This window comes from Pistacia vera, unplaced genomic scaffold (genome assembly GCF_008641045.1).
Source record: "Pistacia vera cultivar Batoury unplaced genomic scaffold, PisVer_v2 Contig288, whole genome shotgun sequence".
NCBI lineage: Eukaryota > Viridiplantae > Streptophyta > Magnoliopsida > Sapindales > Anacardiaceae > Pistacia > Pistacia vera.
In genome coordinates, this window is record NW_022196099.1 from 575,224 (window position 1) to 690,499 (window position 115,276).

General features: G+C 35.7%; 7 protein-coding genes and 1 pseudogene across 10 annotated transcripts in view; 2 read left to right on the forward strand and 6 right to left on the reverse strand.

Moving 5' to 3' along the window:
- LOC116134418 (cation/H(+) antiporter 20-like) overlaps nt 1-4,474 on the reverse strand; it is a 12,176-nt gene extending 7,702 nt beyond the window's left edge. Inside the window, exons 1-4 of the mRNA XM_031420094.1 lie at nt 4,292-4,474; nt 3,174-4,202; nt 1,585-2,448; nt 1,230-1,514 (exon numbers count right to left, since the gene is read on the reverse strand). Coding sequence (XP_031275954.1) covers nt 1,230-1,514; nt 1,585-2,448; nt 3,174-4,202; nt 4,292-4,474 — 2,361 coding nt within the window. The remainder of the gene's footprint in view (nt 1-1,229; nt 1,515-1,584; nt 2,449-3,173; nt 4,203-4,291) is intronic.
- Nucleotides 4,475-41,528: 37,054 nt separating this feature from the next.
- On the reverse strand, nt 41,529-45,877 carry LOC116134424 (probable ADP-ribosylation factor GTPase-activating protein AGD6). 2 transcript variants are annotated; one of them, XM_031420098.1, is made up of 4 exons: nt 44,746-45,877; nt 44,556-44,645; nt 42,054-42,546; nt 41,529-41,869 (listed from the first exon to the last, which is right to left on the reverse strand). In XM_031420098.1, the coding sequence occupies exons 1-3, from the start codon at nt 45,541-45,543 to the stop codon at nt 42,055-42,057; spliced, it is 1,380 nt and encodes a 459-aa protein (XP_031275958.1). In that variant the 5' UTR covers nt 45,544-45,877; the 3' UTR covers nt 41,529-41,869; nt 42,054. The 2 variants fall into 2 exon arrangements, with proteins under 2 accessions (XP_031275958.1, XP_031275957.1); XM_031420097.1 differs by having other exon boundaries at nt 41,529-41,933; nt 44,746-45,876.
- Nucleotides 45,878-67,522: 21,645 nt separating this feature from the next.
- Nucleotides 67,523-71,437, forward strand: LOC116134428 (short-chain dehydrogenase TIC 32, chloroplastic-like). Of its 3 annotated transcripts, none has more exons than XM_031420105.1 (8): nt 67,523-67,849; nt 69,968-70,199; nt 70,290-70,369; nt 70,437-70,590; nt 70,684-70,762; nt 70,840-70,924; nt 71,021-71,067; nt 71,147-71,434. In XM_031420105.1, exons 1-8 carry the CDS (start codon nt 67,732-67,734, stop codon nt 71,318-71,320), a joined length of 969 nt encoding a protein of 322 aa, XP_031275965.1. In that variant the 5' UTR covers nt 67,523-67,731; the 3' UTR covers nt 71,321-71,434. The 3 variants fall into 3 exon arrangements, with proteins under 3 accessions (XP_031275965.1, XP_031275964.1, XP_031275963.1); XM_031420104.1 differs by lacking the exon at nt 67,523-67,849 and adding an exon at nt 68,866-69,127 and having other exon boundaries at nt 71,147-71,432; XM_031420103.1 differs by lacking the exon at nt 67,523-67,849 and adding an exon at nt 68,866-69,127 and having other exon boundaries at nt 70,840-71,067; nt 71,147-71,437.
- A 4,044-nt stretch (nt 71,438-75,481) lies between these two features.
- Nucleotides 75,482-78,078, forward strand: LOC116134419 (annotated as a pseudogene).
- Nucleotides 78,079-78,374: 296 nt separating this feature from the next.
- Nucleotides 78,375-78,980, reverse strand: LOC116134450. Its single transcript, XM_031420129.1, has one exon. It carries the CDS (start codon nt 78,874-78,876, stop codon nt 78,514-78,516), a length of 363 nt encoding a protein of 120 aa, XP_031275989.1. The 5' UTR covers nt 78,877-78,980; the 3' UTR covers nt 78,375-78,513.
- Nucleotides 78,981-80,527: 1,547 nt separating this feature from the next.
- LOC116134427 (UNC93-like protein 3) lies at nt 80,528-85,689 on the reverse strand. Its single transcript, XM_031420102.1, has 10 exons — nt 85,127-85,689; nt 84,862-85,025; nt 84,707-84,770; nt 84,510-84,623; nt 84,320-84,364; nt 82,618-82,868; nt 82,396-82,486; nt 81,723-81,835; nt 81,482-81,605; nt 80,528-80,963 (listed from the first exon to the last, which is right to left on the reverse strand). The coding sequence occupies exons 1-10, from the start codon at nt 85,283-85,285 to the stop codon at nt 80,778-80,780; spliced, it is 1,311 nt and encodes a 436-aa protein (XP_031275962.1). The 5' UTR covers nt 85,286-85,689; the 3' UTR covers nt 80,528-80,777.
- Nucleotides 85,690-88,820: 3,131 nt separating this feature from the next.
- LOC116134451 (pentatricopeptide repeat-containing protein At3g53700, chloroplastic-like) lies at nt 88,821-91,496 on the reverse strand. The gene has a single exon (XM_031420130.1). It carries the CDS (start codon nt 91,400-91,402, stop codon nt 89,123-89,125), a length of 2,280 nt encoding a protein of 759 aa, XP_031275990.1. The 5' UTR covers nt 91,403-91,496; the 3' UTR covers nt 88,821-89,122.
- Nucleotides 91,497-93,432: 1,936 nt separating this feature from the next.
- On the reverse strand, nt 93,433-94,302 carry LOC116134436 (actin-depolymerizing factor 2-like). Its single transcript, XM_031420113.1, has 2 exons — nt 94,017-94,302; nt 93,433-93,935 (listed from the first exon to the last, which is right to left on the reverse strand). Exons 1-2 carry the CDS (start codon nt 94,262-94,264, stop codon nt 93,785-93,787), a joined length of 399 nt encoding a protein of 132 aa, XP_031275973.1. The 5' UTR covers nt 94,265-94,302; the 3' UTR covers nt 93,433-93,784.
- Nucleotides 94,303-115,276: the final 20,974 nt, after the last annotated feature.

Sequence of the window (115,276 nt, forward strand, 5' to 3'; positions counted from 1 at the left end):
ACAAGCTCTCCTATTCCCAGCAGGAAAAGACAATTTTAGTGACAATCGTTCACTCTGAAATTCCCTATGGCTCGTACAAGATCCAAGGCAGTCATTGGAAACCATGATAACGTGGACACAACCCACCAGGAAGTGAGTCAAACTGTCGCTCATGGCTATCTACCACCGCCACAATAAGGCGGGGACCTCCAACCCAAAAAATGGTCGGTTGATGGACATGATAAAGTCACTGGTTGTACAAGTAGTGCAACAAAATGTGGCAGAATTGAGAAAAGAGCAACAGACCAACGTGAATCTCAACCAACCACATTTCTGATTATTCCCTTTCAAGTTTAGACTTCTTCATTATAAAGTAACTTTTACTGATAAATCTAATCGCGTTTATTTATAGATTCCTTATATGAGATATTGATAAATAAAAAGCATTTTTGAAATTGAGATTCTATATTACAAGTATTCAATGATCATGATTACGAAAATTTAGTTTCATGGGTATTTTTTTTAAGCAAATGCTATACCTTTTACATTAACGAAAGCTTTAGTATGTTTCAAAGAACTGATTATTTTCTATTTGCTTTAAGTTTGTGGTTAATGTTAAGGATTCTCATAACATGGGCTTCGCTTTTTATGTGATATATTTTGGCAAAGCCTTTTATGCATAAGTGGTAATTAGATAGGAAAATTGCAGGCAGTCAGGGTAGGATGATGTGAAAGATGGTATTTATTTATGACAATTTCTTCCGGAGTACAGCTGATAAGAATGTTGTCTGTAACAAATTGGATCTAAAATGGATGTGGGGATTCTTTTGTTAATGTTACTATGCATTGTATTGTATAGATGGGAAACTATCTAATATACTTATGACTAGTGGAGTTGAGTATAGGGATTTCAATGCCAAGAATGTCAATGCTCAATCGTCTCATTTCGACTCTTCTACCATAAAAAGCTAACTGCAAAGATCGAGAGTCAAATTTTCAATTTGCATTGGATGCTTGATACATTTATTAACAAAATAAGAGAATATTTTAACACTGTGGTGTAGCTGATTTCTAAGAAATGAACTTCAGGTTCCCCAGCAATCATACTTGTACATCTGAATAGTGGAGCTATAAAGACCTGCACATTAATTTCTTAATCATCCTCACACACAGGATTCTTCAGCTATATTCCTTGCATGAATTATCTTGTCAGAAACCGTTTTAGAGACATTAGGTTCATTTCCTTCGACATTGTGCTGGCATTGGATCACTAGTACGGATGATAAAATGCAATAGCGTGATGAAGCCAAAATGTTTCCAATCGATCCCAGGTCCACGTTCTCGGCCTGATTATCGGCAATTTTTGCCTCCATATTTGATGGGAACCTTCCTTTCCCCACCAATACAAGGTCGTAAACCCCACTTTGCCCTATCGTTAGCAGTTCCTGTTTAATGTTGCTCATCATCTTCTCTTGGTACTCCACTGACTCGTTCAACTTCCTCTTGAATCCCTCCAGTGCGGCCTTATCCTGGTCCTGCTCATAGCATTTCAGCGCACTAGATAATCACTGTTTAAAATCATTGACTCATGTTGGAGAATTTTACCTTTTCCCCCTCGTAGTTAATCTCGTTGCTTGATAAGCCATTGTCGTTCTCAATGAACCTTACCAGAGTCAGCTTAAATGTTGTTTGTTCTGCCATTCTCCCGCCTAGTTCCAAAGATTTCCGATCATCGGAGCCCCCGACGAATGCAATGCATACCCTTTTTGGCATGGAAGCGGTGGAATCTCCCACCATCTTAGACTCGTAATTAAATCCACGGTCGACGAGCACTGCCACCGAGCAAGGTGCATTCTGTAAAACCATCCGGTTGACCTCTCTCCACCCTGGTAAAACGCTATCCATCGCCTCTGCGCCGTCTCCTCTCCACTGTTTGTGGAAGGGCAAGAGGATCATCGTCACCCTCTTGTCCTCCGCAACATGGAAAATGTCCTCATTCATTGAAGACAACGATGAAATGGCTGTCGAATGGCGAACAATAGCTCTTCCCAGTTGGCTATAAGTTTCAAAGGCAGCGAATATTTGATCATTTGACATGCCTCGACCGATTCTATTAATGAAAGGAACGCCATTCTTTCGAGCTTTCTGAACCATGACAATCGACGACGAGCGATCAGTGAGCTCAACAAGGTGCATGACGTAGAGTTTGAGACGGGATATCTTGGTGTTCCTCATTAACTCGACAACATTGATGAGTGAAGGAACATTTTCAGGACCGTGTATGCAAGCCATGATCCGAAACTCGTCTTCTAATTTCTTGCCATTCGCTGATTTTCGCTCCAATTGTCGTCGAGTTTGAGTAGTAACACGGCGGAGGGGTTTGTAAATAGCCATAACAGTTGGAGTTGTCATGAAAGTAGTAACGAGTGCCATGAGCACCAAAATTGCGAACATCTCATCATTAAGAACCTGTTGATCAACACCATAACACATTGCCACAAATTATTTGTTGTCCAAATAATTTTTAATTAATCAAACAAATCATATCCTTAATTAACCCAGTTAAATAAATTATGCCACATAAAAAATGCATTTTTTTAATTTACTGTGTTCTTATATAATTTAACCATGTACCTCAAAAGTGTGCGTCAAAATCCCTCTTCAAAAAATAGATCCAAATTAAATCAATTAAATTTAATTACATTTACCATATGAGTTTACCTACTCAACAATTATTCTCTTTGTAGGATAATTGATCGGTTCAAATTGCTTTTGAATTTCTCTAGAATAATGATAATATTATACTTATAAATAAATCTAACAAAGATTTTCATAGAAAGGGATGTAGCAAAAAATGAATAAATGAGTGAATATAATGAGTTTGGTTTTTTGTTTCACTCTTCTATTAATTTTTTACCATCTTACTTTGTAAGATTTCTTTGTAAGTGTAATAATATTACTCCTAAATTAAAGCCTTCTTATACCGTGCATGTAAATTACCAATATACTAGTTTAAAAATTAATAATATTTTTCAAATTTCAAATTTAAATATTTTAAATTTAAGAATTAAACTAAAAAATCCAATTTAAATGTGAAAGACGAAATATATTCTAACATTTTTTATACAAAGAAGTAATGGTATTTATTAATAATAAAAATGATGAAATGAAAACGAGGTTAAAATTTGGCTCACCTTCTTTTCCCTGCCAATGTTAAGAACAATCAGCTCCACTAATCCCTTTGTGTTCATCAGCACACCAAGCGCTAAGGATTCTCTAACGGGAATCATACACATCATCGCCATCACAAAAGTTCCCAATATCTTTCCCGCACAAGCTGTTGATATCACCAACACCAAAAGCCCCCACGCCTCCGCACCTCGTATCTTCGCCACATCGGTTTTTAACCCACTTGACGCAAAGTAAAGCGGCAGCAACAATCCCGACACAAAATCCTGAATCTTCGTCATCAAACTAACCGAAAATACACATCCTTTTAGAATCGTTAAAACAAACACAAAAGCACCAAAAATGGCATGAATTCCGATAAGGTCAGTGAGAAATCCTGATAACATAACGCCAGCTAAGGTTAAACAAACATAAACTTCATCAACGACGTCGTGTTCGCATGAGCACTGGCGTGCAACCCAGTTCATAATTGGACGGACAGCAATAAACATGAAAGCAACAAATGCAACACCTGAAATGAGAACCCATATAGATACTAATGAGCTTTTTTGGGTCTCATGATCCGACTCGTTACCTGCGATGGCTACAGCTAGAGCTAAAAGGACCCATGCAGCAACGTCATTAAAAGCCGCAGCGGCCATGGCGATCTGACCAACTTGCGTTGTTAGGAGTTTGAGGTCAGCTAGAATGCGAGCCAGTACAGGGAAAGCTGTAATGGAAAGAGACACGCCTATAAACAAGAGGAATGGGCCGTAGCCCACATTTTTCTCTGCATAGACGGCTTTTTTGAGAAACAAAGAAACTCCAGCTCCGAAGAGGAAGGGGAGTGTAGTTCCAGCTACTGCTATTTTGAAAGCACTTTTGCCGTTCTGACGAATTGAAATTAAATCAAGTTCAAGGCCAACGAGGAAAAGAAAAAAGAGAAGACCAATGCTTGCTACTGACTCGAGTAAGGGAGTGCTCCATGATGGGAAAACTAAATGTAAGTATTCTTTGTTTCGTCCCAGAGCAGACGGTCCAAGCAAAATCCCACCCTGAAGGAGAACAATAAAAAACACGAGATAATAAGAAAAAGAGAACAATTATGTATATAGTGAAAAGAACATGCAGGAAATTAACGTACAAGAATTTCAGCAATGACTTTGGGTTGTCGAAGGGGTTTAATAAGGAAAGCCAGGAAGCGGCTGGTGAAAAGGACTAAGATAGTTTGTATAATAAGTAAAGGGAATGCGTAGTTGAAAGGATTATCGCCTTGCCAAACTCCATCTGATGAGGTTCTAATGGTGGTTATGTTGAGGGACTCCATGGTTAATGATAAGTCAAATATAGAAATGTATATGTACCTAATTAATTTCTCTAAGGATTTTATAGAGCGGAGGTAAGAGGTTCTGTCAATTCGCTATTACAGTAATGGCTATTTCTAGTTATTTGAGGACATCTTTGCGTCAGGGTCCACTTACTAGCATCAATTATTTGCTTCAATTACTATATAAGTAATACTAAATATACAAAAAGGTATATAAATAAACAAATTCAATCCTTAAAATTCATAATTATCTCTTTTTTTTCTTTTTTTAAAGGTTAAATTTATCTCTTTATATACTTTTTTATATACCTCTTTGTGATATTAGTATTACTCAATTCTATATATATCCTAAAATCATCGTACACGTCTCGCAAGTGGGTATTCCACCAGGCTTTACTCATTTAAACATTGGACTAATTTCATCCACGCGGGAGTTGTTTTCAAGTTTGTCAAACGTGGCTGACGAGTGTGGAGTCAATAGGTAATAATGTTTATCGACGCTATTTTGATCATTACGAAATTATCTGTCTTAACAAAATCGATCCGTTGACCATAGTGTGAAATGCTTTAGTTGGAAATGTTAAAGAAAAATGTTAATAAATCGTGAAATTTAATGGTTAGTACTTAGCATAATAATCATAACGGTGAAGACATTGTTGTAGTGCAACTACTATATCTTTCCATATATATACATATATAAATGTTTTAAAAATCGGTCAGGTCAGTGACTCAGGCAAGTGACTGAGTCCCGGAATAACCAGTTAAACAGATTTGACCAGTGGATCAGACCAGTACCATCATCTTCTTGATCTCATCACCGAATTTCTCCTTCTTTATCTCATTAGGTCATGAATCCCTCACCTTTCATGTGATCAAAACGTGTCCACCAACAAACAACTTTTTATTTGTTTTTTATTAAATACAATACAGTATACTTTCATCTTTTGCAAGAACATTTAATATTTGTCTTTTATTTTCAATAAAAGTTCATTAAATGCAATATAAGTACATCTTTTTTATTTATTAAATTAAATTATTTACTTTTAATCTCTTTCACCTTAAGATTGCATGAAGGAAGAAGAGTACAGTAGAGTTAGAAAGCTTCAACAACTTCCTTCTCGAACTCTCTTTGTTGTTCTTTACTCTTTCATTTCTTTTATTTTAATTTTTAAAGCTCTTCCGATTTCTTCAGCTTTCCTCTAATCAAAATGTGAATGCCTTCTACACCAAAACACACAAACACATTTACTCTTCTTTTTTTGACAAAATCCTCATTTTCTTCTCTCTCATTAGTTGTGTGCCGCCACTATTATATGCACCTCCACCATTCTCCACCACCATCGCCACCGTAGCAGCAATGGCCTAGGGATTCAACTCCTCTCACTTGTTTTTTCTCCTCTTCTTCGAGTTGGATTCTCTCCCTTCTTCTAGTGGCTTTGTTGATTAGTGTTATTTTTTTTGGGTTGATTAGCCCACGTCTTTAATTGAAAATTGTAAAAGGGATTTGAATCTTAGAATCTGGGAATTTGAGTTAACCCGATTTTGTCACAAAACCGGTTGAACCGGCGGGTTGCTACATTAGTTCAACTGCGGTCACAACGGGTTAATTTCTTTTCCCGGTTTTCTACCTTGACCGACCTGACTAAGCCATCAGTTCCCGATCAAACAGGTTAAACCAGCCGGGCTGGCCGGGTTTTATAACCTTGATATATAGTATAATAATCATAATGGTGAAGACAGTGTTGGACGGCACACCAATGGGGGATTTTATTAAAAGACTATTTTAAGTTAAAATTTAATTAAAATACTATATAGTTTGTAAATGTTAACTAAATGACCTTGTTTTTTATTAAGCTTAATTTAACATGATTAGGGGTTAATTAGGATTAATGAATAATTATATAATCTTTTAAAAATTATAATATGTCTCCAAAGAGTCGAAATTGTTGCAAACAAACCCAAACACCTTCTTCTTCTTCCTCTCGCCACATTAACGCATTCCTCCGCCATTAACATCTTCTCCAACACAAATCCTCCTCCTCCTCCTCCTGACATTTCGTCCAGGTATGTGTATCTCCCCTTTTGATTTTATATTTCAATTTACAAAGATTTAATGATGGATTGGGTTTGGGTTATGATTTTGATTTAGTTGTTTAGGTTGTTGGGTTGTGTTTGATGTAATTGAAGTTGAAAGGAGTGAAATTTGTTGAGAATTTTCTTGCATTGTGGGTAGTTGGGGATGGTAGCACCGATTGTAGGTGGAGATGACTGAAAATGTGTTTTGGATATGATAGATCGCATAAGCGATCTGGTACGTCTGGTAATGTATTAGATAGATCGTTTAAGTGATCTAGTACGTCGGGTAATGCAGCAGATAGATCGCTTAAGCGATCAGGTATGTAGCATAAGATCACTTAAGCGATCATGGTTATTTATACTGGATTGCTTAAGTGATCCAGTAAATGATATACCAGATCGCTTAAGCGATACACCAGATCTGTCAAGCGACTGTACATATGCTTTTTAAAATATTTCAACCCTTAGTACATCAGTTAAGAATATTTTTTTTCTTGCATTATAGGTAGTTGACTATTATTAGACATGGGACAAGTTGTTTTGGGTGTTGAATATTTTGGTGAGTGGGTGGAGGAAGAAAGTAGCTGGAAGTGGATTGGGAAGAGCAAAGAAGTTATACCAATTGTTGTAAGCACAGAGGTTAGTTTTGATGAGTTGATTGATGAAATAATTAGAGGAGGTGATTTGAGTTGCTCACGTAGTGATATAGTTGTGAAGTATGTTTTAAGCAGAGTTCCTGAACATTATAAGGTACCTCCTGCTATATTAAAGTCGGATGAAAGTGTGAAGTTATATATAATTGATGTGGCTAATAATGGTTCGAGACCGATTTTAAGGGTTTCTTTTGTAGAAAAACCGTTGGAAGTTGGTTCAAAGGAAAGGGATAATGAGAAAGTTGGCGGAGATTTGCCTGGTTTTAATTTGAACTACGAGGGCATTGATTTGTTAGTTGAAAAATCAAGAGTAGACGGTGAATTGGGTGGTAAGGAGGACACTGTAGAAGAGGTTAGTCATGGAGGGCAAAATGAAAATGTTGAGGAGGAGGACCCCGTAAATGTTCCGGTAGATGTAGAGATTCCTTTAAATACAGATTATGCAGAAGGTGTAGTTTGTGAGGAAGAGAACACTAAGGTCGTTTATGCAGGTTCAGAGGGAGCAATTGTAGGCAGTAGTGAACTAGCTCATCTTTTTACGGATGGATCGGAGTTGCACATAGGGTATTTATTTGACAACAAAGAGGAAGTGGTGAGGAAGCTAAAACTTGTTGCTGTGAGAGGTAATTTTGAATTCATCACCAAAAAGTCAAATTCATTGATTGTGACGGTTGCATGTCATGACTGAAAGTGCAAGTGGCGGGTTTATTGTAGAAGGTTGGCGGAGTCGAAAAAATTTATTCTTAGCACATATACCCGTGAGCACACATGTGGTTTGGGACATATTTCAGATGAGTATCGACAAGCCTCCGCTGATGTTATTGGACAATTTGTCAAAAGTCAATTCGTTGAAGGGAAAGGTCCATCTCCTAAAGAAATTCAGAGACTTGTGTGCACAGAGATGGGATGTGCTATTAGTTACTGGAAATGCTGGAAAGGGCGACAACATGCACAAGATTTTGTGAGGGGCACGTCGGAGCACGGGTACGCATTATTAGAAGCATACCATTAGATGCTTGAGTTGACAAACCAAGGTAGCAAGACTGCTTTGAAGTGGGACAGGAATATGATATTTAAATATTTTTTTGTTGCTTACGGTTCTGCTATAAGGGGTTTTGTAAACATGAGAAAGGTGTTGGCTGTTGATGGTTGCTTTTTGACCGGAAAGTATAGAGATACATTATTGGTGGCCACTGCACAGGACAGAGAGAATCACACATATCATGTTGCATGGTGTGTGGTTGACTCTGAGAATGACAAGTCATGGACTTGGTTTTTTTAGCAATTACATATGATAGTGCCTGACAGTGATAAGTTGTGCATAATATCCGATAGGCACAACTATATAAAGAAGGGGACTGCCACTATTTACCGTCAAGCACAGTACGGATTTTGTATGAGGCACCTTGGTGAGAACCTAAAACAAAAGTTTAAGTGTGTTGGCCTTCTTCAGACATACTATATGGCAGCAAAAGCTTATCGGATTGATGAGTTCGAGGAGCACTTCCAGCAAATCCAAATCAAGGATGATAGAGTTACTAAGTATCTTGAGCATGATGCTGGTTTCGAGCGATGGAGTAGAGCTTACTTTCCTGGAAGAACGTTTGATGTCATGACCACGAACATAGCCAAGTCCATAAATTCGAAGTTGTTAATAGAAAAAGAATTTCCAATAGTTGCACTTTTTAATGCAATCCAGAGGACATTGTCACGGTGGTTCCATGAGCATTGTACAAAGTTAGATAATTTTACTACAACCCTTGTTATGTCAGCTGAAAAATTATTGTGAGAATGTATGAAACTGTCAAATGCACTGTTTGCCTATCCTCTTAATGCTCAAGAGTTTACTATGCGCGGCTATGGTCCAGATGCCCTAGTTAACCTTGTTAGTAAAACTTGCAGCTGTAAAGTGCTTGACATTCAACATTTACCTTGTCCTCATGCACTAGCAGTACTGAAACACCAACGGAAGCCAAATTTTGGTTCAAGAATTTACATGGAACTTTGCTCCCTTCTCTATATGGAAAATCACTACATGCTAGTTTATTCAGAAACGATATATCCAGTGCCTTCAGAAGAGCAGTGGGTAGTGCCACCAAAGTTGGCTGACATTATCATCCATCCGACATTCAAGAAGACAGCAAAGGGGAGAAAAAGAGTTAAGCGTATTCCATCAGTCTCTGAGGTTCCCCAGAAGATGAATAAGTGCTCAATTTGCAAGCAACCTGACCACAAGAGAAGCAGTTGCCAGAAGTAATCACATGCAGATCCAGAAAATTAGGTTCGAAGAAGGATGAAATTCAGGGAGTTGCCAAGGCCAACCGTTGATGAGTTATTGTTTTCAATTATTGATGTTTTAAATTTTATTGTTACCTTGAATAAATCATTCTTTATATTTAGTATTCTTGTTACATGGCCTAAATATTTGTTGGTGATTTTAGTTTGGAATTAGGTTGTTAAATTAAGGAGAAAGTATGGAATTAATATGTGTTGGTAATTTTAGTTTATCAAAATTCAAGAAAAAAGATGGAAAAGTGTGTATTGCCCATGATCACTTAAGCGACTAAGTATATCGCTTAAGCAACAAAGGGTTTTTCATAAAAAATCGCTTAAGCGATATCATAGATCGTTTAGGCGATCGTGCACCTGAGCAGATATTGATTCTGCCCATCACATGATCGATCGCTTAATCGACCAAGTGAAAAAGAGAAGAATCGCTTAAGCGATATCACGGATCGCTTAAGCGATCATGCACCTGGCCAAATATTGATTCTGCCTCGGACTTGATCGCTTAAGCGACACTTTGTAAAAGCAAAAAATCGTTTAAGCGATCGTGCATCTGGCAGATTTATTCTGCGTCGGACTTGATCGCTTAAGCGATAGAAATCGCTTAAGCGACCTTTTGTAAACGAAGTTCCTTTGACTACTGAACAGATTGTTTATGCAAATGGTTTTGCAGAGTTACAACTCTGTACATAAAATTAAATTATCTACACTTATTATATTACTGTTGTTAGTCCTTTTTTATTTAATATTTATTATGATTAATTATTTTTTTCATTTCAATAGAATGTGAAAATAACACTTCGGTCTTTGTCGGTCAACACTGTACATAAAACTTAAAGATCTATTGTTATTCTATTATTTTTGTTAGTTGTTGGCAATAAAGTATTCTTTATTGAATGAACCGTATGGAATTGTAACTGTGCAAAACCATCTGCACAAACAATCTGTTGATTAGCCATTCAAAATTCGTTTACTCCTTAAAATAACAACTCTTTTAAAATCAGACTGAGAAGAATCTCAAAAGAGTGTAATATTTATCAATGCTCTAAAAATTTAACCGTCTTCTTCTTTATCCATTTCTCAACTCTGAAGCCATTTTATTGCTCAAACTCTTAACATATAGGGTGTAAGATTCATTCAGTTGACCATGACCATTATTATATTTTTATTAAACATATAGTTCTTGTACGTCTATATCAAACATATATTGTGTAGAATGTTTACGTCTATATTAAATATATAGAGTGTACAATTCGTTCAATAGAACATGACCGTTATTATATTTTAATTAAACATATAGTTTTTTTCCGTCTATATTAAACATATATGGTGTAGAATACTTACGTCTATATTAAACATATGTCCATAAACTTGGGAGATAAATATTGAAGTAAATTACCTTTAATCAGTTAAGCGATCCCGTCTATTTAGCCTTAGTCGCTTAAGAAGGTTATAGCAGTTGCGCTGAAACACTTATTGTGATAACAGAAGCGAGGCGTTGTTCATAGTGAAAAAGTTTTTGAAAAATTCTGGCACTCTCTTGGTCTACAGAGTTCAGAGCATATGGTTACAGAGTTCAATTTTATATATCGGTTAAGCGATCTTATATACATAAGCCATTATTTACTTAAGTGATATCTCGCATCGCTTAAGCGATCATGCCTAATTTCCTTTGTACTGTACAATAATCATTCTCAAATTCAAGGCTACAGATTTAGGTCGAACAGAACTACATAACCATGCAAGCTTAGTGAACATATCTTCTTCTTCTTTCTTCAGAACATAAAGGGTGTGTTTGGTTGAATATTCTTATCCATATTCCCAAAATATTTGTTTGTTTAATTATTTAGGAAATATTAGTTTATTTTTTTAATTAATTAAGACCCCTTAAGTTTATTAATTTCATTAAATACCCCCAAAAAAAAGTTTAAAAATTAACATAAACAACCCCATCCACCCATACTTAGCAGATTCCAGCAACCACCATCGGTGGTAGCTGGAATCTGTCACAACGGCCTACAAACGACCAGAACTGGCCCGTAATTCACCGATGTGGCCTTTTTCGGCGAGATCCACAATGGATCTCGCCGAAAAAGGTCAGATCTGGCCGTCAGGGATGGCCGTTGTTGACGATCAACGACGGCCAAGACTTTTGTGGCTGTCAATAGCCAGATCTGGTCATAGATCTGACCTTTTCTACCAGATCCGTGGTCGATGTGGCCAGAAAAGGCCATATCAATGCCCTACCCACCAGATTCGACTAGTCTGCATCGTAACACCCTTTTCTGGCCAGATTTCGATGGTGGTGGCCGGAATCTAGCACCGTGGGTAGGTGGGGGTGTTTTTGTTAAATTTTAAATTTTTTCTGGGGGTATTTATGAAATTAATAAACTTAAGGGGTCTAAAAGTAATTAAAAAATAAACTAATATTTACTAAATAATTAAACAAACAAATATTTTGGGAATAAGATTGGGAATATGGATAGAAATATTCAATCAAACGCACCCTTTATGTTCTGAAGAAAGAAGAAGAAGATATGTTCACTAAGCTTGCATAGTTATCTAGTTATGTTCGATCCAAATCTGTAGCCTTGAATTTGAGAATGATTATTATACAGTACAAAGGAAATTAGGCATGATCGCTTAAGCGATGCTAGATATCACTTAAGCAAATCATGGCTTATATATATAGGATCGCTTAACCGATATATAAAATTGAACTCTTTAACCATATGCTTTGCACTCGGTAGACCAAGAGAGTACCAGAATTTTTTAGAAACTTTTTCACTATGAACAACGCCTCGCTCCTGTTATCACAATAAGTGTTTCAGCACAACCGTTGTAACCTTCTTAAGCGACTAAGGCTAAATAGACGGGATCGCTTAACTGATTAAGGGTAATTTACTTCAATATTTATCTCCCAAGTTTATGGACATATGTTTAATATAGACGTAAACATTCTACACCATATATGTTTAATATAGACGTAAAAAAACTATATGTTTAATTAAAACATAATAATGGTCATGTTCTACTGAACGAATCATACACCCAATCTGTTTAATATAGACGTAAACATTCTACACCATATATGTTTAATATAGACGTAAAAAAACTATATGTTTAATTAAAACATAATAATGGTCATGTTCCACTGAATGAATCGTACACCCTATATATTTAAGAGTAACACTAGCCTTACAAAGAGGCATACAAAGAGCCATACAAAGAGACAATCCTTGCCCTTAAAAGAAGGGAAAAAGAGAGAGAGAGAGAGAGGCAATCATGAATTTTAAGGGTATGGATTGTCTCTTTGTATGGCTCTTTGTATGCCTCGTTGTAAGGCTAGTATTACTCTATATTTAATATAGACGTAAACATTCTACACCATATATGTTTGCTATAGACGTACAAGAACTATATGTTTAATAAAAATATAATAACGGTCATGATCCACAGAACAAATCGTAAACCCTATATGTTAAGAGTTCGAGAAAGAAAATGGCTTCAGAGTTGAGATATGGATACAGAAGAAGATGGTAAAATTTTTAGAGCATTGATAAATATTATACTCTTTTGAGATTCTTCTCGGTCTTTTTTTAAAAGAGTTATTATTTTAAGGAGTAAACAAAGTTTGAGAACGAATCGTACACCTTATATGTTTAAGATAGTATTAATCGCTTAACCGATCTTCTGAAATACAATTAAAAAAATCCGAATACACAAGATCGCTTAAGCGATTAGGTTAAGCGATCTTGTGTATTTAGACTTAGTCGCTTAAGAGATCCGATGGTATTTATGATATCGTTTAATCGATTCTAACCTTTTACACTTGGTCGCTTAAGAGATTTACAATCGTTTAAGCGATCACGAACTAAGAATACATAAGTGCCCACACAAATAATTGCTTAAGAGATTCTGCCTCGAACATGATCGCTTAAGCGATCATTTTTTAGGCATAATCAAAGCTACCCATATCTATGATCACTTAAACGATCATTTTGTATCGCTTAAGCAATTCTTCGCTCTTACTCTTGGTCACTTAAACGATCTCTTCTAAGGCAGAATCAAATCTGCCCAGATCTATGATCACTTAAGCAATACCAAAGTATTGCTTAAGCGATTCTTTGCTTTTACTCTTGGTCGATTAAGCGATTCTTCGCTTTTACTCTTGGTGACTTAAGCGATTTTGGATCACTTCTTCCGAGGCAGAATCAACATCTGCCCAGTTCTATTGTATCACCTAAGCGATTCTTCACTTTTACTCTTTGTTGCCTAAGCGATGTAGGATCGCTTAAGCGATCTTGTCTGAGACAGAATCAACATATGTCTAGATCTATGATCGCTTAAGCGATTCTTCGCTTTTACTCTTGGTCGCTTAAGCGATCATTTGAGGAAAACTCTTGGTCGCTTAAGAAATATATGTGGTCGCTCATATATCGCTTAAGCGATCATGAGCAAAACAGATTTTTCCTACATTTCTCCTGAATTATGTAATAATTTGTCTTTACAGAGCTAATTTCGAAATAACTGTGATTGTGATACATTTTGACCTCACTCATTTTCCTCCCAAATCCGAAAAGAATAAGCAACAAAATTAAGTAATTTATATCAATCTAATTCATCACAAATTAAAATATAAGAGACATCAATGTAATTGAAAGTTTAAACTTAATATCATCCATAATAGGGCCAAAACACAGTAAATCCTAAGACATTTAACTCTAGTTCTGATTGTAATAAAATTTCCTCCACCTAGACAATTGCAAAGAAAAACCCAATTCCAAGTACCATTTTTCCTCTCATTTCCCTTCCATACATTCTCATTTAACTGATGACAGCCCCCGCCACTTTGAGAAGTTTTCAAATTCTGCATAATCATTGTCTGAGATCATTGTTTGGTACCATGCCTTGCCAACAGCCTTGATTGCAGATGCCACCACTTTGAGAAGTTTTCGAACTCTGTATAATCACTGTCTGAGATCATGGTACCATGCCTTGCCAGCAGCCTTGATTGTAGATGCCTCTTCCTGGCCACCAGCCTTGATTGTAGATGCCTTGCCGATAGCCTACTCTGACAGCCCAAGCCAGTTTGAGAAGTTCCCTCTCATTGTTTGCGAGCAACCTGCAAAATTGTCCCGCACACCTGTAGCCACGTCAACTTTTCTAAATAGAAAAAAAAAATCAAAAAGTTTTTCAGGGCCAATTTGTTAAATGGAAACTTGGGATGTCCAGGGAGTAAAATTTTTTCTCTTCACAAACCCAAGTTATGGAGTGCAAGATTGAGAAGTTCACTGAGTCCGTCTATTCTGGTAAAGCTCTGTATAAGCATAACACTTGCAGCATCAGCACCACAACCCTCAACATCAATATCACATAAACTAAAAAATTCAAAGTCCAAGTTCCATACCTTTTGATTAGGTTGTGGTCACTCAAAACGGATCCATTTCCCCATGAAAGCACTTAACAGCCCAGTGCTCCTGACAGTTGCTCATTGTTTCATCATTCAAGTCGTCCATCGAGGTGTTGGTCATGTCAAACTGAATAAATTTCAGGACATATGCCCTACAAGCAGCACTACAATAGGAAGAAGACATTAGTATTAGAATCAGCTTATAGAACAATTGTATTATGTCAGTTAGTTTTATACAAAATTTACCTTGACTCATTTGTTGGGACAAGAATGTGCTTGAGTGGCCACTTTTAGGTCAATACTTGATCACCAAAGTGCTCAAACATCCCGCTGTGGCGCAACAGCCACGGGAATAACATGGATAGTGGCTCCAACTCGGTCTTCAACTCGGTCTCCAACTGCCTGTCTCGACAAATAGTTAGGTTGGAGTCAAGGATGTTTAGCAACCTCTCCTTTAGAAGCGTGATGACTACTATCAAGTGCATATCCTTGATGTTGATGATGCAGTAGACTCTTTTAACCTTTGTCCAACTGTGGCCATATTTGGGCCTTCCCCTCCGTACATACTACATCATCATGTCATCAAACTTAAAATCATCAGGGATGCAGTCCAAGTCTTCTAGGCCCAATCTTTTTCGCTTGGCTCCTTTTGCTACACCTCTACCAATGGCCTTCTTAATTAAATTGCGATATGTCGTTACTAGCGTTTGGCCAAAGGCCATATCGGTGATGGCACAATTGGGATACAATAGATCACCATTACTGGTCTGTCGTAGCCTTATCAGTGCTAATACCTCATCGATGTCTGCATCAAATAAAAACAACACGATAAGTATACAATAGATCATGGAAAACATAAGCAAAAATAAGGAAAATTAAGTGAAAATAACTCACCGAGTCCTCAAGCCACTTGCCGCACTTCCTCCACCAACCTCCTTAACCTTCTCCCTTTTTGCTTTTTCCTCAATTTGTTTCTTCATTTTCCTCTTCTTTCCATGTGTTACTATGGTGTAAGGCGATTTGACAAAATTGCTCTTTTGGCTCTCTCTTTTTAGCCCATGTTGCGCTTCAACCGCCTTTAATACTCCACCAACTTCCTCCTCCACCGTACCAACTTTCTCCGCCACCTTATCCACTTTCTCCTCCACCCTTTTCATTAGCTCTTCCATCTTGTCAAACCTCTCATAAACAGCTGTTGTAAAACTCTCAAACAAACCGTTTATGAGGTCAACCACCTCATTCTCCCGACCCCGATGCCTCGGCAAAGCAATACTTGTTATACTAGTTTGTTAAGGCATACGAACCTTTTCCTCCCTCTCCTCCTCCTCCTCCTCCCTCCCGCCGATTAGAGCTTCATCATCCTTGACGTCAACCACATTCTCAAGCAGTGGCTCTGCAACTGCCGTCACATGCGTGACCCCTGCTAGGTCCCGCATCAGGCGGTCTATTCGTTCATCACTTTCATCCTTCAACGGTTCGAAAGATGTGACATACTGCTTTTCTGCTTCACCCCTACTAGCGGTGAGAAAGGGACGAACGACTCCCTACAATAAGAAACAAAATCAATTAGATTGAAGCGACATTTTAAAGTAAGTGCATATTCAAAAGCTTAATCCTTTAGTCTTACCCGAGCCGCTTCAATTTCAATGTCTATTTGGTCGTAATCCCAATGGGTACACTTCTCGACGTGCCACCGCAACATCCTAGGAAATTGCTGTCGCACATCCGAAATATTAGTCCTCACCCCCCCCCCCCCCCCCCCCTCTCCTGCCTTAGTGAAGATAGGGATGACCTCATACATCCAAGTCTACTTTGTAAAAAACAGTCCATATCATAAGTTTCAAACACATATATTACAAAAAATATAACAAAAAGCCATTAATATTTACCTGCATTGCCTATGGGAAGCCAAATAAATTGTAGGTGCTTGGTCTATTTTTCCCAGCCAATTGGGAGTGCTTTAACGCCGTGTCTTTTATTTGTAGGGAGTCCATGGTTCGCTCAAATGATACCCGTCCCCACAGATAAGCATTAAAGAAGTTCAAGTTGCTTGCAAACATCACCCAATCCATATCAATGGCTTTGGTTGAATCACCAGCCATTAGGATCAAATGTAAGAACAATACCAAGCACAATTTCAACTTCTCTGAATCGGTTAACCGAATTGCTTTTATCCTCTGCTCTAAATCGCGTCCTGTAATAGACGCTTGCCCCTACAAAACCTTGTTAGCCAACCTTATGGCTGTCGTACTCTCCTTTATTGTCTTTTCCTCATTCGCATCTGGCAAGTTCCCACAACTTAAGCCTGTCACCAAGGCATATTCCATCATCCCAAAACGTAGTGGATTTCCATCCACCACAAACCACATTTTTTTTATTTTTTTGCATTTTACTGAGCGCAGCAACATATAATGCACTCCCTGCCCCTAGAACACCTTTTTTCCAATTTGTTCCGATATCAAAAAAATGACCGAAACAAGTCTCTCTGAATCGTTGTGCACCATTCCTCACTCCCCTTAAAATCCTATTTATTCTCTTAAAAACTTCCCAACTTGACCTAACTGTCACCCTTACAGGGAAGTACGGTACCTTATCACTTACAATCTCTAACCCATAGTCTTTAAAGTTTACGCTCCGAGAAATCTGCACAATCGATATAAATAAAATATCAGCAAAAAAATTAAACCAAAACAACTAATAGGCTGCCAACATATTTTGTAAACAAAGAAAAAGTATCATTCATTGAAATGTATCACAATCACAGTAATTTAGAAATTAGCTCTGTAAAGAGAGATTATTACATAATTCAGGAGAAAAGTAGGAAAAATCTGTTTTGACCATGATTGCTTGAGCGATATATGAGCGACCACATATATCGTTTAAGTGACGAAGAGTTTCCCAGAAATGATCGCTTAAGTGATCCTAAATCGCTTAAGCGATTCATCGCTTTTACTCTTGGTTGCTTAAGCGATCTTAGCTCTAGGAAGATGTTCATTCTACCTTGGCTAAGATCACTTAAGCGATCTAAAATCGCTTAAGCGACCAAGAGTAAAAGCAATGAATCGCTTAAGCGACCAAGATTGAAAGCGATGAATCGCTTAAGCAATGCAAAAGATCTCTTAAGCGATCTTAGATCTAGGCAGATGTTTATTCTGCCTCGGACATGATCGCTTAAGCGATCCTAAATAGCTTAAGCGACAATACAGAGCAAAGTGTTGACATTTTCAGTCAGATAGCACAACTTACATACATTTCTTCCTACCGATATATGAATTTATTGAATTCAAAAACTTACTTGCACTCTCTTATTTCATCATAGGATAAAAATGACCCCTGATTAATCCATCTATCAATAGTTCAATACACAACTTTCTCTTATTTAATCAACAATTACTTGAAAAATTTCACGCAAGTGTTTCAACAACCAAATACAATTTCTTGTTTCCATTTTGGGCAACAGAAAAGTAAAACCTCACCACAAAACACAAGATCTAACATTATCAGTTAATAATAAGCAAGCAAAAGGTTCTTCTAACCATATATTCAAGATTGAAGTAAAGGAACAAAACCTAAAAAATTCTTATATTACTTCCTTCAAGGAATGATTAAATTAGCTCCTGTCTCTTGAAAGCAAATGACTGCCCATCAAACTAACATCACATACACACACAAATATGATCCATCTTATTAGACAAAAGGATGGAAACAACCATCTAAATGGAAGCACGCAGGCTCCAAAGAGAGGGAGATGCGCTCAGATGCCCTAATGAAGCTCGTAGGCTCAAACCAAATAGAAAAGAAAACTAGGCATAGGCACCCAATCAGAGCGCACAGGTTCTAAACAAACAAAACCAATTAGTCAGGCAAGCTCTAGATGATTTTAAACTAAGGATATTCTTCTTCTTCACCAATTCACCATATGCGTTTACACTTAGCAGGCATAAATGGTAGTTTAAACAGAGGGTCGATAATATATAGTTAAATATATTCAACTTTGACATAGGAGTACTTAATTATATCCATTGGATGATATTTCTTTTAAATTTTACAGAGAGTAGAAAAGAGACAGAAATGACGTTTTGCTTTTTATGTGTTCTTCAAAACACAGACATTAAAGAAAGCATAAAGATGAAATGACTAACATCTTTGGTGAAGAAGGCTGCATCTTGAAAAAACTTGATCAATAAGGTTTAGCCAAAGGAATTAGTGTAATCAAGTTACTATTATAATGTGAAGCACTGATAGAATAAAAAGCTTTTAATCATTCAAATTTCGCCAGTGGTTTTTCATCCACAATAGTACACGAGAACTACAGCATCACATATCTAAACCAGTAGCATCAGTGACATGAAACACCACAGCCATGCACCAAACAAAGGCTAAGCATAGAATTGGTATGGCGAACTAAAATACAATACAGTACCAGAACTCCCAAAACAAATATGTACCATTTCTTCGCCGGCCTCCTCCTCCTCGCCGGCCTCCTCCTCCTCGTCGGACTCCTCCTCGCCGGACTCCTCCTCCTCGCCGGACTCCTCCTCTTTAGAACCGTTTTGTGATTTTTCTCTCCGTTGTTGTGCCGCCGCCGTCTCCTCTGCCTATGGACCACCTTCACTGATCGGATGATCCACCGCAGTAGCCATTGAACTGCTTGCACCACCGAACTCTAGGATTCGAAGTGGCATTGGGTTTTCCTCCTCATTGTGAATGTCAGCCATGGTTTTAAGAAAGGAAGCTTTAGGATTGAATTCCGTATGAAAATTTGCAGGAATGTGAACTGTACTCGCCGAAAATCGCAGACAATGGGTTTACGGTTCAAGAATCGATTTTTGCCTTTTTAGTTTCGATTAAGTGATTTAAATGGGTGGGGCTCATTTTTAAATTTCAAATTTTAAAAAACTTTCATTAATTATTTTTGCCCACATATGTTTCAATCTTTTCAGTTGAACCCATTTTACATGTTTAATGAATCCTAACTGTGCCACGTCAGCTTCTCTAAATTAAAAAATAAATCAAAAAAATTAAAAACATTTTCAAGGCCATTTTGTTAAATGGAAACTTGGGATGGCCGGGGAGTTAAATTTTCTCCACACCAATATATCTTTCCATATATATATATGCATGCTTTTTTTAAGGTCTACTTGAGAGTTTTTTTTCATTGGTTTTGAGGTGTTCCAAAACCATTACTTACCAGATTTTTTATGCACTGGTTTTGACTGGCTCAAAAACCCCCCAAAACCAATGTAGTGTATTTTTGAGGAGTTTATAAAACACTTCAAATCGGGGTGTTTTCATTGGTTTTAAAATTTTGTTCCACAAATACCCTATCTATTATAAAACTATCTCAATTATATCCAAAAAAAAAAATTTTAAATATTATGCGTGTCTCCAACCATATTAAATACAAAATAATTTCAAGCAATCATCAGAAAAAAAAATTATTAAAATTCTAATAAGTAGAAAACAAATAAAGAACCCTTACCTTATAATTGAAAAAAACAAAACTCCGAAATACTGGTTGAAGTTGGGGTATTTTTATGGGCATATATGTAAATTTATCATTTTAAAAAACTGTCAGAACCATTGGAAAATAAACTCCCAAGTATAGGTTGGGTGTTTTAAAAACCACTACTAAGTACCCCTCAAAGCCACTACGATGGTTTACCTTAAAACCGCTATGGTGGTTTACTCTCATAACTGCTACCTTGAAACTCCCAAGTAGATCCTTAGAAAAAAAAAAAAAAAAGTAATGTTTAGTCCACATCTCAATCTCACAATTTTCTCTCATAACCCCCGATGTGGCAGCTTATCGTTGGTCAAATCATAAAATGGGTCCCGTCTACTTGTATGGGTTTCGCATATCCATTTGTGAGCTAACTAATGACGAGTTGTGAGGTTAAGGGTTGTAAGAAAAGTTTGTGGGTCTACCATTGTGAAAAAAAAAAAAAAAAAAAAAAAAGGCAAAACCCTAATGAGTTTGTGGTGGCAAGATTTTATCCTCATGCAAAATCCCATTACTTCTTTCATTTCATTTTAGTAGCTTCTAACCTTACTTTCATTTTATTATGGTTTCTCTTCAACAATGTCGAAAGCTGTAGGAGGCACTAGCGTCGATGGTCATCAATTGTGAGATGGTGGAAGGTTTTGGTAATTCGGCGATTGAGGGTTTTGGTTATGAAATTTGGAAATTCGGGGTTTTGGTAATTTGCCAATAAATTGATGAAGGGTAGAAACGGCATTGCTCAATATAATGGATTTTTATTGGAGTGATGCCCTCCTACATAAAAATTACTACAAATGGTATATCTCTTTTTTATTAACTTTAAGAAATGTTATCCTGCAACAACAATTGTGAGAAAGTTGTTGCCTATTGGCTTCACACTCATAAACCACGTTTACCAACTTTAAACCAACGTGGTGGAATATCCACTCTGTGAGACATGCACCACAATTTTAGGATATTTAGGAATTGAATCAAATCATTGATGATAGTGTGTGGACCTTGAAGCAAAGATGTTCACAAACAAATTGCAATTACTAAGACAGCAAATTGGCAGCACCACTAACCTCCCCTCTATAAAAACCTTAGAGAGATTAATTAGGTTTACATATACATTTCTATATTTGATTTATCATTAACCATGGTGTCCCTCAACATAACCACCATTAGAACCCCATTAGATGGTGTTTGGCAAGGGGATAATTAACATGACCTGTCTTGAACCTCCCTATCCTATAGGCTCCAGGTGCACCTATAAAAATCTGGTGGCCGAAACGTGTCATGTGGAAAAGCTATAAAACTTGTAACCCTGTTGTTTGAAATAATAATTTCATAAAACATTCTCTTAGATTCATCATAAAAGCATGTATATGAACATATCTAAACATGCTTTGAAAATTTGAAAACATAACATACACATTTTGTAAATCCAAAAACATACGATATCAGGTCTCATCTATTTTACAACAAAACATGAGATGAATACAAATGTAAATCATGAATCTTGTAGCGTAGACAAAATATGCTACACACAAATGGACTATTGTCAAGTGGCCTAACCTTGAGTGGAATAACTCCTCGGCACTATCTCTTTCTTGACCTGGAGGCAGGACATTTGAAAAAGATGGGTGAGCTGAAATACTCAATGAGTGGATGCTATACAAAATACTTTCCTGAAACATTTTTATGTGCAATATACATTCATACTTTACTAAAATCACACTTCTATAAACATAACATAAATATCTAAAATCATTTCTCATAACTGATACAGAAATCTCTCACCATAACTAGTACCCAGAGGTGAATCTATCATACCCAATAAGATTTATCATCGCGTGGGCAAAGCCACTAAAACCATTATGCCAAGTGAAATTCGTATCGCTCTGGCAAAGCAATATAATCTATCGAAACCAATGGGATTCGCATTGCTCAGGCTAAGAATTGTAATATGTCATACTTAGTTGAATTCGCATCGCTTGGGTAGAGCACTCTAATCAATCATATGCATGTGCAGAGCCATAACTGAATCTGAGGGGGATAGGTACTTCGCAAGGTGTTTTGAAAACCACTATTATCTTTATACCATCTTTTTAATAAACATATGTGTTGTGCGGTTAATCTGGAGAGGATAATTTCCTATTAGGAGAGAAGATATTTAGATTGGATCAATTTGGAAGGAAGATATTCAGATTGACGATTCCAACTAAGGTAGTCGAAGATCATAGAACTTCCTAATCCTATGTATTTGAATCTTATCTCAACTCTATCATGTAAATGGGTGCTATATAAACCCATCATAAATTGTTTTCAAGGGGGCTAGGTAATTGTTCTAAGCAAATTTTCCTAGGAATTATACTGTTCTTTGTAAGCTCTCAAAAATAATAAGATAACAGTGGACGTAGTCTCAAGTTCTAACTTGCTGAATCACTTTAAAAACCACTCTGCCATTTACTTTATTGCATTTATTATTCATCCACTACTAGTTATCCGTAATCACGTGCACATCCATTCTGATTTCGACAGGGTCAATCAGAATTCTTTGGTTGGTGTAGGTTTCTGTATCAACATTTTGGTGCTAGAAGGAGGGTCTGATTCACAGTAGCTCTCCATTTTTTTCCAGCAAGTCTCAACTTCTTCAGCAAATCCCAGCTTTTAAATCTAGAATCACGTTATCAAATGTGAAAATCTGAGAAGGATAAATTCTGAATCTAGCTAAGCAATAGACATAAGAATTGTATCCCTTCGAGCTAGCTTTCTGATGGTCTAAGAATCATCCAAATCTAAGATCTACAGCTCAAGTTATCGTCAAAATACTAAAGCATGTTCCAAATCAGAGTTCTCAGATCGCGTGGCCAAATCGCTCAGATTGTGTGCTTAGATCACTCTGATCTTCAACTTTAGATCGCATGGCTTGATCGCTCAGATCGTTGCTCAAATCTCTCAGATTAGAAAGAGCTCTCAAGCTCTCAAGCTTCTCCAAGCTTTCTGATCAAACAATGCTCTCAGATCAAGCTCTCCATGCTTTCTGATCGAGCTATGCTCTCAGATCAAGCTCTCCAAGCTTTCTAATCGAGCAATGCTCTCAGATCAAGCTCTCTATGCTTTTTGACCCAGTTATGCTCTCATATCAAGCTCCTCATGCCTTTTGATCGATCTATGCTCTCAGATCAAGCTCTTCATGCTTTTTAACTGAGTTATGCTCTCATATCAAGCTCCTCATGCTTTCTGATCGATCTATGCTCTCAGATCAAGCTCTCCATGCTTTCTGATCGAGCAATGCTCTCAAATCAAGCTCCCCATGCTTTCTAATAGAGCAATGCTTTCAGATCAAGGTCTCCATGCTTTCTCATCGAGATATGCTCTTAGATCAAGCTTTCTATGCTTTCTGATCGAGTCATGCTCTCAGATCAAGCTCTCCATGCTTTCTGATCGAGCCATGCTCTCAAATCAAGCTCCCCATGCTTTCTAATAGAGCAATGCTTTCAGATCAAGGTCTCCATGCTTTCTCATCGAGATATGCTCTTAGATCAAGCTTTCTATGCTTTCTGATCGAGTCATGCTCTCAGATCAAGCTCTCCATGCTTTCTGATCGAGCCATGCTCTCAGATCAAGGTCTTCATGCTTTCTGATCGAGCAATACTCTTAGATCAAACTCTCCATGCTTTCTGATCAAGCAATGCTCTTAGATCAAGCTCTCCATACTTTCTCATCAAGTTATGCTCTCAAATCAAGCTTTCCAAGCTTTTTGATCGAGCAATGCTCTCAGATCAACCTCTCCATGCTTTCTGATTGAGTAATGTTCTCAGATCAAGCTCTCAAAGCTTTCTGATCAAGCAATGCTCTCAGATCAAGCTCTCAAAGCTTTCTGATTGAGCAATGCTCTCATATCAAGCTCCCTAAGCTTTCTGATCAAGCTATGCTCTCAGTCAAGCTCCCCATGCTTTTTGATCAAGCTCTCCGCACTTTCTAATTGAGAAATACTCTTAGATCAAGCTCTCCCTGCTTTCTAATCGAGTTATACTTTCAGATCAAGCTCTTCATGCTCTCTAATCTAACAATGCTTTTAGATTAAGCTCTCCATGCTCTCTAATCGAACAATACTCTCAGATCAAGATCTCCATGCTTTTTGATTGAGCTATGCTCTCAGATCAAACTTTTTATGCTTTCTGATCGAGCCATGCTCTCAGATCAAGCTCTCCATGCTTTCTGATCGAGCAATGCTCTCATATCGAGCTCTCCATGCTTTCTGATCGAGCTATGCTCTCATATCAAGCTCTCCATGCTTTTTGATCGAGCTATGCTCTCAGATCAAGCTTTCCAAGCTTTTGGATCGAGCAATGCTCTCAAATCAAGTTCTCCATGCTTTCTGATCTAGCAATGCTCTTAGATCAAGCTCTTCATGCTTTCTGATCGAGCTATGCCCTAAAATCAAGCTCTCCAAGCTTTTTGATTCAGCAATGCTCTCATATCAAACTCTTCATGCTTTTTGATCGAGCAATAGCTCTTAGATCAAGCTCGCCATGCTTTCTGATTGAGCAATGCTCTTAGATCAAGCTCTCGATGCTTTCTAATCGAGCTCTCTATACTCTCAGATCAAGCTCTTTATGCTCTTTGATTAATCTCATAAGCTCGCTCATTCGATTAAGATCACGTGTTCAAGATCTCTCAGATCTCTTAGATTGCAGCAAACATAATTCAAGTTCTTCAATTCAAGACTGTAGCCTATAGTACGACAACCATCCGGATCAAAGACATGAGTTTTTGAAGCGCAATTACACACTCCAAAAACTAGAGGGCTATTGTTCTACTGTCAATCCAGAAAGGATAATTCCCTATTAGGAAAGAAGATATTTAGATTGGCTCAATTTGGAAGGAAGATATCCAGATTGACTTAGATTCCAACTAAGGTAGTCGAAGATCATGCAACTTCTTAATCCTACATATTTAATCTTATCTCAACTCTATCATGTAAATGGGTGTTATATAAGCCCATCATAACTTGTTTTCAGGGGGCTGAACAATTGTTCTAAGCAAATTTTCCTAGGAATTATATTATTCTTTTTAAGCTCTCAAAAACAATAAGATAACAGTGGATGTAGGCTCAATTTCTTACTTGCCAAACACTTTAATAATCTCTTTGCCATTTACTTTATTGCATTTATTATTCATCCACTGCTGATTATCCATAATCACGCGCACATCCATTCCGATTCTGACAAGGTCAATCGAAATTCTCTGGTTGGTGTAGATTTCTGTATCAACAATATGCTTTTCATTATTTCAAAAGGTAAATCATAAGTCATACTATCTTATGTAATATAAGGGTGAAAATGCAAGTTTATAAACTATAAAACTATAATATAGCAAATGCTCGTAGAGGGGGGTGAATAAGGGATTAAAAAAATTAATGCAAAATAATCAAAACCTCCAACTATCCAAATCTTATGAACAATAAATAATAATAATGATAAGCTATAAATGAACAGCAAGTAATAAATGAGTTAAGAGAAGAGAAATGCTTAGAGATTTATAGTGATTTGGAGCTTTGATCACAAGCCTCTTACATCCACTTCTTTAAGGAAATCTCCTTGAAGTTTCACTAGAATTAGATTTTGCCTATACAATAGTTCACAAGATTTTGCCTCTACAATAGTTTGATAGGATTTCGCCTCTAGTTTTATAGAATTTTGCCCACAAATATGAGATAAATGTTTTTTGTGATAGATTACCTCTAAGCTAGGCTAATACACAATGGGTTCAAAGTTTCTCTCTAAAGATATTAGCATTTTGTACAAATGAGAGAATGATATTGATCAAGAATGAGCTATAGGGTTTGCAAGATTGAATGTTGGATATTGCACTATTCTCTCTCTCTGTTTCTCGCAATAAATCACCTTATTTAAGTCTTCACTAACTCTTAGATAGAGTCGTTGTTGCATTTAATTCACTTCTGCAAAACTATTGAACCTAGAGGAATAGGCGTTCCTGACACCACCGGTCACTTTTCTTTGAATCTTAGGGTTTGGAATGATCATTCCCCTACATGGAATGGTCATTCCCCTATCACGAATGGGTATTCCTTCTTGGATATCTTAAAGTCCAAAAATTCCAAAACTTTAAATGACTTCCTAGAATGGTGTCATTCCTTCCTGGAATGCTTGAAGAACTCTAGGAACAGGTGTTTATCAGGGTCGTTCTTGTTTGACATGAAGTTTCCATAACCTTGACTTGAGCTCAAAAGTTCTACAACCAAAATCTTGACTTAAACTTGGAATGGGAATTCCTTTGATGGAACGAGCATTCCTCTTCAGATCACAAAGAGTGTCACGATTCCAAAGCTATGAACGAGGTGATGGAACAACGTCGTTCATGTAGAATAGGCTGGAGGAACGATCGTTCTTCTTGGTCATTCCTCTTAGATTGCATAAGATGTCCAGCTCGCAAATGTGTGTTGGCCTTTTTGAATAAGTCTTCAAATGTTTGAAACGGCTTGCTGGAACAATCATTCGTTTTGGTCATTCCTTTCTTACTTTGAGTTTCAGCTTGATTGGATGCTTGCTTCATTTTGGGTAGAACCATGAATGAGGTCATGGAACGATGTCGTTCCAAATTGGAACGAGCTAACTGGGGATTATTTTCCAAAAATACTATATGGAATGGGCTAGAAAATATGCATTTTCATTTTGGATATAACTTTTGTCATACCTTTTCACATTGTTAGTTCTTTAAGCAATCTTTTTTATTAGTTTTGGGACATCACAACACATGAGGGCTCAACATAAACATTTTCTCAAAACTAATAATTCAACCTATTTTCATTTCTAAATTAACTATGATCTTTCTCATGTAAATCAACAATTTCAATGATTACTTGCATTAAATCTCATTTCAAAAGAGAAAATCATGCATCTAAGGAAAAATAAAACAACAAACACGCTTATTAAAACATTTGAGATTCGGCAGGAAGTATTACTGACAGGAAATCCACGTTTGGATATTTTACCATTGTGGCGGGCACTTGGCAAAGTAAGAAGCAAAAGGTGGTGGCACTATTTAGTGCAGAAGTTGAGTTTAGAAGAATGGCCAAAGGGCTTTGTGAACTCCTTTGGTAAAAAGGGTTACTTACAGAGATTGGTTATACACTTGTGTCTGTAATGAATTTATTTTGCAACAATAAGGTAGCTACAGACATGCTCATAATCTAATTCAACATGATCACACAAAACATGTTGAGATAGACCAACATTTCATCTAGGAGAACCTAGAAGCCAAGATATTAATTCATTCCATTTGTTAAGTCTGAAGACCAACTGGCAGATATATTGACAAAGGTTGTGCCCACAAAAATATTCTACAACTTACTCGACAAGTTGAGTGTTGGAGATATCTACGCCATCTTGAGGGGGAGTGTTGACATGAGCTATTTATCAAGAATAGAATGTAGTAACTGTAGAGATTTGCATTTATATTATTTCATTAATTGTATTTGATTCCTTGTTGTTATGCTTGGAAAAGTAAGGCCGACGTAGAACCCTATCAGCGCAAGTGGTTAGAGCTTAGGTAAGTGTAGGTGTTGTTTAGGTGCAGCCACGTCTCGCACTGACGTAAGAGGCGTGCTCCTACCAGAGTAGTAAGTGTGCGTCATGCTGGTGAAAGGCTAGAGGTGATCCATGTGTCCAACCCCTGCAAGAATCGAGTGAATCACTCGAGCAGGTGAATAACGAGGCACAAGGAAGGATTTGGACGGAAAATTTGACCCACTTCCTAATTTAGTAATCATTACCTCAATCCATCCCACTATAAATATAGGTCAACTCAGCATTTCACACGTGCATTTAGTTAGTGTCAAAATCACGCATCAACAGTTTGGCTCTAGAAGAAAGGCCTGATTTAGTATTCGTCATTCATCAGGAGAATCTCTAACTAACTGGTCCTACAGTAGCAAATGGCTCGCAGATTCGAATTTGAGCTAACCAATCGTGATACATGCGTTTAGTTGGTGTCAAAATCACGCATCAACAGTTTGGCGCTAAAAGGAGGGCCTGATTTAGTATTCGTCCTTCATCAGGAGAATCTCTAACTAACTGATCCTACAGCAGTAAATGGCTCATAGATTTGAATCTGAGCGAACCAACTGTGATGAGGGAGAAATTCCCCAGGCGCAAGAGGACACTTCTTCCGAAGTGCCCCCAGTCCCGCAAGCTCTCATCGGGGATATTCCTTCAAGCTCACGGCTTGACCCAACCATCATGAGCTACCTGGAAAGGTTCAACAATACTCTCTAAACTATTAACCAAAGGTTGGACCGTTTGGATCGGGTTGGACCACCTGAATCAAATGAGGTGGTACCACCACCTAAAACGCCTGCAGGTCGCATGAATGCACGAAAAAGGATGATAGCCCGTGCCATGTGCACTACAGCGTGTCAAAGGAAGGGAAAACAATTGGGGAACAGTGGGCCTAAAGAACCTGAGGGACCAGCGAACACCAACTGCACCTCGGGTAGAATACCCATGGCGCAAAGACTCGATGACAGGTCACATCTCGAGCTGTCCCATGCCACATCATGCGAACACTCCCACAAAAGTGCAAGGCAGGGCGATTCTCATCACTGCTAGAATGACGACCCTGATCATCATCGCGCGGGAAGTTCCTACCATCCGTAGGTTGGTTCGTACCACTGCGGAGGTTGGGAAGGTTCCCCAGACTATTCATCACCATCACACGGCTCTAGCCAGTATGTGTCGAGAGCGACCGAAACTGCCAACCGAGGCGAGGAGGAATCTGACCTCCGAAATTTTCTCAACCGCAATCGCAAGGCTCGAACCCACATAAGGGAAAGCAATCCCCAGATGGCTCTGCTGCCTCAGATTGAGGAGCTACAGCGAGCTCTGGATCAGCTAAAAGTTTAACAAAATGAGCAAGAGCAGGTCGCAGAAGTGTCTCCCTTTTGTCCGGCTGTATTAACCGCCCCTCTCCTATCCAAATTCAGAATGTTTGATATGCTAGCGTTTGATGAAAATTCAGATCTGCAGGATCATTTATGCGAATTCAACGACCTGATGGAACTTCATCAAGTTTCTAATTTGGAAAAATGTCGATGCTTGGCAATGACTCTTACGTCTCATGCCAAGCGATGGTTTAGGTCGCTCCCAATGGGATCAATCAGTTCGTGGAATCAGATGAGCTCGACATTCTTGAGACACTTCCAAGCAAACAGGAAGTTCTCAATGTCTTTGAGCTACCTTAGCAGCATAAGGCAAGAAAGGGATGAATCTCTCCAATCTTACATCGATAGGTTCCACAGAGAGCTCCATAAAGTAGCTCACACTCTCAAATAGTCCGTTCGGACTCTCTTCATAGCAGGAGTTCATCCACAGACAGACCTTTGGAAGGAGCTACAATCAAAGGATGATGTTTCCCTCACTCGCTTTTACAACCTTACAGAGAAATACCTCCATATTGAGAACTCCATAGCAACGCTCCACCGCCACGACCCCGACACTTCTGGCAATGCACCAAGTCAGGGGGAAAATAGGAGAGTTAATCATAGATGGGCTAATGACGATCAACGAAAAGGAAAGAAACCTTGGTTCAAGCCCAAGAAGTCTTATGCTCTAGTTCCTCGTCGTAGTTGCGACAGGACTCAGTATACCCCTTTGAATGCATCTGTTTCGGCCATTCTTGATAAATTAGAAGAGGCTAATCTACTCGGAGAGCCTAAGCCTGAGCCCATGAAAGGTCCCTCCTCATCCAGAAACAGTAAAAAAGTCATTATCATAAGGACAATGGGCATCACACGGATGAGTGTCGAGCTCTCAAGCAGGCAATCGAAAATCTTATCAAGCAGAGGCATTTCAAATAGTATGTTGATGACTCTGCTCCCGTAAGGGAGAAAAATCAAGAGGAACCAAGTAAGAAGCGTCGTGATCGCAAGGGTGTCCATAGTGTAGGGATAATTTTTGGAGGACCGCACCTCAGAGGAAACTCGCGAGGTGCCCAAGAAAGATATGCTCGCACAACCCATCAGTGTGATGAACACGACGCAGCGACCACCAAAGGTTCGCAAGGAGGAGGAAATCACCTTCTTCAAAAAAGACGCAGTCCAATTGCATCATCCCCATGACGATGCTCTCGTCGTCAGGCCCTAAATAGGGTGCTTTGATGTCCACAGAATGTTGGTGGACAACAGAAGCGTTGTGAACATCCTGTTCCAGCCAGCTTTTAAGAGAATAAAATTAGACGAGGCCAACCTGAAGCCCACCTCGATCCCCTTATATGGCTTTACAGGGGATTATTTGATCCCCAAAGGAATGATCTCGCTTCCGGTCACGCTGGGTGACTCTGACGAGGTGACCAAAATAACTAAATTCTTAGTAGTGGATTGCCTATCCGCTTTCAATGGCCTTTTAGGGCGACCTCTACTGAGGAACTTCAAAGCAGTCACTTCGATCTATCATTTCAAGATGAAATTCCCCACCCCGACGAGGATGGGAGAAGTAAGCGGATCTCAGCACGCCTCTCGCGACTGTTATGTGGAGGCAGTGCAGATGGCATGCAAGGGGAAAGGCATCTCGTGTGGCATTCCCAAACATGCAATGGCGATCAGTCAGATCAAACCACAGCCTAGGCCAACCGAGGATAATATCGATCCTCGTATCCAGGAATGCCCTGCCAGTTGGCCAGTTGAGGATCTAACAGAAGTGTCAGTCGACCAGAGCGAGCTGAGCAGAGTGTTGAGGATTGGAAGCAATCTCAACCCCTAGCTCGCTAATGACTTGATCAACTTCCTTAGAGAAAGTATTGATGTGTTCGCATGGACACATACCGATATGGTCGGGATCAGTCCGGACATCATTTGCCATGCTTTGAACATCGATAGTTAGGCCAAACCAGTCCGCCAAAAAAGAAGGGAGATGGATCCAAAGTGGTATGCTGTCTTGAAAATCGAGGTAGATAACCTTCTTTAGAATGGGTCCATCCGAGAAGCGCTTTACCCGAGCTGGGTTGCTAACCCAGTTCTAGTAAAGAAGCCCAATGGCAAGTGGCGGACCTGTGTTGACTTCACCGACCTCTACAAAGTCTGCCTAAATGACAGTTTTCCCCTACCAAGAATCGACTAGCTTGTGGATACCACCTCTGGGCATGAGCCGCTGAGTTTTATGGATGCATACTTGGGATACAATCAAATTTTGATGTATGCGTCGGACGAAGAGCATACCTCATTTGTAACAGATCGGGGGTTGTATTGCTATAGGGTTATGCCTTTTGGCCTAAAGAATGTTGGTGCAACTTACCAGCGGTTGATTAACCGAATATTTTCCAAGCAGATCGGGAAGTTAATAGAAGTCTATGTTTATGACATACTAGTCAAGTCGCATGTGGCTTCAGATCACATAGCACATCTCGCTGAGATGTTCGACATCCTCTAGAAATACAGAATGAATCTCAATCCTTTCAAATGCTCATTCGGAGTATCCTCAGGAAAATTCCTAGGGTACATAGTTACCAGCGGAGAATAGAGATCAACCCCGAGAAAATCCAAGCTCTCCTCGACATGAAAAGCCCGACCAACCGAAAACATGTTCAAAGTCTCAATGGGCAAATTGTAGGGGTGGAAAAAAAAGATCGAAAACTGAACCGAACCGAAAATCAGACCGAAAACTGAATCGAAAATTCAGTTTTTCTAAAATCTGGTTCGGTTTTTGGTTTAAAAAATTCATAAATTGATTAATCGGTTCGGTTTTCAATTTACAAGTTTTCTAAAACCGGTTAACCGAAACCGAACTCTAAAACCGGTTTCAAAAAATAAATAAATAAAAACTTTACATATTATTATAATTAAACTTCAGCCCACCGCCACTTTTCTCTTTCATCTATCTTTTCCATCATTTTCAATCTTCTCCTGCACTTTTCTCTTTCATCTTTGTCCATCACTTTTCTTTTTCATCTTCCTTTTTCATCATCATCTTCCCCTTCATCTTCATTTTTCATCATCATCTTCTCCTTCACTTTTCTCTTTCATGTTCATCTTCTTCTTCTTCATTTCTTCTTTTCACTTTTCACCTTTTTTTCGTCTTCTTTCTCCATCTCTTCTCCTTCAGTTTTATGATATTATCTTTCTTTTCCGTCTTATCTTGTCTTCTCTTCCTTTTCTTCTCTTCCATTTTTCTCTTTCTCTTTCGTCTTTTTTTCCAATATTCAAGTTTATTTGATTTGTGAAGATGTAAGAAATTTCATCGTCGCTCAGCTGTAGTGGTCGTTGTCGCAGTCGCCATCGTCATCTATTGCCGGTGGGTTTTAGATCTGGGTTTTCAGATCTGTGTTGTCACGTTTTCAGATCTAGGTTTTGACATTGAAGATTTTGGTTTTAATTTGTATATGTACTGATGGTGATGGTTGGGCTTTGACATTGAAGCATCAACACATTTTGTATATCAAATTTTGTGCAGCAAACACAACACCACTAATCTCATCTGCCACGGCCAGACATAAATGATGCATGGAAAATATCTGTATTGGGACCATCAGGCTTTCTCTGCTTCAAGTTCCATTCTCTTCTGCTCTGCTTTTAAGCTTTCGTTTCTTCATCTGCAAATGCAAAACCTCCTAATAGAATATGTAGATATAGAAATTCTCAGTGCTAATATCAAATTTGTGTATCAAACAGAACAAAAAGGAAATTGCAAAACAAGATTAAATGATACAAAAATTACTTGATTAGTACAATATTTAGCGAAAAGAAACAGCAATTCTTCTTGTTGTTGGCATTAGCAGTTAAAAAGAGAAAACAAACAAAAAGAGAAAACTGAATTGGGCCAAAAATGCAGCCCATAATTCATAATTGGGCCAAAAAAAATGCAGCCCAATATTAATCCTAATTAACCGGTTAACCAAACCAAATTTTCGGTTCGGTTCATAACTGGTTTTTATTTTCTTAAACCGAAAACCGGTTTGGTTCAAGTTTCCGATTAACTGGATTTTTCCACCCCTAGTGAATAGCGGGGCTTAGTCGCTTCATATCAAGGGCAACAGATCGCTGCTTGCCATTCTTCAACATTCTTAGAGCCAATAAGAAGTTTGAGTGGATCCCAAGTGCGAACAAGCATTTCAGAGCATTAAAGAGCACCTCGAAAAACCACATCTTCTATCCAAGCCTCTCTCACAAGAAATTTTGCTCTTGTATTTGTCTGTCTCTCAGTACGCGGTCAGCGCAGCATTAGTTCAAGATGAGAGCAAGGTTCAATGGCCAGTGTATTACGCGAGCAAGCATTTGCTGGATGCCAAGATGCGGTATCCGAAAATGGAGCGATTAGCTTATGCCCTGCTGATCGCTTCCTGAAAGTTGTGACCTTACTTTCACGCCCATACAATCCATGTAATGACAAGTTACCCACTCAAGCAGGTCCTTCAGAAACCGGAGGCATCAGATAAATTGCTCAAATGGGTCATGGAACTAAGTCAGTTAGATCTGCAATATAGACCGAAAGCAACTATCAAAGGGCAAGTTGTTGTTGATTTCATTTCGGAATTCTCATATCATCTTATCGAGGAATCCGAGCAACAAGCCAGTGAAGTCAACTGGGAAACTATTTAGAATTTGTCAACCTGGGGCCTGTCGACGGATCATTGAACAAGAAAAGGGCCGGGGCAGGTCTTCTTCTCTTAAGTCTTAAGTCTTAAGGGAACTCGTATTCATGGCATCCTCCGGTTTGGGTTCAAAGCGACCAATAATGAGGCTGAGTATGAAGCTCTGCTCGCTAAGTTACGGTTGGCCAGAGAAATAGGGTCTACCGCGATCAACATCCACAGCGGCTCCATGCTGGTTGTCAACCAGATTTTGGGGGAATACCAGGCCAAGGAAGAAAATATGATCAGCTATCTGAAGAAAGCTAAGGTCACACTCGTGCCGTTCAAGTACTTCACGATCACATAGATTCCTAGAGAAAGCAATTCTGTGGCAGATGGCTTGGCGAAGATAGCCTCATCGCTAGACTCGGATGCATTAGAAAATATTCCTGTTCGGTTCATAGAGGCTCCCAGTGTCAGCTCGACTGAACAGGCCGTGAATACAGTAGAATCAGTTTCTTGGATGACCCCTATCATTCAGTATCTCCGAGATGGGATCTTGCCCAATGACCAGGTCGAAGCAAGGACCCTGTGAACAAGAGCTGCTCATTACACGCTAATAGGAGACCAGCTGTACAGGCGAGGGTTTAGCGCCCCCCTTCTCCAATGTGTAACCGATGAAGAAGCAGACTACTTCATGCGAGAGATACATGAAGGGATCTGCGGTAATCACACGGCTGCACGATCTCTCGCCAACAAAGTTGTTCGTCAATGATATTACTGGCCCCTGATCCAGGAAGACACCTACAACTTTGTCAAAAAGTGTGACAAATATCAGCGATTCATGAACATACCGCGAGCGCTTTCCCACCAGCTGATAACCATGACCAGCCCCTGGCCATTCTCCATATGAGGAATCGATCTCATTGGTCCCATGCCAGTTGGCAAATGGGGTGTCAAGTATGCAGTGGTCGCGGTAGACTACTTCACCAAGTGGGTCGAAGCAGAGTCATTGGTCGCAATCACCACCAAAAAGCTCAAGGACTTCGTCTTCAAAAACATTGTGTGCTGCTATGGGATTCCTCATACCCTCATATCTGATAATGGGAAGCAGTTCGATAATGAGGAATTCAAGCAGTTTTGCGACAAGTTGGGTATCTACAAAAAGTTTGCCTCAGTCGCAAGACAGCAAGCAAATGGTCAAGTTAAAGCTATCAACAAAACCATCAAGCACACCCTGAAGGCCAAGCTTAGAACAGCCAAGGGAAATTAGGCCAACGACCTTCCTGAAGTCCTGTGGGTATACAGGATGACTCCGAGAACCTCTACCTCTACCTCAGAAACCCCTTTTTTACTAGTATATGGCTGCGAAGCGATGATCCTTAAGGAGGTAGGAACCGATTCACTTTAGAGGGACCTGTTTAAAGAAGCTGATAATGAAGCGCTCATGTGCACTAGTCTGAATCTAGTTGAAGAACATCGCAGCAAGGCTCAGCTAAGAATAACAACCTATCAGCAACGCGCAAAAAGGTTCTTTGACTCTAAGGTCGGAAGAAGAGACTTCCAGGTCGACGACCTCGTTTTAAAGGAAGTCTTTCTCGGTACTAGAAAACCAAGTGCGAGAGTTTTGGGACCAAACTGGGAGGGCCCATACCGCATCGCCAAAGTGATAAGACCAAGGACTTATCATTTCAAAAGGTTGAATGGTTCCAAAGTACTGCGAGCTTGGAATGCTGAACATCTCCGACCGTATTATCAGTAATTCCGAACTCAATTGTTTCCTTGTAAAGATTTTACTTTTCTTAATCTTTGTAAATAGCAAGTGTACAATTCTGTTCTTTTGTAATCATTTTCCCATGTATACAATTCTGTTCGCATAAACTTGTACCAATGTATTGTAAATAGTTAGAATGCGATCTCATATGTAAGAATACGAAAATTGTAAGTACTCATGAAAGATTGTGAAAAGCGACATCTTTATTCATAATAAAAAAGGGAAAGTACATGGCTAGATAAGAAAAAGACTACAAAAGGAGATCATTGATCCTCGTCCCTAGGCTGGTCGCTGATCGCCTATTCGAGCGCGGGCTCCTCTGGAACGAACTGCAGATGCTCCTCTTCCAGGTCGGGTCCCCGAGCCGCTTCCTCAGCCTCGATCCGCGCTATGGAAGCAAGTTCGTTCCGATAGCCGTTAGGGAGGTTGGACATGTCCATCTTAGGGTTCTTCGGCCATAGGGCAAAGATGGACTAAATCGTCCATTCTGCAGCCCTACTCTCAATCTTCGCCTCCTACTGCTACATCTCCGCAGTTAGCGAAGTGACGCAACCTCGAATAAAGTGGAGCTCGACCTCAAGCGCTAATCGTTGCTTCTCAATAGTTTCCCAAAGATCACCCCTTTCCCTCTCTGCTCGTAAGGCCCACTCGGAGGTCGTTTGCAGCGCCTGCTATTTCTCACTAGCCTTCCTGGTAAGTCTGGCCACAGTCTTCTGGAGCTCCTTTACCTCCTCGCTACGCTTCTCCAGCTCGAACTTCTGAAAGTCCACCACGCGAAGCACAGTATCCCTTTCGGACAAATGCTGCTCTGCCTGAACGATGGATGAGTCTCTATCTGCTCGCACGGCCTCTAGTTCCTGCTTGAGCCACGCATTCTCTATTCTCATATCGACCAGTCCCTCAGCAGCCCCCAGCTAAACCTTCTGCAAGGACAGATGCATGGAGAGCAGGCCTGCATAACGAAGAGAACAAAGTTAGTCCTTTATATTACAAAAACAATTGTCCTCGCCGAGGGCAGCTCGTTTACCTTGCTCAAGTGCTGGAAGGACGTGGTCATCAGGTCCATAGTGCCGAAGGCTACGAACTGCTCAAAAGCCTCCGCAAGCCCGCATTCCAGCAAAGCAAAGACTACCAGCTGCAGATGTCCGATAGCTGACCCATTAACTCTAGCACATGGATGTCTGTGCCTATAGCAAGTAGAGTTTCGTCTACCGGCTCCTTTCCCGACCTCTTCCTGGGTACTACGGTCGCTTGTTGTCTTGCCTACGGACCCTCGGGAGTGATGGAGATGTGGGTCGTGCCCTTAAGTGGCCCTCCCAAGCGGACAGCTTGATAAGGTTGCGACCTCTCTGGCTGAACGCCCAAACCCTCTAGTTCGGACTTCGATTCCTCGGTCCAAATTTACCTCCTTTTCTTAGGCCTTTGGGCCGTGGTTTTCTACTTCGGGCAAATAGGAAAAGGCTGGGGAGCTCCGGTAGGTCAGGTTGAATCAGCTGCCAACATCCCCCCGACAGGAGGACAAGTGGGAGCCACTCCAGTTGGTCTAGTGGCAACCCTTCGAGGAAAGGCAAATTATCGTGGTCGCGGTGATTTGGGCACCTTGGGAGGCATGGTTGCTGCGCGTGAGCATCGTTAGTAAACAATTCGTTGCATCTGAAATCAAAAAGGCTAAGGTCAACAAGCTTACTCGGTGTGGTCTCTAAGGTCGCTTCTGAGTTGAAGAAACCGTACTTTCGTAAATTTGTAGTTGTCACGAGCAATCTTGTGTCGCGACTCTCTTTCGACAGAAAGCTGAAGGTAGCAATCCTGTCCGGATCCTCGAGGAACTCTAACCTGGTCGTTTTGTTAATTGCGAAGAAACAAAGAGTTCGTTAGCAAAGAACGAAAGAAAGCTCACGAACTCAAAAGAAATAAGGACCTACTTGGATCCTGAAAATGGCAAATGCCATCATGACGAAAGAAAAAGAATTTCGTCTCGTACGCCCCTACATTGCTCAGGTAACTATGTATTCCCGCTTCAATGGTGGTTCGCCTAGAAACGTAGTAGGAGTCCTTGTCCTTACTCTTTTTCAGGATGTATGAGCAACCGAGCTCTAGCACGGTTAGCTCGCCTAGTCCATTTTCATGATACGTGATGTACATGGCCACGGCTATCATGTACGCGTTCCATGTGAGCTGCAAAGGTGCGACCCCAAAATGGTTGAGGACCGACCTGACAAAGGGGTGGAAAGGGATCAACCCCCCACCCTTGAGAATGTCATTGTAGATCACGGCCAACCCTTGTTGCGTATTCTGAACTGTGTGTGTCCTGTCTCAGAAGACCTCCACACTGATAGCGTATTGGTCTACCACCCTTTGAAGCTCTTCGTCTGTAAGTATCGACAGGATCTCTCGAGGGGAACCCGCAGGAGCATCCTGCATAGGCGAGCTGGTCCCTTCCTCGGCTCTGGTCGTTGAGGGGTCCATTCTACTGCGGTCTGCAAAAGCAACATGCAGGGAATCACTCAGTCTTCGTACACAATTTCGTACGATATCGTGGAGGAAATAGAAAATACTTCCTCCATTAAACCCTAGAAAAACCCTAACAGAATACTTTTAGAGCCACTATCAATGGCTCAATCCCAAAGAGAATGTTTCATCTCCGATCAACTTTCGACAGACTGTCATTGCACGGCAACTATTGGAAACAAGAAAAAATAGTAAAGGTGGCAGAAGGATCATCCTTACCTCTTGAAAGGAGAAGATTAGTCCTCCTGCTCCGAATATCAAGCATGCACCAATCTGATAAATAAAGAATCAAAACTCACAGAAATCTCTTGCTCTCTCTTGCTCTCTCTCTCTCTCTGAAAAGATGAATACTGTAATTGCCTGAAGTGAACTTGGGATTTTATAGTGAAGGAAATGGTGTTTTGGTTTCCCCAAGTCAAACGACGTTTGGGCAAAAAATGCATCTCACCGTTGATCGCGATCACGTGTCATAGATCAGCAGAGAAGAGTGATCGTCACGCTTCGAGAAACCAAATCGTCGTTCTCTTCTATTGAAACACTCAAGCAATGACACGTTTTCCCTCTTCCACATTAAATGCACTCACATCCGCATTTAATGCTCTGACAAGGAATGTCATTTCAGCATGGCTCGCATTTAATGCGTATGGCTGGCACTTATTGTGCACAGGACACGTCTGTCAGAGCAAAAGATATTTCATTAAATGCATCAGCTATGAAAGTACAACGGATAACATCTGAAGAGGTCGTTACATACAACACTCTTCGGCTCATGTCTCATCGCGAAGTGAAGCGACCCCTCGATCTTGTCTCATATCTCATCACGAAGCAACGTGGCTCTTCGACTTGGATGTATATTGGTCGCGAGGCCATACGATCTCTTGCCTTACGCAAAAAAATTCGCAAAGTACAATCAGATCGTGAGCCTCGAGCGAAGATCAAAGTCATCGTCGTGGCACTGGATATGGTCTAATACAAGTCGCTGAGCCTTAAAGTAAAGGCCATTGCAGGTCGCCTGCATGAAAATGTTTCTTCGGCCTTTCTGCATTCAGGTTGGTCAACCGATGTTCAAACGCATCAAATCAAGGCATGACGTGTAGTTTCCAAGGTTCGATTCTCAAATCTTAAAAATTAGGGGACTTCTATTATGCTTGGAAAAGTAGGGCTGACGCAAAACCCTGTCAGCGCAAGTGGTCAGAGCTTAGGTAAGTCCAGGTGTCGTTTAGGTGCAGCCACGTCTCACGCTGACGCAAGAGGCGTGCTCCTGCTAGAGCAGTAGGTGCACGTCAGGTTGGTGAAAGGCTAAAGGTGATCCATATATCCAACCCCTGCAAGAATCGAGTAAATCACTCGGGCAAGTGAATAACGGGGCGCAAGGAATGATTTGGACAGAAAATCTGACCTACTTCCTGATTTAGTAATCATTACCTCAATTCATCCCACTATAAATAGAGGGCTCCTCTCCAGTTTGTGGGATTAGCTAATTTATCTCTGTAATAGCATACTTATTTTCTCTTTATAATCACTTGTAAGTCAGCTCGCTGAACGCGACCTGACCTCAGTATATTAATACAATATTAGTGGACGTAAGAGTCGCTTGTTTAAGCATCCGAACCACTTTAAACATCGTTCTCCATCATTTATCCATTCTTATACCCCCATTCGCATGTGTTCTCTGAGTCAGCTCAACATTTCATACGTGCAATTAGCTAGTGTCAAAATCACGCATCAACACTCATAATTGTGAATCAACCTCAATCATAGCCAAGATTAGTTAAGATCCTAGAATAGTTGTATGTAAGCTATATATATTTACTAAACGAAATATACCGAAAAAATAATTCCAAAATACCTATGTTTGACAGGAGTCAGTGGTGTACCAAGAGAAGTTGATGAAAGTAGGGATTATGAACTTGTTTTAGTAGGGAAAGGTAGGTTCCCACCAAATATGGAGGCAAAACTTGTCGACAATGAGGTCGAGAACGTGGAGCTAGGACCGATTGGAAAAATTTTGGCTTCATCAGACTATTGCATTTTATCATCGGTACGCATGATCCAACAACAACAAAAGGCTGACGGAAATCAAACTAATGTCTCCAAAATGATTTCGGACAAGACCATTCATGCAAGGATAATCCTATGAGTGAGTTTTAGAGTTGAGTATGATTGCGGGGAACCAAGAAGTTCATTTCTTGGAGCATAGCAATTATGGTTTGAAAACCCAATTCGACCTGGCCGGTTGAACCAGTTCCACCGCAATCTGGCTTTTGAGCCAGGCCAGGCAAGCATAAAAAACGGAGAGATAGTTTCACCCAGGGTTGGACCGATGATACTGTAGAATCGGGTCAAACATTAAACCCTCCCTTTTATTTGCTAAAACCGATTTTTCAACCGGTTTTTCCCTATTTTTCTTTCCATCGACGTCGAGCCCAGAGTTTGATTGAGGATGGATTAAAGATCATTGGGTGAAGAAGACCATTTTTTTGCTAAAATTTGTATTAAATTATTAATTACTATGTGATTTCCTTATGAATTTTGTTATTTTGAACCATAAATCAGTTGTAACAGTGATTATATTGATGTTTGATGATGCTTTGTTAAAGAATTTCTTTCAGGAAATTTTAATCTGGATCTTGGATTTTTTTTTTTTTTTTTTTTGTTAATGTCATCATGCTGATATCAGCATAATAACATCACGATTGACCCGACCAGTTTGAATTGGTTCGACCAGCCGACCAAGGACCCAACCAAATTTCCAAGTTTTGCCCCAAGTCTTTTTTTTTTTTTTTTTTTGTTAATGTCATCATGCTGATATCAGCATAATAACATCACGATTGACCCGACCAGTTTGAATTGGTTCGACCAGCCGACCAAGGACCCAACCAAATTTCCAAGTTTTGCCCCAAGTCAGTTTTTAAAACATTGGTAGCAATATCCTCTATTTTGTTAATAAATGTATCAAGCATCCAACGCCAAATGGAAATTTGACAAATCTTTTGGAATTAAGGTTTTTATGGTACAAGGATCTTTAATGATGCTCGGAATCATTATGAAACGAGCATGGCCATTTCTGGGATTGAAGTCACCAGAACTGACACAGTGGACATACACTAAACTCCACTGGCAATCAGTCCGGAAATTAGTCTCAACTCCATAAGTACATCATTAATCGCTAAAAATGTAATTTTACAAGCAACATAATACAATGATCGGATCAAAAATCTGACCCAAAAGAATGAGATTATTGTGGGAAAATCAATGTTAAGCACGGAACAAACATGAATGAAAAATAATTCACTAGCCATTACAGATCCAAAACAACTTTGAATTTTCAAAGTCACAAATAATGTTACACTCACAAACAGCGGTCCTCTTTTGATATGGGGCAATCAAACCCACGATCATAGTTGTACATATATGAACTACTTCCAAAACAGAACTTCATGTAAATTCTGAAACAAGAGAATAGAGAAAAGAAAAGAGTAGCTATAAAAATATACTAAACTTACCAAAAGCATCCCCACATCCATTTTAGATCCATTTTGTTACTGAAAACATTCAGCTGTACCTGGAAGAAATTGTCATAAACACCATCTTTCACATCATCCTAGCTCGCCTGCCAGCAATTTTCATAACTAATTACCAATTCTGCATAAAGGGCTTTGCCAAAATGATTTGACCTGGCAGACCAATCATAAAATTTATTAACACTATGTCAGACAGATGATCATGATAAGGCCAATATGCAAAACAGGCATCTCAGGATCATTTAAAAGAAACAAAAAACAAATCACACTAACCCTAGAGAAAGCCTCCTCCTGTCCATGTACCATCTGATTTCCCATTGTGACCCACAGCTTTCTTATCAGATGCACTTTGATAGAAATTATCATATCCATCATCTTTTGCATCATCCCAGCCAGCCCAACCATCATTGTTATTCTTAGCCACATCTTCCTTCTTGCTGTCTTTTTGGTCCCAATCATCCCAAGAACTTGAGCTATAAGAATTCTGGTGCCCACCAGATGAGGACTGCCCTCCTCCAGCAGGAGAATTCCATCCTTTGTTATCCCTGTTAAACTCCTGATAAAATCCATTTTTGTCACTTTCATTTCGTTGCCAGTTATCATTATTCCAATTCATGCCATCTTTAGTGTACTCCTCAACCTTCTGCGAAGCCATTGCCATGACCCCCTTCATAATTCCCCATGTCCTCTGTCCAATCTCGGTTGTCTTTGCAGTGACAACAGTGACAGTTTCATTGACTTTGTGATCATAGCCACCGTCCTTCACCTACAACAAATATTTTAATTCGAACACCTTATCTGATTTCAAGTGAAGCAATTCTTACAAAAAACTAGCACACAGATAGCACGTTTAAATGATAGCTATAGCTACAACAGTACAAATATGCTGTTAATGAAGTGCAGAAAATTAAGCAACATAGACAGGAAAGATTATGTCCAATAATGCAATCAATTGTAGGTCTTCTAGGTATTAATTCTCAAGAGAATAAAGTGAAGTTTTAGGCAAAAAAAAATTAGTGTACTGTTGCATGTTGGCCCTCGAACTACCTGGGTTCTTCTAAAGTGACCTGTTGGAATTCTAGTACGGTAGTAAGAAGGTTTTCAGAGGATGGTTGGGTGGAGAACTTCTTGTATGCAAAATGTTTCTATGTCTCTATAGATAGTTCAGTACACATTTTGTATCTATTGAAAATAAAGTGGTTGATTCTCTATATTATATGGTTTCAGATTGGAATTTTAAATTTTACAGAAATTTTCATATTTGGTAGACAGATGAATTATCTTGAATTCTTGAAAATGTTTCTCTAAATAGATTGAAAGATTTTAAGAATGTGGAAGCTTGAGTCTTTGGTGGATTTTCCAGTAAATCTTTCTTCAATTAGCTTATTGATGATCTTTCTTATCATCAATTCCTTCCAGCCTCCATGATTTGAAAAGCTAAGCTCTACAGGGAAGGACTAACACTTGTTTCTATTAAGTTCTATGTTTCCTATCAAAAAAAAAAAAAAAAAAAAAAGGAAAGAAACTAAAAGTACAAATAACCATAAAGATATAAGGTCTACCGCATGTGAGGGAAGCTTTCACAAACTAATAAAAAAATTATTTAAGACAGAACAACTAGAAACTTAAATAATTCCTAAAAGATGAAGGTTGTAAACTATTAACAGCAATTGCATAAGTCATATCTTAAAAAAGCATGACTGTATCGTTCACAAAAATATAACAGCCCCAAAAGTGAATTTCTACCACAGATATACTCCTTTGCAGCTGGTGTATCATAAAAGCTGAAATTTTAAGTTCACAATAACTCTGAAAGTTCCCTACATGAACAGAAGAGAAAGAGCGCTCAAAAATTCACACCGCCATTTCATAGTCATAGTAAGATTGAAATCCCCTTCCCTTTTCATTAATGTCTATTATGTGCTCAAATGACCCCTATAATGAATACTGATGACACTCCAACACTAAGATATACAATATAATGGAGGCTACAGCTAATGTCTGACTTTAATTACACAAGACAAAAGTTCTAAAACACACATAGATCTAGATCATAGGGAATAAACTACGCACAGAAAACCAAAGTTTATCACAAGTAAAATCTATCAAATCTGAACTTGAGACAATGAGGGAGAAATGGAAAGTTGTGCTGCCATGTAAGCCACACACCACTAGATACAAATTTGTACAATGAGCTACCATGGTGTGAGAAAACTAAGCTTCAGTTACAATAATGACAGCTTATTTTCTCAATACAACCGGGGTTCTCCCTGGCCCCAGCCAACGGTCAACTGGCTTTTTTTTTCAATAATGTAATTTAAAACCATAGATTCTATGCAAATAAACCAAAATCAAAATTCCAACTTTCTAAAGACTATTTTACGGGAGAGTACCAGAAGGTTGTCAGCTTATATTGAAATCATCACTAGGCTGTCAACAAAAATTATTCAGAAAGGCAGTAATATTGTCAGATCATTATATCTGCACTACGCAAACAGCATAATAATATTATAAAAATTCCTCCTACAATAAGAATATTAATAACTACAGAGTTCAACAACCTGTCATTGCATTAGGGCACCAAAAGATATACAATGCAAAGTTCATCAACCTATTTATTTGCCCATGTGCATGATATAACAAGAAATGCACATCATAATTTTCGACACAACAATCAAAACAAAGACAATACCAAAGAGATAATATCACAGGTTTCAGGAAATCAGGAATAGCTACACCAAATTTTTTAACATTCAAAATCAATATCCAAATTACCTTCGAACTAAGCTCCTTCGTTCCTGCCTGAACAACATTAGCAGCCGACTGGGCAGCAGAGGCTGCGACCAAAGATAACCTACCAAACCCCTGTCAATCCCAAATACAAACACAAAGAAACAACCAATCAATTTAAGTCAAACCAAAAATAAAACTACGTGATAAATATCACTAATCCCAATCAAATCACCTGAGAAAAAGTAGAGAGAACATCCCCCTGTGAATTGTTATTCCTCTGTGGAGGCGCCGGGCTGGATCCGAACCCGACATACTTCCCTCCTTGCGAAGGCGGAATCCCCTCGGGTCGGGACTCATTCTCGGCCAATTTTCGCGAGAAAAAGCCTTCCTTGTTAGCTGCAGACGCCTCCAACTGCGCACGTGTGTAAATATCTTGAGTTGATTTGGACCTCACGGGCACGCCACCCGTTCCTCCATTTCCACCTCTAAAATCCGAAACGGATTGGTTTCTCCTCATATCAGTCGAAGATTTAAAATCATCGTTGTCCCAATTATCCCACCCTCCATTATTGCCAAAACTACCATTACTACCACCACCACCGGCGCTTTGCGCCAGCGGAGGTTTCTTACTTCCACCTTTGAGGGTCTCCTTGACCACGGGTGGGTCCCGCCATGAGCGCCCCTCAGCTAGAGCTTGAATTTTGTCACGATAAATGCTAGCCGCATTGGTATTGTACTTAGTTACAATATCGGTTTCTTTAGGGATCCCGTACTGTGCGAGAAACGCGTTGAGCCGTTCGTTGCCTCCAGATTCCATCTTCTTGATCTGGATCTCGGACCACGAGTCCATAGTAACGGATCGGACGAAGGAGATGTGGACACCTAAGCCACGGTGCTTGCCGGAGCACTCTAAGCACATGAACACGCCGTACGAAACCGACGCCCATTGCGGATTCTTTTGGGAGCAATCCACGCAGATCTTGTTGCCTGGCTGCGATTGAAGGTCTCGCAATCGTCTCGATGCCGCCATTTTAGGGTCCGATCCGATCGATCTGAATCGGATTATGCGAAAATCGGATTGACGGAAAACTTACAACGTCAGAGATCGGGAAAAGAAATTAAAAGAAGAAAACAAATAAAAATACAAAAAATAAAATAAAAGGAAAAGGAAAAAACGGAAAAAAGAGAGGGAAAATTAGGGGATTTTTTGTTTTATTTTTGCAGAGAAGAATGTGGGGATGAATAATGAATTTATAAAATGGGGACACCGACACCGTTTCGTAACAAATATAGTCTAGACTCTAGAGGTGGAAATTCGATGAATGCTGAGTGCTGAATGGTGGTGGCTCTGGTGGGTGGTGTGGTGTAGTTAAAAAGGCAAAAACGGTGTCGGTATGGGCTGTTGTTTTCCCTTCCCATTTTGACAATTGACAATATTAGATTGCTAATGGTGTGGCACGTGCCAAACAACATCCCGAACCAATTTCGTTTTATGCTTGGTAATTTCTGAGTCAATTGTCCACGTAAATGAGGTTTTTTTATTTTTTGTGTGAAATTGATTAAAAATAGTTATCTAATTTAACTTCCTCAGATGATCGCTTTTAACTAATATTATTTGATTTTGAAATCAAAAATATATTTTCACAACGGATTTGTATGTTAACAAATTCATCTAATTAATAAATTGATGTAATTTACCAAAAAAAAAAAAAATTAACTAAATTTATAATTTATTTTTAAATAATCAAAAACATGACTTACCATATACTGATTAAGTGAAGTAAATAAAAATATTGAAAACTCTTATATGGTAATTATCTTAGTATCTTCTGTCCATAAGGGAGGGGATCCAGCCCCTTTTAGGCCTCAGATTTTAAAATAAAATTACTAATATATTAACCCACAAAAAATTATTATAGTATTAATATATATATCTAGATTCACTTTCAGATTTTTTAAAAATGAAAATTAAAATACATATACCTAGGTCCACAAAAAACTTATTATTAATATATATTTCAAGTCCATATCATATTAACAATTTAAAACTGTTTCTACTCTTTTTCTCAACGACTCCACCTACTTTTTATGAGTTTATCCCCAAAATTATTTACTCTCTCATTCTTTTTCTCATGTTATTCACTTTTAAAATTTTTGAAAATTAAAATTATTGAAGTTTTCACTATTCAAGGTGTCATACTTAACTTTATTTTCTCCTTTATCGATTTTAGGTATGTATATTGCTTATTTCAATTTAGTTTATTTTAGGATTGAACCATGCTTTTTTTTTTTTTTTTTTTTAAGGTTTTTTATTCTAATTTGAGAGAGAAAGACATGGATCTTATAAGTTTATTTTATGTTTTGTATCTAAGAATGAACTTGTTTTCCCAAATTAAAACTTTAAATATATATTAAAGGACGTTATTATTCACCTTTTCACCCACTACTTTCTTACATTTCAAACGTCACTGTTCAACAGGTCAAAATTATTAATGAAATTTGAGTTACTAACTATATTTATATCAAGGAAATTCCCTCTTTTTTTTTATAAATTTATATTAAAAGTCAATGTAACATTGACTTGACTTAAGTTTTGGTTGACTTTAACTTAGGCTAAGTCTAATCAAAGCCGTCGAGGCCCCCCTCAACAAAAATCCTGGATCCGCCCATAACAAAAATATTGGCTATGTTTGGCTTGTTATTTTTATTCATATTTTGGACCCGATTCTTCAGATAGCGTTTGTTTTATTATTTACATAACCCTGTCCTAATAATTCAATCCTGACAGCTATCCTGACAAATTTTTTTTTACTGTTACAGTTTGCTTTTTCACTTTTCTTCACTGCTTCACCATTTCACTTTCTCATTCTCAGTACACTACCAACTTCGTGCTTCACTTCTCAGTTTGCATTACTGTTTTTAGTGCTTCACTTCTCAGTTTGCATTACTGTTTTCAGTGCTTCACTTTCTCAGTATCCATCACCACCATTTCAGTTTCTGATAATCCATTACCAGGTTCAGTGCTTCACTTCCCAGTTTGCATTACCACCATTTCACTTTCTAGTATCCAGTGGCAGCTTCAGTGCTTCACTTCTCACCGTGAACCTGCAAGTCCCTCTGTCACAAACCCACATCCTAACCCAACGTGAACCCACCGTCAACCCACCACCGTGAACCCGCAAATGCCTCCATCACAAACCCACCGCGAACCCATTTCAGATCCCCAACCGTGAACCCAGAAATAGATCTGTCACAAACAAAACCACCGTGACAGATCTGTCACACACAAACCCACCGTGACCCGATTTGTCACAAAAAAACCCACCGTGACAGATCTGTCATACACAAACCCACCGTGACCTGATCTGTCACACACAAACCTACCGTGACCCGATCTATCCAAAACGAACCCACCGTGACCCGATCTATCCAAAACAAACCCACCATGACCCGATCCTTCGCAAACCCACACCTCCATCTGGATCAAACCCACCTCAGATGTTGTTTTACGTTTTTTATTTGTTTGACAGGAATTGATTGTGAATGGGTTTTTGTTTGATTTGTGTAGAAGGGGATGATGTTTTGCGTTAATGGTGTGAATGGGTTTTTGTTTGATCTGTGTAGAAGATGATGCTCTTTTGCGTTAATGGTGTGAATGAGTTTTTGTTTGATATGTGTAAAAGAGAATGCTTTTTGCGTTAATGGATACAGAGAATGCTCTTTGTTTGATCTGTGTAGAAGAGAATGCTTTTTGCGTTAATGGATACAGAGAATGCTTTTTGTTTGATCTGTGTAGAAGAGAATGCTTTTTGCGTTAATGGATACAGAGAATGCTTTTTGCGTTAATGGATTGTTGAATGGGTTTTTGTTTTGTTTTATTTGGTATTTGGAATGGGTTTTGCTTTTATTTGCCATTTGGCACACGCATGTAACCGCCGTAACCGAAGTAGGCCACAAGAGTAATTTAACTACAGACATGCTTCACTCCACAATGTTATCGAGAGAACCTTCGGTATTTTGAAAAGACGGTTCCGTATTCTAAATGGAATAAACAATTACCGTTGGACAAACAAGGGAAGATTGTTATGGCATGTTGTGTACTTTATAATTTTATTATAATGTACAATATAGACGACCTTATCTTCGAACAAACCAATAATAGTACGAGTAATGAGCAAGTAAAGTCAAAATGGGGTAGAATATGGTCGAAATGAAGAAGGATCGAGTCAACCGGACAACATGAAGATTATACGGGATAACATAACGAATGCACTGTGGGTGGTACAGTGGATCATGTTGTTGTTGTTAATGAAGTATACGTGTAATAATGATTGTAAGGGTTGATAATTAGTACTTTTGTCATATATGTATTAATGTAGTGTTTTTAAACAGTTGGATTAGTACTTGAAATTAATATGAGTTTTTGTTTTTAATATATAAGGATGACAAAATTACCAATAAAATATTTAGTATTATTAAAATGTAATTTGATAAGTTATATATACATAATAATACATTATTTTAACAAAATGCAACAAAATATTATATTAATAAATCATTTATAAAAAAAATATATTAATAAAATATTCAACACAAATATCAAGGTCAAAATACTCTACCAAACACATATCCTACAAATCCTATTCCCGTAATCATAACCCTATCCAACTATCCAATACTATGCCTAAAATCTTATCCAAAATAATAAACCAAACACACCCATTACTATTTTTTAACCTAGCTTCACTGCTTCAGTGTACCTTATTATTAACATTCATTAATAGTTTATTTTATGAAAATAAAAAAATTATAATAATAAGTGGTACTAAATTTAAAAGGCCCCACCTTCTATTTTAAGTAAGAATATAATTATCATAAAAAAATAAATTATTCTTCTTCCTTATACATATATTTATTTCAAAGTTTTATATTTACAATTACAAAAAAGTGAAAAAACATTAGAAAGAAGTAAGTCAATTAGAATACATAATTTTTAAGTAAATAAAATTGATGATAATTATCAAAATTACTTATTGTTTCTCAACAGAAAATTTTTCATATCTCTATCCTTCTATACCTGAAAAAACACATACAATTTGATCTTTTTTTGGAGGGTTCTCTATTAGTTGCTTTCTTTATTTTATTTTCTAAGTTTTACATTTTGGAAATCTATTACAATTAATCATTTAAATGAAAAAATTGATCATAAAATATAATTAATTAAATCAAACAAGATGTTTTTGTTAGTTTTGATAACTTTGTAAATATAGGAAATATTAAAAGATTTAAGATCTTGAGTAAATAATAAATCCGTATATAAAATCTTAAAAAAATTTGTTTTTGAATATGCATAAGATTAAGAACCATTTTTAATAATTTTACTTATATAGCGATATCTAAGATAGAATATGAAGGCTAAGATAAAATAAAAATAAAAATGAGGATATATATATATATGATGATGATGATGGATTATTCATTCAGACCCAAAGCAAAAGAGTATTCTACTGACTACCACCCACTTTTACTAAATGCAGACATTATTAAAACATTATACTGATTTGTTCGTCAATTTTCATAATTTTTTGTATTTTTAAATTTAAATAAGTATTAAGTCATTGAATTATGTTTTTATTGATAAAATATAATAAACAAAAAAGAATTTCAAAGTTGCATTGTGAATGTAGTTGAAATTTTGATTTTGAGAACAATTTTGTAGATGTAGCTACCTCCTCCTGTGGGAATAATTTAACGGTGTATAAGGTTTAGGCCTATCCAAATTCAAACACATGGGTTTAATAATGAGCCTATATCAAGATCAACTTTTTTGAAGTTGTTTGTGAAGCCATCTCCCCCCGCCCCCACCCCCACCCAAAACCCCCCCCCCCCACCCCCCCCCCCCCCCCCCCCCCCCCCCCCAAAAAAAAAAACAAAACCAAACAGTTGGCTTAACCAAGGATTTCATAAAATTGAGTAAACGACATGTTCCAAGGTTTAGCGAAATTCCATTTTCACTCTTAACTGGCATTGGGCAGCGTTAGTAACGGTTGTATTCTAACATAGATATAAAGTGTGCTATTACCAAACTATCCTCCCATTTCTTTTTCTTCTCCTGTTCGCTATTACCAAACTACCCTCCATCTTCTTCTTCTTCATCTCCCCTCCCCATTTCATCTCATCTCCCTCCTCCCATCTTCATCTTCTTCATCTCCTCATCGGCAGGTAGCATCCGACCGGGTGCGATTCCGGCTGAAATGAAAAAAAATATATAGTTGATTTTGATTGCAAACTCCACCATTTACTAAAAATCATCACAACCAAACTTCTCACAGCCTCCACTTTCATAAAAAATTATCACAACCAAACTTCTCACAACCTCCACCATTGTTACCAAAAATATCACAACCAAGCATAACCTAAAACTATTATAAAATCAACAAACTGCTCGCAACTTTCTCATTTTCGTCTGTTATCTCCAAAGTTTGTCCAAATAAGCATATTCAAGGAGATGATTAAAATTTTTTAATTAATAGGAAAGCACCATGGATTCAGTGCTAACACAGAAAAAAAAAAAATAAGGTTGATTTATGAAACTTTAAAAATTTATTTCACTTAAGCTTTGAATTTCTTTACTTTCACATCTCCCATCCAAAAGCTTCTTTTTCTGGAAAGAGAAAGAAACTTGGTAGGAAGCATTAAACTTAAAAAACCCGATTAAATTGTGGATCTAATCCGGCCGGCGATTTAGCCAACGCTCGGCCAGCTTGTGTCGGCCAAGGCTCCTTTGGCCATCAAGTAAAGAAACTAGAAGGGGAGGAGGAAAGAGGGAGAGGAGAAAGAAGGAAATAGAGGAAGTGAGAAGAAAGGGAAAAAGAATGAGAACAAGAAAAAAGCTAGGACAAGAGGAGGAAAAGTGAAGAAGAAAGAGAAGAAGAATTAAGGAAGAAGTAAAGAAGAAAAGAGTAAAAAGAAAGGGATGAGAAGAAAGAGCCGAAGTAAAGAGAAGGGGGGACAGTAAAGTTGCAGGAGAAGGGCAGAGGGAGAAAATGAAAGACAGGAGGAATGGTCGAAGAAAGAGAAAAAATGAGTTATGGTTTTTATGTTTTATAATTATTTATCGGATGATTTAAAGGAAAAATTAAAACTAATAAAAAACTATACAATCTTTTAACTTTTAAAAGAAAGGAAAGGTGAGATATATAGAATTTATGAAACCTAGGATGGGAATATAGAATTTCACTAAACCGAGTGGTAACATGTCGTTTACACCATAAAATTTAACAAAACAAAAATTTACGCCTCACATCCATCATCTAACCCTTCAGTAACTATACAAATTTAAGAAGATAAAATATAGTTTGTAAATATAAAATGAAAAAGAATAAACATTTATGTACAGTAGATGCTATTCTCACCCAAGGTTTGTCTTATTGATCATTTTTCATCTAAAAAATTTTAAAATATCAATTTTACCTAAAATTATTTTTTGCTTATACCCATAATAGATTTTCTGATTTAACGATTGACGGAGAACAAAATCGGTCTAGGGTATTCTGATGTAGTATAATAGTTGTTGTGGTCTAGGATGCATGAGATTGTGTACTCAACAAAGAATTAAGACGAAGCAACGAGGGTTAAATGAGGATGAGACAAAAAATTATGGTTAATTTTTTTGTACGATTTGAAGCAAATTATCATTTCAATTGCTAGTATACCCCGTACGCTGTTAACAGGTGGATGAAGTGCTGACAATTAAATAATAAAAAAAAAAAGTAGGTTATTAACTTATGGCGTATGATTGATTGAGATAAAATAAACTAGTTTAATTAAAAAAACAAACAATAGACAAAGGAGTGCGATTCCAACCCCACTTCCAACTTGCTGTAATTAATGAATAGATATATGTTGCAGAGTGGCATAATGCTAGTCATCATAATGGTAAATTTTTGGGACCTAATAAGAAACCAACAAATGCGATGGCCACCCAAGAAGGATTAGACGATTAGTGCATGGGCATATTTGTATGGCAGATATTCAACACCCATCAAACTCAATGCCATCCTCCCCTACCCGAAAACAAAACCCACTTCCTACGTTTGATTCTGGATCACCTTAATAAATTCTGTGTTTATCGATTTCCACTCCAATATCCTAATTATGAGGAAATTAACACAGTGGACTATTCAAAAATAAAATAGCATATGTTACACATATTTGTTTGATTTCCTTTTTTCTAATTATATCATTCATCTATAACCATCAATGTTAGAGATAATTTTGAAATTAGTCATACTTGTCTTCGTTTGATGCGGTCAAAATATTGTATATAGGTATTTCTCTCGATTTAAATTATTATTTCTCTTTTATTTTTTGAATGATAACAGATTGAAATGATAAAGAAACTTTACAATGACATCTAAACGGTCCATTTAAGATACATGTATTTTTTAAAAAAAAAATCAAATGTAGTAATTTCACTATGCTATTATGTTTAGAAATTTATATATTTATTAAAATAACATTTCCGCGTTGAAAAGTCACGGGAGAAGTACTCTTATTCTCAATTATTGATATAATAATAGGTAGACTTTAATGTTGTCAATGTAGCATTGTAATGGAAAACATGTGAATCCATAATAAGTTGTTTTGGTTTAAGTTGGTGTTCTCTTTCTCTATCTTTTATTATTATTATTATAATTATTGCATATCTATTTTTCTAAACGTAACAAATATTTATAGGCTTTTTAATTCTAATTAGATCAATTATCCTAGTTATATCAAACAGATTTGAGATGAATTAATGGTTTGGACCAAACCTAGCACCACCTATCCTTACCCACTTTATTTCGTACGAAGATGGGCATACCAAAAATGAGAAGTGGGTTAAGAAGAAAATTGCGGCAATCAATTTTGATCAATTTTGAGCTCACAATTGATCTGTTCTTAATTGGGTAAATGGGATCTATTGTTGGGTAAGTGAAGTCTATTATAAACTGACAAATTACGAGTTGTCACATTGAGATTGTGAGATTGTATTGTAAGAGTATCTCCAAATGACTCTTTATATGACTCTTATTATTTATTATAAAAAGTTTATTCATAAAAACGAGAGTTCAATAGACTCTTTATTCTTTAAATATAAATTAAAGAGAGAGTTTGACTTTCTACATCTAGAAAGTCAAATTTCATTCTCTATCTTAATTTTTAATTAATAAATTACAAGTTTCTATACATTTTATTTATTAATTATCTCTCTTATTAAGGGGGTGTTTGTCTAAGCTTATAAAAAATTGCTTGTAAGCAACAAGTGCTTATAAGCTAATTTTAGCTTATAAGCATTTAAAATTTTAAGCAATTACGTGTTTGGTTAAAATACTTATAAGTGACTAATACGTAGTTGACGTGTTTGGTAAAATATAGCTTATAAGTACATTTTATTATAAAATGACTAAAAAGGGTTCTATATTATTTTATCAAATAATAAACTATATCAACTTAATTTTTTACTATAATATTATCAAAATAAATGAGTAATATCCCAAGTTTTTAGATTCTTTATACCAAATAAATTATATTAATACTCTTTTTCTTCTTATTTTATGTATTCCGTGATAGAATTTCTTCGACGACCTCCTATTGACAAAATATCTAAGCTGATTGAGAATACTGTTAAAAGCTTAAAGCTAATGAAACCCATAGAGTTCAACGTGCAACTCAAAATCAAGCAAATAGGTCATATCAAATCACTGCAAAAATCACACAAGGGAATAGAGACATGAATATATTAAATTAAACAAAAAGCTCTAAACCCTAAATTCCACCATTAAACTAAAAAATTACAAGAACAAAATCTCGAATTTAAAAAAAAAATATATATTTACCTCGATGAAGAGAGAGCAGTGAACCCTAAACCCTTTGTGAAAGGAGATTTTTGCTTCACAGAATACAAGCAGATAGTAATATGACCTATTTCAAATATAAAAACAAGAGTATACTATGGAATTTTAAAATTAAACAAGGATAATATGGTAATATACTTGGTCAAACTAGCTTATAAGCAGAGTGCTTATAAGCAAAAAAAAAAAAAGNTGTATAATATCAAGTGACTGTTTGATGCACGTGAAAATAGAATATCCGAAAAGTAAAATAGCTGTAGAGGGAGTTTTTAAGTGGTTCGGACGCTAAGATAGCAAGTCCTACGTCCACTGATTTGTATTGATGTTGGTGGGTGTCAGGTCGCGGTCGCGAGCTGACTTACATCAGACGAAAAAGTCAACGCAAAGTTTACAAGAGAGAGATTTCCGTTTGTTCTTTTGTATGTAAAATGGCCGAATCCCCTTAATGAAGGGGTCTTCCCTATTTTATACTGAATTGAAGCGTATAATCATTGCTAAATCCGTGGTTTGGTGTGATTGTCAGTATATAATCCGGCTTTATGTCCCATTTCCCTTTTTCCAAGCTGACATCGCACGACTTGTGGCAGGAGATTGGACGCGTGTGGGCTCCACATCACTTGGCAGGTCTGACGTGTGCGTGCTGCTCTGACGGGAGCAGGTCGCCCTTCACGTGACTCTTCCCACGTCAGCCCTTTATTTCCCGGGGCACAACAGAAATAATGAATCAATTTTAGGAAATCCACATTCTTCTAGGTAACTTTTTAAGAGTCACAAAAATTAAAAAAAGATTGAGCCAGAAATCCTTTAAGAAGAAAAGGATGGCCAATACCTAACAAAATTACAAAAATAAAAATAAAACGACAAATATCCCTTCATAGTATCCTTATCTATATGGTTTCAGTGTCTAGAATAATGAGATTTTAATTTTATATTTAACCGTTTTAAGGTCCTATTAATTTCAAATTACCTTACCTCCCCTGAAGTTTAGTGAAAATCCTTTAGATCCTACATGTCCTAGAAATATAACTTCCAGTCTCTTGACTGTTAACAAGCAAAATCTTTCTTCGCTACTTTGCCTCTGAGCAAAGATTAAAGAGAAATATATAGTTACCATTTTGACCATTTACTAATTTTGGAAGAGTTAATGAATTAACCCCCCGTAAGGTAAGACAACAATAGAAATCCCCGTCTTGAAGTTTTAAGCGTTATAATAAATGGTATAAAAGTAATTTAATAATATTTACTAACTCATAATATTATAAATGTTAAAAGTACGTTAATTATTCATTAGCGGTAGGAGAATTTTTGTTGTTTATATACCTCGGGAGAATTTTTGTTATTATATCCTATTTGAAGAGGGTCTATGTTTTTTAACACTTTTAATTCATTTATCCATAAAATAATAAGGCATTAATAATTAAAAAAATAAAATGTTGGTAATAATAATATAATCTCAAAAAATGAAATACACTGGTAACAATAATGTGAAACTATTGTGAAAATTAAAATAAATAAAAAAATTATATTAAATGATGACTATGAAGAAATGAGTTATACAATATACATAGGCTTTATAAAAACGGAAAGCAAACTCGAAATTTCTTTCCTTAACCTGAGTTTCTCTCATGTCTGTCCTTTTACAGTTTTACTCCCGTTCTCTGACTCTTTCTGTCTCTATCTCGGCTCACTGTGCTTGTCCACCTCAAATTACAATAATGCCCTTACTCAAGGTGAGTTAACAGCCAAGAGGAGTTATATTTGAGAAAGGTCTAGGGTCTAAACTGTCTTTTCATCAAATTATAAAGAAGGTATGTAGTATATTTATTTACCTTTTAATTGAGACATAAACAACGCAGAAAATTGGATGCGTTAAATAAATATGCTTACCTGCTAAAATTGAATGAATAAATAAATAAATAGCACAGCACAACTCTGCTCTTCAATTTAGTACCAAAAAAATAACCCTCAAAACCAAATAAATTGCACTACTATCACTATGGGCCACAGCTCTAACTACTATCCAGAGTTAAGCTGACTCGGCATAGCTGCAGTCAACCTTTTTTAAAATATATATATAGGTATAAAACCGCATTTGTTGTACCATTTGATCAATATGAATGAAATATAATACCATTGGGGTTAAAAAATACCCCATCAGAATTTCAAAGAATAATGAATAAAATTTCAATCCATACTCTCAATTCCTTATTGTCTATATCGATGATATTCTTATATTTTCATCTAGCATCGATCAACACTTTAAACATTTAAAGACATTTATTCATATTGTCAAAACAAATGGTTTAGTTGTTTCAAAAACAAAAATAAACCTTTTCCAAACAAGGCTCCAATTTTTAGGACAAATAATCTACAATGGTACAATTATACCTATTCAAAGATCCATTGAATTTGGTAAAAAATTCCCTGATGTCATCACAGATAAAACTCAGTTACAAAGATTCTTAGGAAGTCTTAATTATGTAATGGACTTTTATCCTAAACTTAGTCAAATTTGCAAACCTTTATATGGAAGGTTGAAGAAGAATCCAACACCGTGGCAAACCAACACACTAATACAATCCGACAGATTAAAGCCCAAATCACCCATTTACCATGTTTGCATTTAGCAGACCCATTAGCCTTCAAAATAGTTGAAACCGTTGCCTCAGATTTAGGGTATGGAGGTATTTTCAAACAAGTAAAAGATAACAAAGAACGAGTTATCCAATTTACTTCAAAATTTTGGAATGAAACTCAACAAAAATACTACACTATCAAAAAAGAGATTTTATCCATTGTCCTATGCATTTCCAAATTTCAAAGTGATTTACTCAATCAAAAATTTTTACTTCATATTGATTGTCAAACTACTAAACATGTTTTACAAAAGGATGTTCAAAATATTGCATCAAAACAAATTTTTGCACGATGGCAAGCAATTTTATGTGTGTTTGATTTTGACATTGAAACATCACAGGAGAAGCTAATTCCCTGCTTGACTTCCTCACCAGGGAATTCCTTCAGGGGAGATACCATCATGCCTCCCAAAAAGACCAACACTCTAATCACTAAAAAACCACAAAGGCTCTTAGGCCCCAAAGCCCACAAACACCAAATCATGGTATGAACTCGTATTGAAGAAAAAGCCCAATAATCAAAGGAAAAGGCATAGCCTCAACAAGCTCTTCTCAGAGCCCAACAAATACATAGCAAATTCAAAATGGGTTAGCTCTTTTCAGCAAAGTCCAGAAGCAGCCCTGCTATGATTGGGCTAACACCAATTTACCAAAAATGAGATTTTGAAATTTAAGAACTTCAAACTCTTCCAAAAAATTCCCAAAATTTTCCCAATGTGAAAAAATTTCACTAAGCACTGCAAAAGGCAGCTCAAATTGCTCTTTCAAAAAACAAAGAACTTGTTCCTGTGGCTACACCATAAAAGCCCTTAAACCAGGACAAAAATATATTCAAAAAGAAATTGCAACTAATCTTTTGGTTTTCGAAGAATGATATGATTTTGAAAACCCTAAACAATTAGTTCAACAAATTTTTTCAAAAAACTTTCATTTTATCTCTGAAGATTTAAGGAAAACTCAAAAATTTTATGAATTTTTTCTTGTTGATTCTGACTCTTGTGAGTTTAAACACTATGAGGATAAAAACCAACCGGGATTTATCACTCATTCAACCTTTCATATTATGAAAATTTTTAGTCTTCTGATTGGGGATCCAACCCAAACCAATTCAGAAAATTTTTCCAAAATTTTGACCCCCTGGATATAATTACTGGGACTATCAAGAGCCTGGAACAGATCACTCTTTCTCCAATATATCATCACGGTACTCCTAGATGATTTACTTCAAAGGGAACACTTTGTTCAAATTTCCCAATTGGTTTTCAATGGTGGGATCATTTTGGATTAATTCCTAAAATCTTACCCCCAACTGTCCAAGAAGGATCAATAGTTCAAGCTCAAGTTCAAAGTTTCTGAAGCAGATTCAAACTTCCCTCCATCCCTTCATTTCTCAGCAAGTTCCACCTCTCGTGGATTTTACAATGGGAATATGAAATTGTCCAAAAATTAGCAATCTCCCTGATTTGATTTGGAAATTTAAAGTCAGTGGTGGGATAAATTTGATGCATCCCAAGTGTCCAAAGAAAAATTCAACTTTGTCTCTTAAGTTCACCTCATCAAACTCAGACAATTACCCCTGAAATTGCCAAATTTTTACAGAAAAAGACTGTGGCATCATATCCTTAGCAGAAGCCAGACAAACAAGAACTCAAAGACACCTCAAGTCTATTCTTTCACAACTCCAAGATGAAGAAAAGGAAACAGAAGAAGAAGAGACGAGAAGAATCTTTCCAGAGCTCTAGTGCCTCATCAACCTCACTCAGAGCAATGAAGATGACTGTTATGGAATCATCTACTTATTCCAAACAGTTCGAAATTACCGTTTCTCTCTAAAAGAAGACTGGCCGAAAAACCGACATCAGCTTTAGAGAATTTGGCAAATATTAAAGAGTCAGAGATACGCTGCAAAAGAGACATTTAATGCTCTTAAAAAAATTATTAAAATATCACTCAATAGTATTCATGTGATGCTATAGTGAGATAAGGTTTTCTATAATTAGAAGCATTCGTGAATGTGAACCAAGCTTTGCCAAGCCAATTCTAAAACTTTCTCTTTCTTTCTCTTTGATGTAAACTTCCAAAAGCTCCCAAAAGGAAAGTTTTCATTGTAAGTTCAATTTCTTTCAATATCATTCAATGTTTAATCTTTCAAGTTCTTTGATTATTCTCTTTTAATTTTGCAAGTTCTAGTTATTTTATTAATCTCTTCATCATTCATCATGTTTCATTAGTTTTTATTTGTAATGTTTATTTAAGTTTTTATTTGTGTTCTTTGTTTCTTTATTTTTTGTTCATCACTTAATCTGGTCCAGACGTCACTGCCGCCGTTACCTAGTTAAGTGTTAATCTCACTTCTTAATATTATTCAGTGCGGCTCTGCTGCCGTTGTCTTATTAAGTTGTAAATTATTTAAATTAATGTTTATTTAAATTTAAATTTTTATTTTAAGTTTGTTTAAATAATCTCTGCATATCTCCTCATTGTGTGCAACGATCCTGTGTTCCTTGGCTTAATTTGGATTTGCCAAAATCTAGATTTCATGTCGAATTTGGAAAGATTCTTGATTGGATAGTTTTTGTAATAAATCTTTCTTGTTTGGGATTGGATATCTTATCCATCTTAAAACTGTATTAAGGTTTATAATTTATGATAAGTCTTGGAACTCCTCTTTCAAGTTCAGCATTTTTCTAAACTAGAAGGTTGAGCACTTCAAGGAGACTTGCTTTTCCTAATTAATTTTTTCTGTAGAAGATCATCGATTTCCTTTTTACAATGTTCATCTAATTCTTTATGCATTTGTATTGGTTTGACTTTGTAGGTATTTCTTTTCATTAAAATCTTTTTCATAAGGCAACTGACCATATGTTTTTTTCTATCCCAAAAGGCATTAGGTAGGTCAGAGCAATTTGAGTTTCATAGTTTTTTGTATTTGTTTTATCTTTGTGCAGATATCATTATGTTGAAGTTGGGATTCGATTCTTTTAGTTTTAACTTCTTCTTGGAGGAAGTATATATGTTTTTGTTATGTAGGATAAGGTGATAATTTCGTTCTTTGATGTTGAGTATTTTTGGAGGAATTAAGGTTTCTTTGGATGGGTTTGTGTATAAAGTTAAAGATAAGAACTTCCCCCATTATTTTTGTGATATCCCCGAATCATCAACACTAAATGGTGTGATTAAAACTAATGAAGGGTGTTCCTAGTATCATACTTCTTCTCAAATTTTTTACTAATAAATGAGGTGTTTACAAATATTTTGATTACAAACTTTAACATCTGATAATTTGTAATTGATAAAAAGTGTTGAGCCATTGGCTGATTTAGCAGATTCTAGTGTTTTTTCATAGTATTTTGTAGGAACTAACCTTCTTGGATACAATTGAAGTCTGCTCCAGTATCAAATAGAGCAATTGTTTCTAGGATAAATTCATCATTGATTAAGAGTTTTATCTTAATTGCCATTTTTGATAAGTTATTTGGGTTAGCATATTTATAATCTTCATATGATCTTCATCATCTTCAGATTCTTCAGATTTATCTTTTTCTTTGGCACAAGTAATTTCAAATGTTGTTTTGTTGTGTCTTTTAAATCTTCAACTTCAATTTTTAGTTGTTGGATTTTTTTGTTAAATCTTCGAGTGTTAATTTCCGTTTTTCTTGTTTTTCGAATTTGTCAATAATATTTTGAAAGCTATAAGCCTTATGTTTCTATTTTCCTATCATTTTTTTTCGAAAGTATTTTTTAGTCTTTCTAGATACTCTTTTCTCAAAGAGGATCATCAATTTTATTAACGGCTTCTAAGAGGAATTCTTGGTCTTTGGTTAGAACATTTATTTCATTTTCACTGGAGGTTTCAATTTCTTAATTTGGTTGTCGTCAGACATCTTTTTCACTTGAATCAGAATCATGACTGTATCATGATCTTTCAATTTTATGTATGAGCTCATCATTAAGGCCTAATTCTCTAATTCCTTTACTAATTTTACAATATCTAGCAGTATGACCCTGTTTACCGCATCTAAAGCACGTGAATTGTTTTGTGGGTTTGTCTGTTTTAGAAAATTTGCTTTGTTGAAGGTTTTTTCCTAAATGTGGGTTTGTATGTGTGGTTCTTAAATTTTCCATGGTTTTATGACGATTATTCATGGTTTTGTCACATTGACCGTTACAGGTTATTGTTTTCTTGGTTTTCTTTCCTTTAAAAGAATTTTTGTGATGATCAAATGTTGACAAAAATTTCCTAATTCTTTCCTAACTGTTTTCTCTCTTTTTGCCTTTGGTAGGCAGTTTTTCATCTTTGCAAATTTCATTCCAACTTTCTGGACAAAACTATGTAATTGTCCATAAGTTAGATTGTCGTATGGTAAAGTACCATCATTGTTTCCTAATTTTTTCTCTAACCTTTTCAGCTAGGATGTTGGTAAACCGGTCAAAAATTTAACCTTCCAATAGCTTTGTCACTATCAGGCATTTGCATAACCCTAACAAAAAATGTTTTTTTATACCATCTATAATCATGAAGGGTTTTGCATTTTAAGTTCATTATGCAGCTTGACTTTTGTCTTTTACGTGGCGGGGTCTCCTACAAAGTGAGAGTTATTGCAAAAATTAAGGTATTCACAGCATCTTGAATTTCATTACCATCTTCATCCAAAATTGGTTTCCTTATCATTAATTTTGATTGCGATAAGAATTTCACTTTGGTTTTGTTCTTGTAGGTGGCTATCCCACCAGGATTTGAGAGAGCCAGTGAAGCCAGCTACCAATAAATGGGCTATGGCTTGGTATGTTGAACTATGTTTAGTCTTATAGGCATTACTGACCATAGTCATTTGTTGTAAGACCATAATATGTTATAATCAGACATGCCATCTATGTTCCATTCATAGATAGAAGGCATGTATTTTCTTTGTTGTATTTGAGAGGATTCTTCCAAAACTAATCTGGGGCTGAAGCTCTTGGATAATACATTTTCGGAGGTTTTTTCCAATTCATGTTGTTGATTTGAATAAATGATCACTTGAGGAAGTATTTTGATCATCATTTCTGATGATTCTGATGAATCTGTTTTACCAAAAAATTTATAGTTTAAAGTTTGGTGGGTGTCTGGTGCGACAACACTAGAGAATTCTTCTTTTATCTGGTTGAGTTTTCTATTTATTTCTTGCATATTCTTCTTTGTTGGTTAAAGTTTTAGTGTGTTTTGAGGGATTTCATGTGGAATAAATAATGGTTTGTTATCAACAATTTTTAGTGGTTTGACCTTTCGTCAATAGGTTTAGGATGGTTTTGCTACAACATCTTCAATTCTATTTAACTGTTTGCTATAGTATTCAAATATTGGTTTGCATAATTATTTTGTTGATAAATATTTTTTATATCATTTCCAGATTTTCATTAAATTTTCTTTGACTTTAAAAGGTGGAAGCCTTAATTTCTACTCCTTTATAGGGAATCGTTACTTCTGTTAAAGGTGGATGAATTGACTCAATTTCTTCACTATCTTTTCCTCTTGCGATTTTCCACTGTTTTTGTTTTTTGTTTGGACATTGATTGTTTTTTCATTATCAAACCATTGGAAGAAAGGTAAAGAATTTGCTGTGTTTTCATAAAGTTGTAATAATTTTATTGAATTAGATCTCTTTCTTTTTTATTAAAGTTTTTGAAGAACGTTTCTCTTAGTTCTTGATTATCTTTTGAATAAAAATCTTTCTTAAGAAGGTTTTATCAATATCAAATTTCAATAATGTTTAGCTCTGGCAAATCTGTCATTTGGGAATAGGTTGGAGACATTCTTTGTGATGTCTCTTCCCATCTTGTTGGGAGGCTGTTTGAACTGAATAATAAGGTTGTGGTATGATTGAGGAATTATCAATTCCTTAATATTGTTTTAACTTGGCTAGGTCTAGGGGGTTCTTACTAACAAGAAAATCTTCTTTGTTCAAGAGGTTCTTTGGGATTTAATATGATGAGGATAGTATGAGTCACAAAGCTTATTATTAGAGGCCTACTAAACCAATCCGAACACTTCCATCAGAATTTTCAGTTATGTTTTCGATTTCTGTATTTTGGATTGGTTGGGTTAGGTTTAAGAATTCTCATTTCTAAAGGAATGACTGCGTTAGTTAATCCCAATCCTCTGGTAAAGTTATTTGATCCCAATTGATTGTTTAGGAACTGTTATGTTTGATCTTGTTAATTAGTTTGAAATAACACTGTGTGGCCTTTTTGGTCATGATTAATGGCTCTAGTTTCAAAAGCCGATTGCTTACTTTATATTGAATCCTATAAATGCCTGCTATAGGATGGTTCCTGGTTTTAAGTCATAATTAAACGTTTTAATATTAAAGTTAAACGTCTAGTATATTTTGGTCATCTACAGACTGTGAAATCAGGATAACAATTAAAATAATTGGTCCTTGGACAGCTGGATTCTATTGTTCCTAATAGAGAATCTCTAAATCTAGCCATCTACAATTTCTTAAACAGGGCAAAGATGGCAGTGTCCAAGCCTTCAATGCTTAGAGTTTGATTCCTATTTGGACAAGTCCTATATGAAGATAATTATAACTCTTTTTGTATTTTTTAACCATTCTTTAGATAATAATTGAGTTATTTGAGTAGAATATATATTATATATATATATATATATATATATATATATAATATATAATATATATATATTAAAGTACAAGTATTTATTATTATTTTTTATCGCAGAAGGTGTTTGAGTCACTACGCGCACCTCACTAATCCTCTATGGCGTTAGAATTGTCGGTCAGATACAAGTTCTAATGGTCACCCTATTTAGTGCGTTGGGGACCAAATTCGAAGCTATAAAACCTTATTTTGCTCTTTTTACCACCAGATCATGTAATAGTGGTGAAAGCAAGAGTATTTCCCAAGAGTTAACAACTTTTTTCCATCCAAATAATGGCTCAATGACACTTTCCTACTCACAAACTTTTAAAATATCTTTTTATTATCCAAATTTATATTCTGGAGGTCAACAAAGAACAAACTCTATCCAAGCTGTTGAGACTTTTGAAGATGGCAGGCTAATGAGTCTTTTGGTTGTGGAATGTTGGATTTTGGTGGTTGGGATTGATCGAAATTTGACTTGGGATCGATTGTCGGCGATTAGTAGGGTTGAAAAAAGTAGAGTTTTAGGGGTTTTGGTGAGTGATAATTGAGGAAGAGAATAATGGTGGTGTGGGATTGCAACAATGTTAGAATCGCTGATGGAATATAAGTTTGAATAGCAAATTAGTATTTTAAAAGTCTACGGGTGGAAAAGTGTCATAAAACTATTATTTGGATGGAAAAAAGTCATTTATTCACTTTCGAATTGAAAAAATATATAAAAATACAGCAATGTTCTCCCGTCATAGTAAGTTATTTTATGGAAACAAAGTCAAAACAAATGCCACCTTAATTAGATCTAACTTTTTATGTGAACATTATTTTATTATTAATATTATTGTTATAAGTTTTGTGATCTTAATTTTATAGCTCAATCTAGGGGTGTTATCGAGCCGAGTTTTTGGCTTAACGAGCTCGGTTCGTGAGAGGGGAAGAGTAAACGAGTCGAGACCGAGCTGAGCCAAGCCATAAGTTATATGGCTCGGCTCGGCTCGGTAATGGATTAGGCATATTTCGAGCCAGCTCGCGAGCCATCTCCAAATAATTTTGTTTTTTTTTTTTTCCAATTTTTTTTACAAAAATTCGCTGGGCAGCAGTCTGAGTCGTCTGACTGTCCACCTTCATTTTCTTTTGTTTAAATTATTTATTCTTTTATCAATAAAAAATCAAAATAATTTTTTAAATATTATTTTCTTCATTCTTCAAAGGCAGAGGGCTCTTCAAATTCCGTTGGCTTGCGTTTCTTTGTTCTCCAATGTCTGAAATTCAAATAAATGAAAATCATAATTTAACTTTGTCTGGGCACCAACCATCTCCAAATAAAATTGAAGAAACCCCAAACAAACAATTAAATCCCAATCGACCAATTAAAGTCCCCTACGGACCGAAGTCCGACGACAATCCGACGAAGATGATGACGAACCGACGATATCTACTTCAGATCTGATGATGATGATGACGAACCGACGATATCCACTTCAGATCTGACGAAGATGATGACGAACTGAGATATCCACTTCAGATCTGACGAAAATCCGACGTAGATGACAACGATGACAAAGATCCAACGGCTGCCGAAGGTCCAACGAAGATGAACAATATCCGGTGAAGATCCGGCGAAGCTGACGAAGATGAACAAGATCTAGCGGAGAATCAACACTTTGGGAGGAGTTTGATTCAAATTTTACTGCAAGGGTTCACTACTGACGAATTTTTTGCGATTTGGGGATTTTAATAACGGGGGCCATTTTATTATTTTTTAAAACTTGTTTGCATTATTTTCAATTAAATCCCAATGGTTTAGAAATTCTCAGAAAACCCCCCGCTTTTTCAAGCCAGGCGCGGCTCGTGAGCTTGACGAGCCGAGCCTTGTATGGCTCGAACTCGGCTCGTTTTTTCTCACGAGCCGAGTCGAGCCGGCTCATTATTGGACGAACCGAGTCGTTAAAGAGCCAGACTCGAGCCGAGCCGGCTCGCGAGCGGCTTGGTTCGTTAACCAGCCCTAGCTCAATCTATGTGATAATTTATTTAAATTTAAAGGTTAATTTCATATACCTTGTGACATTGTTTCATTGGATGTGTTTTCGAAGATCATGGGAAAATCTATTATATTTAAAAAAAAAAAAACTTGAGCCTGGAGCTTTTTTTTAAAAAATAAAAAACAATTTTAAGGAATTTCAATAATAATATAAGATTTTTATGATTTCCAAAAAGAGTATAATATAATCCAAAACTTATTTACAAAGAAACAACATACAAGGTACAACACATAACCCTAAAAGTTGGCCTGACAGTAAAAAAATATTTGCTCATTTCTTATTACATTTGTAATTGAAACATGTACCTACGCCCAATAATGTCATAGGGTATGTTGTGGTTGAGAATTTATTAAAATTATTAGACAATTCAATACCACATTAAATCCTAGAAACAAAATTGGTAAAAATAAAATAAAATAAAATTTATACTAATTAAGTAACATTTCCTTTCAAATTAAATTATTGAGTTATAATTAAGTTAAGAAATTAATTTGCAAGTTGGAAAGAATGAGATGGTATAGTTAATAAGGGGAAGTGGAAGTGGGAACAATGAATGTAAAGGGCCCAAATCAATGTCATCGGCGATAGCAAAGTAATTTACGCATTTGTATTTTGAATGATTGAGGTGCCTAAATTAGTTTATAGTATCTTAATTAATCATTGAGATCTTAGAACTGTAGGTTAGATAAGAGTTTTAATAGCTTAGCAATCGATGAGAGATTCAAACTCATAATCTCTTGAATAGTTTACGGGTTTCGATAATCGTATTTGTTGAATTGTGACTGATTGTATTACTAATAAATACAGTAAAACTTTGCAATAACTAATTTAATTATTGATTTATTATACAATATTCTTTGTTATATTGATATAAAAAAATAATTACTATAACAGTTTATTTTGTTACATAATGCCTCTCTAATACTAAGAGTAATTTTATTTAAAATAATGAATTAAAGCTATGTTCAAAAAATAAAATATTTAATTTAAACGATCCACTGAAATTTTAGAAGAATTAAATTTATCCCATCTCATACAATGAAAAATTAGATTTTTTTTTATAGGCTGAATGACAATTTGACATCCAATTTATGGCAAAAGAATTTTTTTCTCCTCCTTTTTTTTTTTTTTTTTTCATTAGAGGTCTCTAAACTAGTTTGTGCGTACCTCAACTAATCCATTAAGGTCCTGAAATTGTTAGTCATGTAAGAGCCCCCAGTAACCACCCTTATTAGTGTCTGGAGGACTTAAACTCAAGAGCTTATAAAATCTCATCTTGTTTTTTTACCGTAAGGGCTAAGCCACCCAATGGTGGTCAAAATTATCTTGAGTTCATCTCATTTTCTATTTGACTACATAAATTCCAGCTATGCCATTATTTTCATTATTAAAAGTTTATTAACTTCTAAAAAAAATTATTTTTTTGGATGAACTTTTTTGAAATTTTTTAATTACATTTGATAATTTTCTTAACTCGTTATTAATTGTTATTTTTGTAATTAATTTAAAATATTTATATAACTGAAATTTTGTGATAAAAAAAAATGGTGAAATAGAAAATGAGATGGACAAATAATAAGTTTGGAGGTAACATTGGGTGTTTCCGAAAAAGGGGGGGAATTTCATTCACACTAGATTGGGGGACAAAATATTTTCCGGCATTGTTCATAAAATATTGGACTGACTGAATGTACTTAAGTGAAGAGGTGAAATTGGATTTTGATAAAATTCCAGAAACACTTTAAAGATGTCATAGTGTGAGTACCTTGTGCTAGTTGTAAGGTCGTTGAAGCTATTAACAGCTCTTCACCGACGAGCTTTTAATATTCATATGTCCAAATGAACCCTCTGTGTCCCCACCTACATTGCTCCCAAAAATCACAAGTCTTCATGCATTTCTTTCCCTTTATTAACAACAGCGCCCTGTCCTCCTTCATTTCCATGTCCATTCTCTTAAGGCAAGAAAAGAAATAAGAAGATCGAAGTTTTTGAGTCGTTTCTGGAGATGGGTATCTTTTCATTGATAACTGGAAGGCCTGGCTCAAGTGGGTTTGGTTCAGCTTCGACTGCTGAACAAGTTACTTATGGGATTGATGCAACCCATCTTACTGTTATAATCACTGGTTAGTTTATTTCTTTTTTAAACGTTATGGGTCTTTGTTTGTTTGTTTGTTCGTTAATGGGCAATGGTAGCGTTATCGTTGTTGAATTTTGAGTTTGGATGCTTCTAGTTTCTTCTTCTTCTTGATTGATTTTTATATTTTTCTATGCACAGAGTTCTGCCGCTAGTTTGGCCAGTCTGAGCTCTGTCAGTTTGGACTTCTTTATCACTAATTGGGATTCGTGGCATTATTTGTTTTGTTTTATTTTGTCCCCATTTTTAGCTTTAGCCCTCCTCATTTCAACTGCTTTCATGGATTGATGTTAGTTCTTATCGTTTTCCAAACACCTCTACGGCTCAGCTCACCCCAAAACAAAAAGGAGATTCATTTCAATTTTTGTTTGTTCCTTTCTATTAGCTTAAAGAATAACTGATTTGAGTGCCTACTGATCTTCCTCAAGTCCTCGAATGGCAGTTACTTTTTCTTTTCATTTTCNTTATCTTGAGTTCATCTCATTTTCTATTTGACTACATAAATTCCAGCTATACCATTATTTTCATTATTAAAAGTTTATTAACTTCTAAAAAAATTTATTTTTTTGGATGAACTTTTTTGAATTTTTTTAATTATATTTGATAATTTTCTTAACTCGTTATTAATTGTTATTTTTTGTAATTAATTTAAAATATTTATATAACTGAAATTTTGTGATAAAAAAAAATGGTGAAATATAAAATGAGATGGACAAATAATAAGTTTGGAGGAAACATTGGGTGTTTCCGACAAAGGGGGGGAATGTCATTCACACTAGATTGGGGGACAAAATATTTTCCGGCATTGTTCATAAAATATTGGACTGACTGAATGTACTTAAGTGAAGAGGTGAAATTGGATTTTGATAAAATTCCAGAAACACTTTAAAGATGTCATAGTGTGAGTACCTTGTGCTAGTTGTAAGGTCGTTGAAGCTATTAACAGCTCTTCACCGACGAGCTTTTAATATTCATATGTCCAAATGAATTCTCTGTGTCCCCACCTACATTGCTCCCAAAAATCACAAGTCTTCATGCATTTCTTTCCCTTTATTAACAACAGCGCCCTGTCCTCCTTCATTTCCATGTCCATTCTCTTAAGGCAAGAAAAGAAATAAGAAGATCGAAGTTTTTGAGTCGTTTCTGGAGATGGGTATCTTTTCATTGATAACTGGAAGGCCTGGCTCAAGTGGGTTTGGTTCAGCTTCGACTGCTGAACAAGTTACTTATGGGATTGATGCAACCCATCTTACTGTTATAATCACTGGTTAGTTTATTTCTTTTTTAAACGTTATGGGTCTTTGTTTGTTTGTTTGTTCGTTAATGGGCAATGGTAGCGTTATCGTTGTTGAATTTTGAGTTTGGATGCTTCTAGTTTCTTCTTCTTCTTGATTGATTTTTATATTTTTCTAGGCACAGAGTTCTGCTGCTAGTTTGGCCAGTCTGAGCTCTGTCAGTTTGGACTTCTTTATCACTAATTGGGATTCGTGGCATTATTTGTTTTGTTTTATTTTGTCCCCATTTTTAGCTTTAGCCCTCCTCATTTCAACTGCTTTCTTGAATTAATGTTATTGTTTTCCAAACACCTCTACGGCTCAGCTCACCCCAAAACAAAAAGGAGATTCATTTCAATTTTTGTTTGTTCCCTTCTATTAGCTTAAAGAATAACTGATTTGAGTGCCTACTGATCTTCCTCAAGTCCTCGAATGGCAGTTACTTTTTCTTTTCATTTTCTCTCGTTCTCTGGGATTTCCTTTTCTCAATCTCAAAAGTGTGCAAATTTTTTTGTCATAGAAAGAGCTTCGTGCACGTAAGGAACTCTGGTTGTATAGTGAACAAGGACATCAAACTTTGACTCAGATGAAGTCCGAAAATATTATTGGACCACTCTTTATTTTAAGCTCACCTTTGCTTGTACAGAAGTAGAACTGTAGAAGAGTTAAAAAGAGATTTTTAACTTTTATCAGAAACGTCCAGCTTGGAGGGTTCTTCATGAAATGAAACAAAATTAAAACCTGTGTTCCCATCTGAAATCTGGAGAAATACCTTTAAAAAATTTGGGAAAAAGGTATTGATTTATTTTGTTGTATGAATATTCTTAATGCAGGAGGAGCAGCAGGAATTGGGTTGGAGACTGCAAGAGTTTTGGCTCTCCGTGGAGCTCATGTTATTATTGGTGCAAGGAATATGGAAGCTGCAAATGAAGCGAAACAGCTTATTCTAAATGAAGATAAAACAGCTCGAGTGGATGTTCTGAAACTTGATCTTTGCTCAATTGCATCCATCAGAGAATTTGTTCAGAACTTCAATGCTCTTGATCTTCCTCTCAACATCTTAATGTATTCTCTTCCTCTTTTACTTTTGAATTTAATAATTTTTATTTTATTTCAATTTTACTGGAACAATAAAAACATTGAATTTCGCTACAGAAACAATGCTGGAATCATGTTTTGCCCATACCATCTTTCTCAAGAAGGAATAGAAATGCAGTTTGCAACAAATCATCTTGGTAAGTTGCATGATTCTTGTTACTTTCACAGTTATTAAATTATTTCATTTGAATCGCTTCTTTTCAGGTCATTTTCTCTTAACAAATCTCCTCCTGGACAAAATGAAGAACACTGCAAAAACCACTGGTATTGAAGGTAGGGTTGTAAATCTGTCATCAATAGCTCATCAGTACACCTACAAGGGTGGAATTCGATTTGAAAAGATCAACGAAAAATCTGGGTATGTTAACTTAATCACTGATTATTCTTAGCTTTATTATGCACAAATCATCTAAAGATCAGCTGATAATTAGTCTTCTCATTTTTGATTCAGTTACTCTGACAAAATGGCATATGGGCAATCCAAATTAGCAAACATATTACATGCCAATGAGCTCTCTCGTCGATTTCAGGTAATTATCCATTACTGATGCAGATAACTCAAAATTCTGTAAACAATTTTCTGAGACCATAACTAACATGAATACAGGAAGAGGGCGCGAATATTACAGCAAACTCAGTTCACCCCGGGTTAATAATGACGAATCTTTTTAAATATTCTGCCTTTCTGATGAGTATGTTCTATATCTCAGAAAGAAAACTATACTATATATATGCGCAAATGGTGTTTTCATTCATTTTTTCTTATTTTTATACCATTTATTTTGCAGAATTTTTAAAGTTCTTCTCCTTCTTCCTGTGGAAAAATGTACCTCAGGTAAATTTTGTGCATTTTGGCATTGGAAAAAGATGTATGGATTCAACCATTATTAAAACGTATTCATTGATTTCATCAGGGAGCAGCCACAACATGCTATGTTGCTCTCCATCCAAATTTAAAAGGAGTGAGCGGAAAGTATTTCGTGGACTGCAATGAAATGACACCAAGTCCACTTGCAAGAGATGAAGTATTGGCAAGGAAACTCTGGGAATTCAGTAATAAGTTGATTACTTCAATTTCAAAAGCTTAAATAAAATCATCAAATGCTACCCATCAGTCCAAATAAAAACTAGAAGCCCTACTTATATATATAATTAAGGGATTGATGAATTACTATTGAAATACGCCTTTTCATTTTCGTATCATTTATTTGTGTGCACCCATTTACATATTTATCATTTTTTTTTTTAATTCTTTCTTTCCCATACCATGCAGCAAAGCTCATTCAGAACGAAGAAGTTNAAATATACAATATACATAGGCTTTATAAAAACGGAAAGCAAACTCGAAATTTTCTTTCCTTAACCTGAGTCTCTCTCATGTCATTGCTCTGTCCTTTTACAGTTTTACTCCCGTTCTCTGACTCTTTCTGTCTCTATCTCGGTTCACTGTGCTTGTCCACTTCAAATTACAATAATGCCCTTACTCAAGGTGAGTTAACAGCTAAGGGGAGTTAAAGCTATATTTGAGAAAGGTCTAGGGTCTAAACTGTCTTTTCATCAAATTATAAAGAAGGTGTGTAGTATATTTATTTGCCTTTTAATTGAGACATAAAGAACACAGAAAATTGGATGCGCTAAATAAATATGCTTACCTGCTAAAATTGAATGAATAAATAGTACCAGCACAACTCTGCTCTTCAATTTGGTACCAAAAAGAATAACCTCAAAACCCAATAAATTGCACTGCCATCACTATGCGCCACTGCTCTAACTACTATCCAGAGTTTAGTTGACTCAGCATACCTGGAGTCATATGCTGAGTCAACTTTTTTAAATAAATAAATAATATATAATAAAGTAAGAGTATTTTTTTTTTTTTTATCACATAAGGTATTTAAACTAACTTATACGTACTTCACTTATCTCCCAGGGCATTGAAATTATTGACCAGGTAAAAATTCTAGTGGACACCTCCATTAATGTATTGAGGGACTCAAACTCAGAAGTTTATAAAATCTCTTTTTACTCTTTTACCACCACCTAATAGTGGTTAAAGTAAGAGTATTTCCCAATAGTCAAATGTACATCTCACACCCTAATTAACCAAACACAACCACCACAATCAAGAATCAAGATAGATCACACACACATAAGAACACCAAGAATTTACTGTAGTTCACTTGCTCAATCTGAGTGAGCTACGTCCACATTGAACTCGAGAAACAAGCGAGCTCGCTGCACTAACACTATCAAGATCACGGTTCAGATTACACACAGTATCATCACCCTCAATCCCCTTCTACAATCTGTAACTCACCCTAGAAACCCTACCCTTGAAATCCCTAATGACCAATGTAATCAAATACACCCGAATGACCTGAAACCAATCACTCAATCACAAAGTTACAAGATTCAACCACAAAATTCGTAAACCCTAACAGACTCAAACTTTGCTCGATGAAGAAGAGAGAGATTTACAAAATGCGGTGTTATTCCAAATCTGCCCAAAGGTTTGCTTTTATATGGTTGACCGAAGGACTAATGACAGCCATTGGATCTTCTTCCCATCAAAGCTCAAAATCAATTCTTCAAATCTACTCAAAACGACGTCGCCTCATTTAAACCATAAAACGTCATCGCTTCAAGCCATCACAATAACATTAACGACTTTTTCCCATCCAAATAATGGTTCAATGACACTTTCATACTCACAAGCTTTTAAAATACATCTTTACTACCTAAATTTATATTATGGCGGTCAACAGAGAGCAAATTCTGTCCAAGCTATTAGGGCTTTTGATGATGGCAGGCCAATGAGTCTTTTGGTTGTAGAATGTTGGATTTCGGTGGTTGGGATTGATCAGAATTTGACTTGGGATCAATTGCCAATGATTGGCAGGGTTGACGAAAGTAGGGTTTTAAGGGTTTTGATGAGTGATAATCAAGAAAGAGAATTGTGGTGGTGTGGGGTTGCAACAATGCTGGAATCAGAAATGGAATATAAGTTTGAATAGTAAATTGGCATTTTAAAAGTCCGGGGGTGGAAAAGTGTCATGAAACTATTATTTGGATGGAAAAAAGTCATTTGTTCACTTCCAAATTGAGAAAATATATAAAAATACAACAATATTCTCCCGTCATAGTAAGTTATTTTATGTAAACAAAGTCAAAACAAATGCCACCTTAATTAGATCTAACTTTTTATGTGAACATTATTTTATTATTAATATTATTGTTATAAGTCTTGTGATCTTAATTTATAGCTCAATCTATGTGATAATTAATTTAAACTTAAAGGTTAATTTCATATACCTTGTGACATTGTTTAATTTGATGTGTTTCGAAGATCATGGAAATCTATTACATTTAAAAAAAAAAAAACTTGAGTCTGGAGCTTTGAAAAAAAAAAAAAAAAACCATTTGAAGGAATTTTCAATAATAATATAAGATTTTTATGATTTCCAAAAAGAGTTATATAATCCTAACTTATTTACAAAGAAACAACATACAAGATACAACACATACCCTAAAGGATTGGTCTGATGGTAAAAAAATTTGTTATTTCTTATTATATTGTAACTTACCTTGAAACATATCTACGCCCAATATGTAATGGGGTATGTTGTGGTTGAGAATTTATTAAATTATTAGACAATTCAATGCCACTAAATCCTAGAACAAAACTAGTAAAAAAAAAAAGAATATAAAGAAAAAAAAAATTATACTAATTAAGTAACATTTCCTCAATAATTATTGAGTTATATATTAAGTTAGAAATTAATTGCAAGTTGGAAAGAATGAGATGGATAGTTAATAAGGGGAAGTGAAGTGGGAACAATATGTAAAGGGCCCAAATCAATGTCATCGGCGATAGCACAAGTAATTTACGCATTTGTATTTTGAATGATTGAGGTGCCTAAATTAGTTTATAGTATCTTAATTAATCATTGAATCTTAGACTGTAGTTTAGATAAGAGTTTTAATAGCTTAGCAATCGATGAGAGATTCAAACTCATAACTCTTGAATAGTTTACGGGTTTCGATAATCGTTTTGTTGAATTGTGACTGATTGTATTACTAATAAATACAGTAAAACTTTGCAATAACTAATTTAATTATTGATTTATTATACAATATTCTTGTTATATTGATTAAAAAAATAATTACTAAAGTTTATTTTGTTACGTAATGCCTCTCTAATACTAAGAGTAATTTTATTAAAATAATGAATTAAAGCTATGTTAAAAAAATAATATTTAATTTAAAGATCCACTGAAATTTTAGAAGAATTAAATTTATCCCATCCATACGATGAAAAATTAGATTTTTTTTTATAGGCTGAATGACAATTTGACATCCATTATGGCAAAAGAATTTTTTTCTCCTCTGTTGTTGTTTTTTTTTTTTTTTTTTTTTCTTCTGGAGTTCTCTAAACTAACTTATGTACACCTCAACTAATTATTAGGTCTTGAAATTGTCGGCCAGATAGAGCCCCCAATGGCCACCCTTATTAGTGCCTAGAGGACTCAACTCAGAGCTCATAAATTTCATTTTGCTCTTTTACCATAAGGTCACCCAATGGTCAAAATTATCTTTAATTCGTCTTATTTCTATTTGCATACATAAATTAAGCTATACCATTATTTTCATTATTAAAGTTTATTAACTTCTAAAAAAATTTATTTTTTTGGATGAACTTTTTTGAATTTTTTTAATTATTTGATAATTTCTTAACTCGTTATTAATTGTTATTTTTTGTAATTAATTTAAATATTTATATAACTGAAATTTTGTGATAAAAAAATGGTGAAATATAAAATGAGATGGACAAATATAAGTTTGGAGGAACATGGGTGTTTCCGACAAAGGGGGGGAATGTCATTCACACTAGATTGGGGGACAAAATATTTTCCGGCATTGTTCATAAAATATTGGACTGACTGATGTACTTAAGTGAGAGGTGAAATTGGATTTTGATAAAATTCCAGAAACACTTTAAAGATGTCATAGTGTGAGTACCTTGTGCTAGTTGTAAGGTCGTTGAAGCTATTAACAGCTCTTCCCCGACGAGCTTTTAATATTCATATGTCCAAATGAATTCTCTGTTCCCACCTACATGCTCCCAAAATCACAAGTCTTCATGCATTTCTTCCCTTTATTAACACGCGCCCTGTCCTCCTTCATTTCCATGTCCATTCTCTTAAGGCAAGAAGAAATAAGAAGATCGAGTTTTTGAGTCGTTTCTGGAGATGGGTATCTTTTCATTGATAACTGGAAGGCCTGCTCAAGTGGTTTGGTTCAGCTTCGACTGCTGAACAAGTTACTCTGGGATTGATGCAAACCATCTTACTGTTATAATCACTGGTTAGTTTTATTTCTTTTTTAAACGTTATGGGTCTTTGTTTGTTTGTTCGTTATGGGCAATGGTAGCGTTATCGTGTGTGAATTTTGAGTTTGGATGCTTCTAGTTTCTTCTTCTTCTTGATTGATTTTATATTTTTCTAGCACGAGTTCTGCGCTAGTTTGGCCAGTCTGAGCTCTGTCAGTTTGGACTCTTGTTCACTAATTGGGATTCGTGGCATTATTTGTTTTGTTTTATTTGTCCCCATTTTTACTTTCCCTCCTCATTTCAACTGCTTTCATGGATTGATGTTAGTTCTTATCGTTTTCCAAACACCCTACGGCTCAGCTCACCCCAAACAAAAAGGAGATTCATTTCAATTTTTTGTTTGTTCCTTTCTATTAGCTTAAGAATAACTGATTTGAGTGCCTACTGATCTTCCTCAAGTCCTCGATGGCAGTTACTTTTTCTTTTCATTTTCTCTCGTCTCTGGGATTTCCTTTTCTCAATCTCAAAAGTGTGCAAATTTTTTTGTCATAGAAAGAGCTTCGTGCACGTAAGAACTCTGGTTGTATAGTGAACAAGGACATCAAACTTTGACTCAGATGAAGTCCAAAATATTATTGGACCACTCTTTATTTTAAGCTCACCTTTGCTTGTACAGAAGTAGAACTGTAGAAAGTTAAAAAGGGGGGTGGGTGTATTGATTTTAACTTTTATCAGAAACGTCCAGCTTGGAGGGTTCTTCATGAAATGAAACAAATTAAAACCTGTGTTCCCATCTGAAATCTGAGAAATACCTTTAAAAATTTGGGAAAAAGGTATGATTTATTTTGTTGTATGAATATTCTTAATGCAGGAGGAGCAGCAGGAATTGGTGTGGAGACTGCAAGAGTTTTGGCTCTCCGTGGAGCTCATGTATTATTGGTGCAAGGCATATGGAAGCTGCAAATGAAGCGAAACAGCTTATTCTAAATGAGATAAAACAGCTCGAGTGGATGTTCTGAAACTTGATCTTTGCTCAATTGCATCCATCAGAGAATTGTTCAGAACTTCAATGCTCTTGATCTTCCTCTCAACATCTTAATGTATTTTCTTCCCTTTTACTTTTGAATTTAATCATTTTTATTTTATTTCGATTTTACTGGAACAATAAAAACGTTGAATTGCTCTACAGAAACAATGCTGGAATTATGTTTTGCCCATACCTCTTTCTCAAGAAGGAATAGAAATGCAGTTTGCAACAAATCATCTTGGTAAGTTGCATGATTCTTGTTACTTTCCACGTGATTAAATTATTTCATTTGAACTCTTCTTTTCAGGTCATTTTCTCTTAACAAATCTCCTCCTGGACAAAATGAAGAACACTGCAAAAACCACTGGTATTGAAGGTAGGGTTGTAAATCTGTCATCAATAGCTCATCAGTACACCTACAAGGGTGGAATTCGATTTGAAAGATCAACGAAAAATCTGGGTATGTTACCTTAATCACTGATTATTCATAGCTTTTTATGCACAAATCTCTAAAGATCAGCTGATAATTAGTCTTCTCATTTTTGATTCAGTTACTCTGACAAAATGGCATATGGGCAATCCATTAGCAAACATATTACATGCCAATGAGCTCTCTCGTCGATTTCAGGTAATTATCCATTACTGATGCAGATAACTCAAAATTCTGTAAACAATTTTCTGAACCATAACTAACATGAATACAGGAAGAGGGCGCGAATATTACAGCAACTCGTTCACCCCGGGTTAATATGACGAATCTTTTTAAATATTCTGCCTTTCTGATGATATGTTCTATATCTCAGAAAGAAAACCATACTATATATGCGCAAATGGTGTTTTCATTCATTTTTTCTTATTTTATACCATTTTTTTGCAGAATTTTTAAAGTTCTTCTCCTTCTTCCTGGAAAAATGTACCTCAGGTAAATTTTGTGCATTTTGGCATTGGAAAAAGATGTATGGATTCAACCATTATTAAAACGTATTCATTGATTTCATCAGGGGGCAGCCACAACATCTATGTTGCTCTCCATCCAAATTTAAAAGGAGTGAGTGGAATTTTCGTGGATTGCAATGAAATGACACCAAGTCCACTTGCAGAGATGAAGTATTGGCAAGAAACTCTGGGAATTCAGTAATAAGTTGTACTTCAATTTCAAAAGCTTAAATAAATCATCAAATGCTCCCTCAGTCCAAATAAAAACTAGAAGCCTACTTATATATATATAAGGGATTGATGAATTACTATTGAAATATGCCTTTTCATTTTCGTATCATTTTTTTGTATGCACCATTTACATATTTATCATTTTTTTATTCTTTCTTTCCCATACCATGCAGCAAGCTCATTCAGAACGAAGAAATTACATTATGGTTAATTCTACCATAAACATAGTCCGACAAACCCTTTTTAATATCTTTCTCTCCACATAATTTAACAATTGGCAATTGGGTAGGCCGGAGGCACAGGACTCCATTGCCAACTGCTAGTTCTATTTGTGAGAAAAATTAATAAGAATTGTAATATACCATATCAAATCTAAATAAAGATTGCGAGCAAGTACGGCAATGGAATTGATGAAGAAAGTGATGGATTTCTGACAGCATAATTCTGTCGATTCACTCAAACCAATCTCATTTCATTGTATGGATGGAGCGTGGCATTTTCACATGTTGAACTAATTTTCAAATGCATCATTCAACGAAGTAGATGCAACGAGGATACCTTGATTGTACTCAAAACAAACAATTCGAAATGCCTCGACTTGTTTACAACAAAAATTAATACTTTATCATTGTTCATGTAAATTTGGAAATTTCTTCATTCATTGTGATAGTTTAAAGAATTATAATAACTAATTGCTGAGGTTTGATTAATTGATAGTATACAAAATTTATAATAATCAGACGGTGGACGCACCTTAATCAAGACGACTCCTGGTACTCAAACAATCCTAAGGCTCGCACAAGCCACGCGGAGCTGGCCACCACAACGGCCGCGAAAACGGGAGGAACAAACAAATCAAGTTTGGACCTTTTGAAAAGGTGAGCCGGAAGGCAGAGGAACTCTCCCGGCAGGTCTAACGGAACCCTAACGAAAGCGTCAGTATCACAGTCACGTGAAAAGGAAGAGGAGGGAGAGATAGCCCAAACAAAGCAGAGTTCAGGCCAAAAGGAAGAGACGGCAACTGCCGCAGTCAGGATGGTGGTCCACGTGGCAGCGTAGAGGAAGAGGGGCCATCGAGAGGTGAGTTTATGAAACAGGGAGTTAAAGAAAGAGAGAGACATGACGAATGAATAAAGCCAAGGAAAGGAAAGGAAAAAGAGTTTGATACCAGTTTCAATCAAATAGTTGAGACTGAGACGAGAGAAAGTAAATTATGAGTTTTTATTTATTAAGGGACCTAATTTTCAACAACGTACTTGAATGTATGGAGAAATGAATGAGTGAGTCAAGAATGTTAACTAAGGATAAGGACTAAGGAGCAATGGAATGACGTCCACTTGAGCTGATGAGAGGAAGAGAAGAGTTGCCTTTGTCTTTGCTTTTTGGTGGGTTGGGTATTGACTCTTGACAGGACAACAACTCCATGTCACCTAATATCCATCAGTTTGGTACCCTACTATATTGGTATTATTTTAAGGATAAAAATTAATTCACTATTTAATCTTATAAATTTTTTATCTTTGTTTAATAGTTTATAATTCATCGGTTCGTAAATAAATTGATAGGATCCATAACAAATAAGTAGTACTCATTTGAAAACTAACTAGTTAGAAACTATTATATCAGGATTATGAAAAAAAATTGTAAGATTGAATTATAAATATAATATTACCGTTATATAATTGTGAATTGTTGAGGAGTTGAGGGGTTAGAGTTAGATGGGATGACCATGGACCAAAACGATATCAAAAAATTCTATAAGAATAAAGATATTTAAGTTAAATTTCAGGGATAATATTTAATTTCCAAGTTAGACGGTAGACGTCAGATTGTTCGTCCTCAATCACCAAACTAAACCGTTCACGATAAACAAGTTGAATTTTGTAAAAAGGAACATTGGTCTAAATAGGTATGTTATAACTCAAAGCCGCTTAATAAACTTACCAAATATGAAATTATTATTGTTTTCGTCTCGATACTCTAATGAGAAATAAATATCCAAATATTTACAAATTTATGGGAGTAAAGTAATAGATTAATAAATGCTAATATTCTTAATAACATTCATCTTTATTAGAGGAATAGTTATTAGTTAGATGGTAGTATATATATATATATAATATCCAGACCAGTTTATGCGTATCTCAATAAATCTTAACGTCCATTAAATATCTTATAAGTTTAATATTCCAAGTAAACCATAAATATGACAGATAACTTTAAAGTAGTTTAAACCAAAAAAATTAATAAAATGAGCAAACCTTCTGCCAAGCTAATCTCTTGAGGTTAGTAGTAGATATTTTTAAAGTTGCTCCAAAATACTTTCTACCATAACGTTCCCAAACAAGAATTGCCAGCAACAGTTGGCCGGCATTTTCCTTCGGTTTTCAAAACTTTAATTTATTTTATATAATTTTTTATATGTTTTAATATTTTAAAAGAAAATAAAAAATTTAAATAAACTGAATTTTTTATTCTCTACTTGTACAGTTAAAGTTAACGGAAAAATTTGATGGGTGGGTAGGAAACTGTCGTTTTAAAACTTTTCAGGTGGAAACTTGTTGTAACCTTGGGTGGGAACTTGCCGTTCGCCCATAATAATTTAAGATCATATCCAAGTAAAGGGGTCAAAATTGATCAAGCCTCGGGGCTTCTCCATAGCGTACCAGCCAGACATCAGTTGAACCCGCAAGAATATTCGTGGCCTTGAAATTTTTGACTAAAAAAGAAAAATATTTACATTGGAGAAAGGGTTCGGATAGAGTAATGTCATTACAACAAATCCCACCGTATATTTGATATTATTTCTGAATAACCAAGTCTTAGTTCACATCCTCTACTGAAAGTATAATGACAAAGAACTTAAATAGGATTGTCAGAGCGACTAATTTACTTGGACGAACATTTTACGGAATGTAGATTTTCGACTGGATTGATTTTACAGGTAGCAACTACACAACACAGCGACGTATATGAGATGCATTCTTTAGGCAACATTCATTACATTTCAGCCTGCTAAATATCACAAACTGGAAGAGAAGAATACTTTTTCTACCTTAATAGTAAGAAAAAGAACCCCAACCAATGAGACACCGATTGCAGCAAGCATAATAACCAGCATAGTCTGCAAGGAGATGTATGGGGTTACAAAGAACACAATTGCAATGGAAGCACACTGCCAGACCTTCAGCTGTGCAAATGCTCCTTCCTGTTCCCAAACACAATATTTATTTCTGGTTAGAATTTCAAACCATAACGGTAAAACTTTATACAAATAACAGGGGAAAAAATAAAAAAATGGTGCAACATGTAGAGGATTCATTTTCATCAGAATAGAAAACCAATCACAAAATTATTAATAATTAGTTAAATGAGATTGAAAATCCATATGGGAAAATTCATGCAACTCTCACAGATAATTACCACCTCAAAAACACAAATGGAAGTCACTTTCCTCCATCTTGCAAGAATTGTAAAATATCCATCATAAAACAACCATCAAATCAAGTATTGGTCTTCTGTCTTTCATTCTTTTTGTTATTTGATAAGTAGCTAGTGTGAGCATAATAAAATATAAAATTATTTGGGTGCGACAAAATAGAAAGATTAAAGTTTATTTCAACATTACTAACTTTCCCTCAGGTGAAAAATATGAGGGTAGATAAGGGAACTTAAAATGTCAAACTCAACAAATGCTCGTCTTATAAAAATTGCATTAATTGGTACCGTATCATGCTTGAAGAGTATTCCAATCAAAGCACTGAGCTGTGTATTAAGCACTCCATCACCAATGCCCAATATAGCTGCCATGAGAAGTGGGTATATAATGCCAAGTATTCCACCTGTTACGCTGTACAAAAACAGGATAAAACCAGGAGTTGAAAAGATAGTAATACCCTCAATTACGCACTTGATAAATGCTTCACGTTCCACCAAAGTACAGGGCATAGGAGTAGATAACACAAACCTGTATTTTAGCAGAAGCCACAGGAATACAACAGCCTGAACCAAAGCTCCACCAAAAACTATGTAAGTGATTGATGAAAGACCAGAGGTAAGTTGACCAGCAGCCAGCGAACACTGAAAGAAGTTGCAAAAACAGGCTGACAGTGATTAGAAAAATAAAAAAGTACTTCCTAGGTCAGATCAGTTACTGGTGCTAGTTAACTTTTATTTTGGGAGCATTTTGCATAGAGCACTAATAGAGCTATACTAGTGTTTCTAAAATATGTCTCAATGAGAATTAAAATAAGTTACAAGTAAACAGTGGTTGTCATTTAACCATGTAAAAGCACCATTGCTCAAACAAAACACTTGAAGTTGCCACCACGCATAATCTCTTGGAAATAACACTTATTGAATGCATAAATAGAAGTATTGCTAAACTGATAAGCATCTGATACTAAATTCATAATCTAAAATGTTATTACAGAGAAGTCGGATATTAGCTCTCTTGTAATTTCTTTATAATACTGGTGAGTGAGAAGGTTAAGTTTTAATATTCCAAAATCCAAGCATGCAGACATCCGACTGTAGAAAATAAAAAAAATGCCCTTGATAATTTAACAAATGCGAATTGCCAAGTTACTTCAGTTGGATGAGATTATGAAAAATTACTTATTTCTGCTTCTCTTACTTACCAATGCATCAAAAGCTCCATACATTGCCATTGCACCACCCACACCAGGCGCACCAAGTGTTGGAGTTACAATCTCCTTGGTAAATTCAGCCCTTCAAATTGAGGAGAAAAAAAAAATGACCCACTGATAAAGGAAACTGAAATACTAAGTGCAGACCAGAAACATTAACATTTCACGGAAATAGCTACTAGACAGTAGCATATGAAGTTCATCAAGAATTACCATACAAATGCTTGTTGCAATCCTGAATATGCAATAAGGGGAATGATCAGGATCATCTTTATGTCAAATAGAGGAGCGATGACCGACTTTGACAAAGATACTACATAAGAATAAAAGTTAACAGAAGCATCTGCTGATCCCTTTTCTCCTTTACCATCATCTTTACTTAAGAAGCACATAAGGATAGTGCCTAATGTCATACTGATAAGGAACACAATGAACAGTAAAGTTGTCCCACTGGTAGTTCCCCCCTGCAATGATGTGAAAGGAAATGAAGTGAGAAGTTTCTTATTTATGAGATTAATGTGTCCATGTCACTAGTGCTATCTTTTGGACAATTAGAAGACATGAAATCCAAGAAATCAAAATTTTCTAGTCAAGAAAAAATCAGTCTTGATCAAGAAGGTCAGATGTGGTTAGTAAAAATTAACAGTCTTAGTATGCAAATGTTTTAATGCTTTAATGATTTCTCAGTAAACCACTTGGAACAACATCTCCTTCTCCCAAAAATTAAAAACTAATAGAAACGGAAAAAATATAAAGGGAAAGAAAAACTACATTTTCACATAACGAGATAATATCATCTCATCAAGCCCATCCAGGGAAAACAACCAAGATGTCTTATATGTACTTAATATCAACCAATAGATCTATTGTGTGTGCTATTTTCTGTACCAAGTTTAAAACAATTATTTCATCATTGCTTCCAACAAGAATAACAAGCATTGCTTTTAAACAAAAACATATATTAGCCAAAAAATAAGCCAGCTAAAATGAATTTAATTTCATGGTCTCATATTTTATACTGAAATTACAAAGACCTTTAAACAAAGTTACCACCAACATTCAAATAGGCACAGTCTTTAATACCAATCTGAGGATATTAGGTAGAAAATATCTGGTAGGTTGAGACTTATCTACAAAATTATGAACTGTTTCCACCAACATCATACCTTATTTGTTGAGCTAAGCTAACAGTGAATGCCAGTCAACTAGCTTTCTTAGAAGAAAATAGCCAACTGTTATACAATTATGATAAACAATTTCCTCCATTACAGTTCCCAAATCAAACTGGAAAGTCCAATCCAACCTAAGCTGTAGAATAGGGTATTATGCCCTTCAAAGTAATTGCCTAGAAGATGTCACTACAGCAAATAAATTGATGGCAAGATCTATTATTAATGACACTAAACAAAGACTTTAAACATATATTAGGGTCAACCATAAATATCCAGCTTCTTGGCCATTCCACCTAATCCAGAGCAACATAAGTAAATTGGCCTCCACTACCTTACTCTGGATATAATTCTTCGGATACATAGTCAAAAAGATAGCCCAAGCGTCTAAGAAAACTCATTCCATTAACCCTACCTAGCTTGTATATCTTTTTAACTAAGATCTTAATTATACAAAAGTAAAATTATGTACTTGATTATTATTGAAAGACTTGTTGAAGATATTAATTCTATCTCAAAAATTGATTCTAATATTTCCTTTGTTCTCTTTTACTTACAGAATTCTATTTGATATCTAATTTGAACCCAGAGGAAATACAAGCATATTACACATACACATCCCACCATTAGCTATTTGATGGAAGGGTAAGGAATTATAAATGATCAAAATAAACATGACAAGTTAATTGTAAAATTTGAGTTGACAAGCATTCAAACCAAAGTCCAAGTACAAGGGAGCCTCATACCGTTCCATTCCTCAGCAATGCAAGTGAGATAAGATTCCCAACTAACTGCAAAATTTGAGTTGGGGGTCGCCATAGTATTAATATTGGGAATACCAAAATAACAAGCAAAACTCATCCAAAAGTAAAAAAGAAATTGTTCTATTAAACTAGCATATAATTCGACTTGTAACAAATAATTCAAAAGGTGCACCTGGTGGCTGGCAAATACTCCCCAGAATTCTCCATTGAATTTGCCAATTATAGTTCCTTCATGCAAGTTGTGATCTCTTGCATGACTGCGTGCAGTGGAAGTGAGGTATGTCCCCTAACGAGCCATAATGAGGTTAACAAAGACGCTGTATAAGTAATTTTACATCAAATATCATAATTCAAAAGACACTTTTGCACCTGTCCAACCCATATTATTGAAGCAGCAAAGCCAAGATACACAGAAGCTGGCACCATTGTATACCTAGAGAAAATATAGCACAAAATTAAAACTAGAGTGAAATTCAATAAAAGCCAGAAATTTATGAGCTTCAACAACATGAATTAGTGATTACCATGACGGCTTCAAATTCGCAGCAACGAACAACCAGTAACCAGTCGTCCCAAGAACGATAGCATTCTTCGAACCCAATAGTCGAACCACCAAGGACGAAAATAATGAGAAAAATGTGAATGAGAGGTACAATATCCCAAGCGAAATCGTCCCCAAATTCCCTTCCTAAAACAAAATTCAAACTCAAAACCATAAATAAAACAGCAAAATATTTCTATGAAACGGAAGGAATTTTTTAAAAACTGTTAAAATTAGCAGCAACTCACAGTGTTAACAGTTGTCTCCAAATTCTGAGCAGCTCCATAAGCGAGAAATATCAACAGAAACGCACAGCTTAAGATATGAACATCTCGCGTGTGGTTCTTTGGAGTTCGAATTAGCAAGCTATCAACAACGAGTGGATTCTCTTCATCGCGAGAATCCATTGCTTCAAGATTCGAAATTCAAGTGATCGTGAAAGTGCTACATAAAGTAGAGAAACGAGAGAAAGTCCAAACAAGTGAGGTCAATAGAGCAAAAGCGCCGGCTGGAATCTTGTGAATTAGAAGACATACGAAATAGTGTTAAGAGTGACTAAAATATCCGGTAGGACCGCGAAGAGGCCTGCTTGGTTGCTGAGAAAATAAAAAAGTAGGTGGATCCTGAATGATTCTATTGTTTTCCTACGGATTCGCGGTATCAAATGGGGGTTGGAAGAGAGCGAAGACTTTCGAATTAATCGAAGCAACAGGCGGTTATATGAGAAGAACGAAAACGACAACAGAGGATGACCGTTTTGTCTATAAATAAAAGGAAATTATTGTTGGCTCAAGCATTATCTTGTATTGTATGATCGTTGATTCTCTTTGGATTATGGACCTTAATACCTTATGGCTGGTACCACTTTACAGTTTATAGGAGAGTAAACGACTTTTTCCCACCCAAGGTTTGCCTTAATGACCCTTTCCCACCCAAAAATTTTCAAAATACCATTTTCTCACCAAAAATTAATATTCTGTTATTACCTAAAGCCGATTTCAGCCAACTCTAGTGGCAAAAAGTCTCCCCGTCACCACCATTTGAACCTCAGATCTATTTTCTACAAAACCCCACCTGATTTCTCACCGATTGTCAGCTACTGCAAAACTAGGATTTCTTGTTCTTAGCTGATTTCGGTAACGAATATCCAATCGGTCACCACCATCGATCCACTAGCCTCCACTCTACAAAACCTCTCTTACCTTGGCTCATGATAGCTCGACGAACGCCGACTGAAAAAGTGATATGTATTTTGGGTATTAACGAAATATAAATTTTAGTTGGGAAAGTGGTACTTTTGAAACTTTTTGGGTGGAAAAGTGTTATAAAGGCAAACCTTGGGTGGGAAAAAGTTGTTTACTCTTTATACGATTTTCTTATGTCATTTGTTCAATAATTTACTTTTGATTATACATAAAGTTTGCGTATAAATTAAGAAAATGAATGATATTATTATATGATTTATACCATTTTAATAATAGAGAATAATATTCTTTTGTATATTGTTTCCCTTTTTTTTTTTTTTTAATAATCGAGAGTGCTAGACCACTTTACGCTACCTCAATTAATCTCTCCGATCGGGAATTATTAGCCGAATAAAAATTCTAGTGGTTACCCTATTAGCATCCGAGTAGGATTTGAACTCAAATCTCTTGGGTAATACATTCTTTGTATATTAAATCATACAAACCCAACCAAAAATCTAATAAGTTCTTTGATTTTTTTTATTCAGATTTGAAATATCTAATTATTATTGTATTTGCAGTATAAAAAAAGGTTGTAGAAAAGAAAAGGATAGAAATTTTGCTCACGCCAAAGAAAAGGATAATTATTAGAAAATGGAATCTTTATTTATATATTTTTTTGTAATTTTCTAGTATGGAGAGGCGGATGTAGCAAAGTGGTATACCCTCTAAGTTAATATACTGTAGTATGTAAATTCTATTAATAGTTTCTCGGATATATTGACATTTCATTATAATTAAATTATTCTATTGATTTATAGCTATTTGAGTTATAAACGGAGTGTATTTAACTTATTAAAGGCACTCAAATTTCAAATTGTCATTTTTTATAATCTAACCGTTGTTTATTTTAGTCATCAATAATTAAATTTTGAATATATAAACATTTGAAAAAAAATGAAAACTGTTACTCGACCCCTTTCTATTTGATGACTTGGTACTAGTAAATCAAATTATGATATATTAATTTATAAAAATTGAATTACTGAAATCGTATATGATATGCTTTGCTTTTAAATAATAAAATTTTTTTAAGAAAGAAATACTTGTAGATTATTTCAAAAGTAACCGTGGGTTATATATATATATATATATATCTCCAATAATTGACAAATGAAATGGGTGATTTTAGTTTGGAAATTTTTACCCTATCCCAGTATTCTACTAATCTTACTGAACAGGAGTTGATAAATGGCAGACCCACATGCTAAATCATGCTCCTTTAGTACACTTTTCTTAATCCTATTATATTTTGATAAGATTTAATCAAATAGATAAAATTCTAAGCATATGTTTGATACATTTTTTTTAAATATTTAGATCCCCCCCCCCCGCCCCCCCCCCCCCCCCCCCGGAAAAAGAAAAAAAGTTGATAAATTAATAAAAACACCCCTACCCACCCAAATGATTGCTGGCAACCGACCACCACCGCTAGACGATAGCCGAAAGTCATCGGAATGGCACACGACCAACCAACCATTTTTTGCCAGTACAACCAAAGATCTGGATCTGTCCATCGTTTGGCCGTATATCTAGCCGTTTCCAGCCAGATCTATGGTAGATATGGCTAGAAACGGATAGATTAGCATACGATCGGACAAATCCAACCTATCTTGCATCGTTTCGGCAGTCGACGATGGTAACAACAACAGTTGGTGGCTGACAGTGGTTGCTGACAGGCGACTATTAATTAGGTGAGTAAGTGTGTTTTTGTCAATTTATAAACTTATATTTAGAGAGGTAATTGTTAAATGTTTTGAGTTGAATAAAATCAAATTTGATTTTGATTTTGAACAATATTAAAATTGTTATGCCTGGAAAAGTAGGGTTGACGCAAAACCCAGTTAGCATAAATGGTCTGAGTCTAGGCAGGTCCTACAGTCATTCAGGAACAGCCACGTCACATGCTGGCGTGAGCAGCATGCTTCTGTCAGTGCAATGGGTGCGCACCAGACTGACGTGAGGCTGGAGGCCGTCCACGTATCCAATCCCTGCATGAAACTAGGAAATCGTGCGAGTAGGTGAATAACGAGACGCAAAGAAGGATTTGCACGGTACCTGACCCCTTTTTACGAATTCAATAATCATTACCTCAATGTATCTCACTATAAATAGAGAGCTTCTCTCCCGTTTGTGGGATTCGCTCATTTTTACTCTTGATTAGTTATCTTCTCTCTGTAATAGCTTATTCTCTCTCTCTCATCTGTGTTCTCAACACTCTAAAGTCAGCTCGCTAAGTCGCGACCTGATCCTTCAAATATCAATACAATATCAGTGAACGTAGGATTCGTTTGTTTAAACATCCGAACCACTTTAAACGTTGTCTTTTCACCATTTATATTCTCGATCTCTTATTCATGTGTGTCTTCTGAGCCAGTTCAGCACTTCACACGTGCGTGTAGTTAGTGTTAAAATCACACATCAACAAAAACAAACACGTTTTTCACTTTTTAGGATATGATAGGGTTGAAAAAGTTAAACAAACAAGAGGCATGTTATCTTCTTCTCTCACTTTTAACTGGAACAATTAAGGAATTCCTCGACGAAAAACCTATCTGAGTTCGTGGCAAACATAAACTGTAATTTAATCATTTATGGTTAACTCCTTTTAGGCCATTCACTTTGAACAGAGATGCACAAGAAAACTTAACAAGAATAAGAAAAAAGAAGCAATCTGGGATTAAATAATATACAGATCAACTTAACATTGTAATCACAAAATCATGTCTAAGCTAGTATTACCTATTGGTAGAAATTGACACAAGCATCGAGAGTTGAATGCTACAAGAAAACATTACCATAACGTGCAGATCATGGCCATCCACAGCGTACTACACCATCCTCAAAAATCTTCTCGCCTTCATTACATCCACACTACAATATTTTCTGGATTGGAGAGTTGTCATTGAAGGAATTTCCAAACTCAACTTCATATAAGCAACCAAGAAAATCTGACTTCTATGTTCCCCACTAGTATGTCATTGCATTATCAATTTTTCGTCATCTTGACCAATAAGCTTTCCTGGGATTTCGGCTATCCAAGATGTCGCCAAAGGTGCCCAATGCATCTTTAAATTTCTGAATTTTAAGAAAGCCCCTTATCATTGAAGCTTCACTGGCTGAGAACTTGGCTTTATCCATTACCATATCAATGAGTTTAACCAGAGTATCCTCCATTGATAATGAACAAAGTCCTTCAGCCAACATATAAAATGATGAGAACTCAGGCAGAAATCCTTTCTCTAACATCTCCACCACGAAATCAACAGCTTCTGAAATTGGTCCACCACCACTACATAACCCACGGAAAACAAACTTATATGTTACAGCATCTGGAGGATCACCTTTCTCCATCATTTCTCTAAAAAGCCTCATAGCTTCGGTTGTTCTTTTTCGTTTAAAAAGAGCTTGAATTACTGGATTATAAGCATGTGGGGTCAAAACAATTCCTTTAATCTGAATTGACCTCAGGAGCTTACTCGCAACCTCAACTCTACCAGCCTTACACAACCCCCCAATTAAGGTTCCATACGTAACAATATCTGGTTCACACCCATTTGAAGTCATAGTTTGGACAATATCTGCTGCCTTTTTTATGTCCCCCGCCCGACAAAAGTATGTAAGAAGGGAATTATAAGTGAACTTGTCAGGTTTTAACCCTTCCATTATCATCTGGTCCATGAGCTGAGCGGCATCCTCCACCCTTCTGATCTTACAAAGACCATCAATAAGGGTATTGTAGGTCACGGAATTTCTTGAAATCCCTTGAAGTTCCATCTCATCAAAGATCTCCTCTGCTTCTTCAATCTTTTTGAGTTTGCAGAACCCATCGATCAAAGTATTATATGTTACCACATTCCTTGCACAGCCTCTTGATTCCATTTCTTTCAACAGTCTCAAAGCGTCCTCTACCTTCCCTCTGGAACAAAGGCTGTCTATCAACATGTTATAAGTAAACTCATCAGGTTGACACACTTTATTTTTCATCTCCTCAAACAATTCCATTGCAACATTAAAGTTACTGGTCAAGCAAAGACCTTGTATAAGAGAATTGAATGTACAAACATCAGGCAAAATTCCCTTGCTTGTGAGAAAACGAGCTAGTTCCGTAGCCTCTTCAACTTGATTCTCTTTACACAAGGTACTAATCAAAGTATTATAAGTAACAGTGTTAGGTGAACAATCCCTTATAATCATCTGATTGAGAATTTCCACCGCCTCCTCAATTTCCCCCAACTTACACAATCCAGAAATCAATGCATTATAGGTAAAAATATCTGGATCAAACCCTTCTTGAAGCATCACATCCATGATCTCCAGCGCGTGCTTCACATGTCCTGCTTTGGACAAACCATTCACCAATGTATTGAACGTGTATTGATCAGGATAAAATCCGTCTTTCGTCATCTCTTCTATAAAACTCAAGGCATCATCTACCCTACCCTCTTTGCACAACCCATGAACTAAAACATTCACAGTCACATTAGTCACCTGGCACCCAGTTTCAACCATATGCTCTTTAATTCTCAATGCAGCATTTATGTTACCCTCCTCAATAAACCCTTGCATTAAGGTTGTAAACGTTTTCTCATCCGGAGCCAAACCATAGCCCGGCATCTCTTCCATCATCAACGTTGCAGGCCTAATTTGATGTGCTCTACACAAAGCCTTAATCAATATATTAAATGTGGAAACATCTGGTTTAATTCCTCTACTAGTCATATCAGAATGTGCAGTTTCAACTAATTTCAACTTATTCCCATCAACAAGAACATTCAATAAGAAATTATAGAAATGAGTGTCGGGTACCAATCCAAATTCTTGCTGCATCAACGGGGTTACTCCTAAAATTTCATCGTATAAATCAAACTTGGCGTAACTCTCAATAAAAATCAAGAAAGTACCTGGGTTAATTTGACAGCCAGAGGCCTTGATTTCTTCTAGAATCCGAGTCATGGAATCGAAAGAACCGACCTTTCCGAGTTTGGAAAGAATTTCTTCGTAGACTGACAAGGTGGGTGTGAAACTGGGCTGCTTTAAGGCCCAACTGAACAAGCGAAGTGCGGAGGATTCGTCACGTTGACGACGGAGGGTGTCGAGGAGCTGAGATGAAGTGAAATTGGGAGGGAGTTGGTGGGGGGAAGTGGAGAGAGAAGTGGCGGTGAGTGGTTGGTGGTGTTGTTGTGTAGAGGCAAAAGAGATGATGGGTTTGTGAGAGAAAGAGAGTAGTGGTTGTGGATGAGGCCAAGGGTAACATTTCAGACAAGAAGAGAATGACATTTTGTAAGCTTTCAGCTTTGAAGTGAGCTACGGCTAGACAGAGTTGGAGCTTTTTGCGGTCATTTTTTTGGGTTTCTGGTTCTGCAAATTTAATCCTCAACAGACGCATAGACAAATCGCGGAAGACGTTGCGCAGCTCAGCTATACTCAAAACGCACCGTTTTGTTTCCGAATTTGTGATAGATAACGCATTATCGTAGACCAGTTGTATAACCAGGCCCAATATATTGAGTCCAAGTGTCAGCAATTGATCTTCACCCGTAAAGTACTTATTAATGACAATAAAAGAGAAATTACTGCAATATAAGTGGCCTCTAATTTGTGAATATATGGGTCAAAATTATCAGATCAGATTGGGAATGTAGGACGAGAGAAATCAATTTTCAGGAACGCCAATCTCAAATTGGATCTTTTTTATTTTTATTATTTTTTTTTTTTTTTTTTTATGTTTGGGAGGGTTCGATTCAGCTTGTGCATACCTCTACTAATCTTCCAAGACCCTGAAATTATCGATAGAGTAATAGTCCTAGTAAGGGACTTGAGAGAACTTAAACTTATGAGCTCATAGAATCTTATTTTACTCTTTTATCATCAAACCACACCAGTGATGGCTCTCAAATTGGATCTTGATGTGTGGTTAAATTCTAAATAGTTACGGGTGCTCCATTTGTTTTAATATTTTTACACTATCCTATTCCTATAATTCTGAAAATATACGTTTGTTTTCCTATTCTGAAAATCATATTCTATTTTATTCAATAACTTTTAAACTCATAGGTTTGTTAATTTAACTAAACACCCCCCAAAAAAAGTTTAAAAATTGACAAAAACACCCCTACTCACCTTCATTTGTCAGATTCCGACCACCACCCCTGGAAGGTGACCGAAATTTGGTATAATGGTGCACTACTGGCTGGATCTGGCTGGCAGTGCACCGATATAGTCTTTTCTGGCCAGATCCACCATGGATCTGTTCGAAAAATGCCAGATTGACGGCTAGATCTTTGGCCATAACTAGTCATCAACGACAGCCAAGATATGCCCATCGTTGACCATCAATGACGGCCATACCTTTGGTCGTCGTTAACGACCTAACGCAACTAGATCTAACCGTCAATGGTCAAATCTAGCCATAGATCTGACATTTTCCAACCAAATCCACGATGGATTTAGCTAGAAAAAGTCATCTTAGCGCACGACTGACCAAATCTAATTGGTTGTGAGTCGATACGACGACTCTGGCCACCCTCCAACGGTGGCGACCGACAGCCGGTAATTAATGAGTGAGTGAGGTGTTTTTGTAATTTTTAATATTTTTGTTATAAGGGTGTTTAGTAAATTAACAAACCTATAAAATGTTTTTGTAATTTTCAAATCCTACCTCCTTATTACTTACTTTTTCAAAAATACTATCCAAAATATTAAAACAAACACACCCGTATATACGGCATAAACAATACTTCCAATTCACGTCTATATCTTTATATATTTGGATAACTGATTTTGGCAGACCATCTGAGTAGACCATATTTCGTCTAACTTCACAATAATGCAATGACCAAATAAAGTGTTAAAGACAGATTATAGTACTACAAAAGATCTCAGCATTTTAAGGCATGGCATGTAGTTGTATGAGCTATATCCCAACATTAAAACTATCAAAAGCAACCAACATGGTTGCACCGCGACTCGCCCATGAATAGAAGTTCAATAAAGAAACATTTTCTTACTCAGATTGCCAAGCTGAAGCCTGAACAACGGAAAAGATTACTTTATGTTGTGTGCATTAAAGAATAGATATTGATCTCAACGGCAACATTGCCGTTTGCCCCTCACCTAATTTAATTTTGGCGAGCAAGCATCCTGCTTCATTTAAATTCTAGCGATCTTTCACCAACATCATTAAAAAAATTCAGTATATTAACGATCATCAATTTGCTTATAATAATGTTTACAATAACCAATATCAACTTACTCCAAATATCAGTCTAAAACAGTACAAAACAAGCCAGTCAATCAACAAACAGAAGTTATAAAGCATGCCCCTTCAACATTACAAAGTAAAATAACAAGGGTCAAATATTAAAATTTCAAAACGAACTAAAGGTGAGACGACTAACCTCTCACAAACAGAACAGTTACATATTAGCTTGTAGAGATCATACTACAAGAAGACACCAAAACACATAGGTTCTACAAATAACAACTCACAAGATATACCAGAAACCAGAGATGCATATTCAAGATGAATAAAAGACTAATGGCAGAACTTGGAAACTGATAACATGATTATCCAAGTTCACCATCCCACAAAATATAAACATTTCACTCGAGTAAAGAAGATCGAACAGAGGAACTTCCTCATTGTAAGGCCATTCAAATTCAGTTGGCACGGCTTCTAATGACATCAAGACCCATCTCAGTTGGATCGGTTGCTTGCAACTCTACCTGAATGCCATCAAGTTCTCTCTTAAATCTGTCTTTGGAGCTTGCATAAATCATCTTGCTTCTGACCCTTGACGTATCAGGGGACCTTCAAAGAAGTGAAACCCGATAAATAAAAAAAGAACAGCTAGATGAAAAGAACGTGTAAATACAGGGAAACTAACATTACCATGCAATAAAGAAGATCCTGCTTTTCTGAACATTCTCTGGTGTGAGAAAATCAAAATCATAGACAGCATAACGGCATTCATCAGCTGGAAGGGATGCAGTGAAATCCTCATAGCTTTGAGTTGGCTCACCAAGCTTCTCCACAATAACTTGCTTCTGTTTCTCCTCGATCTTGAAAACTATGAACCTATGGGTTCTTTTTGTCTTGAGCTCCAGAAACTTTAACTTGCAGTCATCATGCACAGCCATACCAGACGCTGCATTGGCCTGGAGTAGCACAAAATCTAAAGTCAACTCATGTCTTACTTTAAGTCATAAATATCTTTAACTGATGTTCAAAATCACTATAAGCATGATAAATCACACACAACATTATGCATCTTATAGAGTTTTCCCCCGAGATTGAAACCTCAAATGAGATCAATTAAGCAAAAAAACTATACTAAATTGTATAATTTTTATTTTTGCTTTTAAGTTTTCCTCCACGTGGGCTCTCTTTTTCCTCCTCCTATTTCCAAACAGTTAAAACAATCCTATCTTGTTAAATTAGGCATGCACGAACTCACAGGTACTGAGACAAACACATCAAATAGCCGAACAAATCAGATCCAAAAATTACAAATTCATAAAAACCTCAGATGAATTTCAAAGCCAGAAAAATCAATTAAATCAACAGATCGATAATATCTCAATCACTTAAATAAATAAAAATTAATTTAAAATCCATTTAATCATACGATGTTGGCAACAACTAATCATGAGTCACAGGTTTATTCCACATAAAATCAAGATCAAACCAGATCTACAAGCTAACAAACCAAAAATAACGAGCTGGCAGACCATAATTTCCCTCCAATTTATTAAATCACAAAAAATAGATAATACAAAATATGTTTAAAAATCAGATCCAACAATAACCAACTCAAAATAGTCTAGCAATCCACTTGGATTTGACTAATACACTAACCAAAGAATTTAGCAAAACTGAAAGCTAATTAGTATAATAAAAAAGAAAAAGAAAAAACTAACCATTTTTCGGATTCTTTTTTAGGGAAAATAAGAGAGAAGACGATCGCCTTTAAAGAGAGAGAAAATTTAGAGAACCGAAGGTCTCCTCCGATGACGAGGGCTAAGCAGCAATGTTGAGGCAGCTTATATGGGTTAAGTCTCGGAGAGGAAAAATATCCTGGGATTATTGTATCTAGATTTGCGTGTGAGTAAAAGTAGTAAAATCGCGTGGTGCCACGTCGTGTACGGTTGATAGAAGGCACTTTCTATCAATACCACACTAAAGAGGAAAGAGTTTTTTAGCTTTAAAGAACGCGACGGCTTCGACGCTTCGCTCTTCTCTTCTGGCTTTGAATTTGTGGATCAAGCTTGATGACCGAAACGACGACGTTAGTCTTTGTTTTACCTTTGACTGTGAGGACGCGTAGTGTGTTAGAAATTAAGAAACCAAAAGATTTTTTAAATGTTACTTGTTTGATTTTTAATTCTGATATGACTTTTGTTGAAAAATAAAAATAACAATAAATTTTATTAAAGAAATATATTCAAATAGATAGTTTCTTTTTTTTAAATTAAAATAATCTCATGTAAACTAAACAAATAAAAGTTTTGAATTTATTTAAATCGAGATAAAACTTTTTTAGTTAGACTTTTATCGTCAAAAAAGTTTATTTAACGTATTAGTAGTTTTGAAACGTTTTTAAAACTTATGGGAGAAACTCAACCCATAAATTTTTTTTTTTTTTTTTTTGAGTTTATTTCAAGTATAAAATTTCAAATATAGTTTTTAAATTTAAAACCTTTTCTTGGTAAATAAAAACTAAAAAGTTCTTTTACATTTTCCTATCCAAACAACTACAAATTTTTCGTAAAATATAATGGTTTGTTTGATATAGAATTTATACAATTTTTTGTTTTTAAAACAAAGGATATACAAATCTTATGAAAACGCTTTTGATTAAATGAGTAGTTTGTTTTCAAAAACTTTTCGAATACAATCTAAAAGCCAATTTAAATTAGAAACAATTAGAAGTTGTTTTCATAGTATTTTAAATTTTATATCGTATAAATTTTCAAATTTAAAATATTAAAATATAACTTAAAAATTTGAATTTATTTTAATTTTTGAAAATTATTTTTACATCACAAATTAAACAAACCCCTACATTTTTATAACAATATTCTAAAACCTTCTCAATAAATAGTAACAACGGATCTTATATCCGAAATTTGTTTTGTTAATTTAATAATAAATAAATTTCTTTGGAAAAAAAAAAATAAATAAATTGAAGAGCCAAATAAAAGGAGCTAGTTGGGTTGAGTGGCTGGCTGAATAATTAGTGGGAGATTTGTTATTGTCAGTCGTTGACATAATGGTTATGGTGTAGCATTAATAAGGAGAATTTGGAACTTTCAATGAGACCTTTAAACTAGTTAGTAGTTTCATATAATAAAAGTGTCGAAACACCTTGGATTGGGTCCATCTTCAAGATTCTCTCTCTATTTGTGCGTCAATCCAACGCTACCCCTTTTATGATTTTTTGGTTTTCATAATTGAGTAACGGCTTTTCCCACCCAAAGTTTGCCATCACATTTCCACCTAAAAGTTTTAAAATAACACTTTCTCCCACCCAAAATTAATATTCGATACCATCTAAAGCCAATTCTGACAGTAAAAATTCTCTCTGTTATCACCATTTAAACCTCTAGTCTCTTCTCACGAAACCCCTTCCTCACTCCGATATTGATTTCTCGTAAGTGTTTATCATTGCAAAGCTAGGGTTATATTTCTAACTAATTTTTGACTGATTCTGGCTATGATATTTAATCATTCCCCCATTCAATCCACCGGCTTCTACACTACAAAAATTCTCTTACCTTGGTTCTTGATAATCACTGAACAACATTTGAGAAAGGGAAATGTATTTTGGGTATTACAGAATATAAGTATTGGGGTAGGAAAGTGATATTTTAAACTTTTTGGGTGGAATAGGTCGTTAAGACAAACCTTGGGTGGGAAAAAAGTCGTTTACTCTTTCATAATTGCCTTCCAAATTTATCCTGCTCCAGCTCCGCTGCTACTGTTTCAAATGATTGAAAACATCGTTTTAAGAGTGGTGAAATAGTTTAAACCAATTAAAATTTTTCTTTTAAATCCCACCTTCCTTTTTCCTTTTCCCCTTTTTTCTTCCTAATCTCTTTTCTTTCCATCACATGTAAAGCATAAAGATGGTTTGATCTAAAAAATAAGGATCCGTTTAGTAATTTAAAAAATAAGATACAATAACTTATAAATTTACGATAACAATGGAAAAGCTTATAAGCTGTTTAATCTATAAATATTTTTTGAGTGGGGTATTTCACAGAAAAAAAAAAAAAAGGTTAAAAAATGATTTTATTTTTAATATAGGTTATGAGATTTATTTCCCTTAACTGAAAATGGGTGATTTCTTTTAAATTTATAAAAGAAATATAGAATACAAACTAATTTCTAATTATACTAATATTAGTAAATAATGATTTAACAAAAATGGAAATAGTAGCCTTAGGTCATATTCTTACCGCCAGACACGGTATTCCTGCTACCACAACAAAAACTATGGCACGTGTGATGCACATCAAATGATGGCTAGTTTCTATATTTAAATCCACAAAGCACATGGTCATAATTCATATAAAATTGTGAAATTGGAATTGAATCCAAAACGGTGAATGGTAAAGAATTAAATTAACGAGGGGGACTTTTTTTGTTTGAGATCTCTATGGCCGTGCGGTTCGGGTCCACCCGGAATCTTTCGGATAAAAAAAAAACATAAATATGTTAAAATATAGAACGACAAAATTGTAAAGTGGTAATGCTACAATCAGCCCATCAATCCTACCAAATTTCAGTGTGGAATTCTAATAAGTCCATTCTGTCAAGCTCACAATTTGAGAAGTCGGTGTTTTGTCTAGAATTTCTCACTTATAATTGGTCAAGAGATTATCTCAAATCATAAGCTTAAAAAAAAAAAAATTATAGTTTTATTATTTTTAAATACATACGATTTAAATAAACTATTTTATATAAAAAAAATCATATAAAGTGTTTAAATTTTAAAAATAACTTTGTTATGTTTTTTAAATTTGACTTGATTTATTCTTATATATAAAGCTTTTCTTTTTAAATTAAAACTATAAAGGTTTTTGCATTTTTCTTACTAAAAAACTTTTCATAAAAATTATATTTTTATAAGCTCTACTCCAATATGCTCTTCTTCTATAAGCTCTACTCAAATCAATTGTATTATAAGTACCTATAATCTGACAGATAAAATTTCTAAAAATTTATATTTTAATAAATTATAAAAATCTAACCCCATAATAAATACTTTGAAACTTTTTCTATCTAGAGGGTTTCCATTTTGTGGTCCTTGATATAAAATTCCCCGTTAATAATATAACCCTTATGGGGCGTTTGGATCATATAATATTTTATTATAGGGATATTATATTAATGGAAAAAATATCACTTTGAAGATTACTGGATATTTAGAAAATGTTTGTTTAGTTTGAATAAATTGATGAATAATATGTTTGGTTGGAGAGATAAATGGATGGGTATGTTATATTTACTAAATTGCCCTCCTTTTTAATATTAATATAATAGTATTTTTATTATTTTTATTGAATAATTTCTTTTTAACCCTCTACATTTGAAATTTTGCTAAAACACCCCAACCATATAAAACTTTAATTTATAGCAAATCACCCCAAGCCACTGCTAGCCACCACGGTAGTCGATAGAATGGTGCACGATTGGCCGTATATGACCCGTCGTGCGCCGACAAAGGCGGAAATAGCCATGGATCACAAATTCATGGCTTTTTCACGGCCAGATCTATGGTCATTTCATGGCCAAAGATGTGGTTGTGAAACGGCCACAGATCTGTGACATTTCACAGCCAAAGATCTGGCCTTTTCACGACCACAGATATGGCCGTAACGGCCATAGAAACACCAGATCTAGATCCATGGCTGGAAAAGGCCTTACAGACGCACACCACGGCCAATCTCGTCGGTCTTACACCATTACGGCGATTGACACCGGCATCGACGGTGGTGAGTCACGACCGACAGTGGTCTTGGTGGTTGGGGGTATTTTTGTTAACTTTAAAAATTTTTTGTGACCAGGGTGTTTTAGCTAATTTCTCAAATGTAAAGGGGTTGGATATTGTATTTGGTAGACATTTGAGGGCAATTGTGTCCGAAATGGTTTTTAATTAAGGGCAAAATGGGAAGAAAAATCATATTACCCTAATGATATTAATAATAGCCTCTAGCAAGGTAATAAGATTCCCCCCACATTACCAACATAACCACTATTTGCAATAAAAGGTTCCGTAATATTTTATTACTTGCAAACCAAACACAGGATTCTTGCAAAATAAACTAATATACCCCCGTTTATCTTATTACCCCCCGATCCAAACGGCCCTTATAATAAAACATTATATGATCAAAACGCCCCTAAGGGTAATCAGATAACCTTGTCAGGGTGTTATTAAAGATTACCGGTAATCTAATTTGTATACCTATTTGCCCTTAATGAAATACAATTTCGGACACAATTGCTCTCAAATATCTACCAAATACCATTAGCCCAGACCGTACATTAGGGGTGTAAACGAGTTGAGCCGAGCTGAGTTTTCAGCTTAACGGCTCGACTCGTGTGCTACAAGACGGCCGAGCCTGTCGAGTTAAGAACTAGGGGCTCGAACTCGAGCGGGCTCGCGAGCTCCTGAAATAGAAAATGAAGAATTGTTAGCATTGACCCAATTCATCAATGTGTTAAGTATTAAACATTCATGAAAACCAAAATGGATTCAAAGCTCACTAAGATACATATTCAAAATTCTTCCCAACTCATGAAATATTTTTAACAAAAACGGTTTACTCACCAAATTCTTCCTTCAATTTCCGACTGGCGACGGCAAGAACACGTGATTAGGGGCGTCACTTTCCCGATGGACCGAAGATTTGAGGGTTAAAGTGGATTTGGGGTTTACGGTTTGCATCAATTTGGGGGTGAAGAAATCGTTTTCAATGTTTGCGCGACGGAGTCGTCGTTTCTTTCGACAGTTTTTTCAATCGGTGACGACAACGAGCGGGATGAAATCCCATAGGTCATGGTAGCATCTAGCAATGCTCATAACCCCTACCACAATGAGTTAAACTCCAGAACATTTTTTTTCCTGATCGACGTTTTATTGGTAAAATCCCTCCTGTCTAATCCCAATTAAGTATAGGTTCATTTATGTCAAAGCCCTTAACTTAATCTCTATCCAAATTGTCAATCAATACAATGGAACATGTCATCATGAAACTCCTTTCATATGACTATTTTGTACTCTGGCCAGAGATTTCATTTTTCCAATGTTTATTGACATTTGTCTGGGAACTCAGGACCAAACTATTTCAAGTCAACGGATCCCATCTTGACCATCACTTGTCTCGCACATGAATAACTTATGATCAAACTGGCTTCTTACACAAAACATGATTAGTCTCATGTATATACACCATATGAATCATATGCTCCTATGTCGAGTCAACCGTGATTGTCTCAGGTCTAAGGACCAATGGTACACTAGTACGTCCTACGATATATCATTGACCACATCTAAATACCCATGTGATTTATCGTAATCGTCATATTCGATAAATAGTTTACTAACTGTTTGTCCATGTTAATACCCTAGTGACATAACTCTTATAATCACCCACACTAATACCATCACATGATATTCGATGGGACATTCATCATGCCTACTATACATGTTACCTGCCCAATTAACATTACTTACATAGGGAATGCTTCGATATTTGATATTCTAAAAATCCATATCATCCGGACATTTCACATGCATTATAAATAGTATAAATGAAGCAGTAAACAACATGTGAAATTATAACTATTTCTTTCATTCTCAAAAGAGTTTTTACAATATAATGCTCTAAAACCGCAACACGATTGGTTCCTAGGGCATACACTAACATAGAGTCTAGAACGGCCTTACCGTACACGACTGGTCGGTTTTGCTCTATTTTAGCAACTTCGACAGTGTGGCTGGCGGCCGGAGTGGCTGAGGTGGGTGGGAGTGATTTTGCTACAAATTAAAATTTTATATGGTTGGAGTGCTTTTGCAAAATTTCAAAATGTAAGGTTTTAAAAGAAATGATTCAAAATATAATATATTTTAAATTTTAAAAGGAGGACAATTTAATAATCTATATATATATTCACCCATTTACCTCCCAACCAAACATATCATATAAATACCAACCAATTTATCTCCACCTAACCAAACACATTTTCTTAAACATTCCCAGTAATCTTCAAGGTATATATTATTTCATATATAATATTCTCATAATACAAGATTCTCTGAACCAAACGCACCCTTATTACTTAAATTGTTATTTCATAAATTTTACGGGGAATTTTGTCATTTAATCAAACTTTAGGAGATTATTCAAACTATAATAAATGATAATTATTTTTTTTTTTTTTACTAATTTAGAGATTGGCGAATTTCATTCCTCACATATCATCAGTATTATTGTATTAATTTGAACCAAACGCATCCTTAATGACTTAAATTTGTTATTTCATAAATTTTACGGGAAATTTTGCCATTTAATCAAACTTTAGGAGATTATTCAAACTTATAAGATAAACTTTTTTTTTTTAACTAATTTTAGGATTGGCGAATTTCATCCTCACATATCATCGGTATAACGTTGAAAAATAGGTTTGAAGATAAAGATTTATTAAGTATAGATAATTTCACATTACTTAATTCACAGTGCTCGTTATTTGTTACTTATTTATTCCCAACGGTAGTCAAAAGCTTACGAGATTGAGGTGAAAGTAATTGTTGAAATTTGAAGGGTAGTTTATGTAAGAAGCTTAAAAACCAAATTGAGAAAGTAGTTTTTACTTTTTTATGAGCTTAGAAACCAAAATAGTTGAATTTAAACACATATCATCGGTATTAACGTTGAAAAATAGGTTTGAAGATAAAGATCTATTAGTATAGATAATTTCACATAACGTCCTCACAATCATTGGTATAACGTTGAAAAATAGGTTTAAAGATAAAGATTTATTAAGTATAGATAACTTCACATTACTTAATTCACAGTGCTCATTAGTTGTTACTTATTTAGTCCCAACCATAGTCAAAAGCTTACAAGATTGAGGTCAAAGTAATTGTTGAAATTTGAAAGGGTGGTTTATATAAAGAAGCTAAAAACCAAATTATGAGCTTAGAAACCAAAATGTTGAATTTAAACGCACAAAAAAATCATAATCCCCATCACAATAACTTGCCGTACGACAACGTTTTTTACAAAACCGCCATGAAAAATACTCAGATCTACCATTAGTTACCTAATCTCTAACTAGCCAGCATCACATGTCACAGCTACTTGTCAATGAACCTTACACTCTAAAAAATTGCAAGCAAGTCCCCTAACCGATTTCATATTTTCCGAAATCCGAACATTGGATTTTGGATGACCGTACAACACCGAGACTTGACAAATATGAAGTTAAAAAAATATTTTAGATTTTTTATTGTTAGAGTGTCTGCCATCAATCCGTATTTTTTATGAATTGACAAGCAAATAAAAAAAGTTTCATTTCACGTCTCCATTTCTTCTCAGTTCTCAACCCACCCATTGTTGAATTTGTTCATGTGGTTCTTCGTTTCGTTAAGCAATCACCAAGTAGATATCACAATTGAAAATATTAAAAGATAAAAAGAAAGAATGAAAGCAAAGCAAAGCAAACGGAGATCTTCTCATTTCGATATTGATGATAAAAAAAACAACTACAACACGGGAACTTAGCAAAAAGCCCAGTTAAATTTTGACATCCGTGACCTTCTGGTCATCTTTTAACACATTTTCCGGGGCTCCCCCGCAGGTGAAGGTGCGGCTGCGACGGAGGGAGAGGACACGATCTGAAACGAGGGCTGGGCATGATTCGATGTGGAGATGAAGGCTTATCTACGATAACATTGTCAGAGATGGGGTGTGAGAGATCATCAAGTCGATGAATACGCTCTGTGAAGGCCTTCTTTGATGGCGACTGGCTCTGGCAGACTAATGTTGTTTTTTTTTTGGACAGAGTGGGAGAGAGAGAAAGAGATTGTGATTTGAAGCAGATTGCAGATAATGTATGTATGGGAAGAGATCAGATTATAAAGATTTTCATTGAAAAATATTTGCTTAAGTCATGGTTGACTTTTCTAGTCTTTCTATTAAGGCAATAATAGGTTAGGTAGTGATTATCCGTTTCCTGGATTTATGGGCTCGGAGAAGATGCATTTTAAGATGTTATATTTATTAAGTTAAAAATTAATTAAATAGTATAGAATTTATTATATTATTTTAGAAACCTCGTTGGGGATTATTGTTATTATAAGTTTATAACTATTTTACGGGTATTTATGTCTTTAGCCCTTAAATGTTCTATTTTTTTGTTTAATAGTATTTTTAGTAAGTAATTATATTAATTATTAAATGTTAAATGTATTTAATTATTTACCATTTTAATATTCTTGATGTATCTCCCCTGAATTACACATTAAATTGACTAGATTAACTTCTGTAGTTTCTCCCGATTTAGAGAATTGATTTAGAAATTCAATATTATTATCTTAATTTCTCAAGGAAGTTTCCTCACATTTATTGAGACCCTTTCGTGGTTAAAGAACTTTGCACTTACCTCATTTCAAACTAGCAATAAAGAATCGATTACAATTCAATCTTACAAATTCTCTTTTACAATTTTAATACGGCAACTTTAATTGGTCATCTTGTAATTGATAAGCAGAAAAATTTATCAGAAATCATTACGAACTGTCCACTGGGGGTTATGAGTGAAAATTTATGAGATTAAATTGAGTATAAATATTGTCTTCAAATCAATAGGGTCTATATAACTAGGTCTTAATTGACACAAGATGAAAGAAAGTATATCTTAATAATTTACTTTATAAACTAACGTGTTAAAGTATTTGATAAATACATTCAGACGTGATTATAATAATTAATTATGAAATAATTTATTTTAAAAAAAAAAAATAATAAGCTCAAAAGTATTTAGGATTCAAAATCTGTTTTCAGAAAAGACAACTTCAAAAATATCCGAAGAGTAAATTCAAATCCTAACGTTTTTTTTTTTTTTTTTTTTTTATAAATAAGTTTTAAATTAAAAATAAAATAATAAAAACATTGAAAATAAAAGTAAATACTAAAATGGGCCGACAAATGCCTATGACAATTGACAATTAGGTCGGCACCATCAATGATGTCGGTAATTTGGTCAAAATGCAAATTTTGTCATGACGCTAGAAAAAAATTCTCAATATGATAAAATCTCAAAACGAAGTTATTAACAACGTATACGTGGCCCAGATGCTCATGACCCCATTCTTGATGTGAACCCAGTCCCTAACCTCAAGAAATTGACTTCATGTCACGAAACCAATCATTTTGAAATGAAATACCATAAAATTGCATCCGCCACCATAAAACATTCGCCAAACAATGATATACAAATAAACAAGGCGTTGTATCATGTTGGGATGATATCACAACACCATTTGAGAATGACTATTGTGAAAAGAAAAATAGCGATTTAAAAGCCTCAACGTATAGATCAACTTCCATGTAATAGAATCAATTCCTCCAACTACAAAAATCACAACTTAGAATGAGTTACTATTATTTGAAACAAACAGAAAACATATGAATAATACTATACCCAACCCTCTCTTACAAACTTTCTCTCATAACTCTCGCAATTGGTCAGTTTACAACGAGTCTTATATAGGTCTCACTAATTAATTGCGAACTGTCACACAGTGTTGTGGAGAAGTTTGTGAAGTGGTTGTTGGTGTAGTATTGCTCAGTTTACAGCAAATCTCACATGAGTCCCACTATTAATTGCGAACTGTCCATCAAGGTTGTGAGAATAGTTTGTGAAAAGTTTTGTTGGTATAGTTTTGCTCAGTTTATAACGAGTCCTACATGAGTCCCTCTAATTAATTACGAACTGTTACATAGAATTGTAGAGAAAGTTTGTGGAAAGTGGTTGTTGGTGTAGTATACTCAAAACATATTGCTAAGCCCACATTTGAGCACAAAGCCCAATTTTAAGATTATGAACTATTATCTTTTAGTGTTAAGAAAGTCGTTTCATGCCACAAAATTGGACATTTAGAATCAACAATTGAACAACTTCACTTAAATGAATCAATTCCTCATACCACATAAATCAATACTTAAGCAATGAGTTACAATCTACTATCAAACAAAATCAAAAACGTATTACTAGTCCAAATTTGAGGACATGACCTTATTTTAAGATACGAGGAGATTCACATCTTAGTGTTAAAAAATTTGCTTCATGCCACAAAATTGGACATCTAATCAATAAAACACTATGAAATTGCATCCCCTACCATAGTACGCTCACCAGCAATGGATGCAACAAATCAAAGGTGGTATGTCATGTAAGGTTACTATATTCTAAACACCACTTGAGTATGGATTTAAGATACGAGAGATTCACATCTTAGTGTTAAAATCTGCTTCATGCCACAAAATTGGACATCTAATTAATAAAACACTATGAAATTGCATCCCTACCATGTATGCTCACCAAGCAATGAGATGCAACAAATCAAAGGTGGTATGTCATGTAAAGGTTACATAATATAACACACCACTTGATTATGGATATCAAAACAAGAAAATAACGTTTTATATGACTAAACAATATAATGGGCTCCTACTACCATGTGAGTCACAATTTGATTGGGTGTTGAAGTGACGGTAACGGCATTATTAAGTCAAAATCTGAGCCATATCTAATCTATTTGACATGTATGCCCCGCTTGAGGTACGTATTTAGATTTTGCTGTATTCTTAAAAGTTCATTGATTCAGTTTCAATTGAGTTTGTATGTTTATTGGTTAAGTGTTTGCCTTGGTTTTGGTTGAGATTTGGTGATTTTGGAAATCCATCTTCGCGGGGCGAAGGAGAATCTTCGCCGCGGCGATGAGTGCTGCCCCCACCGGTAGGTTCTACCGTGTTTCGTCGGGGGCGACGGTGTTCTTTGCCACGGCGAAGGCCTAACAAAAAGTTCTTGAGTTTTCTAGAGAATTCTTCATTTGGGGCATAATTTTATTCTACCCCTAATTAGTAGGAATAGTGGGGAGTAAATGTAAGGAAATTAAGTAGAGAATGTGTTGGTAATAAGGGTGTATTTGCAAAGAATCAAAATCATGGATGGAATTTTCAAGGAAGAGCAAGGGCAAAATGGGAAATGATGGATATTATATGAGCTAAAAAGGATTAAGTGTAGAGAAAATCTTCATTTCACCCTTTCCACCGCCATAACCATTCTCTAACTTCTCTCAATTCTCCATCCAATCTTCCAAGATTTCTAAGGAGCTTTTGGGTAATTTTTTTTTGTAAAGATTTCATCTAAAGCATCCTAAGGTAAGGATTCTTGCTTTAGATATAGTTTTGCTTATATTTGTATCTTGAAGCCTTATGGTTTTATGGGTTAAAGGTGTAGAGAAGGGACAAGGTACTAAGGAGAAAGTATTATTGGAACCTCTCCATTAAAGGTAAGTAAATCCAAACTAAATTGAGATTTAAGAATTTATTTGAGTAGAGATTGTGTATGTATATGTATGTATTATGCTTGTTGAGAAATTGAGATGTTATGAGTATGTATCTATGTTGATATGAATTTAATTGAGTTATGAGAAGTGTTGTGATTGCATGATGATGAGTTGAGTTTGATTGAAGTTGGAGGGAGTTTTGAGCAAACCCTATGGGAGTGTTTTGCCTTGACAGGAAAGTAGAGTATATGAGGGAGTTTTCCTCCCATTTTGGATGATCAAAGAGAAGAGTAGAGTTATAGATAAGTAGAGCTTTGGCATGCACATGAGTTGTTTGAGGAAATGCTTAAGTGAAATCTACCCTGTCACAGCTATGACTTTCTAAGTGAATTTTGGGCATCTTACGGATTGAACTAGGCTGAGATCAAAACATCAAAGTTGTAGCCCTATTTTTAAGCTTTAAAACGAGACCAAAACCGTAGCAATTTGATGTGTATAACGCAAGTTATGCCCTTTTTAGTGTGACATGTGCCAAATGACTATCTTTGATGTACCATTGCATTTATGCTTTTCATAAGTGCATTAATGAGCATGAGCCGTCCATATGCATTAATTATGCATTATAGAAATAGTAGAGAACTTTGAGTGTGAGCTTTATTAAGAGAGAAAAAGAGAGTAGAGTAGGTTGTGCGATGGAGAGCCCGTGAGTAATGGGTAGAGTATTCCTGCATGTACGCCGCATTGAGAGAGCGACATGAGTATGAGAGAGAGAAGTTGTGTAGCCCGTGAGAGTACATGCGGATGAGGGCTATTCCCGAGAGTACCCGAGAGAGAGTTTATACGCTCACATGGCCAAAGGTTCCGAATCCATGCATAACCAAGTCCGATCGGCTAGAATGAGTAGAAGGCATGTAGAGTGGGGGTGAGTCTCGGCCGTGCCTTCGGTAAGATGAGGCCGTGACTACTAAAGAGAGTTAGTAGAAAAAACTTTTCATAAAATTATATTTTTATAAGCTCACTCCAATATTGCTTTCTCTATAAGCTCACTCAAATCAATGTATATAAGTACCTATAATCTGACAGATAAAATTTCTAAAATTTATTATTTTAATAAATTATAGAAATCTAACCAAATAAATACTTTGAAACTTTTCTATTCATAGAGGGTTTCCATTTTGTGGTCCTTGATATAAAATTCCCCGTTAATAATATACCCTTAGGGGGGCTTTGGATCATATATATTTTATTATAGGGAATATATTAATGGAAAAGAAATATCACTTTGAAGATACTGGGAATATTTAGAAAATGTGTTGGTTAGTTTGAATAAATTGATGAATAATGTTTGGTTGGGAGGATAAATGGATGGGTATGTTAAAATATTATAAATTGCCCTCCTTTTTAATATTAATATAATAGTATTTTTATATTATTTATTGAATAATTTCTTTTAACCCTCTACATTGAAATTTGCTAAAAACACCAACCATATAAAACTTAATTTATAGCAAATCACCCCAAGCCACTGCTAGCCACCATCGGTAGTCTAGAATGGTGCACGATTGGCCGTATATGACCCGTCGTGCGCGACAAAGGCGGAAATAGCCATGGCCAAATTCATGGCTTTTTCACGGCCAGATCTATGGTCATATGGCCAAGATGTGGGTGGAAACGGCCAAGATCTGTGACATTTCACAGCCAAAGTCTGGCCTTTTCACGACCACAGATATGGCCGTAACGGCCATAGAAACACCAGATCTAGATCCATGGCTGGAAAGGCCTTACAGACGCACGACGGCCAGATCTCGTCGGTCTTACACCATTACGGCGATTGACACCGGCAGTCGACGGTGGTGAGCACGACCGACAGTGGTCTTCGGGGTGGGGGTATTTTGTTAACTTTAAAATTTTTGTGACCAGGGTGTTTTAGCTAATTTCTCAAATGTAAAGGGGTTGGATATGTATTTGGTAGACATTTGAGGGCAAGTTGTGTCCGAAATGGTTTTTAATTAAGGGCAAAATGGGAAGAAAAATCATATTACCCTAATGATATTTAATAATAGCCTCTAGCAAGGTAATAGATTACCCCCACATTCAACACGTAACCACTATTTGCAATAAAGGTTACCGTAATATTTTATTATTGCAAACCAACACAGGATTCTTGCAAAATAAACTAATATTACCCCCGTTATCTTATTTACCCCCGATCCAAACGGCCCTTATAATAAAACATTATATGATCAAAACCCCTAAGGGTAATCAGAAACCTTGTAGGGTGTTATTAAAAGATTACCGAGGTAATCCAATTTGTATACCTATTTTGCCCTTAATGAAATACAATTTCGGACCAATTGCTCTCAATATCTACCAATAAACCATTAGCCCACCCGTACATTAGGGGTGTAAACGAGTTGAGCCGAGCTGAGTTTTCAGCTTAACGAGCTCGATCGTGTGCTACAAGATCGAGCTGCGAGCCTGTCGGTTAAGAACTAGGGGCTCGAAGAGCGGGCTCGCGAGCTCCTGAAATAAAAATAAGAAGAATTGTTAGCATTGACCAATTCATCAATGTGTTGTAATTAAACATTCATGAAAACCAAAATGGATCAAAGCTCACTAAGATACATATTCAAAATTCTTCCAACTCATGAAATTTTTAACAAAAACGGTTTACTCACCAAATTCTTCCTTCAATTTCCGACTGGCGACGGCAAGAAAACCGTGATTAGGGGCGTCACTTTCCGATGGACCGAAGATTTGAGGGTTAAAGTGGATTGGGGGTTTACGGTTTGCATCATTTGGGGGTGAAGAATCGTTTCAAATGTTTGCGGACGGACGGTCGTCGTTCTCTCGACTAGTTTTTCAATCGGTGACGACAAGAGGCGGGATGAAATCCCATAGGTCGGTAGGCATCTAGCAATGCTCATAAACCCCTAAGCCACAATGAAGTTAAACTCCAATGAACATTTTTTCCTGATCGTAGTTTTATGTGGTAAAATCCCTCGCTGTCTAATCCCAATTAAGTATAGGTCTAGTAGTCAAAGCCCTTAACTTATCTCTATCCAAATTGTCAATCAATACAATGGAACATGTATCATGAAACTCCTTTCATATGACTATTTGTACTCTGGCCAGAGATTTCATTTTTCCAATGTTTATTGACATTTGTCTGGGAACTCAGGACCAAACTATTTCAGTAACGGATCCCATCTTGACCATCACTTGTCTCGCACATGAATAACTTAGATCAAACTGGCTTCTTACAAAAAACAGATTAGTCTATGTATATACACCATATGAATCAATGCATCCTATGTCGAGTCAAACCGTGATGTTTCAGGTCTAAGGATCATGGTACACTAGTAAACTACGATATATCATTGACCATTCTAAATACCCTGGATTTATCGTAATCGGTCATATTCGATAAATAGTTTACTAACTGTTTGTCCATGTTAATACCTAGTGACATAACTCTTATAATCACCCACACTAATACCATCACATGATATTCGATGGAGACATTCAGCATGCCTACTATACAATGTTACTGCCCAATTAAAATTACTTACATAGGGAATGCTTCGATGATTTGATATTCTAAAAATCCATATCATCCGGACATTTCACATGCATTATAAATAGTATAAATGAAGCAAAACATGTGAAATTATAACTATTTCTTTCATTCTCAAAAGAGTTTTACAAGATATAATGCTCTAAAACCGAAACACGATTGTTCCTAGGGCATACACTAACATAGAGATCTAGAACGGCCTTACGTACACGACTGGGTCGTTTTGCTCTATTTTAGCAACTGTCGACAGTGGTGGCTGGCGGCGGAGTGGTGAGGTGGGGGGAGTGATTTTGCTACAAATTAAAATTTTATAGGTTGGAGTGCTTTTGCAAATTTCAAAATGTAAGGGTTTAAAAGAAAGATTCAAAATATAATAATATTTTAATATTTTAAAAGGGGACAATTTAATAATCTATAATATATTCACATTACCTCCAACCACAAATATCAAATAAATACCAACCATATTTTCCCAACCTAACCAAACACATTTCTTAAACATTCCCAGTAATCTTCAGGTAAATATATTATTTCATTAATTAATATTCTCAATAATACAAGATTCTCTGAACCAAACGACACCCTTAATTACTTAAATTTGTATTTCATAAATTTTACGGGGAATTTTGTCATTTATTAAAACTTTAGGAGATTATTCAAATATAATTAAATGATAATTATTTTTTTTTTTTTTTACTAATTTAGAGATTGGCGAATTTCATTCCTCACATATCATCAGATTATTGTATTAAGTTGAACCAAACGCATCCTTAATGACTTAAATTTGTTATTTCATAAATTTTACGGGAAATTTTGCCATTTAATCAAACTTTAGGAGATATTCAAACTATAAGATAAACTTTTTTTTTTTACTAATTTTAGAGATTGGCGAATTTCATTCTCACATATCATCGGTATTAACGTTGAAAATAGGTTTGAAGATAAAGATTATAAGTATAGATAATTTCACATTACTTAATTCACAGTGCTCGTTAGTTGTTACTTATTTATTCCCAACGGTAGTCAAAAGCTTACGAGATTGAGGTGAAAGTAATGTTTGAAATTTGAAGGGTAGTTTATGTAAAGAAGCTTAAAAACCAAATTGAGAAAGTAGTTTTTACTTTTTTATGAGCTTAGAAACCAAAATAGTTGAATTTAAACACATATCATCGGTATTAACGTTGAAAAATAGGTTTGAAATAAAGATATTAGTATTAGATAATTTACATAACGTCCTCACATATCTTGGTATTAACGTTGAAAAATAGGTTAAAGATAAGATTTATTAAGTATAGATAACTTCACATTACTTAATTCACAGTGCTCATTAGTTGTTACTTATTACCCAACCATAGTCAAAAGCTTACAAGATTGAGGTCAAAGTAATTGTTGAAATTTGAAAGGGTGGTTTATATAAAGAAGCTAAAAACCAAATTATGAGCTTAGAAACCAAAATAGTTGAATTTAAACGCAAAAAAAAATCATAATCCCCATCACAATAACTTTGCCGTACGACACGTTTTATTCAAAACGCCATGAAAACTATACTCAGATCTACCATTAGTACCTAATCTCTAACTAGCCAGCAATCACATGTCACAGCTACTTGTCAAATGAACCTTACACTCTAAAAATTGCAAGCAAGTCAGCCCTAACCGATTTACATATTTCCGAAATCCGAACATTGGATTGGATGACCGTACAACACCGAGACTTGACAAATTGAAGTTAAAAAAATATTTTAGATTTTTATTGTTAGAGTGTCTGCCATCAATCCGTATTTATGTGACAAGCAAATAAAAAAAGTTTCATTTCACGTCTCCATTTCTTCTCAGTTCTCAAACCAACCCATTGTTGAATTTGTTCATGGTGTTCTTCGTTCGTTAAGCAATCACCAAAGTAGATATCAACAATTGAAAATATTAAAAAGTAAAAAGAAAGAATGAAGCAAAGCAAAGCAAACGGAGATCTTCTCATTTCGATATGATGATAAAAAAACAACTACAACACGGGAACTTAGCAAAAAAGCCCAGTTAAATTTTGACATCCGTGACCTTCTGGTCATCTTTTAACACATTTTCCGGGGCTCCACCGCAGGTGAAGGTGGCGGCTGCGACGGAGGGAGAGAGCACGAATCTGAAACGATGGCTGGGCATGATTCGATGTGGAGATGAAGGCTTATCTACCGATAACATTGTCAGAGATGGGGTGTGAGAGATCATCAAGTCGATGAATACGCTCTGTGAAGGCCTTCTTTGATGGCGACTGGCTCTGGCAGACTAAATGTTGTTTTTTTTTGGGACAGAGTGGGAGAGAAGAGAAAGAGAGATTGTGATTTGAAGCAGATTGCAGATAATGTATGTATGGGAAGAGATCAGATTTATAAAGATTTTCAATTGAAAAATATTTGCTTAAGTCATGGTTGACTTTTCTAGTCTTTCTATTAAGGCAATAATAGTAGGTAGTGATTATCCGATTCCTGGATTTATGGGCTCGGAGAAGATGCATTTTAAGATGTTAATATTTATTAAGTTAAAAATTAATTAAATAGTATAAGAATTTATTATATATTTAGAAACCTCGTTGGGGATTATTGTTTATATAAGTTTATAACATATTTTACGGGTATTTATGTCTTTAGACCCTTAAATGTTCTATTTTTTTTGTTTAATAGTATTTTAGTAAGTAATTATATAATTATATAAATGTTAAATGTATTTAATTATTTACCATTTAATATTCTTGATGTATTCCCCTGAATTACACATTAATGACTAGATTAACTTCTGTAGTTTCTCCGATTTAAGAGAATTGATTTAGAAATTCAAATATTATTATCTTAATTTCTCAAGGAAGTTTCCTCACATTATTGATGACCCTTTCGTGGTTAAAGAACTTGCACTTACTCATTTCAAACTAGCAAAAAGAATCGATTACAATTCAATCTTACAAATTCTCTTTTACAATTTTAATACGGCAACTTGTAATTGGTCATCTGTAATGAAAGCAGAAAAATTATCAGAAATCATTACGAACTGTCACATGGGGGTTGAGTGAAAATTTATGAGATAAATTGTAAGTATAATATTGTCTTCAAATCAATAGTGTTCTATAAACTAGGTCTTAATTGACACAAGATGAAAGAAAGTATTATCTTAAAATTACTTTATTAAACTAACGGTTAAAGGTATTTGATAAATACATTCAGAACGTGATATAAATTAATATTGAAATATTTATTTAAAAAAAAAAATAATAAGCTCAAAAGTATTTAGGATTCAAAATCTGTTTTCAGAAAAGACAACTTCAAAAATATCCGAAGAGTAAATTCAAATCCTAACGTTTTTTTTTTTTTTTTTTTATAAATAAGTTTTAAATTAAAATATAAAAATAATAAAACATTGAAAATAAAAAGTAAAATACTAAAATGGGCCGACAAATGCCTATGACAATGACAATTGGTCGGCACCATCAATGAGTCGGTAATTTGGTCAAAATGCAATTTTGTCATAGCAGCTAGAAAAAAATTCTCAATATGATAAAATCGTCAAAACGAAGTTATTAACAACGTATACGTTGCCCAGATGCTCATGACCCCATTTCTTGATGTTATGAACCCGTATCCTAACCTCAAGAAATTGACTTCATGTCACGAAACCAATCATTTGAATCAATGAAATACCATAAAATTGCATCGCCCACCATAAAACATTGCGCCAAACAATGATATACAAAATAACAAGGGCGTTGTATCATGTGGGATGATATCACACACACCATTGAGAATGACTATTGTGAAAAGAAAAATAGCGATTTAAAAGCCTCAACGATAGAATCAACTTCCATGTAATAGAATCAATTCCTCCACACTAAAAAATCAAACTTAAGAAATGAGTTAATCTATTAGTTGAAACAAAACAGAAAACATATGAATAATACTATACAACAACCTCTCTTACAACTTTCTCTTCATAACTCTCGCAATTGGTCAGTTTACAACGAGTCTTATATAGGTCTCACTAATTAATTGCGAACTGTCACATCGTGTTGTGAGAGAAAGTTTGTGAAAGTGGTTGTTGGTGTAGTATTGCTCAGTTTACAGCAAATCTCACATGAGTCCCACTAATTAATTGCGAACTGTCACATCAAGGTTGTGAGAGATAGTTTGTGAAAAGTGGTTGTTGGTATAGTATTGCTCAGTTTATAACGAGTCCTACATGAGTCCCTCTAATTAATTACGAACTGTTACATTAGAATTGTGAGAGAAAGTTGTGAAAGTGGTTGTTGGTGTAGTATTACTCAAAACATATTGCTAAGCCCACATTTGAGCACAAAGCCCAATTTTAAGATATGAGGAGAACTATTATCTTTTAGTGTTAAGAAAGTCGTTTCATGCCACAAAATTGGACATTTAGAATCAACAATTGAATCAACTATCACTTAAAAAGTCAATTCCTCATACCACAAAATCATAACTTAAGCAATGAGTTACAATCTACTAATCAAAACAAAATCAAAAACGTATTACTAGTCCAAATTTGAGGACATGACCTTATTTTAAGAACGAGGAGATTCACATCTTAGTGTTAAAAAATTTGCTTCATGCCACAAAATTGGACATATCAATAAAACACTATGAAATTGCATCCCCTACCATAGTACGCTCACCAAGCAATGAGATGCCAAATCAAAGGTGGTAGTGTCATGTAAAGGTTCTATATATACTAAGACACCACTTGAGTATGGATTTAAGAAGAGGAGATTCACATCTTAGTGTTAAAAAATCTGCTTCATGCACAAAAATTGGACATCTAATTAATAAAACACTATGAAATTGCATCCCCTACCATAGTATGCTCCACAAGCATGAGATGAACAAATCAAAGGTGGTATGTCATGTAAAGGTTACTATATAACACACACTGAGTATGGATATCAAAACAAGAAAATAACGTTTTATGACTAAAACAATATATGGCTCCTATATAC

What these genes read in the sequence shown, in the direction of transcription:
- LOC116134450 (XM_031420129.1), bottom strand. Translation starts at nt 78,876, where the DNA reads ATGTCTCTCTCTTTCTTTAACTCCCTGTTTCATAAACTCACCTCTCGA.
- LOC116134427 (XM_031420102.1), bottom strand. Translation starts at nt 85,285, where the DNA reads ATGGATTCTCGCGATGAAGAGAATCCACTCGTTGTTGATAGCTTGCTA. An exon ending in CATTGCTGAGGAATGGAACG is followed by an intron (nt 82,869 to 84,319) that starts GTATGAGGCTCC and finishes ACATCATTGCAG; the next exon opens with GGGGGAACTACCAGTGGGAC. An exon ending in TACTCTTCAAGCATGATACG is followed by an intron (nt 80,964 to 81,481) that starts GTACCAATTAAT and finishes GTTTGGGAACAG; the next exon opens with GAAGGAGCATTTGCACAGCT.
- LOC116134424 (XM_031420098.1), bottom strand. Translation starts at nt 45,543, where the DNA reads ATGGCGGCATCGAGACGATTGCGAGACCTTCAATCGCAGCCAGGCAAC. An exon ending in TTCTCTCTACTTTTTCTCAG is followed by an intron (nt 44,646 to 44,745) that starts GTGATTTGATTG and finishes TGGGATTGACAG; the next exon opens with GGGTTTGGTAGGTTATCTTT. An exon ending in CGAAGGAGCTTAGTTCGAAG is followed by an intron (nt 42,547 to 44,555) that starts GTAATTTGGATA and finishes TATTTGTTGTAG; the next exon opens with GTGAAGGACGGTGGCTATGA.
- LOC116134451 (XM_031420130.1), bottom strand. Translation starts at nt 91,402, where the DNA reads ATGTCATTCTCTTCTTGTCTGAAATGTTACCCTTGGCCTCATCCACAA.
- LOC116134436 (XM_031420113.1), bottom strand. Translation starts at nt 94,264, where the DNA reads ATGGCTGTGCATGATGACTGCAAGTTAAAGTTTCTGGAGCTCAAGACA. An exon ending in AGGATCTTCTTTATTGCATG is followed by an intron (nt 93,936 to 94,016) that starts GTAATGTTAGTT and finishes ACTTCTTTGAAG; the next exon opens with GTCCCCTGATACGTCAAGGG.
- LOC116134428 (XM_031420103.1), top strand. Translation starts at nt 69,010, where the DNA reads ATGGGTATCTTTTCATTGATAACTGGAAGGCCTGGCTCAAGTGGGTTT. An exon ending in TCTTACTGTTATAATCACTG is followed by an intron (nt 69,128 to 69,967) that starts GTTAGTTTATTT and finishes TTCTTAATGCAG; the next exon opens with GAGGAGCAGCAGGAATTGGG. An exon ending in AAGATCAACGAAAAATCTGG is followed by an intron (nt 70,591 to 70,683) that starts GTATGTTAACTT and finishes TTTTTGATTCAG; the next exon opens with TTACTCTGACAAAATGGCAT.